This window comes from Jaculus jaculus, chromosome 4, assembly GCF_020740685.1.
Source record: "Jaculus jaculus isolate mJacJac1 chromosome 4, mJacJac1.mat.Y.cur, whole genome shotgun sequence".
In the NCBI taxonomy this organism is placed as follows: Eukaryota; Metazoa; Chordata; class Mammalia; order Rodentia; family Dipodidae; genus Jaculus; species Jaculus jaculus.
Window position 1 is genome coordinate 67165818 of NC_059105.1, and position 144179 is coordinate 67309996.

At 41.6% G+C, this 144179-nt stretch overlaps 2 protein-coding genes and 1 pseudogene across 3 annotated transcripts in view; 1 reads left to right on the forward strand and 2 right to left on the reverse strand.

Annotated features, from left to right (window-relative positions):
* The window catches only part of Metap1d (methionyl aminopeptidase type 1D, mitochondrial), a 102924-nt gene extending 62061 nt beyond the window's left edge, over window positions 1-40863 (reverse strand). Inside the window, exon 1 of the mRNA XM_045147494.1 lies at window positions 40800-40863. Coding sequence (XP_045003429.1) covers window positions 40800-40839 — 40 coding nt within the window. The 5' untranslated portion in view covers window positions 40840-40863. The remainder of the gene's footprint in view (window positions 1-40799) is intronic.
* Window positions 40864-58492: 17629 nt separating this feature from the next.
* Hat1 (histone acetyltransferase 1) lies at window positions 58493-121276 on the reverse strand. 2 transcript variants are annotated; one of them, XM_004660344.3, is made up of 11 exons: window positions 121206-121276; window positions 118393-118497; window positions 113020-113095; window positions 98032-98152; window positions 85198-85377; window positions 84821-84942; window positions 84216-84320; window positions 83801-83907; window positions 68343-68494; window positions 63085-63201; window positions 58493-58941 (listed from the first exon to the last, which is right to left on the reverse strand). In XM_004660344.3, the coding sequence occupies exons 1-11, from the start codon at window positions 121210-121212 to the stop codon at window positions 58774-58776; spliced, it is 1260 nt and encodes a 419-aa protein (XP_004660401.1). In that variant the 5' UTR covers window positions 121213-121276; the 3' UTR covers window positions 58493-58773. The 2 variants fall into 2 exon arrangements, with proteins under 2 accessions (XP_004660401.1, XP_045003537.1); XM_045147602.1 differs by lacking the exon at window positions 121206-121276 and adding an exon at window positions 119081-119209.
* Window positions 121277-125302: 4026 nt separating this feature from the next.
* Window positions 125303-126723, forward strand: LOC101614681 (annotated as a pseudogene).
* Window positions 126724-144179: the final 17456 nt, after the last annotated feature.

Here is a 144179-nt window from a genome sequence, read left to right on the forward strand (position 1 = left end):
GGCTAGAGGTCCTGGTGCACCCATTCTTGCTTGCTCTCTCTCTTTCCCTCTCCTGCTTCTTTCTCTCTCTCAAATAAATAAAATAAAATCTATTTTCAAAAAATGGGATAAGTAGAGCCAGATGTACATCTTTAGTCCTGGCATTTGAGAGGCTGAACTAGGAAGACTGCATTTGAGGCCAGTATGGGGTTACAGTGTTCCAAGTCTGGACTAGAGTGAGACCCTATCTCAGAAAAAAAAAAAAAAGAAAGAAAGAAAGGAAAATAAACAGAGATAGGGAGATGACTCAACAGTTAAAGGTGCTTGCTTGCAAAACCTGCCAGTCCAGGCTGGATTCCCCAGTAACCATTTAGCCAGATACATAAAGAGGCACAGGCCTCTGGAGTTTATTTGCAGTGGCCCTAGAGTGCTCATATGCACTATCTCCCTCTTGCAAATAAATACAATAAAAATAGTGTTCTCTTTTATTTTGTTTTTCAAGGTAGGGTCTCAGTCTAGGCCCAGACTAACCTGAAACTCTCTCTGTAGTCCCAGGCTGGCCTCAAACTCACAGTGATCCTCCTACCTCTGATCCCTGAGTGCTGGGATTAAAGACGTGCACCACCACTCCAGGCTTAAGAAATATTTTTTAAAAGACACATAAAAATCAGATCAATGATTTACACTAAAGTAAGATCCAAATAAGATTTTTTGCATTTGCTTGACTTGTCTCATGCTCATTTTAACAAATTCTTCTTTCTTCCTGGTAATTTAAGAAAATTTATTTATTTGTTCCTGGCATTTTCCACATTCTGGAATTCATCAGCTGTATCTTTAACTTTTATCATCAAGTAAAAACATTAACCACTCAGATTTAATAAATCACATATCTTTTCCATTCTTTCATTTTATGAGTGGGATGAGGTTGGGAGATCAGAGGTAACAAGACAAGATTGCAATTTAAAGGGGGAAAAATTCAATTCCAAATGGATTTTTCTTGAAGAATGAAACTCAAAACCAAAAGAAAACAGGTAAAATTAGCCATTGAAATTATGGCCATGTGAATCAACCCTTGCTCCCTACATCTGGCAGCACTTAGCCCCCCCCCCCCCCAGGGCGTGCTTGGTGCCCTAGGGCACTGTTACACATGTTTGACCAGCCGGGCAACAACAAAGCACACAGAGGCTATAAAAAGAGGCAGCAGGTAACCATCAGGCTGACCAAATGGTAGAGGCAGTTTGACAAAACATACGAAGTAACTGGTTATTCCCATGGCTGAAAAGTCGATGATGGAGGGCTTTGTTTTAGGATTCAAATTCCACAACATGCCTGGTTAAGTCACTGGGTAACTTCCTTGTTTTAATCAGGTCCACAAATCCTCCCTTTTCTTTCAGACACTTAGTGAAATGCATCCGAGATGAGCCGTATAAAGCCACTTTATGTTCTTGCCAAGAACCCATTCAAGAATCCAACTAGACTTTACTGGATGGTACTCCCAGCCTGTGGAAGAAGTAAAGGTGCCAGGTTCTTTTGCAAACAGCTCAGTAAATTAACTAGGCTTTCTGGACTTGGCCTTATGAACTCATTTGCTTTCCACGTTCAGGTTGTAGAGAAGCACCATCTCCAGTCTTTGTACCTGAAGAGAAACAGCCTTACAGCTAACTTAGAAACTCACATTTAACATGTGAAAAATTCTGTTTTGAGGTACATCCAATTAAAAAACCACATCATACCCACCAACAAAAGAATCAGAAAGCATGCATGAATGGCATTGTTGATTTACAATCCATTTTACCATTTAGATGAATATAGTATCAGAACTTTAAGTGTGACTCCCACCTAGGTGAATATTTCATATTTATAATTGTGCCTAAAGCCCTCTTTAGGAGACTCATGTGGGTAGTGGTTCCTTTCTTTCCAACAACAATTCTACCCTTCCCATTTCCTCTGGGGCCTTCACCAAGACTGCTAATGCAACCTTCACAAACATGAGCGAAATTGCAACTTTTAAACTAATATTTTATAAAGATACACCCTTAATCCAAGAAATAAATCACATAGTTGGAAAACAGTCTGCATGAAAGACAGTTTAGGGATAATGAGCCCTTCCAATTATTTCAAATTATGCCTGTTGTTAATAATCTGTTTCATGGATATGAAGCTCTGGGGAGAACTACAGATATTGTTAGTCTTCCTCTTTATTTTTTTAATTTTATTTGTGTGTGTGTGTGCATTCCAGGATCTCTTGTCACAGCAAATGGACTGCAGAGGCATGTGCCACTGCATCCAACTGACATGGGGAATTGTACCTAGGCCAGCAGACTTTGCAAGCAGGTACCTTTAACCACTGAGCGATCTCACCAGCACTCCTGGCTGTCTTCCCCTTTAGTAGACAATCTATGAATTTAAATTTTTGAAAATTATGAACACATAAGAGAAAATATTTCTAACTAGTCATTACTCTTCAACACAATTTCTTGCAATTTTATAACAGAAATACACGCACATACATACATTCATACATGCTTAATTATACAATTAAGACATCCTTTAACAAATGGATCACATAAAATTAAATATTTGGAGAAGCTAAATATATCTTCATTCTTAAGTTTAAAAGAAAAATTAATGACTTTCTTAAGAAACAGAATTATTTCTTGCTAATTAAAGTTGCTCTCAGGTCTCTAAATGAAGATAAAAGGCAGATAAAAATGCTTGTTACATTTCTATTGCTCATGACTTTATTACAAAACCAGAAGCATATCAAGGATGGTAATCATTGAAGGCTAAGGGCTCATGGGTTAAGGATGCAGATGAGGGTTTAGGGAGGGATATCCCTTCTATGACTTGACAGCAATTTTGTCACATGCCTTGACTTCTCTTGCTTTTTGTCTGCTTTAGTTCATTTCCACTTTTACATATTAAAAAATAAGCACAGGCTCATAAATGAGCTATATCAGCCAGACATAGTGGAGCATGCCTTTCTTCATAGCACTTCGGAGGCTGAGATAGGAGGGTCATCGTGGGTTCAAGGCCAGAGTGAGTTCAGGTTAGCCTGTCTCTAAATAAATAAATAGATAAATAAATAATCATCAGCTATATCAGAGTTCACAAGACTGGGGCGGTTATTTTTATGGGCTATAATCTTTTCATTCATACTATTTTGGAACACACATGTTTGCAATAGATGCTCATACCACGGGGAGCTATGAAACCAGAAAAATATACTGTCTAACTCTGCTTCACTATAACACAATTAATTTCTCCTAGCCTTTCCTTTGTCTATGTTTTATAAATAAGCAAGAAATAAAAGATTCTGGAGTTTCATAGTTAAAAATTTTTAGATATATTTTTACTCAAAATTTAAATATATTTAAAAAGAAAACAAAAACCCAATAAATAAATAAAAACAAATGAGTTCATTTATAATCATTGGCAATAGTAAGCTGTACTTTAAAACATGAAATTCAGTTTTCTGTGGAGTTTGATTTGAGCATCTCATGATTTTGTATGGCTTAACCATGCGCTGCCTATTGAATTCTTTTTTTTTTTTTTTCAAGGTAGGGTCTTACTCTAGCCCAGGCTGACCTGGAATTCACTAGGGAGTCTCAGGGTGGCCTCGAACTCACAAAGATCCTCCTACCTCTGCCTCCCGAGTGCTGGGATTAAAGGCGTGTGCCACCATGCGCAACTGAATTCTTATCTTTAAACTTTGTCCAGATACTGCATTTAGAAGATGGAAAATAGTCTATAAAGTTGCTTCAACAATGAATATACTATAGCTAGAGAGATAGCATAGCACTTATTGTGCATGCCTGTAATGCCAAAGGACCCAGGTTCAATTTCCCAGTACCAACATAAAACCAGATGCCCAAGATGACACATGCATCTGGAATTCGTTTGCAGTGGCTAGAGGCCCTGGCATGCCTATTCTCTCTATCTGCCTCTTTCTCCCTTTCTCAAATAAATAAAATGTAACAGATATATAACTGAAGTCACATATTTATGATAATTAATTTGTAAGAAATAAAGTGGGTTTTTTTTGGTAGTACTGGGGTTATAAACGAAGGCTATGTGCATGCTGGGTTAATGGTCTACCACCACTCTTCCAGCTCAGAAAATAATGTTCATGTTCCCAAGTTGTTTTTGAGATATGGTCTCACTCTGTAGCTCAGGCTAGTTTCAAACTCATGGCATACTTCCTGTTCTAGTTTTCCAAGTGCTGGGATTATAACCATGAACCACCACACTTGACACTATTAAGTTATCAAACTAAATTCAAATTTATAGTGGAGATTAAAAACAAACACCATGGGCTGGAGAGATGGCTTAGCAGTTAAGTGCTTGCCTGTGAAGCCTAAGGATCCAAGTTTGAGGCTCAATTCTCCAGATGCACAAAGTGGCGCATGCGTCTAGAGTTCATTTGCGGTGGGTGGAGGCCCTGGTGAGCCCATTCTCTCTCTCTGCCTCTTTTTCTCTCTGTTTGTCACTCTCAAATGAATAAATAAAAACAAACAAACAAAAAACCTTAAAAAGAAACCCATCCTTCCCTTTTCACTCTTAAGATGTTGTTTTCCCAACCAGCTCCTAATTTTTACTTATCTGTTATATAGTTTATAGCAAAACACTTATTTTTCTTTGTAAGGCTTCCTTTCAGAGATGCCCATCATCATAATAATATTATTTATTTGCATGTGTATTCGCATGTGTGTGAAAATGTGCATGCCTGTGTGTGCGCACATGGAGTCCAGAGGACAACCTAAGGTAAGATGTCATCCTCAGGTACACCAGCCCTTTGAGACAGTCTCTCACTAGCCTGGAGCTCACTACTTAGGCGAGACTGGCTGATTAACTGAGCTCCAGGTACCTGCTTATCTCCACCTCCCTAGCACTGGGATCCAAGTATGCACCAGCAGGCCTGACTCCATATTACTGATAAATGAAAGACCACGTTGTAGATCATGAGTAGGATGGCATCATTAGATACACACACATACATATGTACACATGTGAACACATACAGTTTACATATATGAAGAAATAAGTCTAGGTGAAGATAATTACTATAGTTTCTGCCTAAAGCTCTTCAATGGCTGTCAACTGCTTCTGGAACATAGCTCTTAACTCTCATGATAATCTACAAGGGCTGCAAGTCTAACCCTATCTACCTCTACTGCCTCCCAGGACTCTCCTCTTCTGTTCACTCTCCACCCTTCCGCTGCAGGGCCTCTTTCTTTTCCTCAGACACACTAGCCCTTTCTGTCTGTGCAGCTGCCCTTTCACCAGCTCCTCACATCCCTGGCTCACTCACATCTTTCAGGCCTCAGCTCAAATGTCTCTTCCTCAGAGGCCTTCTGAAACCACTCTCTGAAGTGGTCTTCCCAGTTATCCATGTAACTGATTTCTTTCAAAGTCCTTTTCCCAATTTGTATTTATCATGTTTATTTGTATAATTGTGTCTTATTGGTTCCTGATCAGAAAGCTGAAACTCCAGCATATAGCAAACTACCTAGTACTTGAACTAGGTGCTTTCTCGTGGTGGTGTTCTTGTTAGGATCTGTCCCTCCCTTTCTTTAGGACCCTTTAGCCTGGAAATGTGCTTATCACTTTGCACCTGGGTTTTCTTCCTTTAGAGTCTAACTTGTTTAAAAAATATATATTTATTTCCAGGCACAAAGAGATAAAAGAGAGACCAGACAGAGAGAATGGGCACGCCAGCTGCTGCAAATGGACTCCAGATGCATGCACCACCCTGTGCATCTGGCCCTATGTGGGTCTTGGGGAATCAAATTCAGGTCATTAAGCTTTTTAGGCAAGCACGTTAACTGCTGAGCCACCTCTCCAGTCCTAGAGTCTAACTTTATTTATTTATTTATTTTTTTGAGGTAGGGCCTCGCTGTATCCCAGGCTGACCTGGAATTCACTATGTACTCTCAAGGTGGCCGTGAACTCACGGTGATCCTTACTTCCTTGTCCAAAGAGCTATTCATATAAGTGGACACATTAGTAGGTATAAATTATAGTTAATTCAATTGTTATTTGAGCAGCTGGGGATAAGAAAACTTCATGCAAACTTCCATGCAAATAGCAATTGACAATACATAAAAAACCTTCCATAGAATTACAGTGTGAGTCAAAAGAAAAAGAATCACATAAATATATATGTGCAAAATCATATATATGGTCATATACATATAAACATATGCCCATTGTTCAATATGTTAACTGTGTTTTGTGATGCTAACTGTAGACAGAATATGGTCTATGTGTTAGCTTCAGAATTTTCTAGTATTTACCAGTACCTGGCATATAACTAGCAATTAGTACATTTGCAGAATGAAAGAAAAAGTTAATTTCTTCCTACTTTCTGTGATTTTTGGCACATATAACCTCATTCTGCTAGAACCCTTCACATGGCTCCAAAGAGGAAACTGAGGTGTGGAAACCAATGTGCTGATAGTTCTAGGTAATAATTCTCTGCCCTTTGCCCAGAAATTTTGTCTGCTGTCAGGATACAGTGTGTAAGTGTGTGTGTTCCTCAGGATAGGATGGGGGTATAGAATGGAAGGCTCAGGCTCACTTGTACTGATTCCCAGTCAACTTACCTGCAACTGTGATTTCACTACGGGGACCAAAACGACCTGTTCAATTGTGCAGCTATGCATTCATTTATGCATGTTTCATGTGCTGAAATGCTTGGTGGGAAGCAGGACACATTTTTATCATTAGTGTTACTACAAATGTACCTTTGTGGTTTTGGAGACAGGGATTTAGGATTGCAGCCCAAGCAGTCTTAGAATGAACTGTGTAGCCCAAGCTGTCCTGGAACTCAAGATCCTGCCGCCTTAGCTTACCAAGCCTTGAGATTACGGTCATAAGCAAGGACACCTGGCTTAAGGACAAATTTTAATGCCTGATATATTGTAAAAATGAAGCTATGAGGGCTGGAGAGATGGCTCAGCAGTTAAGGCACTTGACTACAGAGCTCAACAACCTGGGTTCAATACCTCAGTACACACATAAAGCCAGATGCACAGTGGTGCATTCATTTGGAGTTCATTTGTAGTAGCTGGATGCTCTGAAGCACCCATTCTCTCTCTCTCTCTCCCTCTCTGTCTCTCTCTCTCTGTCTCTCTCTCTCTGTCTCTGTCTCTCTCTCTCTCTCTCTCTCTCTATCTATCTATCTATCTCTCTCTCTCCTTGCAGATAAATAAATAATTTTTTTTAAACATGAAGCTACAATATGCAAGCCAGAAAGCCTTTCTACTGAAGGGCTCATCAGGCAGCTAAGAGTTCATCTGGTAAGAGGGAAAGGTTCATGAACTACCAAGTTAAAATACAGGATTTTTCCTAAGGAAAGAACAGATTCAAGCTCAGCGGTAGAGTGTTTGTCTAGTATATACAAGGCCATAGGTCTTATCCCCAGCATAGACAAACAAAAAATAAACACAATAAAATATCCTTCCTTAAAATTATTGCAGGCATGGTTATACATGCCTATAATCTCATCAGGGGAGTATAGTTGCAAGGTTGAGGCTAGCCAGGGCTACAAAGTAAGATACTATTTCAAAAAGAAGAAGGAGAAGAAAGAAAAGGAGGAGGAGGAAGAAGATGAGGAAAGGAAGGAAGGAAGAAGAAGGAAGAGGAGAAAAGGAAGAAAAGAGGAAGGGAAGGGGAAGAGGAAGAGGAAAAAAAAGAAGAAAAACAGATTTTCAGCAATGAGCATTCACTAACAAGACAAAAAGAATGATTATCAAACATGTTGTACTTCCCTGGTAGATATATGTGACCCCTCTTCTGATATATTCTGGACAAAATCCTGAACTTAAATCTGACCAAATTTCATGACAGGTGAGAGATTTGACTGGACTGCTGAGAACTCCTCTTGGCTTGGGAGATTTCCTGCTTTCTCTTTTCTCCTGTTGCTACTCTCTCTCTCTTAAAAGAAATTCTCCATAGCATATTAAAACACACCCCCCCACCCATACACACGCATACACATTTACACAATGGAGTTATACTCAGCAGTAAGGAAAAATGAAGTGATGAAATTTGCAGGAAAATGGATGGATCTGGACAGTATTATACTTAGCGAGGTAACCGAGGCCCAGAAAGCCAAACGTCACATGTTCTCTCTCATATGTAGATCCTAGCTACAAATGATTAGACTTCTAGGTGAGTAGGAATAAAACTCAGTAGCAGAGACCAGTAAGCTAGAAAGGAGATATAAAGGGAATAGAAAGGAAGGGAGGGGGGACTTAATAGGATGGTATTGTATATATGTAAGTAGAAGAACAGATTAATGGGGGTGAAAAGGCCTAAGTGAGGTCAGGGGAAGAGACTGAGTAAAGGAAAGGTGGAGGGAGGGCTAATCAAAATCTAAGAGAATATAAATAAGTCATATGGAAACCTACTTTTTTGGACAATGGAACACTCAGAAGCCATAGATTTTTGCTAGAAAATTTTCAGTGCCAGGGATGGGATACCTTCCAGGGAGATCCCCGATGCCCCCAAAACATTACAGGCCATTGCTGAGGCCCTTGGTTTCCCACCAGGAATAGATGGTAAGACTGTATTGCTGAGGACTCCACATACTTGGGCAATAAAATCTTAAAACTAAAAGAAAAAAAGAAAGATTAGTGGGTCCATAAGGTTTATTAAACTACACAGTCTAATGTGATTTTAACATTTCCCATAGCAAGAAGCTGAAAAAAGGCAATGAGATTTTGGGGCTGGAGAGATGGTTTAGAGGCTAAGGCACTTGCCTGTGAAGGCCAAAGACCCAGGTTCAAATCTCCTGTACCCATGGAAGCCAGATGCACAAGGTGACACATGCATCTGGAGTTCATTTGCAGTGGCTGGAGGCCCTGAGGCACCCATTCATTCTCCCTCTATTTCCCTCCCTCCCTCTCTCTCTCTCTCTCTCTGCCTCTTTCTCTCTTTCAAATAAATAAATATATAAGAATTAAAAATATAATGAAGCCGGGCATGGTGACACACACCTTTAGTCTCAGCACTTGGGAGACAGAGGTAGAAGGATCACTGTGAGTTCAAGACCACCCTGAGACTACATAATGAATTCCAAGTCAGCCTGGGCTACAGCAAAACCCTACCTTGAAAAAACACAAAAGATAAAAATAAAAATTTTTTAATGAATTATCATTGACTTTGAAAAATTTTATTCAAAGTCCATCAGAATCAACTTACCTTTTTAACCCTTCAAGATTAAAATACACACACAAGCAAACTTATGGATCTAGTATAAGGTATCCTTAAAAAGAGCTTTATCAGTATGTAAGAGATAGCTTGGCATTCTGATAAAAGTAGAGGTGTTTATGGCCAAATCCCTGAGATTTGGCTGAAAATCACAAGCCCATTTTCATTTGATAGGGCACTTGAGTCAGACACACGGCAGGGAGTCAACTTCTCGCTGTTGGCGAAGATCATATGTCTGGGGGCCATGTCTTTTTCCATGGTGTGGGTTCTGGAGGCCAAATTTTTTCTGCCCAGAGAGGTCGCTGTTTGAGCCTCATGGTTTGGGTTTCTCAGAGTGCTTCTTGTTTGTAAAGACATCTTTGGCTTCCATCCTTAGTAATGTATGTAACCAGAGACAGTATGAGGTAGATACTTTTTCTGTGTACCCTAATGGCTACATTCATACTTTCCCCTTTTCTGGTATGACTCCAACTAGCCTAATTCTGAACTAAGGAGGATTAAAGTAGAGATACACTGAGATACAACCTCAGCTCCAATATTTTTTAAAAATATTTTTTATTTATTTGAGAGAAAGAAGGAGGCAGAGGAAGAGAGAGAGAGAGAAAGAGGGTGGGGGGAAATGGCCATACTAGGGCCTCCAGCCACTGCAAATGAACTCCACCTTTTGCATCTGGCTTACATGGGTCCTGGGGAACCGATCTGATGTCCTTTGGCTTTGCAGGCAAGTACCTTAACCAAGAGCCACCTCTCCAGCCCACCTTCAATATTTTATTATGGAAAATTTCAAGCAGACAAAAGTTCAAAGTATTTTACAGTGAACATTCACATTTACTACCTACACTCTATAATTAACATTTTCTATAATTGCTCTTTAGAATATTTCTAAACATTCCACTACTCATCCATCTTTTTGCTGTTGTTTTGAGACAGGGTCTCCTGTACCACAGGCCAGCCTTTAACTCCTGATCATTGCTTCTGCCTCCCAGATGCTAGGATTACAGTTATGGGCCACCATATCTGGCTTTTCTTTGCTTATTTTTGAATGGATTTCAAAGTTTAATTTGTAGATCAAGCTCAGGTTTCCCCTACCATACTTTAGCATGCATAGCATTTAACTAGACTTCAATATATATTTATGGATTCATTATTTGGAGGTGGGAAGTAAAATTTAGATACCATATGTATACACAAATAGTAAGTGTATCATTTATTGAGTTCTGACAAACATACACACCTGTGTAACAAAATATGGATAAAGATACAAGATAGTGTGGACATTCAAGAGGCTCTTGCTCCTAGCTTCCCAGCAAGCCCTCACCATACCCAGCACATATGGAAATTGGATCTGATTTTCTATATTATCTAGGACATGGGGGGGGGCATGAAATCATCGTAACACCTCCTGAATGGGATAATTTAGGTCAGATAGAGTATTTTCCCAGATCACATTAACATGACATGAGAACAAAAATTGTAACCCCTGAGCAGTTACTTTAATGCTCTCACCAGACTATATATAACAAATTTTCACTTCAAAGCTTTTTTTTTTGTTGTTTTGTTCTGTTTTTCGAGATAGGGTTTCAGTCCGGCCCAGGCTAACCTGGAATTCACTATGCAGTCTCAGGGTGACCTCGAGCTCATGGCGATCCTCGTAGCTCTGCCTCATGAGTGCTGGGATTAAAGGCGTATGTCACCACGCCCAGCACTTCAAAACTTTTTTTTTTTTTTTTTTTTATTTGAGAGCAACAGACACAGAGAGAAAGACAGATAGAGGGGGAGAGAGAGAATGGGCGCGCCAGGGCTTCCAGCCACTGCAAACGAACTCCAGACGCGTGCGCCCCCTTGTGCATCTGGCCAACGTGGGACCAGGGGAACCGAGCCTCGAACCGGGGTCCTTAGGCTTCACAGGCAAGCGCTTAACCGCTAAGCCATCTCTCCAGCCCACTTCAAAACTTTTTTAAAACAATATTTTATTTATTTATTTGAGAGAGAGAGAGGCAGACAGAGAAAGAGAGAATGGGATCACAAGGGCCTCCTGCCACTGCAAACAAACTCCAAACACACGTTCTACCTTGTGCATGTGGCTTATGTGGGTACTAGGAAATTGAACCTGGGTCCTTAGGCTTTACAGGCAAATGCCTTAACTGCTAAACCATCTCTCCATCCCTCAAAACTTCTTGAACTGAAATGAAGTACATGATTTCAGAAGGATTCCAAACAAGTAGACATTTTCTCCATAACCTTGAATAGTTAGTATAGAGAAAAATAATCATGACTGCATTTTAAAAGAAACTAAAAGCCGGGCATGGTGGTGCACACCTTTAATCCAGCACTCGGGAGGCAGAGGTAGGAGGATCACCATGAGCTCGAGGTCACCCTGAGACTACATAGTGAATTCCAGGTCAGCCTGAGCTAGAGTGAGACCCTATCTCAAAAATAAAAAATAAAAAAAATAAAAAAGAGAGAGACTAGAAATAATTCACACAGGAAATGCAATTATGTTTAATTACATTAGCTGATAATATTCACCCTGCATTCTTAAAAGCAAGTGTTTTGAAGTATACTTTATGCAAGGACAAGCACTAGTATATTACACAACTAAAAATATACTTTGGGGCTGGAGAGACGGCTTAGTGGTTAAGGTACTTGCTTGCCTGAGAAGCCAAAGGACCCAGGTTTGATTCCCCAGATGCACAAGGTAGTACATGCATCTGGAGTTCATTTGCAGTGGCTGGAGGCCCTGGCACACCCATTCTCTCTGTATATCTGCCTCTCTGTTTCTCCCTTAAATAAGTAATAAAATAATATTTTTAAAGCATACTTTGTTTCATATCTTTATTTTTATGACTCCAAATCTAATACAATGCAGATTGCAAATATTAATTTCCTAGGCACACCAGCAAAGACAGTAAGAATATCAAGGATATTCTTAGGATATCTGAAAACTACCAATAAATGGCACCTTTTATTCTTATTTGTTTAATAACTGCAGTCATTCTTTTTGTAAGCAGCAATCAGAAGATGTCAAACAAATTCTGCCTTGGCTATGGGTACTGATGGATGCCTCTGCTTGTTTTTATTAAAAACAAAACAAAACAAATATGCTTCCTCTAGTAATTACCAACCCTGGAGAAGCGGGGGCACTGCTGGGATGTTCCACAGCCTCTGGGCGAGCAGAGCTGCCACGGCGGGAGAAAACCACAGAGTGAATGTGAATGCCGGAACACATTTTTCTTTGGTTCCCTTGGGGATCCTGTGACTCAGAGTCTTAGATTCCCTTAAAGGGAAAAGCAGGCGTATGTGTGGGGGCAGGGTAGGATCATGTTTATCAGTCACAACAGTTCATCTGGGCCTGGGTCCAGGTAGTCTGCATGTCTAAATTTGATGAAATATAGGCGCCACCAGGTAACAGTAGTGGTCATGGAGCTTGCCAGAAACCTGTAACTCAAAACTAAAAAATGAAATTAAAAGGCTACTTAGGCAGGCAATTTCTTTCTTCGGTCTGCAATAACTGCAGACTACAAAGTGAAAAGAACAGACAATGCTTTATGTGTTTTTAAAGGTTCTTCTTCCTAATGGGCCAGAAAAATATACACAAATATTTTCCAACTTGCATTTCCATATGGGACTCTTAACATGTGCAAAGAAGTGCCTTCTTCTCCCTCCTCTCCTCACCACGTTCTGTGGTCCATGACAGGGAGGCCGGCCCAGGAGGGCTCGGTGTATCCGGAGGGCAGGTACACGGGGCAATGGGGACAGAGTAGCTGCCTGACCCTGTCCTGTCAATAAACCTTAACCCCGACCCTCGGGCCCCTGAGCTGCCTCTTCTCTGTCTAGCCTCTTCTATAGCTGCTCTAAAAATGACTCTTCATTTAAAAGTACCTTTGCGTAAACACCCCACAGGAACTGACAGTCATCAGAATTACCACTTAGCTCTGGTTTTTAAGAAGTGTAAGAAAAGTCTTTTTCATTTTGGTAGGACTCAAAAAACAATTTCAACTGCTGTGCAAAACAATACTCATCACTCATGTAGCTTACTCTGCAGGTGACATTAATTTTGACTTTTAAGACTGTTTACAATGAAACATTAAATCTTCTGATTAAGTTATTTGAGAGTAAAGATGGAGAAATGATTTTTCCCCTCACAGAAACAGACTGCTTTCCTTCTAATCACTACAGAGAAGTGAAGTCCTGGGCTTCGTTCCATTCCAGGACACTTCCCTATAAATTCTAAAAGGGTCCATGTCCTTTCTATTTACATATGAAAATTGAAACAGAGAATTTAAACAATGAATTGAAGAAATAAGTTCTGAAGTAGAAATTTATGTTGCTGCTTTTAATTTTTACGTTTTGAGACACAGGCTCATGGAGCCTAGGCTGATCTTGAATTGGATGCATAGCCAAGGATGGCCTTGAACTTCTGATTCAACTGCCTCCACATGCAGAATACTGGGATAACAAGCATCTGTCAGTACTTCTGGTTTATGGGGTGCCAGGGATTTAACCCAAACTTCACACAAACTAGGCCAGCACTCTGCCACTGAACTGCTCCCCCAGCTCATGTCCCCACTTTATTTTTTTCTGATGTAAGATCTCACTCTAGCCCAGGATGACCAGGAATTCACTCTGTAATCCCAGGCTGGTCTTGAACTCACAGCAATCCTTATACCACTGCCTCTGCAACACTAAGCCTGACTTCATGCCCCCATTTTTTTTCCCTTCTTTTTTCCCTTCTTCTTCTTCTCCTCCTCTTTCTTCTTCTTCTTCTTCTTTTTTTTTTTTGGTTTTGTTTTTCAAGGTAGGGTCTTGCTCTAGCTCAGGCTCACCTGGAATTCACTCTGCAGTCTCAGAGTGGCCCTTAAGTGATCCTCCTAGCTGTGACGCCTGAGTGCTAGGATTAAAGGTGTGTACAACCACACCCAACTATGCCCCCATTCTTTTTTTCTTTTTAATTGGAGAGAGGGAAGGAGGCAGAGATTGAGAATGGGCACACCAGGGCTTCCAGCCACTGCAAATGAACTCCAGATGCATGTGCCCTCTTGTGCATCTGGCTTACATGGGTCCTGGGGAATGAAACCTGGGTCCTTTGGCTTTGCAGGTAAGCATCTTAACCGCTAAGCCATCTCTCCAGCCCTTTTTTATTTTAGTTTATTTTTACTAATTTATTTGAGAGAGGGAAAGAGGCAGAGAGAGAGAGAGAGAGAGAGAGAATGTATGACCCCATTCTTGATGAGTAAACATGAATTTATGGCACTGAGTTCCATCCACTGTCCTTTTCATTCCAAACATAATGTGCAGTGGCAGTTGTGCCTCCTCAACAAGACACATCCCCTTACTCCATGATCTAGGACCATTCTCAGGTTCTTGTTAATGTTGGGGGAGAAATTATTCATGGCTAGGATCTCAATTAGCTATAGTTTATACAAACAAGCTGAATTTCCCCTAGAGTTTTCCAGACTCTCTCATAATTACCACCTTGTCTTCTCTTAGGTTAATATTTTAAAAAAATCAAAATCATGGTACTATTCTTGACAGAAAAAAAAAACTGTCTCCACTTCTACCATCCTGGTTCAGGCTGTTACCACCTGTCACCCAAAACGATTGCAATAACTTCCCCAGAAGTCTGCTTCTCAAGTAGTTCTCCTCCAGGAAACCAGTGGGGTCTCTGGCATGCTAATTCAAACATGTCCCACATTTGCTTACGTTCCTTCTCACTTTGGCTGCATCACAAGTCACCCCAAAAGCTATGTCTCGAAATGACAAATGTTGCTTATGTCTTATGATTATATGGCTGGACAAGGTGTTTCTCTAGTCTGGGCTGGTTCAGCTGGAGGCTAAGGAGATCTAACACGGCCTCATTCACATGTCTGAAGGTTGAGTCAGTGTTAGCTGGGGTAAGGGTAAGATTTAGCCCTGTGTCTCATCATCCAGTGGGGCATTCAACACTCATTGATATATGGATAGTTACACCTTTCTCAGTACAACAAAAAGGAAGCACCAATATGCAACTGGTTTTCAAGCCTCTGCCTGTATGGTCCCATTGAGTAAATAATATACAGGTCAAGTTCAGATTCAAAGGTTGAAAAAAAAAAAAACAAATCTGATGGGAGAAGCTCCAGCCATATTTCAAAGAACCACACATATAAAAAGGGAAAGCAGGGCTGGAGAGATGGTTTAGCAGTTAAGCGCTTGCCTGTGAAGCCTAAGGACCCCAGTTCGAGGCTCAATTCCCCAGGATCCACGTTAGCCAGATGCACAAAGGGGCATACACCTCTGGAGTTCGTTTGCAGTGCTCGTTTGCATTCTCTCTCTCTCTCTCTCTCTCTCTCTCTCTCTCTCTCTCTCTCTCTCTCTGTGTGTGTGTGTATATATGTGTGTGTGTGTGTCTCTCTCTCTCTGTGTCACTCTCAAATAAATAAATAAAAATAAACAATAAAAACAGGGAAAGCACTTAAAGCCTTTTTTTGGTAATCTACCACATTAATGTACTTTACAGACTTCCAATCTGGTCCTTACCCTAGGGCACTCATGGTACATCTACTTCAAACAAAACATGGTCTTTGGGACTAGAGGGATGGCTTAGTGGTTAAGGCATTTGCCTGCAAAGTCAAAGGACCATGTTCGATTCCCCAGGACCCACATTAGCCACATGCACAAGGGGGCACTTGCATCTGGAGTTCATTTGCAGTGGCTGGAGGCCCTGGCACACCCATTCTCTCTCTCTTTCTCTGTCAAATAAAAATATTTTTTTTAAAAACATGGCCTTTGTACATATTGTTCCTCTACCTGGAACATATTTTATCTTCACTACTATTCAACCTTTGGGTCTTCTAAAATGTCACCTACTCTAATCCTCTAAAACTACAGTAGGAAGTGTCCTGTTGTGCTTCCCAAGCACTGTTGACCCCGTCACAGCCCTTACACGTGCACTGCCACTGTCACTGCCCTCCTATGCCTATACCTCCCATTAGGTTGTAGGCTCCCAGGGGCAAGGACTGTGCCTTGTCATTAAAGAGTCATGCTAGGTAAGTGATAAAATTATTAGAGCAAAAGAAAGTAAATTAGTGACATCCTGGCATGGTGGCACACGCCTTCAAGCCCAGCACTTGGGAGGCAGAGGTAGGTGGATGTCATGAGTTGGAGGTTAGCCTGAGACTACGGAGTAAGTTCCAACCCTGCCTCACAAAAACCAAAACAGAAAGAAAGAAAGAGAGAGAGAGAGGGAGAGAGGGAGGGAGGGAGGGAGGGAAGAAGGAAGAAAGGAAGGAAATAAATTAGTAAAAGAAAGAATTAGTAAAAATGAAAAAATGAGATTCATGGATAATCTTCAAAGATGAAAATGGAGGTAGATGAGTCAGTAAAGCTTGCCTTGCAAACATGAGGGCCTGAGCTCAATGTAAAAATTCTGGGTGTGATGGTGAAAGGAGAATGAGGAGCCCATGACCAAGACTGGAGCCTGAGGGGGGCGGGGCTGGCAGGCAGCAGGCAGGGTGACTAAAGCCTGACAGAGATGGCAGGCTGAACCAAAACTGTACTGCCACACCCAAGGGCTGCTTTGCTATCGTTGCTATGGTAACAAGGAAAATGGGGTCCACCATCTTTTGACAGGCTTGTCCTTTCCCTTCCAGGTTGGCGGACTCTCTTGATTGGTCTCCATGATTTTCACTTCATTTGTATGTACCCAGCCAATCAGGGCCAGCTTGGATCTGTATAAACCCCTCACATAACCTCTGACAGCAGGCTTACCTCAGCTCCTTCAAGACCTGAGGAGAAAGATTTGCTGCTCCAGAGACCAGCCTTAGGGGCAGGGGTTTCTGCTGGGGGAAGAGGATCTGCTTTGAGAAGAAAACCTGCCTTTGCCTCAGGGGTTTACTCACTCATCTGAACAGCTGCCCCCACCGAGGACACTGATCACTCTGGTTCCTGTGTCAGTGGGACCCTTCTTGTCTGGTACCCTCAAACCCAACAAGGTTGTAACACCTCAACAGGACCCCTCTTGGCTGGTATTTTGAGACCCTCCAAGAGTTGAAAGCTGCAATACTCCCCTGTAACACCTCCCAGTTAGCACCCCGCCACTACCAAGAGTTCAAGCTATCACTACCACTCTTTGTATTTCCACATAAATAAGCCCTCCTCATTTGTTATCCCTTTACTGCTGCTTGTCCACTTCATTCTTCAGGTTGGAAAGGTAAGGATCTGACAGCAGGATCCTCTGCATTAGTGGTGTTTGCCTGTAATCCCAGTGCTGGGGAGGCAGAGACAATGGTTAGCCAATCTAGCCTTATTGGTAAGCTCCAGGCCCATGAGAAACCCTTCCCAGAAAAGAAGTGGGGGCTGGAGAGATGGCTCAGCACTTAAGGCACTTGCCCACAATGCCTAAAACCTGGGTTCTATTCCCCAGTGCATGCATCTAGAGTTCGCTTGCAGTGGCTAGAGGCCCTGGTAAGCCCATTCTCAATCTCTCTCCCTCTCCCTTCTTGCAAATAAATAAATAAAATATTAAAATAAAATAAAAAAGAAGTGGGCCAGGTGTGGTGGTGTACACTTTTAATCCCACTACTCGGGAGGCACAGGTAGGAGGATCACTGTGAGTTTGAAGCTACCCTGAGACTACATAAGTGAATTCCAAGACAGCCTGAGCTAGAGTGAAACCCTATCTTAAAAAACAAAACAAAACAAAATAAAAGGTGGACAGTGTACCTGAGGAACAACACCCAAGGCTGCCTTTCAGCCTCCACATGCACAGACACCCCTACACACATACCCTCCCATTCACATGTGCATGCACACATACAGACGTGCATACACGCATGCAGAAACACTGCACACACAAATAATTAGCTGGAAAATGGAAGACAGCAGCTCAACAGCTTGAGAGATCCAAGGTAACAGAATTTCTATTCACACAACTGGCAGCTCCAGGACCTCCGAGATAAGGATATAGAATCAAAATGAAGAGTGGATGAAATACACCAAAGCCCCAGATCTCCGCTGGCCGTGGTGGCGCATGCTGTTAGTCCCAGCACTTGGGAGGCAGAGTTAGGAGGATCACTGTTGCGTCTGAGGCCACCTGAGACTACACAGTGAATTCCAGGTCAGCCTAGACTAGAGTCAAACTCTACCTCAAAAAAACAAGAACAAAAAAAAAAAATCAAAGTACCCAGATCTCATATTCTATAGAGTAGGACAATTATTCCTCTGCCATTTTGATCAAAGACTATAGATCTGTTCTCAGGAGAGAATTAAACAGGAGGTCTCTGAGTAAAGAATGCCAAGGTGAGGGTGGAGTGGGGCACTATGAGGAGCAGATGGGGACTTGAGTAAAGACTGCATATTAGATGGCTGAGACCCCTCCACTCGCCTGCCACCCCCAATCCTCGTCCCTCCCCACCCCCCAGCCTCGTTTACAGAATGCAGGGAGCCAGACTCTCCTTTTAGGTAAATTCCATCAGTTTTTCCACTAAACCATTTTTTGTTGCAGGATTCAATCCAGAATTCCACAATGTAATTAGTTGTAAAGTCTTCTTAATCTTAATGTTGAAGGGATGGAAAATAAACTCAAAGAACTCATCCCTAAAGGAGAGAAAATGGTCAAAATCTAGAGGGGAAATGTGAACAACCCATAAATGAGCATGATTTTAAAATGTGATACATGTTAAGAAGGAGAGACAAAACCACAATGAAAGACTCTACCTGGCTGGGTGAGGTAGCACATGCTTTCAACTGGAGCATTAGGCAGGCTGAGGTAGGAGGATCACTGTGAGTTCAAGGATAGCCTGGACTAGAGTTCCAGGTCAGCCTGGGCTTGTGAGACCCTGCATCAAAAATAAATAAATAAATAAATAACACACACACATACACACACGCGCGCGCACGCATCCTTTTGAGAAAGTGACAACAAAGCTAACACTTCAAGCACAAGCAGGGACTAACCAGATTAAAAAAACCACCAAAGACGGGCTGGAGAGATGGCTTAGCGGTTAAGTGCTTGCCTGTGACGCCTAAGGACCCCAGTTCGAGGCTCGGTTCCCCAGGTCCCACGTTAGCCAGATGCACAAGGGGGCGCACGTGTCTGGAGTTCGTTTGCAGAGGCTGAAGCCCTGGCGCGCCCATTCTCTCTCTCTCCCTCTATCTGTCTTTCTCTCTGTGTCTGTCGCTCTCAAATAAATAAATAAAAAAAATTAAAAAAAAAAAACACCAAAGACGATATGCAAAGATTCCAGGAGGAAAGAGCTCTAAGTACCTGGAAGGCAGGCCAAGAGACAAGAGGATAAGGACTGCCAATTTTTTTGTTTTTTGTTTTTGTTTTTGTTTTCTTTTGATTTGAGAGAGACAGACAGAGAGAGAGGGAGAGAATGGGCACACCAGGGCCTCCAGCCACTGCAAACGAACTCCAGATGCATGCACCCCCTTGTGCATCTGGCTTACGTGGGTCCTAGAGAATCGAGCTGGGATCCTTTGACTTTGCACACAAATGCCTTAATTGCTAAGCCATCTCTCCAACCCAAGACTGCCAAGTCTGAGGTAAAGAAATGAGGCCAGAGGGCCTTAAAAACCAAGGTTTTCCGGGTGTGGTGGTGTACATCCTTAATCCCAGCACTTGGGAGGCTGAGGTAGGAGGATCGCTGAGAGTTCGAGGCCACCCTGAGACTACATAGTGAATTCCAGGTCAGCCTCAGCTAGAGTGAACCCCTACCTCAAAAAAGCAAAAGAAAGGTGAGTTGCTGCACACCTTTAATCCCAACACTTGGGAGGCAGAGGTAGGAGGACTGCCATGAATTCAAGGCCACCCTGAGACCAATTCCAGGTCAGCTCTGGACTAGAGAGAAACCCTACCTGAAGATGAAAAAAAAAAGAGGTTTTCATGGTTAGTACAAAGGGAAGCCAATAAAAGATTTTAAGGGAGATAATCCTGGTGACTGAACTCAGGGCCTCATGTATGTTAGGAAAGTGTTGTACCACTGAGCTACCACCCAACTCCTAACATACTTAAGTGTGTGTGTGCACATATGCCACAGCATTCACATGGAGATCACAGTACCACATTAGGGTGTTGGTTCTCTCCTTCCACCTTGCTTGAGACAGGGTTTCTCTTGTTGTTTGCCACTAGGAAGGCCAGACTAGCTGGTCTGTGAGGCTCAAGAGTCTCCTGATTTCCCCTGCCATTGCCATGGGTGTACTGGAACTTCACATGCACGTGTCACTTTGCATCTGGCTTTATGTGGGTGGTAGAGATCCAAACTCTAAATAGGCAGGCTTGTAGAGCAAGGGTCTTTAACCCCTGAGTCATCTCCTCAGCCCCTACAATGTACTTTTAAAACTTTTTGCCAGGCATGGTGCCACATACTTTTAATCCCAGCACTTGAGCGGCAGAGGTATGAGGATCTTTGTGAGTTCAAGGACATCCTGAGACTACATAGTAAATTCCAGGTCAGCCTGGGCTAGTGGGAGACCCTACCTTGAAAAACCAAAGGGAAAAAAAAATTATTTACAAGAGAGAAAGAAAATGGACAAGCCAGGGCCTCCTAGCACTGCAAATCAACTTCAGACACATGTGCCACTTTGTGTGTCTGACTTTACATGTATACTGGGAAACTGAATCTGGGCTGTCAAGCTTTGCATGCAAACTCCTTCAACTACTGTGCCATCTCTCCAGCTCTACAATGTATATTTAAAAATATACACTTTGGGGGGGGGGCTGGAGAGATGGCTTAGTGGTTAAGTGCTAAGGACCCTGGTTTGAGGCTCGATTCCCCAGGACCCACTTAAGCCAGATGCACAAGGGGGCGCATGCATCTGGAGTTCCTTTACAGTGGCTGGAGGCCCTGGCGCGCCCATTCTCTCTCTCTATCTAATCTGCCTCTTTCTCTCTGTGTCTGTCTGTCGCTCTCAAATAAATAAACAAAAATAAACAAACAAAAACTTTAATATTTTTTTCTTTAATTATTTGCAAGCAGAGAGAGAAAGAAAATGGGCATACCAGAACTTCTTGCCTCTTCAGACAAACTCTAGAAACATGCACCATTTTGTGCATTTGGCTTCAAATGGGTACTGGGAGACTGAATCCAGGACCCCAGGGTTTGCAAGCAAGTACCTTTAACTGCTGGGCCATCTCTCCAGCTCTACAATGTACTGTTTATTTATTTATCTTTGGGTTTGTTGTTGTTTTGCTTTAAAGTTTTTTTTTTAATTTCTTTATTATTAACAAGTCCCATAACTACAGACAATAAACCATGATAATCACCCCCCAGCTTTCCCCTTCACAACTCCACACTCCATCATATCCCCTCCCCTTTGGTTTGTTTTAAGACAGGGTCTCACTGTAGCCCAGGCTGACCTGGAACTCACTCTGTAGTCCCAGGCTGGTCTTAAACTCACAGTGATCCTCCTGCCTTTGCCTCCCGAATACTGGGATTAAAATTGTATAACACCACTCACGGCTTACAATGTACATTTTAAAAGGCTAATGGGAGCTTGAGAAATGGCTTAGCAGTTAAGGCATTTGCCTGCAAAGACCAAGGACCCAGGTTCAATTCCCTAGTAAGCAAATGCACAAGGTGGCACATGCATCTGGAGTTCATTTGCAGTAGCTAGAGGCCCTGGTGCCCCTTCTTTTTCTCTCTCCCTCTTTCTTTCTTTCTTTCTTTCTTTCTTTCTTTCTTTCTTTCTTTCTTTCTTTCTTTCCTTCCTTCCTTCCTTCCTTCCTTCCTTCCTTCCTTCCTTCCTTCCTCCCTCCCTTCCTTCCTTCTTTCTTTCTTTCTTTCTCACTTTCTCTAGTAGATAAATAATTTTTTAAAAATAGGACTGAGGCTGGAGGGATGGCTTAGCGGTTAAGGTATTTGCCTGCAAAGCCAAAGGACCCAGGTTCAACTCCCCAGGACCCATGTTATCCAGATGCACAAGTCGGCACATTCGTCTGGAGTTTGTTTGCAGTGGCTAGAAGACCTGGAGCTCCCATTCTCTCTCTCTGTCTCTCTCTCTGTCCCTCTTTCTCTGTCAAATATATAAATAAAATATATACTAAAAAATCGGGCTGGAGAAATGGCTTAGCAGTTAAGGCACTTGCCTGTGAAGCCTAAGGACTCATGTTCAACTCTCCAGGTCCCAAGTAAGCCAGATGCACAGTGATGCAAGCACACAAGGTCACATGTGCACACAACGGGGCACATGCATCTGGAGTTTGACTGCAGTGGCTGGAGGCTCTGGTGCACCAATCCTCTCTCTCTGTCTCTCTCATTAAAAAGAAAAGGCCAGTCTGTTGGGCTTGACTCAAAAACTAAAAATTTAGAAAAATAAAAGTTAATTGACTACAACATGGAAAATGAGATGGATAAGATAGGTCAAGGGCAACATTTTATTTATTTATTTATTTATTCATCAATTTATTTGCATTTGTATGTATGTTGTATGTGTATACATGTTCATATGTTAGTTTATATACATACATACACATGTGTGCATGTATGTGCATGTATGTGGAGGCTAGAGGTTGACACTGGATGTCTTCCATTGCTCTCCACTTTATTTTTTGAGACAGGGTCTCTTTCTGGAGCTCAATTCAACAAGACTTGCAGCCACCAAGCCCCAGGAGTTCTTCCTGTCTCTGACTCTCCATGCTGCCATGCCCAGTTTTTATATGGGTGCTGGGGATGCACACTCAGGTCCTCATGTTTGGCTGACAAGTACTTCACTGTCTGAGCTATGATCCCATCCCAAAGGCAGTATGGTAATGGCTGTGTAACAGTTATGTCAGACATATCACAATTTACTTAGTCATTTCTGTATTTAACTGGACATTCAAGTTGTTTCTACTTCTCTGCTAACATAGGAAACATCCTTGAACCTAATTCTTGGTCAATATATCTGATTATTTCCTAAATATCAATTTCTAGAAGTGGAATTAAATAACTGAGATCTAATTCTAGGTGTGTACCACAGGTATAGAGTACATGTGCAGCATTTGTGAGACTAGTACCTCAAAGGAAGAAAGAGAGAGAGAGAAGAAGAAAAGGGGGAGGAGGAGGAAAAGGAAGGAAAGAAAGAAAGAAGGAATGGAGGGAGGAAGAGGGTGCTGGGCATGGTAGCTCATGCCTTTAATCCCAGCATTTAGGAGGCAGAGGTAGGAGGATCACCATGAGTTCGAAGCCACCCTGAGACTACATAGTGAGTTCCAGGTCACCTTGGGCTAGAGTGAAACCCTACCTTAAGAACAACAACAACAACAAAAATTACTCCCATTTAAATAGCAGGAGCTGGGGCTGAAGAGATGGCTTAGCAGTTAAGGTGTTTGCCTGCAAAGCCCAAGGACCCTGGTTCAATTCTCTAGGACCCATGTAAGCCAGATGCACGGGGGGGGGGTGCATGCATCTAGAGTTCGTTTGCAGTGGCTGGAGGCCCTGGCACTCCCATTCTCTCCCTCTTTCTCACACACACTCTCTACCTCTTTCTCTCTCAAATAAATAAATAAAATATATTTAAATAGCAGGAACTTATAGTCATCAAAAATAATACTAATTTCTTGGTTGGGGCAAGCCATATCTGAATTATCAGCATGGGACTGAGGATATAACCTGGTTGGTACAGTTTTGCCCAGCAAGTGTGAGACCTGGGGTTCAGTCCCCAGCACCACAAAAATATAGTCATAAATTAATTAATTAACATGCCAACAAATATGGTCTTTTGGGGCATCCTAAATTAATCCCAGTATAATATGCTAAGAGTTTATCTACTTGTGGTTTGTCTTTTATTTTAGTTTAGTGATGCTAGAGATTGTACCTAGGCCAGGCATGCTAGGCAAGTACTCTACATGCCCACCTTTGTAAATACATATTTTTTAATTTTTGTAGTCAGTGAACATATTTCTTTTTTTAAACTTATTGGTTGTTTTTTTTTTTCATTTTAAAAAGATTTCACACATAAAGCCAGGAATGGTGGTGCATACCTTTAATCCCAACACTTGGGAGGCAGAGGTAGGAGGATTGCCATGAGCTCAAGGTCATTCTGAGACTACATAGTGAGTTCCAGGTCAGCCTGGGCTAGAGTGAGACCCTACCTCAAAAAAAAAAAAAGGTTTCACACATAGACCCCTGCCACAATTCTGCTCTGGGTCTTCAGTGAGATTATTGGTATTCATTGTGGGGACCAAGAGGCCTCAGTCAATCTCTGCAGGGATAGGAGAAATATGGTGTCTTAGGCTATTCCCACACACCCTAAGGATCTTATAATCTTTCTGCCCTCCCTTCCACAAAATATATATTTCTTGTTAGTAGTATATTTACAATTTAGAAAAAGTGCTCCAGGGCTGGAGAGATGGCTTAGCAGTTAAGGTTTTTGTCTACAAAGATAAAGGACCCAGGTTTGATTCCCCAGGACCCATGTAAGCCAGATGCACAAGGTGGTGCATGCATCTGGAATTCATTTACAGCAGCTGAAGGCTCTGGTGCACCCATTCTCTCTCTCTCTCTCTCTCTCTCTCTCTCTCTCTCTCTCTCTCTCTCTCTGTTTCTTTCTCTCTAAAATAAATAAAATAAATTAAAAAGAAAAGAAAAAGTGCTCCATCAGCCCATGCCTCTCAGTGAAGTACGTGGTCAGCTTCTGCCAGGCAGAGTAGCTGTCTCGCTCTTTCCACAGTTCTCACTCCCACACATGTGGGCTCTTTCACACACAGATGTACTCTTTTGTTAATCATGTCAGTGACTGGCACCCTCACCCACAAGCTCCTTCGCCCCTTTGTTGACTTCTTTCCCTGTCTCTCTGTACATGCACGTCCATGTCCTCATGTTCTTACATATTTATTTTTCTCTTTAGCTGATTAGGATCCTTTCCACTACCTCCACTGTACTTTCATCTTATCAGAAAATCTTGAGACTTGTCACCTTGTCCTCTCACATTTTCTAACTCCTGTCCTGGGTACTAATTCAAAAAAAAAGGACTGCTGCTCAGGAAATCTGCCAAGGTAGCTGAGGGGATAATTGGGGCAGATGCATAAATACAGGACATGAGGAGACCAGGTGGCCGGCCCAGGATTCCCAGGCCTCTGTGGCAGGAGGGGGTGGGCCTGAACTAAAGGATGAGGCCAGGAAAGCAGCCGCCAGAGGCCCAGTCCTGCTGCTCAACAGCCGGAGTACATGCACAGGCCACCCGGAAATGCTCTGTGGCCTGGATGGGCTCTGAGAGTCGCCAGTTGGACATGCTGACCTAGACAACCAATTAGGGCATGTTCAAGGTCTGTTGCACAGAACACCAAAAATACAGTTTGTTTTTTTTTAAGAGGTTCAATCTTGTCCTGTTAGGAGTTACTGATTTTACTCCCCTAACGTTTTCATATTTATGGTCATGGTAAGAATTGAAATACAAATAAGACAAGGGTACTGAAAATTTGACACACACTGAACCCTTCGATTTAATGTTCTTTTACGGACATTTGGAAATGAAGCAGGTATTTGGTGAATAGTGAGGGATCTAGTAGGTATGCTTGATGAGAATCTGTACTGGGAAGGAATTTAAGATCAAGGTCAGGAATGATTAATATGCATGCAGGAAGTCATCAACATTGAGGCAATATGAATCTCATTAAATCTTCAATAGCTTCCTATTGCCTGAAGGAATCAGTGGTATTCTAATGATTAAAGCAGTAACATTAAAGTAGAAAACAGCATTAGAAAATTAATCTGGCCCTCATAAAAGACACTGCCACCAAGTACTAACCACCCAAACTGATTTTGTAAGACTCTTCTTGGCAGCTGTGAGTTTTTTCTTTAACATGCACTATCTCCTTGTCCCCTGAGTTAGAAGATGTTGAAAAGTGACTGGTAGAGCAGTGCATGACAGCGCACGCTTTTCATCCCAGCACTGAGACTCCATAGTGATCCCAGGTCAGCCTGAGCTAGACTGAGACCCTACCTCAAAAAAGCAAAAAAACAAAACAACAAGAAAAGAAGAAAGGAAGGAAGGCAGGCAGGAAGGAAGGGAGGGAGGAAGGGAGGGAGGGAGGGAAAGAGAGAGAGGAAGAAAGAAAGAAAGAAAGAGAGAGAGACAGAAAAGTGACTGGTGGGCTAGAGAGATTGCTTAGTGGTTAAGGCACTTGGCTGCAAAGCCAAAGGACTCAGATTCGATTCTCCAGGACCCACATAAGCCAGGTGCACAAGGTGGCACATGCGTCTGGAGTTCATTTGCAGTGGCCAGAGTCCCTGGCGTGCCCATTCTCTCTCTATCTGCCTCTCTCTCTCTTTCTCAAATAAATAAAAATATTTTGAAAGTGACTAGTGGTGAAAATATTCAAGGGCTTAAAAAAAAAAAAAAAAAAAAAAACAGCCGGGCATGGTGGTGCACGCCTTTAATCCCAGCTCTCGGGAGGCAGAGGTAGGAGGATTGCCGTGAGAGAGGTCAAGGCCACCCTGAGACTACATAGTGAATTCCAGGTCAGCTGAGCCAGAGTGAGACCCTACCTCAAAAAAAAATAAAATAAAATAAAAATAAAACAAACACACAAACAAAGACCCTAGTTAACTGATAATCCACACTTTCTTCATGGTGAAGCCATCTTAGTGCTATCTGGCTGGCTGGCTGGCCTCCCACTCACTGGCCCACAGGGCTGTCTCCCGCTGTGGCTCCCACTCACTTTTTTGATTGACGCGCCTAGCACTCCCCTTTGTGATTCCCTGAACAGCTGCTAGACACAGAGAGTAAGGCAGAGGGGAAGTGACAGCCAATGACAGGAGTTGTCTCTTGAAACATCAGTTCTTGGAAGGGCTGGTATTGTGATCAGCCGATTTGTTCCGATATGGCTAGAGTGCCTTTCACTGCTGACCTGTTTCTATCTGATCTTATAGGAAAATCATAATCTTACCAGTGGCTCAGACAGGGTAAGGTCCCAAATGCAGTTGCAGTGAAAACAGAAGCATGGTATTCAGACTCTTCATGTGAGAAAGTTAATTATCCTTAGGTAATATTTCAATAATTAAGAAACTTTCTTTTATGGACATAGTAGAGACTGTTTAAAATCATGATCTCTACTAGTAGCCTCCTTAAAGAAAAACTAATAATAACTTTAGAAAGGCCTACTGTTGTATAGCTATGTCTTCCAAATTGAAAATTCCGTCCTGAGGAGAAGAACCAGGAGACAGCAGCGCAGAGGAGGATGCATAGACTCAGGAAGCTCAGAAAGTTAGAAGACTCAGGCCCTTCCAAGGTTATATGAGCAGTAAACAATTGGTGGGGAGAAGAAACTTTTCAATAGAGCTGCCTATAAGTTGGGTAGGAAGTTTCAAGGTTTCAGTTTTCATGATCTGTTTGTCACTCATGCTAAGGTGGGACTTTTGGTGACACAGCTGCCTGTGAGTCACCCATGAGCCTGTAAGTAAGCCGTCAAGTCACTGGCTCGCCAACCTGGACTTGGGTGGAATCAGTCCTCTAGGCTGTCACCAGTGCCCTCTCTGGGATGAGTAGATGTTTGCTCACATCTCCCCAAGAAAAGTCCCACAACTTAATGGCAGGGGAACACTTTAGAAATATTTGGGGGCTGGAGAGATGGGTCAGCAGTTAAGGCACTTGCCTGTGAAGCCTAAGGACCTGGGTTTGATTCCCCAGTTCCCATGTAAGCTAGATGCACAAGGTGGCACATGTGTCTGTAGTTCATTTGCAGTGGCTAGAGGCCCTGGTGTGCCCATTTCTCTCCCTCTTTCTGTATCTGCCTCTTTCTCTCTCTATCTCAAATAAATAAATAAAATATTTTTAAATGCTTATTTTTTTTCTATCTAAACAATGGGATATTTTTATTTATTTAGAAACAGGGTCTCATGTAGCCCAAGGCTGTCCTGGGACTCAGCCAAGGATATCCTTCAATTCCTGATCCTTTTGCTTCCACCTTCCTAGTGTTCAAATTACAGGCTTGTGACACCATATATGGCTTTATCTTTTTCCTTCATGTGTGTGTGGGGGGGGTGACTATGTGTGTAGACGCACATGGGTGCGGGAAAGGCCAGAGGACAACCTTATGTGTCATTCTCAGGAATGCTGACCACCTCCTTTCACAGAGGGTCACTCATAGACCTGGAGCTCACCAATTTAGCTAGACCAGCTGGCCAGTGGGCCCCAGGGCTTGTCTTTGCCTCTCCAGAGCTGGGATTATAGGCACGTGCCACCACATCCTACAGTTTGCATGGGTACTGGGGATTGACCTCAGACTGAGCTATCTCCCCAGATGTGTTCACATGCCTATTTTTGTATATGGTTCTGGGGATCCAACCCAGGGCTTCCTGCATGCTAGGCAAGCAGTCTACCAACTGAGCTACACCTCCCACCCCTAAATGGTGGGATCTTTATATATTTCTATATGACTTTTGGGGTGGGTGGGACAAGATCTCACTATGGGATCCAGCTGACTTGCAGTGAGGCAGGGTCTTACGCTAGCTCAGGCTGACCTAGAACTTACTCCGTAATCCAGAATTGTCTTGAACTCATGGCAATCCTCCTACCTCAGACTCCCAAGTGTGAGAATTAAAGGCATGAGCCATCATACCCCTCTCAGCCCTCCATTTCTGCCAGTTCCATCTCTGCTGCTCTGGGTGGCTCCTCTCATGTGAAGTCTTTTCAGAAAGCCATCAGGTCCTGATGATCTCTCCTCTCTACCACTTGTCCTGCATCCATCTCCCCCTTTCTGTCCCACTGATTACACTCTGAGTCTACCATTGTCAAACTGACTGTGAAGGCTTTTTTCGCAGTATAGCTAGAGCAGCCCAGCAGGCTAAAGTGGAGACACTATCACTTCCCTGTCCAAAGTCTCAGTGGTCTAGTAGACAACCTCTAAACTGGCATTCAGAGTTCCCTGTGACTGGGTCCTCATCTGTTTTATCTTCCTGAGCTCTTTTATTAACCTCATCTCCTGTGTCTTCCCTTTGGCAATTCTCAGATTCAGCCAAACCCTTTATCCCAGGATATTCTAAACCCATCCAGGTTTTCTGTTTCCACATGGTTTGTCTATTACCACCCTGCCTTGCCCCCTTGGGTATGCCCTCCTTCACCCTCTGTTGACCACTTTACTCATCCTTCAAGTCCCAGCTTTCTCTGTGGAGTGACAATTCTACTTTTCCTTATTCCCAGAGCACTATTACACTGTGTTGTCACAAGTATGAATCACCTTTCTCCAATTAAGATCACAACCGTTTGGCCTTGCTCAGAAGGTAGCTCCATTGTGCAACTCCAGACCCCCACCCCCGCCTCCCAGTTGTATTACTCCTCCTTCCTACTACTCTTGTTCTTTGGCCTCTTCTCTTCTGACTTCTCTTCTTGGATGGTTCAACATACGCAAATCTATAAATGTAATACATTACATAAACGGGTTGAAGGACAAAAATCACATGATCATCTCATTAGACGCAGAGAAAGCATTTGACAAAATCCAACATCCCTTCATGATAAAAGTTCTACAGAGACTGGGAATAGAAGGAACATATCTCAATATAATAAAGGCTATTTATGACAAGCCTACAGCCAACATATTTCTAAATGGGGAAAAACTAGAAGCTTTTCCACTAAAATCAGGAACAAGACAAGGGTGTCCACTGTCCCCACTTTTATTTAATATAGTTTTGGAAGTCTTAGCCATAACAATAAGGCAAGAGACACACATAAAAGGGATACAAATTGGAAAGGAAGAAATCAAGTTATCATTATTTGCAGATGACATGATTCTATACATAAAGGACCCTTCTCTTCTACCAGGTTATTCATTCTAACAATCATGGGTGTGGATATAAACAAAAGAGAACCCCTGTTGTTATGAAGCTGCTAGCCCAGCTAGATGCTGTAATACATTACTTTGACCCTCCTCTTGCCAAACCCATGCCTCTCTCAGTCCTGCTATTTCTAGAGGACCTGTAAAGAAAATCCTAGTCAAGGGCTGGAGAGATGGCTTAGTGGTTAAGTGCTTGCCTGTGAAGCCTAGGGACCCCAGTTCGAGGCTCCAGGCTCCATTCTCCAGGACCCACGTAAGCCAGATACACAAGGGGGCACAAGCATCTGGAGTTCGTTTGCAGTGGCTGGAGGCCCTGGTGCGCCCATTCTCTCTCTCTCTCTCTCTCCCTCTCTTTCTCTCTCTGTCGCTCTCAAATAAATAAATAAAAATAAACAAAAATAAAAAGAAAGAAAAGAAAATCCTAGTCAAGCCTGTGCTCCACCTCCGCTCCTCCACACTGTGTGATATACTTTTGGACAAAATCGCAGTGTGAATGAACGGGGCCATGACAAGCACACTGCCATTCCAGCTAGGTCTCAATTTCACTGGGCAATCCTTACACTTATTCCTTGTCAGTTTCTCCTGTTTCCCAACTCCTTATCTTATTTCATCTATAATCTCTGAAACAATGACAGAAAGGAATGAAATAGAAGACAGTGAAGACAAGGAGTTTCTTTAATTTCTGTCCCTTCTCCCATCGGAAAAGCTATCCATAGGGACATCTACCATTTCCTCCAACTTCAGAGAACGAGAGTCTGCCTGTCTTCAGCTGTCCTCTCATATTCCACTTTCCAAAGTAGCTTCCTCAAACTCCTTTCTGGCTACTTCCTACCTCTTGCCCAACCTGTGCGTCATGCTAAGCCAGCAGAGATCACAGACGGCCAGACAGGCTCTCCGAGCTCTCTCTGCTTTGGACAAGAGGCTCTTTGTCTCACCACTACCTCACCTGACCAAATCCTTCTTGTACTAGAGGACTTAGACCCCGGCCAGAGGTCATTTCCTGTGCGTTGCAGACTCCTCAGTCTCCACTGGGTAATCTCGTGTCTACCCATGTATCAGTGTTACTCTGTTGCAATAATGAATTTGTATGTCTGATTCTTTCAAGGACTGCAAACATGTAGGGGACAAGAACCACGTATGTACGTAAGTCTGGGACAATGTTACTGGCATCTGCCACTATCGAGTTCCTTTTGTGTTTCCATAACTTTTTCTCTCTTCCATTAGCTTATGCTTTGTTGCTTTGCAGTTAAAGAATGTAGTTTACAATTGTTTTTTTTTTTTTTCTTTCTAGCACTATTAAGACTTCTAGGGCTGGGGAAATGGCTTATCGGATAAGGCTTTTGTCTGCAAAGCCTAAGGACTCCGGTTGGATTCCCCAGGACCCACTTAAGCCAGATGCACAAGCGGGTGTCTGCGTCTGGAGTTCAGTTTGCAGTGGCTGGAGGCCCTGGAGTGCCCATTCTTTCTCTCTCTCTGCCTCTTTCTCTCTTTATCTCTCTGTCTCTCAAATAAATAAATAAATAAGGATTTTTAAAAAAGTCTTCATGGAGCCTAATTTATCAGGTTTTATGCTCTTTTATATATATTTGTTTTAAAAAGTAATCTTTAGAGCCAGGCGTGGTGGTGCACGCCTTTAACCCCAGCACTCAGGAGGCAGAGGTAGGAGGATTGCCGTGGGTTCAAGGCCACCCTGAGACTCCATAGTGAATTCCAGGTCAGCCTGGGCTAGAGTGAGACCCTACCTCAAAAAAAAAAAAAAAAAAAGTAATCTTTAATCCAAAGTATCAAATTTAATATTAACTCAAACTTGCTAATTATAACATCTAAACTTCCATAACCTTATTATGTCTACTTGTCAAATTCTTAGAGGCATACTAAAGTTTCCCAGTATGACTGTGGTTTTATCCATTTTTCCTTCTATTTCTAACAGCTCTTGCTTTATATATCTCAACACATTATTTGATTCATTACTAATAACTTTATTGTATCACCATTAACTAGTCACTTTTCATTCACTCATTCAAAAAAATCTTTATCAAATCTGATGTGTCAGGCATTGTTCTATGTACTTGACACACATCAGAGAACAAAAGAAATGAAAATCCTTGTAGCTCTTACCTTCTAGTGGAGGACACTGGCAACAGACAATCAACATGACAAAAACCTAAATCATAAGGAAGGAAGAAGTGCTAAGTGCTGAGTGGGGCCTTCTAGCATATTATAAAGATTTGCTTTTACTCTGAGGGTTGTAAGCAAAGGAATGACATGATCTGATTTACATTTGCATTAAGAGATCTGTCAGGGGGCTGGAGAGATGGCTCAGAGGTTAAGAAGGTGCTTGCCTATAAGGCCTAATGGCCATGGGTATGATTTCCCAGTGCCCATGTAAAGCCAGATGCACAAAGTGGTATATGCAGAGTTCGTTTGTAGTGGCTAGAGGCCCTGACATGTCCATTTTCTTTCTGTGTCTCTCGTCTCTCTGTCTCTCTCTGCTTGCAAATAAATAAATTAAATTACCAAAAGAAGATCAGTCAGGCTGTTCTGTTCATCATCGAGTATAGAGAGCAAAGCAGGAGCAGACAGACCAGTCACAAGCTATTACACTAAGCCAGGTAAGACATGGTAGTGGCTCAAACTGGGTAATAATAGTGGAGGACAGAAAAAAGTGTTTGTTTTCTGTGTATAGCTCTTTTTAAAAATATTTTATTTTAGGGCTGGAGAGATGGCTTAGCAGTTAAGCGCTTGCCTGTGAAGCCTAAGGACCCCGGTTCGAGGCTCGGTTCCCCAGGTCCCACGTTAGCCAGATACACAAGGCGGTGCACGCGTCTGGAGTTCGTTTGCAGAGGCTGGAAGCCCTGGTGCGCCCATTCTCTCTCTCTCCCTCTATCTGTCTTTCTCTCTGTGTCTGTCGCTCTCAAATAAATAAATAATTTAACAAAAAAAAAAGAAACAAGAAAGCACAGAATCCTTAATGCTTGGAGAAAATAAAGTAAATAAATAAATAAAATAAAAATATTTTATTTTAGAGAGAAAGAGGCAAAAGCAAAAAGAAAGAGAAAATATAGGTGTACCATGGCCTCTAGCCACTGCAAAAGAACTCCAGATGCATACACCACCTTGTGCATATATGGCTTTACATAGGTACTGGGAAACTGAACCTGGGTCCTTTGGTTTTACCATCAAGTGCCTTAACCACTAAGCCATCTCTCCAGCCCTTGTTTTCTAGGCATATCTTAAAGGTAGATCTAACAGGATTTCCCAATAGTCAACACTAAAGGAAAGAAAAAGGAACTGAGGGTGATTGGATGGCTGGTGCTCTAAGAAGCTGACAGTGCAAAATAACCACCTTAAAAAATAGCCAGGCATGGTCGTGTATGCCTTTAATCCCAGCACTTGGGAGGCAGAGGTAGGAGGATCACCATGAGACTACATAGTGAATTCCAGGTCAGCCTGGGCAGAGTGAGACCTTACCTTGAAAAAAAGATATCACATTGGGGCTGGAGTGATTTCTCAGTGGTTAAAGATACTTGCTTGCAAAGCCTAATGGATTGCTTTTGATTCCCAGTATCCATATAAAGCCAGATGCACAAAGTGGTTCATATGTCTGGAGTTCATTTGCAGTGGATAAAGACCCTGGCATGCCCATACTCTCTCTCTTTCTCTCAAATAAATAAAAACATTTAAAAATATTTAAAAAATAAATAAATAGGGCTGGAGAGATGGCTTAGCAGTTAAGGCACTTGCCTTTGAAGCCTAAGGGCACAGGTTCAACTCCCCAGAACCCACGTAAACCAGATGTGCAAGGTCACACATGTGCACAAGGTGATATATGTGTTTGGAGTTCAACTGCAGTAGCTAGAGGCCCTGACGAGCTAGTTCTCTCTCTCTCTCTCTCATAAAAAAATTAAAAAAGAAAGAGGCATGGTGGCACATGCCTTTAAAAAATATTTTAAAAGAAAACAAAAATATTTTTAAATATCACATTGTACACTTTAAACTGGTGAACTGTATGGTGTGTGGACTCTAGATCAATAAAGCTGCTTTTAAGACACTGACATCTATCAAGCCAGGCATGGTGGTGCATGCCAACATCCCAGCACATACAAGGCTGAGGGAGAAGCATCATGAGTTTGGCTATTTACTGACACCCTGCCTAAAACAAAACAATTACTCTCCCTCTCACTCTCTCTAAAATAAAAAAATAAACATAAATGTGTGCATAGCATTCATCATTGAGGATCTTCACGCCTCTTACTGAAATCTCCTAACATCAGTGGGATCACATCCAGGACCCTGCACATACTAAGCAAGTGCTTCACCACTGAGTTACACCACCATCTCCTTCCCATATCTCTTTATGCACACCCACACAAAACACTGATATATAATTTGTATAAGTGGGGTATACTTTTGTATACTCTGTGATTGTTAGTCTTCACTATCAATTTGGCTGGGTTTAGAAGCACCTAGGAGATACATCCCTTGGTGTGTCTGTGAGAATATTTCTAGAGAGGTTTAACTGAGCAGGGAAGACCCACCCTGAACCTCTGAATGTAAACAGCACCATGCCTTGGACTGGAGGTCAGAACTGAATAAAAAGGACAACAGAAGACAGCAAGCTAAGTCTCATCATTCATCTCTTCCCGCTTCCAGCCTGCAGATGAAATGTAACCTCACACTTCTGCCAACATGCCTTTCCACCATGATGGCTTATAGCCTCAAACTGGGAGGCAAAGTAAACCCTTCCTTTCTTAAGTTGCTGTTATGAAGTATTTTGTCACAGCAATGAGAAAAGTAGCTAATAGAATCTCCCCTTTTTTCTCAATATAGGTCAACAACTATAAATGCGCAGTATATCTACATAATCTTTTCTACAGGTTGTTTAACATTCCATTGCACAAATAAACCATATTCATGAAGCCATTCTCTTACCAATGGACACTTCAGATTCTGTCCAGCACTTTCTTGTTATTATAATTATGAACTTACACTTTTGTTCATACCACCGTATATATTCACCCTGTGACTCTCTTAGGATAAACTCCTACAAGCAGGATTGTTAGGGAAAAGGTACACATACTTTACACAATGACGCATACTGTCATACATTCCTTTCTCTGTAAAAACCCAACAATACACATCTGCCAACTAGTTGGGTCTTTCTACTTCGATCTTCTGCTAGTATTGTAGTTTCTCCTCCCCTTCCTGACTTCGGCTCCCTCCACTGGCAGAACAAAGGGACAGTGATTAGATCCAAAGTGCTTGTTCTTCTTGGCTTCTTTCCTTTCCTGCACCTCACCTCTCCCATGGTTATACTACTTAAACATCAAGCATTTCTTCGGATTTGTTTTACTTTCCCACTCTAGGCTCTTTTTTTCCCCCCTGATAATAAAATCCAGAAAGTCTAACTCAAAGTTCAAATCACCTGGAATGAAATCTTTTTTTTTTTTTAATTTTTTTTTGTTGTTGTTCATTTTTTATTTATTTATTTGAGAGTGACAGGCACAGGGAGAAAGACAGATAGAGGGAGAGAGAGAGAATGGGCGCGCCAGGGCTTCCAGCCACTGCAAACGAACTCCAGACGCGTGCGCCCCCTTGTGCATCTGGCTAACGTGGGACCTGGGGAACTGAGCCTCGAACCGGGGTCCTTAGGCTTCACAGGCAAGCGCTTAACCGCTAAGCCATCTCTCCAGCCCAGAAGTCTTTTTATTTTATTTATTTATTTATTTATTTATTTATTTGAGGTAGAGCCTCACTCTAGCTCAGGTTGACCTGGAATTCACTATGTAGTCTCAGGGTGGCCTCTGGCTCATGGCGATCCTCCTACCTCTGCCTCCTGAGTGCTGGGATTAAAGGAATGTGCTACCACACCCACCCTGGAATGAAATATTTATAGTTGTTCCCCCCAAATATGCTAAAGTAAAATTGCCTTCAGCTATTCCTAGAAGAAAATGGGAAGGAGGAGAAAAAACAGAAATAGTCACTATCTTAGCCTTTCATATAAAGAACACTGAATGTAAGGGATAAGTTACCCTTTGGGTCTACTATGTAATTTCTTTTAACTTCTAAATATTATTTATTTATTTATTTATTTGAGAGAGAGAGAATGGGCATGCCAGGCCTTCAGGCACCATAAATGAACTCCAGACACATGTGCCACCTTGTGCATCTGACTTACGTGGGTCCTGGGAAGTCAAACCTGGGTCCTTGGCTTTGCAGGCAAGTACCTTAACAGCTAAGTTATCTCTCCAGCCCATACCATGTAATTTTTATGCACAAGTATTTTCTTATGAAGTTATATTCTGAAGACTTTTATTTCAGTTATGACACTAAGTATATGTGAACTATGTATAGACAATGTGCTGCAGGCTGTGAGGAAACAAAGATGAAGAGGGGAAGATCTTTGCCTATATGAGGTTCTCACTTAAGGAGGGAGAATATCAGGAGAGATCTGACAGGAGAGTCTAGTGAAAGTCTGAGAAAATGAAAGAGGCAATCCAACAGAGACTGACTTATGCAAGGAACAGAAGGGTGAAGAAGACTGGGAGACGGCTCAGTGGTTGAAGGTGCTTGCTTGCAAAACCTGCCAGCCCAGGATTCAATTCCCCAGTATCCACATAAAGCCAGGCACACGAAGTGGTTTATATGTCTAATGTTCATCTGCAGTAGCAAAAGGCTGTAAGCCAGGCATGGTGGCACACACCTTTCGTCTGAGCACTTGGGAGACAGAGGGAGGAAGATCACTGTGAGTTCGAGGCCACCCCGAGACTATATGGTGAATTCCAGGTCAGTCTGGACTAGAGCAAGAGCCTACCTCAAAAAAAAAAAAAAAAAAAAAAAAAAAAAAAAAAAAAAAAAAGCTATAGCATGCCCATTCTTTCTCTGTCTCAAACAAATAAATAAAATTTTAGAAAAGAAAAAAATGGGCTGGAGAGATGGCTTAGCACTCAAGGTGCTTGTCTGCAAAGCTTAAGGACCCATGTTTGACTCTCCAGATCCCATATAAGCACAAAGAAAGGTAAAGCAAGCACAAGGTCAGACATGCTCCAAGGTGGTGTGAGAGTCTGGAGCTCAACTGCAGGGGCTGAGGCCTTGGCATGCCAATCCCCCCACCTCTCTAAAAAATAAAAAAATAAAAAGAAATGAAAAGAGAAAAAGAAAAGATATTCCCCCTTATTTTCCACACTCATAGCGGCTTCATTAGTAGAGCAGAATTCTAATAAAGGGAAGGGGTAGGCTCAGATATGAAAGAGAACTCCTAGTTCTTGGGGTAGGAATTCTGTGCTGAGTCTAGGATTTCCTGCCAGTGCTAATACCTGTGAACACTTCTGTCCTAGCCTAAAGGGTTCTAGCTACCTTTCCCTCTTGGATCCAAGAGCTTGATCTGGGTACATAAGGACTTGATGGATTTGTATCTCTGTAGATGGGGAAGAAAATGGAAAGAAGACTATGAATTTACCCTTGTGCTCTTTCCTGGTGGGTATACTTGGTGGCAGGAAAGCCTGTCTAATTTAAAACTAGCAATGACCAGAAAGAGGCCCTTTTCCCATCACAGAAATCTCTTCCTAGTGACGCATTACCCCTACCTTTTATAATCAGAAGACCCCCCTTTGTGGTTGTTGTAGCATTGTGGAATATGGTGGGATAAGATAGGAACCAGTGACACTGGCCTAGCTGCCCTACAATTGCTTTTCCAAAGAATGTCCAAGCCATTGTTTGTCAAAATCATAAGTGACAAGAAAGGAAAAGATTAATCTGTTATTTCTGTAATCTGCAAAGAAATGATGTGTATATCATATATACAAACATATACATGCATACACATGTGTATAAACAATCATATGTATGATTTTGGGATTTAGTTTTTTTGGCTCTTCCATCTTGACACTCTCTCTCTCTCTTTGATCTTATTACCATTACCTACAGTGCACAAAAACAAACTCAAATTATTTGTCTAACAAAGAAAATAGAACTGAAGGATGGCTTAACGGTTAAGGCACTTGCCTTTGAAGCCTAAGGACCTAGGTTCAATTCTCCAGGTCCCACGTAAGCGAGATACACAAAGTGGCACGTGTCTGGAGTTCATTTGCGGTGGCTAGAGGCCCTGGTATCACACCCCCTCTGTCTCATATAAAAATAAATAAAGTTTTTGGGCTGGAGGGAGGGCTTATCGGTTAAAGCGTTTGCCTGCAAAGCCAAAGGACCCAGGTTCAATTCTCCAGGACACACGTTAGCCAGACACACAAGATGGCACATGTGTCTGGAGTTCATTTGCAGTGGCTGGAAACCCTGGCATGCCCATTCTCTCTCTCTTTCTCTTTCTCTCTCTCTCTGACTCTAAAAAGTAAATTAAAATAAAAAAAAATAAATATTTTTTTAAAAAAAAAGAAAGTAGAAAAGTATCTTAGCTTGTAAATCATCTGGGCTGGACCCTATACTTTATGGGAGGTATACTGACTCTCTTTTCCCAGGCTGCATTTCATGTAACCAGTCCAAAACACTTCCCACATCACTTTCCCCTTACCTCAATCACCAAATCTTTCAGTGGCTCCTTCACATCACCACAAGCACTGAAATACTGAGATCTATTTGCTCACTAAAACTACCCTTCTCTAAAAGCACCTTACTTTTTACTTCTTACACACATTAATTCCTGTCTCACCTAACACTGCACACTAACCTCTACAGAAGGACCATGCCATGTAGCACAAAAGCATGAGCCTTTGCAGCAGTTACAGGTGCTTGCTTACAAAGCCTGTCCACCAGGGTTCAATTCCCCAGCCACCTACACCTAGCCCTCCTTTGCAGTGGCAAGAGACTGTGGCACATCCCTACACACATGTGCAATAAATGATTTAAAAAAAAAAAAGAATGAAAGTTAAAAAAAAAAATACTGTGGGCTGGAGAGATGGCTTAGCAGTTAAGGTGTTTGCCTGCAAGGCCAAAGGACCCTGGTTCAATTCCCCAGTACCCAGTAAAGCCAAGGTGGCACATATGTCTGGAGTTTGTTTGCAGTAGCTAGAGGTCCTGGAATGTCCATTCTCTTCCTCCCTTCCTCTTTCCCTCCCTCCCTCCCTCCCTCCCTCCCTCCCTCCCTCCTTCCCTCCCCACCCCCGTCTCTCCCACTTTTTCAAATAACTAAACAAAAATTAAAAATATTTAAAAAATTAGTTGTGCTCAAATGCACATTTTTGCCTCTAGCCATCTAGGCGACTTTAGTCATGTTAGTTTATCTTTGTAGTTTCACTTTTCCCCTCTGAGGGAATAAAGTTTAAACCACTGGGTTTTAAAATGTAGCCATCGGAGAGATGGTTTAGCCATTAAGGCACTTGCCTGCAAAGCTTAACAACCAGGGTTCAATTCCCCAGTACCTGTGTGCTTGCAAATAAATATTTTAAAAGGCAGCCATTATACGTAAGGTGCTTCACACAGTATCAGTGTAACTGAAAGACATTTAATAGATGGTAGGTATTACTATAACATGTGCCACCTCGAATACCGTTCCCACCTGGCTGGCATGTAAGTAACCATTTAGGTTGTTACTTCTCTTCTCTTATCCTTGAGTTCTCAGTTCTTCCCCACAAAGAATCAGAACCTCGCACAAATCCAAGCTTCTCCTAACTCTGCTGCAAAAGTACTTTTTACAAATTTAACTGAAATCTGAACATTCAAGGTTAGCCCTATTTAGGACCACCCAGGCATCAGTTGTTATCTCATATCCTCGAGTGAACATAATCACATTTTGCTGATGTCTCAAATGACATGCCAAAAGAACTCAGGCAAGGACAAATGACGACCCAGGTGCTTTTCACAGTTACCACAAATTTCATTGCTCGGGCGCTAGTGTAAAATGTTTGTAACACTGACAACACAAGTGAAGAAGGAAAACTTCCAGTAAAAATCTCCAGGAGAAACCACGCTGTGACATGGTCTAGGTTCCAGAGGGGACACGTGTGTGTGTGTGTATTCCTGTGGTGTGTAAATGTGTGTCACCATGTGTCCATGAGACTGAAAGTATACTGGTGCACACATTTGAACATGTGTGCGTTGTCTGTGTGTGGTGTGTCTTTGTGTATGCCTATGTTTGTGTGGTGTTTGTGTATGGTGTGTATGTGTGTGGTATGGTGTGTGTGTGTGTTATATGTGTAGTGTGGGTGTGTGTGTAGTGTGTATGCATGGCGTGTATGTGTGGTGTGTGTGTGGTGTGTGTGTGGTGTGTGTGGGGGGCTGTGGTGTGTGTATGTGTGGGGTGTGTGTGGGGTGTTTGTGTGGGGTGTATGTGTGTGGTGTGTGTGTTTGTGTGTGGTGTGTCATGTGTGGTGTGTGTGTGGTGCATGTGTGTGGTGTAGGGGGGTGTAGTGTGTGTGTGTGTGGGGGTGTGGTGTGTGTATGTGGGGGGTGGGGGGGTGTTTGTGTGGGGTGTATGTGTGTGGTGTGTGTGTTTGTGTGTGGTGTGTCATGTGTGTGGTGTGTGTGTGGTGCATGTGTGTGGTGTGGGGTGTGTAGTGTGGGGGGGGTGTGGTGTGTGTATGTGTGGGGTGTGGGGGGGTGTTTGTGTGGGGTGTATGTGTGTGGTGTGTTTGTGTGTGGTGTGTCATGTGTGTGGTGTAGGGGGGTGTAGTGTGGGGGGGGTGTGGTGTGTGTATGTGTGGGGTGTGGGGGGGTGTTTGTGTGTGGTGTATGTGTGTGGTGTGTTTGTGTGTGGTGTGTTTGTGTGTGGTGTGTGTGGTGTATGTGTGTGGCGTGGGGGTGTGTGGGGTGTGTTTGTGTGGTGTGTGTGTGGTGCGCGTCTGTGTGCGTGCGTGCGTGCGTGTGTGTGCGTGTGTAAGGAGCCCGGCGCGCTCTCACCCACGGACCTCGGGCCGCTTACCTCGCCTGACGAGCAGGTGGGCGCCGCAGGGCGCCGCCATGTTGGTCACGTGGCCGCGCGCTCGGAGCCCCGCCCGCCGAGCCGCGGGGTCCCGCGCGCCCGAGGCCCGGGCGGAGCGGCGGCCGGCGCGGAGCGCGCGTGCGCGGGCACCTGCCGCGGAGCCCGGGCGGCCGAGCCGGCTCCTGCCGCGGCGCGCACGCTCGCCTCCGGGCCCGGCGCCCAGGCGGCGCGGGGAAAGCTGTCAGGTAAGCGTGGCGTGCGGCGTTGGCGGCGTCCACACCGCGGTGCATGGAAACGTGAGGTTAGGTGGGGGCGGGGGGAGCCCAGTTTGGTATCCCACATAGTCCTTTGCATCGTCTGCACTCTTGCAAATTATTTCTGTGGATTGAGTGGAAAGGTAAAATTTGGTTCAAAGTCATCAGCTGCTCTTCCCGTCCTAGAACTACATTACTCAACAGACTTCAGAAGAGGCAGACTCAGTGTGCCACGGAAAAGGCTATTCTGAATACCTCGGTGGGTATCTTTTTTTTTTTTTTATTTTTCCCCGGTGACGCCTCCTGCTTGACACTATGAGCTAGCCTTCTTCCCAAATTTGACGTTTAAAAGAATGACCCCTGCCAATTGCATTGCCAAGAGATGAGCCCCACAGAAGACCAACTATGAGTCAGGTGAGGGGGCCGGTATATATCCCTGTTGCTGCTGCCCGGTTGTTTTTACCAAATTCAGGTCCTCTTGCCCCCGTTCAGGGCGGATTCCAGCCTGTTCTAGACCAGGTGTACTCACCTGGGTGTACGTATTCTGTGCTTAGCCAGACTGTGACAGCCAGAAGGATGTGGGGAAGGATTGAACTCCACGGAGCCAGTCAAAACGTGACCATAGCAGTTTCTGGACTTTAAATGTAATCAAGATAGATACGAATTCATTGTGAATGGGTGTCATGTCTTCCGATTGATTTTTAAGGATTTACACACTCAGTGAACATCTAGACAACTTAGAAATAGAGGAAAAAGTATAAGCCCTTCTTCACCTCAACATCCCACAATCTCCCCACCCCCATCATTCCAGATCTACCTTTACCTTACTTAAAGTGGAATCATGCTCTTAAGACCTACTCTTTCCACGCATTATAAACATCAAATCTTAGAGCACTTAACTCAAGCTTGTGCTTACTAATGACTACATAAGCCTGATTATTTTTACTTTTAAAAAGAATGAGTTTGAGGGTGTTGGAGAGATGGCTTAGCTGTTAAGGCATTTGCCTGCCAAGCCAAAGGATCCCGGTTGGATTCTCCAGGACCCACGTAAGCCAGATGCATAGGGACGCATGCATCGGGAGTTCGTTTGCAGTGGCTGGAGGCCGTGGTGTGTCCTTTATTTCTCTCTCTGACTCTTTTTCTCTCTCAAATAAATAAATAAAATATTTGAAAATATATTTTAAAAAAGAATGAGTTTAGGCATTTCATTAGAGAATACATGGTTTAGTTTTTGCAAACCTGGTTGGGGGTGCTTTGAGATCACTCTGAAAGCTACAAAGTCAGAGGTGGCACACTCCTGTAATCTTAGCACTTGGGAGGCAGGAGGATCAATAGTTTAAGACCGCCCTTAACTACATCTCAAGTTCGAGTTTGAAGCCAGCCTGGGCTACATGAACATGTAAACCTGTGTCAAGAAAGAGAGAGATGGGATGGTGGGAGAGGAAGCAGAAGGAGAGAGACAACCTTTTGCACTGTGGTGAAGAAGTTATTCCTACAGGGAAAGGATTTCTGAAAGTAGCATATATGTCCTCAGTATGACTGAAGGCAACAGCGTGATGGTGGCAAAGGAACCTGCATTAGCTGGACACTGAGCTAGGAAGTGTGCAAAGACAAATAAATAAAACACAGAGAGCCAGGCGTGGTGGCACATGCCTTTAATCCCAGCACTTGGGAGGCATAGGTAGGAGGATCACCATGAGTTTGAGGCCACCCTGAGAATGCATAGTGAATTCCAGGTCAGCTTGGGTTAGGAGTGAGACCATACCTCAAAAACAAAAACAAAACAAACAACAACAAAAACCAGAAAGAAAGAAAATCAGCATCCCTAGTAAAATGTCAGAAGGTGGTGTATGTGAAGCCCAATTTCAAAACACCTCTGAAATAGTACATGTTTGTGCATTTAGCTCATCCAGTTCTTGGAAAAGAAAGGAATGGGGCTGTAGAGATGGCTTGGTAGTTAAGGTGCTCCCCTGGGAAGCCTAAGGACTCAGGTTCGATTCTCCAGGTCCCATGTGAGCCAGATGCACAAGGTGGCATATGTGTCAGGAGTTCATTTGCAGTGGCTAGAGGCCCTGGTGTGCCAATTCTCTCTCCCCCCCCCTTCTGCCTCTAATAAATAAATAAAAATTTTTGAAGGAATGGTTTATTACCTTGAAACTAAAGGGAAAAGAAACACTATGAGGACCCCCATAATACCAGTATGGTGGAATCCCTTGGAGAAAATTTCTAATAAGTTCAGTATAGAGGGCCAGAGAAATGGCTTAGCAGTTAAGGCACTTGCCTGCCATGCCAAAGGACCCAGATGCAATTGCCCAGTACCCACATAAAGCCAGATGCACAAGGGAGCACATGTAACTGGAGTTTGTTTGCAATGGCTGGAGGCCCTGATGTGCCCATTATCTCTATCTGCCTCTTTCATTCTCTCTCTCTCTCAAATAAATAAATGAAATATATCTTTTAAGTTGGGTATGAGCCAGGCATGGTGGTGCAGGCCTTTAATCCCAGCATTTGGGAAGCAGGAGGATCACTGTGAGTTGTAGACCACCCTGAGACTACATAGTGAACTCCAGGTCAGCGTGAGTTAGAGCATGACTACTTTGAAAAAACCAAAAATAGAATCGAAAACAACAACAACAACAACAATAGTTCAGCCTAGAATATGATTATCTAGAAACGAAGCAAATGGGAACTTGCCATTTAATGATTGCTGGCTTGGCTTGTCTCATACCATATGCTCCCAACATTAGAAGGATGAAAAACCAGCATGTGACCTGATAATTCATCAGTTTATATGATGTATACATACAGACCAAAAAGATAAAAGGGCTAGACCTCTGACATCTAAGATCTCTTGAGATTTGAACATTTAGTAGAGCTGGGTACTGACATTTGTCCGAGCACTGGACACCACCAAAGCCTTAGCACTCCATTTATCAGAGTGTTGGACCACTACCAAGCCACATCTTAGCATTCCACTTCTGCCTATGCTCCCAGAATTTATGAGTCAAAGGGTAATTAAAATTATAGCACTGTGGGACTGGAGAGATGGCTTAGCGGTTAAGCGCTTGCCTGTGAAGCCTAAGGACCCCAGTTCAAGGCTCCATTCCCCAGGACCCACATAAGCCAGATGCACAAGAGGGCGCATGCATCTGAAGTTCATTTGCAGTGGCTGGAGGTTCTGAAGCGCCCATTCTCTCTCTCTGTCTCTATCTGCCTTTTTCTCTGTCTGTCACTCTCAAGTAAAAAAAAAAAAAGTAGCACTGAGCCAGAGAGATTACTCAGCAGTTAAGTCGCTTGTCTGCAAAGTCTAAGGACCCAGGTTCAATTCCTCAGGACCCACGTAAGTCAAGTGCACAAGGTGGCATATGCATCTGGAGTTTGTTTACAGTTGCTGGAGGCCATGGCATGTCCATTCTTTCTCTCTCTCAAATAAATAAATTTTTAAAAATTATCGTACTTCAAGCTGGGCATGATGATGCACACTTTTCTTCCTAGCTCTCTGCCCAGCACCCAGGAGGCAGAGGTAGGAGGATCGCTGCAAGTTCAAGGCAGCCTGAGACTACAGAGTGAATTCCAGATCAGCCTGGGCTAGAGTGAGACCCTACCTCAAAAAAACAAAAGAAAAAAAATTTATAACACTTCACTGTTTTTAAATTTTTTCATTTTTTAAAATTTACTTGCAAGGAGAGAGAGAGAGAAAGAGAGAATGGGTAGGTACTCCAGGGCCTCTTGCCAATACAAACAAATTTCAAATACATATGCCACTTTGTGCATCTGGCTTTACATGAGTACTGGGGAATCAAACCTGGGGTGGCAGGCTTTGCAAGCAAGTGCCTTTAACTACTGAGCCGTTTCCCCAACCCTGATTTTTTTAAATTTATTTACTTATTTATTTGAGAGCGACAGACACAGAGAGAAAGACAGATAGAGGGAGAGAGAGAGAATGGGCGCGCCAGGGCTTCCAGCCTCTGCAAACGAACTCCAGACGCATGCGCCCCCTTGTGCATCTGGCTAACGTGGGACCTGGGGAACCAAGCCTCGAACCGGGGTCCTTAGGCTTCACAGGCAAGCGCTTAACCGCCAAGCCATCTCTCCAGCCCCCAACCCTGATTTTTATTTGTATCATTATTTAGATTTTAAAAACTTTTTAGCAGTGCAAAGATTCAACCTAAGGCCTTGCACATTCTAGGCACTCTCCCATTGAACTATATCCCCAGCCTTTGACTTAAAAAAAAATTGAAAATCCAGGGTGGCAGGCTTTGCTAACAATCAACTTTAACTGCTGAGGCATCTCCCCAGCTCCCTCTGTGAGTTTTTGGTAATGATATTACAACATAGTCCAGGCTGGCTTCAAACATGAGATACTCTTGTCTCAGCTTTTTATGTGCTGGTATTAGAAGCTTGTGCCACCATACTTGGCTAATATTCAGATTTGTACATGAGATTCTTAAATAGAAAGTTGAACAGTTTCTCAAATCCACGTTTCAAGAGATAAAGAATAATTTCTTAATACATGTAATTTCTGTATCCAAGTTCATTCTTGAATGTTGAAATATTTTCAGTTGTGATTAACTTGTTTTATAGGTATTTTACTTTGATCTTAAAAGAGTCATCTCACTAGCAATTTTTAAAAATCTTTTTTATTTGTGTTTATAGAAATAAATCAGAAACAAAATCTGATATGCATATTTATGAAAAATTAAAATATTTCATTCTATTTTTTGGTATCAGTTTTTTATTCTTATTCATTTACTTATTGATTTATTTTCATTTTTCATGGTATGGTCTCACTCTAGCTCAGGCTGACCTGGAATTCACTATGTAGTCTTAGGGTGGCCTCGAACTCGTGGCGATCCTACTACCTCTGCCTCCCAAATGCTGGAGTTAAAAGCATGTGCCACCACGCTCAGCTAATTTTTTTTAATTTTGCTTTTGAGGCAGGGTCTCACTCTATAGACCAGACTGGACTTGAACTTGTGGTGATCCTCCTAAATCAGTGCTGTGATTAAAGGAATGAGCCATCAATCCTAGCTTGACATTCTCTTTCTTCTACTTAATGATATTTTAGACTTATGCCACACAAGTTTTACTAAAGTTGTATGCAGTTTGTGATAAATTTTAATTATACTGATTTTAGTAATATTGAATTTTTTTTAATTTTAAATTTTTTATTAGCATTTTCCATGATTATAAAAAAATATCCCATGGTAATTCTCCCCCCCACACACACTTTCCCCTTTAAATTCCATTCTCCATCATATTACCTCCCCATCACAATCACATGTATACAATACTGCAGTGCTAGGATTAAAGATGTACACCATCATGCCTGGCCCAATTCAATATGAATTTTAAAATGCTCTAAGGGATTATAAGACATGAAGTAAATTCTCTTTAAAGAAAATTTTGAGCCAGGCGTGGTGGCGCATGCCTTTAATCCCAGCACTCGGGAGGCAGAGATAGGAGGATCGCCATGAGTTTGAGGCCACCCTGAGACTACATAGTGAATTCCAGGTCAGCCTGGGCTACAGTGAGACCCTACCTTGAAAAACCAAAAACATAAAGAAAATTTTGCTTTGTAATATGTTATCTTGTGATTTTTTTCAAAAGTTTATAGAGTTTGGGGGCTGGAGAGATTGTTCAGTGGTTATGGTGCTTACCTGCAAAGCCTAATGACCCAAGTTCGATTCCCGAGTACCCTCATAAAGCCAGATGCACAAAGTGGGGTATGCATCTGGAGCTTGTTTGCTACAGCTAGAGGCCCTAGTGTACCCATTCTCTCTCTCTGTCTCCTCCTCTCTCTCTCTGTCTCTCCCTCCATTCTCTCTCACATAAATAAAATATTTTTTTTAAGTTTAGAGTTTTACACATCTTTTCTATGATTACCTTCAATGCAAGTTATTATTTGTAGAAAAAACTTGTTACATATGAAAGCACTAGAAAGCTAACTGAAGCACTTCAGCATTTCCTACAAGGCACAAAGCAGGTTCCATGGTCTGCAGAGGGAAACTGGTGTTCATGAACCTGCACAGCTCCCCTGGGCTCATCTACACCCGGTTCCTTCACCCTTCTTGACCCTTCTTCTCAGTTTGGTCAGCTGAATCAGAAAAGAAAATTAAACTTTGGATTTGATTTCAGGTTAATTTCTTAGCATTTTACTCTGTGGCTTGAGGAGACTATTTCCAATCCTGCCCTCTAATTTGTCCAATTTTAGGATGAGGAAATGCTTTATTTGTTTATGTATTTGGAGCTGAACGAGCATTCTTTCCATGAACTAGGGTGCTGCACAAACATAAGCTGTGTATATAACATAAGCCTGGTTCAGGAGCTGGTTGGACCACCCCCCAAAAAAGCTAGGGGCCAACTTTGAATAATTATATGTTCAAACAGGCAGTTTCTAGAGTACTCTTTTAGCCAACTTGCTAACTAAATGTCATGTTTCCTATACCAGTCATTTGAGATAATCATGGATTTGTTATTGAGCAACATAGAGGTACTCAGAGAAGTCTGTGTAAATACACCGTGTTTTATAGGGAAAAGTAATGCCACATGTGAGGCAAACGTGAGTTCAAGGAGGGTTCTCTTTGCCGTTTGTGCCCTGTCTCCTTGGTCTTTAGCAGTACCTAAAGGGCTGGAGGAGGAAAACTGTAGCTGTATGAGCGACACTCCTACCCTTCCCCTTTTCATAATATGCTTCACAGTGCTGTCTCTCAGTCCCACAATTCCTGTGCAAATCCACATCCTTCTGATGAGACTCTTACTTAACTAAGCCCTTCCTACAATGAAATTCTTAAAGTTTTAGAATCTAGACATGTATAGGCACGAGTGAGATCAGCAAATGGCATGCTACCCCTAAAGCAGTCTGTCGGGGAGATGAGCAGACTAAGACCAGAATATGATCTCAAGGTAGTTGGTGTAAGGTCCAGTTGGGACAGCATTCCTTTTGAGATGGCTCAAAACTTTAGCTTGGAAACACTGTGGGACATTCAAGCACTAATAATGCTTTCAGGTAGTAGCATACTCTGGTCTGCTTAGAATTGTGGCAGTGGCTGAGGGATGGGAAAGAAAAAAGGCCCTAGAGAGGATCCTGGGGGAGGACCCATATCCCCCTGCCTGTGTATGGAACTTACTAGACTTCACACTTTGGTAAAAGTTGCCTCTGGAAATGTGCATGAACACATAGGGAACAAGGCCTTCCCAGCCTCATCTTTTGGGGCTGCTTGGTTTAAGCACCACTATGCATTTGTCCCATGAAATCTAAATTAAAGTACCATCTACGCTTAACCATTAAGGCACTTGCCTGTAAAGCCTAGGGACCCAGGTTCATTTCCCTAGTACCCTCATAAGCCAGATGCATAAGGTGGCACATGCATCTGGAGTTCATTTGCAGTGGCTAAGAGACCCTGGCATGCCCATTCTCTCTCTCTCTCTCTGATGTGCCTCCTTCCCTCTCTCTCTCTCTCTCTCAAATAAATAAAATATACTTTTAAAAAGTGTTATCGAATCCACAACTGGCCATCCCTTCTTATTTATACACTTCTGGAGTAAAGTTTCCAAGAAATTTAATGATCAACTAGCCTGTTAATAAATAAATATGTGTCTGCTATAGCTCCAAGGAGGTGTAATATTGCTATTTTTTTTTCTGTAGCCTAAGTGGAAAGTTGAAACTAATATGGTAACTAGATAAACAAAGACTATATCATATCCTTAAAACCATAAACTGCATAGAGCAGTGTCAAGTGTAAGAGCGTTACAGATTATAGCCATCCCTGGCTGCTAAGAACTGAGAAGAATGAGGAACTTAAAGGGCACAGGTTTTTACCCATTGGCTCTCCTCACAACTTGCAAAGGTGAAGGTGAGAGAAAAAAAGCCTTCCTTTAGCATCGCTAATCCATACTTGCAAAAGACGAGAAAGGAAAATGATCTCAATGAATGTGGTGGCATACACCTTTAATCCCAGCACTCAGGATGCAGTGGTTCCTTGGATCACTGCATGTTCAAGACCGCCCTGAGACGACATAGTGAATTCTAGGTCAGTCTGGGCTAGAGCAAGACTTTACCTCAAAAAGCCAAGAAAATACAATACAATAAAATAAACGATCTCTGTGTTGGAGTTTTTAAAAAATCTATTTTGGTTTTTCTTCTCTGTTCGTATATATGAAAATGTGCTCTTTTAAAAACATGCCCCAGAGCCAGGCATGGTGGTGCACGCCTTTATTCCCAGCACTTGGGAGGCAGGGGTAGGTGGATCGCTGTGGGTTCAGGGCCACCCTGAGGCTACATAGTGAATTCCGGTCAGCCTGGGCTAGAGTGAGACCCTATCTCAAAAAACAAACAAAAAAACACGCCCCAAATATAGGAATATAATAATAATAATAAATAAAAAGAAGACCATCCAGGTGCACTCCAAGTTGCTATTTGTTCACCCAGCCTTTTTTATTCCTCTTGCTGGACTTTCTAGAAGAAGGTACCCATTTTTACCATGACTAGCCACAGGTCTGTAGAATAAGAAACAGCAGACAAGGCGAAGCACATGCAAAAGAATAGGAATGTGCCTACTCTCCCTCCCTCTGTCCCTTCCTTCTTTTCTTCATTCTTCCCACTCTTCTATAGATGATTTTTTCTTCCCCCTGTGGATTTTTTAACCCCTTGTTTTCTTATCATGATGATACATTCCTGATTATCTTTCTTGTATTTTTCCATGTTGGCTTATTCTTTTGTTAGATTTATGGTACTGTTTGCTGTTAATGCCTAGTGTGTCTAATTTAAAATGTGTGGTACTGTAGGACAGTGTGAGGCTAGTTTCTGCGGAAAGTAGCCTGACCATTAATATAAAAGGTTGAACGTGTGTGTGTGTAGAGAGACAGAGAGATATTTGATACTTTCTACTTAAACGTATGAAGTACCATAGTCAAGTCCCTTGCACAAAAGACTAGTAAATATTACTCGGGATGCTAAGGCAGGAGAATAAGGAGTCGGAGACCAGTCTATGCTACAAAGCAGACCCTTAGGGAAAAGTGGAGGGCAGTGTGCTACAGTAAAAATTCCCCAAAGTGGGGCTGGAGAGATGGCTTAGCAGTTAAGCGCTTGCCTGTGAAGCCTAAGGACCCCGGTTCGAGGCTCAGTTCCCCAGGTCCCACGTTAGCCAGATGCACAAGGGGGCGCACGCGTCTGGAGTTCGTTTGCAGAGGCTGGAAGCCCTGGCGTGCCCATTCTCCCTCCCTCTTTCTGTCTGTGTCTGTCGCTCTCAAATAAATAAAGAAAGAGCCGGGCGTGGTGGTGCACGCCTTTAATCCCAGCACTCGGGAGGCAGAGGTAGGAGGATCGCCATGAGTTTGAGGCCACCCTGAGACTACAGAGTTAATTCCAGGTCAGCCTGGACCAGAGTGAGACCCTACCTTGAAAAACCAAAAGAAAGAAAGAAAGAAAGAGAGAGAGAGAGAGAGAGAGAGAGAGAGAGAGAGAGAGAGAGGGAGAGAGAGAAAGAAAGAAAGAAAGAAAGAAAGAAAGAAAGAAAGAAAGAAAGAAAGAAAGAAAGGAAAGAAAGAAAAGAGAAAAAAATTATTAAAAAAATTTCCCAAAGTGAAGATTATGAGATAAAAAGGGATTTAATCATAGAAAACTAGCTATGTCCCTTTCTCCTTGCCCACTCTCCACCTCCACTTGCACACTGACTGAGAAACTAGTAGTTTTTCTTAACTTTTGCTCACCTCTCAGCCAAGCTGTGGGTGCAGACAGAAGGGCAGATGCTGCGGTGACCAATTCCTGTCGAGCTGAGCGAGTTCAGTCCGCTTGGGCTGAGAATGACCTGTCTCTGCATCTTCGGAAGATCAGAGTATTGTGGCTGTCCTCACTCAGGTGCAGGGAGAAGGAAGAGAAGCCACAGCTGCTCCAGGACAGCCTTAGAGTGTGGCCTGCAGCCTTCACAAAGGGGAGCTCAGAGGAAACTGCACACATAAGACTTCACAGTTAGAGAATGGCCTGGGTGACCTAAGAGGCCCGGCAAAGCACGTTTCCAGCCGGCGTTTAGCAGGCAGGAGGAGAGTGCCCATGGGGAACTGGAGGTGGCTTCAGAGATCATGGACCCCAACTCTCACCCGACCCTTGTATTTAAGGCAGAGGCATCAGGAAAGTGGTAGGCCGACATAGCTTTTTTCGTGTACATTATGGTAAACTATCGGGGTTTTCTTCATTTTAAATATTAACTATTTTTACTTAGCAGACAAAATAGTTTCATTATAACCTTTTCATAAGTATGTATCATTGTTCCTTGCTCGTGTCTGTCCCCCCTGTGACTCTCCCTTTCCTATCCCATCAGTCCCCCTTCTACATTCTTTCTTTTCTAAGTATTCTTATGTATTCATTTGCAAGCAGAAGGAGTGGGAGTATGGGTGTACCAAGACCTCGAAGCCATTGTAAATGAACTCCAGATGAACATGCAGGTTGGTGCATCTGGGTTTATGTGGATATTGCGGCCATCAGGTTTTGCAAGCAAGCACCTTCAAGTGCCGAGCCATCTCCTTAGCCCAACTTCAGCTTTTTTGTACACGCTTCCTCTGGAGTCCATCATTTTCTGTTCCAGTTTGGATCACTTGCATTCCTAGACATGCTGTTCAGTTGCCGACCTCGGGTTTCTTTTTTTTTTTTTTTTAATTTTATTTATTTATTTATTTATTTGAGAGCGACAGACACAGAGAGAAAGACAGATAGAGGGAGAGAGAGAGAATGGGCGCGCCAGGGCTTCCAGCCTCTGCAAACGAACTCCAGACGCGTGCGCCCCCTTGTGCATCTGGCTAACGTGGGACCTGGGGAACCAAGCCTAGAACCGGGGTCCTTAGGCTTCACAGGCAAGCGCTTAACCGCTAAGCCATCTCTCCAGCCCCTCGGGTTTCTTTTTATTGGAATCAGATTTATCTTTTTTTTTACTTTAAAAAAAAAAGTGTTTTGCAATGCTGGGGACTGAAGCCCAGGCACTGTGCCTGCTAGCCAAGTATTCTGTCTCTGAGAACTCCTTGCCCAGTTTATCATACCTTGAACTCCCCACCCATCTTACATGCACTTGGATTCCACCTTTGTGCTGTTACAGTAAATGTACAAGTAACATCAGAAAGAGTGTGAGGTAAGTTTTGTGGTTTCTTAAATTTCTAAAATCACCTTTATTTTGCTCTTATACTTCATTGGTAGCTTAGATACAGATTTCTAGGTTCACAATAATTTTGCATCAGAACTTTGAAGATAGTGCCCTGCTGCATTTTAACATGCTGCATGATTGATGAGTCAAATTCTAAGCCCATTTGCCTCAAGTTAGTTGTACTTTTTCTGTAAAGTATTTAGGACTTTAAAAAAAAAAAAAAAAAGATCTTATTGCCGGGTGTGGTGCCACACGCCTTTAATCCCAGCACTCGGGAGGAAGAGGTAGGAGGATCACTGTGAGTTCAAAGCCACCCTGTGACTACATAGTGAGTTCTCGGTCAGCCTGAGCTAGAGAGAGACCCTACCTCAGAAAACCAGGAGAAAAAAACGATCTTATTTATTTATTTGCAAGCAGAGAGAGAGAGAGAGAAGTGTGTGTGTGTGGTGTGTGGGTGCACGAGGGCCTTTTGCCACTGCAAACAAACTCCAGGATCATGCACCACTCTGTGCAGCTGGCTTTACATGGGTGCTGGGGAATCGAACCTGGGCTGTCAGACCACTACAAGCAAACGCCTTTAACTGCTGAGCCATCTCTCCAGCCCCCAGGATAGCTTTCTTTTTATGCTCCGTGATCTAAAATTTAATTTTTTAGAGTATGAGTGTAATTTCGGGAGGTTAGTGGTAAAATGATTAAGAATACAATTGAAAGTTGAGTATGGTGGTACACACCTGTTTTCCCAGCACTCAGGAGGCTAAGGCAGGAAGATTGTGACATGGGAAGACCCTGTCTAAAAAAAGAAAAGAGGAGGAAGAAGGAAGAAAAGGCAAGAGAAAGGGAGGAGGAAGGGGAAAAGAAAACCAGCCAGTTAGGCAGGAGGTTGAGTTAGGAGGATCACTGTGAGTTCTAGGCCCTGGGCTAGTAAGACCCTGCCCCTATCCCCAAAAAAGGAAGAGGAAGGAGGAGCCACTGCTGAGTCCTACTGCCTGGGTCAGAATCCCAGTTTGCCAATTGCTAGCTCTAGGACTTAGGCCCAGATAACCATCCTAGGCCACACTTAAGGATGCCTCATGGGGCTGTTCTAAGACCTGAGATAAGTGCTTAGCAGACAGCTAGTGCTCAGTAAATGTTAGTGATGGTCATTTCATCTTGCTCACCTTTCAGTTTGAAGATTCATCTCTTCAAAGCTGAGGAATTATCCTTCTGTTGATAAAGGCCTTGTTTGCCTTCTCTGCAACTAAAATTATTGCCTGACCCCCCTCAAAAAATTGCCTAGTGGATTTCCCACATTGACCATATCATCTTTTCTTTTCTATTTTCTTTCTCTGATGTATATTCTACCAACTGTATAGCTCAGTCTTTCTGCTGTTTGAATTAGAGCATTTTAAATTTAAGAACTCGAATAATTGTTTCTTTTATGTATGTAGGAAGATGGTATGTATGTATATGGCTTGTGTATGTGTGGCGTATGCATGTTCGTGTGCCCTTTTGATCCTCCTGTCTCCACCTCCCATGTGCTGGGATTACAGGTATGTGCCATCATGCCAGGTTTATGCAGTACTGAGAAATACAGGGCTTTTTTTATGGTAGGCAAGTACTCTTATCAACTGAGCTACATCACCAATCCATAACTTGTACATTTGAAAACTTAAATATAGATGTATGGAAATTACGATATTGTACCTATATATAACATCTACCTATATTCAATATTTCAACAATATATTTATTATTTATGAGAGAGAGAATAAATGGGTACACCAGGGCTTCCTGACACTGCAGACAAATTTCAGATGTTTGTGTCACTTGTGGCCATCAGGCTTTACAAGTGCCTTGAGACACTGAGCCATCTCTCCAGCCCAATACTGAAATTTCTGACTTTTGCTTTATTACTGTTTATATACATACACATGTATGTGTACATATGGAGCTATGTACATCTATACAAGAATGCTTTTTTCTAGACAATGTGACTGTAAAATACAAGTGCTGTGCCTCTTGTTCTAAGTACTAAACATATGATTACTAGGAATAAAGACATTCTACACAGCCACAATGGCATTGTTACAACTATGGCTAGGGTGAAACCCTATGTCTAAAAACAAAATAAATAAATCTTAAAAAGAAAAGAAAACGTGAGGGCTGGAGGGCTTAGTGGTTAAGATGCGTGCCTGCAAAGCCAAAGGACCTAGGTTCAATTCCCCAGGACCCATGAAAGCCAGATGTACAATGTGATACATGCATCTGGAGTTCATTTACAGTAACTGGAGGTCTTGGCACTCCCATTCTCTCTGTGTGTCATAAATAAGTTAAATATTTTTTTAAAAAGGAAAAAAAAAGTGTGATGCATGTATAAAAAGGAGTATTATCCAGCTACAAGAAGAATGAAAAGTCTCATTTTCAGGAAGATGGATGGAGATGGTCATGTTAATTGAAATCAACTTGTTAGAAAGGTAACTATTGAATGTTGTCTCTCTACATCAAAGATTAAGTAGGCATTAGGGAAGCAGGAAGGGACCAGTGGAAGAGTGGAGAGACAAAAGAAGTGAAAGTAATAGGAGGGTGCATAATAGCAAAGCATACAACATGCATGTATCAAAGATTCATAATGGGGCTGGAGAGATGGCTTAGTGATTAAGGCGTTTGCCTGCAAAGCCAAAGGATCCCGGTTTGAAATTCCAGGACCCACGTAAGGCAGATGCACAAGGGGGCACGTGCATCTGGAGTTCATTTGCAGTAGCTGAAGACCCTGGCATGCCCATTCTTTCTCTCTGCCTCTTTCTCTGTATCAAACAAATAAAATATATTTTTTAAAAAAATCATAATGAAGGACTGGGGAGATGGCTCAGCAGGTACAGTTCTTGCTGTGCAAGTATGAGGACCCAAGTTCAGATCCCCAGCAAACAGAAAATGCCCAGTGTGGTGATGCCTGCAATCCCATTCCTTAGGAGGCAGACAGGAGGCTTCTCAGTACTGGCTGGCTAGCTTGTCTACCCCAGCCAGTAAGCTCTAGGTTCAGTAAGAGAAATCTATCACACATGAAGTGGAGAGTGACAGAGGAAGACACCAGGTATCTGTCTCTGCACTTACCAGTACACACACATACAAAAAATGTGTGCACACACAAATGCAAAAACTTTCCCATTATGTCAAAGCCCATTGTTTTATATAATGAAAAAAATAAAATAGGGACTGGAGAGATGGCTTAGCAGTTAAGACACTTGCCTGAAAAATTCAAGAACCCAGATTGAAGTCTCTAGTACCCACATAAAGCCAGATGCATCTGTAGTGTAGAGTGGCTACAGGCCTTGGCATGCCCATTCTCTCCCTCCCCCACCTTTCTCTGTAATAAGTCAAAACAATCCATAAAATATTTTTAAAAAGTTAAGCCAAAGCCAGGCATGGTGGCGCATGCCTTTAATCCCAGCACTTGGGAGGCAGAGGTAGGAGGATCACCATGAGTTCAAGGCCAGCCTGAGACTACATAGTGAATTTCAGATCAGCCTGAGCTAAAGCAAAACCCTACCTTGAAAAACCAAAATAAATAAATGAAGCCAGGTGTGGGGGCACATGCTTTTAATCCCACCACTCAGGAGGCAGAGGTAGGATCACTGTAAATTCAAGGCCAGCTTGAGACTACATAGTGAATTCCAGGTCAGTCTGGACTAGAGTGAGACCCTACCTCGAAAAACCAGATAAAAGAAAATTAGCACAGTATGGTGGTACATCCCTATAATCCCAGCACTTGGGAGGCTTGAAGCAGGATTGTCTCAGACAAATGAACAAAAAGTTAAAACTGATCAAGACTTAAAACACATAGACCCTACATGGCACTGTTTATAGGAGATATGTAAACAAAAGATGCAATATTAAATCCTTGCACATTGGCGCATGCATCTAGAGTTCATTTGCAGTGGCTGGAGGCCCTGGCATGCCCATTCTCTCCTCTGTCTGCTTACAAATAAATATTTTAAGAAAATATTTATGTACAAAGATAGGGATTCACTTGAATGTTGTCTAGTGAAAAAAACTACACAGAAGGCTTAATTTAGGTATAGCAACATGAAATAAATACATCTGAGAACCATTTTGAGTAGCATAAATGTTAAGATGGCATTAGTTGAATATAGTGGCCCACCTATTAATGTAGCACTGGAGGCTGAGGTAGGAGGCTTGAGGTGTTTGAAGCCAGTCTGGCCTACAGAGTGAGGTCCAGGTCAGCCTGGGCTAGAAGGAGACCTTGCCTCAAAACAAACAAAAACAAGATGTAAATACAGAAAAGATGTTGAAATGTAAAAATAATTCAGAATTATGGGCACTTATTAATGCCAATATTTAATATTGTTAAACTAGCTTTTAAATTATAAGAAAAAAAATGATTTTCTAGGGTTCAGTCAGCTGACATCTGCGATTCTAACCTGTCAGAATGGCTTTGGAGGTTTGGCTGCCAGCTCCTCACCCATGTAAGCAAGAGCTATGGCGGAGCAGAAGACATCAATTTTCAGAACAGACAAGGCTCTGCTAAAACAGACTGGGGCCCCTGCAATTTGGAGGCAAGTGGGGATATAATGTTTTGTTTTGTTTTTCTCATACACAAAACCTTACGGAAAGCCAAGCTTTATCTACATACTTCTGAGATGAGAAGGTGTAAGGCTTTTATGACTCTCATTTTAAGGAGACAGCAGAGTGCTGTTGGTATGCTGCTAGCCACAACTATTTTGTGTCCACAGGCTACTAGTTTCTTTGCCTCTCCTATCTGACAGGTTTTTAACTAATGGAAAGGTGATCTTAAGGGCAAGACAGTGCTTGTCCAAGTTGGGATTTTGCCCCAAGCATCAAACAAATTAAGTTTTAAAAGGAAAGTTCAACTTACACCTACTTTTAATGTTATATATTACCTGGCTTACTTACATACATTATAAATACCTCAAGTTTTTATTTGTAATGGTTATATATCAATTAATTTCACTCTCTTGTATTAGAAATAAGACTATTAGCTGGTTGCAGTGGTACATGCCGGTAGATTGCTGACGAGGTGAAGGCATGAAAATCAGGAGCTTGAGATCGACCTAGGCTACACATTTACCACACCCACACTGCCCCAACATTACAACATGCAAAAAAAATAGTAATGATAAACTGTTTAAACAGAGTCACTCTATCCCAAGCTGATCTCAAGCTTCATAGCAATACTTTTTTACTTCAACTTCCACAGTGCTGGGACTAAAGGCATGTATCATACCTGGGTTCACTTTATGTACTTCACCCTTGTAACCTTATTAAAAAAAAAAAAAAACTTTAGGGTTAGAGAGATGGCTTAGCAGTTATGGCACTTGCCTGTGAAGCTAAGAACCTAGGTCCAACTCCCCAGAACCCATGTAAGCCAGATGTACATGGTGGCTCATGCAACTGGAGTTTGTTTGCAGTGGCTAGAGGCCCTGGCATGCCCACTTTCTCCTCTCTCATAATAAAAAAAACAAGTGTTTTTTAAAAAAACTTTAACTCTTATTTTAGATATGGTGTGTAAATTTCTTACTTTGTGACAAGGTCTTCTAAGAGTCTAGACTGGCCTCAAACTCAGGATCTTTCTGCCTCACCCTCCCAAGGACTAGAATTAGACATGTACCATCATATCGGGCTTAGCATTTATGTTTACTTCTATCTTATGTTACATCATTGTTTTATGTTAATTTCTAAATGACCTCTAATGAATATTTGATGCCAAACACTTTGGCTTTATGCTGCACCTAGTTTCTTGTCTCTTTCCAACTTGCCCCTAAACAAGCAATTAAGATAAGCAGGAGTTTCTTTAAAATAACCTACAACAGGAATATTTCATTTTTGAAAAGCTCTTTTTAAAATATTTATTTATTTAAGGCAGAGGCAGAGAGAGAGAGAGAATGAGAATGTATGGGCAAACTAGGGCCTCTTGCCACTGTAAATAATCTCCAGACACATGCACCACTTTGTGCTTCTGGCTTTACAAGGGTACCAGGGAATCCAACCTGGCAGCATCAGAGTTTGCAAGCAACTGCCTTTAACTGCTGAACCATCTCCCCAGCTCCTAAACATAAATCTTTGAAACAAAGTGAAGGAGGAAATAACTAAAGCTTAAACTTAAGGTGTTTTTATTGTTTTGAGATAGCATCTCACACTGTAGCCCAGGCTGGCCTTGAACTCAAGAAAATCCTTTTGCCTCAGCCATGAGTGCTGGATTACAAGCGTATACCACTACACCCAGCTAAAATGTAAGGTTTTAACAAAACAGAATGTACTTAAGTGCTTAAAAACCACATAACAAATAGCATATCATAACTAAACATTTATTACACTGTTCAAGAATAAAAGCAATTACAGTGGAACTTCAGAAGTCATCTTTGTTTTTAATGCAATAGATGCTCACTCATAAACTCTAGACAGTATTTTAAAATATACAATCTCTCCAAAAGAAAATATTCAGCTAAAGATAATAGATAAGTTTTAATGTAAGTAAAATGTTACAAGATTTTAAGGTTAAAGTCATCATCAAGGTTTTCACAGTACAATGTACAGGAGTTGGCAAGCTTTCTGTACAGAGCAGGGCAATCTTTACTCTTGGGCTAGTCGCTCAATAACACGCCGGTAGTCTTCCACTAGTTCCTGGAAGCTTTCCTCCAGCTGTTCATGCTGCATGCTTATTTCTATCTGGTTCATCTGGTTTGTCAGTTCTTCTGGCCTCAGACATTTTCTCATCTTAGCAAGATCTCTCTGCTTTTTCTAAAGAACAAACACCATTATTTGTCAGAGTAAGTAAACAGGTTTATTTATAATCCTACAATCTTAAGTCTTCAATGAGAATATGCCCAAATTTGTCCCAGAGTTTCTTAAAATTTAAACACAAAGTATGAATTACAAACCCTCTAAAAAATTAGTAAGACTTGGCATTTGTGTCAAATCATAGCAGTATGAATAGGTGACTAGTAGCCTCCTATAAACTATATAAAGAACTTTGAGTTGGGCATGATTATGCACACCTATAACCCCAGCCCAGCACTCCAATAGGGGCAGTAGGATAGAATCAGGAGTTCAAGGTTAGCCCGGACCTACATGAAACCCTCTTACACCTGGCCCCCCAGGACTGATGGTATAGTTCAGCAGTGGAGTGCTTGCCCAGCCACTGGAAACATTCAAGTATGTGTTAAGTAAATAAAATGTATTAACTGAAGAAAGACTGACAAAGTTTAACTTATGTAAATATAAGATAATTTTAAAGGCCATTTTATTTATTTATATGCAAGCAGAGAGGAGAAAAGAAGAGTACTTGTATGTGCCAGGGCCTCCTGCCACTACAAACCAACTTCAAATGCAAACACCACTTTGGGTATCTGGCTTTATGTGGGTACTAGGGAACTGAACCCAGGCCATCAGGCTTTTCAAAGAAAGCGCCTTAAGCCACAGAGATATCTCTCCAGCCCCATTTATATATATACATGTATGTGTGTGTGTGTGTATGTATGTATGTATATTTGGGGGGGGTACATCAGAGCCTCCTACAGGAATTGGGGAACTAAACCCAGAATGTCTGGCTTTGCAAGCAAGCGTCTTTTACCTCTGAGCCATCTCTCCAGCCTCTATGTTTTAATTTGTGAACATTTAATAATAAAGCAACTTAAACTATGATGATCAAGTAGTATTTATTCTAGTAACATAAGGATTATTAAATGAAAATCAGCCGGGCATGGTGGTACACCTTTAATCCCAGCACTTGGGGGGCAGAGGTAGGAGGATCATCATGAGTTTGAGGCCACCATGAGACTACATAATGAATTCCAGGTCAGCCTGGGCTAGAGCGAAAAACAAAAAAGAAAAAAAAAAAAGGATTATGATATGAAAATCTTTTACTGTAATGAAATACAATCCATTGCATTAAAGGATAGGTCTTACTATGTAGCCCAAACTGGTCTTGAACTTGGAATCCTCCTGCCTCAGCCTCCCAGGTGCTAGGAGCATATTTCCCTGCATGGTTCTTACTCTTATTAGTCTTCTTTATTCCTCTAGTATGACTTCTGATTTCATGTCTTCTATAAATATATGTCAAATCATTGATTTGTGGGTTGGGGAAATGGCCCAGTGGTCAGAGGCACTTGATATAAAAGCTTGCTGGCCCAGGTTCAATTCCCTAGCCACCCACATAAAACCATGTATCTGGCATTTGTTTCTAGCAGAAAGAGACTCTGGCATATGCATGTGCACACTTTCACAAACAATTTTAAAATATAAAACCATTTATGTTTAGGAGCTTTTAGGGTTGTTTTTTACAGAGCTGAGGACCCACATCCAGGGTCGTGCATCTGCTAGGCAATTGCTCTAGTACTAAGCTTCACCTCCCACTCCAATTCTATTAATCTTAAGTTCCAAGATTGGCATTTCCTGCCACTATGCTCACCTCTAGGCTTCCTTACCAAGCAGACTTATAGGCATACCAATATTCATTTGTTCTGATGCAGGGTCTCACTCTAGCCCAGGCTGGCCTCAAACTCACAAAAATTCTCCTACCTCAGCCTCCCCAGTGCTAGGCATAAACCACCACGCCTGGCATTTAAGACATACTAATTTTAATATACACTGTTGAAATGTATTAGAAAGGTGAATTTAAAAAAACAATAATACTGTCAAGCTAGGCATAATGGCACATGCCTTTAATCCCAGCACTTGGGAGGCAGAGTTAGGAGGATCACCGTGCGTTCTAGGCCACCCTGAGATTACAGAGTGAATTAAAGGTCGCCCTGGACTAGAGTGAGACCCTACCTCATAAAAACAAACAAACAAACAAAAAAAACCTAGCACTTACTACTGAGTCTTTACTATTTAAAATAGTAATTTTGCCATGTGTGGTGATGCACACCTTTAATTCTAGCACTTGGGAGGCTGAGGCAGAAGGATGGCTGTGAGTTTGGGGCTAGCCTGAGACTACATAGTGAATTCTGGGCTAGAGCAAGACCTGACTTCAAAAAAAACAAAAAAAAAATAATTTTAGTCCTCCCCATTTTACTAAGAATGACACCTCTATACTACGACTTTGCAGTAGGGCACAGGGAACAATTTTTATCCAAGACACTTGTATCAGAGTACTGAGTTGGTGATGCTCAGGACTGGTGGGACTAGAGGATCACATTGCTACTGTAGTAGTTTCATGCAAAAGATGGTAGAAGGCTAAATCACATCTGCAGAGATCTTTACATGAGGAGACAGGACAAAGGTGTAGAAGAAAGCAGTGGGTCATATGAGGAAGAAAAAGTGAGTTTCAAACATTCCTAGGTGAGTGGCAGCATTGCAATACATAAGCCTTTCAGATGTTTTGGAGGATCAGAAATTCAAGGGTATCCTCAGTGACATAATAAGCTCTAGGCCAGAACAGAGTACACGGGGAATTTAGATCAGACATTGCATATATTAACTAATAATCACAACTCTTAAGATAGTGTGATTGTTATTCTCTGGTTGTCAACCTGACAAGATTTAGAATCACCATGGCAACAAATCTCTGGCTATGTCTGTAAGGTATTTTCTTTTTTTTTTTCTTTTTTTTATTTTATTTTATTTTTTTTTATTTATTTATTTGAGAGCGACAGACACAGAGAGAAAGACAGGTAGAGGGAGAGAGAGAGAATGGGCGCACCAGGGCTTCCAGCCTCTGCAAACGAACTCCAGACACGTGCGCCCCCTTGTGCATCTGGCTAACGTGGGACCTGGGGAACCGAGCCTCGAACCGGGGTCCTTAGGCTTCACAGGCAAGCGCTTAACCGCTAAGCCATCTCTCCAGCCCTGTAAGGTATTTTCTAGATTAGGTTAGTTGAGGTGGGAGGATCCACTCTATCTGTAGGGATCCCATAGGCTGGGATAAATGGACCCCACAAAAAAGGAAAAAGCAACATTCATCTTTCTCTGCTTCCTCCCTCTCGATGTGGTGGTGTGATTCCAAGTCCCTGCTCCTGCCATATTTTTCCTGCCAGGATGGACTTCCCCTCAAAACTTTTTTTTTTTTTTTTTTTTAAAGATAGGATCTCACTCTAGCCCAGGCTCACTCTGTAGTCACAGGCTCCTACCTTTGCTTTCCAAGTGCTGGGATTAAAGGTGTGTGGCACCATGCCTCCCCCTCAAAAGTCTTTAGCCCAAAATAAACCTTTTCCTTTTTTAAGCTGCTTCTGGTTGAGTATTTTTGTCTCAGTAATGAGTGACCAAATGATAGGCATTAGGTAGAGGAAGAAAACATGACAAAGGAGTAAAATAACTTGAGAAGGCCCATATAGGTAGTGAGCTGAGAAGCAAGGATTCAAACTAATAGTCCAACTGGAAGTGTGAATTCTTTGTTTAATCTTTCAAAAGACAACAACTCTGAAAACAATACCATAAAAAACCCATCCTAGTACCGGAGAGATGGCTTAGCAGTTAAGGCACTTGCCTGAAAAGCCTAAGAACCTAGGTTCAATTCCCCAGGACCCACATAAGCCAGATGCACACAAGGTGGCACATGTGTCTGGAGTTCATTTGCAATGGCTGGAGGCCCTAGTGACCCATTCTCCCTATTTGCCCCTCTCCCTCTTTCAAATATATAAAAAATAAAAGCCATCCTATAATTAATAAAAGTTTAAAAACAGCCCTTTAATAATTTTGGAAAAACTAGGCAAATGTGGCCAGTGTGACTCAGCAGTTAAGGTGCTTGCTTGCCATGCCTGTTGGCCTGGATTAGTTCCACCTGCATCAAGCCAGACAGAAAAAAGGCAGTACAAGTGTCTGGCATTCTGTTTGCATACACCTGTCTCATACACCTGTACACAGATGTGTACATGCAAATAAACAATAACAAAACATTAATAAACAATTTTAAAATAAGGTAATACTTAAACTCAAAAATCCTACCTTGTACGGGCTAATTAGTCTTCTTTTAATATCCAGTCTATAGCTTCTGTATTGTTCAGCATCACTCATGTTAGTTACCAGCAGTCGAAGAATTTCATAAACCCGTCTAGCATGTTTCTAAAAAATGAAACAAGAAAAATGTGAATATCCTCAAAATTTAAAAATAGTAAGGTTTTCCAATACAAGACAGGATATAGTTAATATCTTCAATGGGCAAGGAAAAGCAATGAAAGACAGTCACTGCTGTTAAGGAGTTAGCAGTCTTGTGGATAATACAAATAACCCAAGTAGTATTAATTTAATGATAGAAATATATATATAGGATATTATAGTAGTATAGTCCAAGAATATGGGAAATGGTAGAATAGGATTCCTAAAAGAATGAAAAATAAAACCTGAGCTGAGTTGTGTTGTTTTTGTGGTACCTGAGATCTAAACTAGTGCCTCGCATATGCTATGCAAGCACTCTTATCAATATGCTACATCCCCAGCCTTTAAGGTGAATCTTTGAAGGGAAGAGAGTAACATCCTAGACATGGGAGGGCAGTGTGTACGTGTACACACATAATGTGCACATAAAACAAAGCAGATATTCACTGCTAGAGCAGAAAATAATAAGGAGTAAGGAAAGAGTGGGAATGAGGACTATGCACAGCGTTAACAAGCTGAACTATAAACTCGTAAGTATCAGCTAGGTAAGCACATAAATGAATTCTAAGTAAATCATTCTTTTAGCTGCATGCAAATAGTAGCAGAAATGTGAAAGAGACCCATTAAAAAGATAAACTAGTAGACTTCCAGTTAAGATGGTGGCGTAGGAACCACGCCAAAGCAGCCTAGGGGAGAAAAAGCCAAAAAAAAAGAAAAAAAAACCCAGCAAAATACATACTTTTATTAAAAAGTGAGGTGTGTAAGAAATTAAAATGGCAGCAGAGAAGTAGGAGAGATCCAGAGCATCCAGAGCCCACAGAGGCCGGCAGAAGCAGCCCCAGCAGCGGCGGCACCAGGTCCGCGGGGCAACAGCTGCCAGGCTTGGCTTAAGCCTCAGGAAAAGCCAGGTGAGGGCATTCTCCACACACCAGAGCTCTTTGCAAACTCAAGAAACATGGAGAATCAAAGTGAACAATGGAGGAGCAGATCACGAGTTAAGAGGATCACATGGACCAGCGAGAGAACTACAGCCACCATCGACAGCCTCCCCTCCCCAACACCAGTGAAAGGGCCAGCAAGCAGCAGAAGAGATCACAGCACCCAGCACCTGCGAACAGAGCAGTGATCCACTGACCCAGCCAGCCTACTTGAACCCACAGTGCACCAAAGATGGACCAAAGCAGGAACACAGCATAACTGAGACCAAAATCATCCCAAAAGGTAACTGGGATTACACCAGGCCAGTACCCACCTAATAAACCTGTTATATAGGCCTGAAACAGAAGTGCTAATTGCACCTTCAATATCAGGATAAATTGTATGTTAAATCTGATGCATGGTCAGATTTGCCATTCTTAAATAAGCTATATTTTGGGATTGTTATTTGTTGCTTCTTGATTTATAGTGGCTTTGTTTCCTATTCTGTTATACATCAGGGAAGGGTCTCACCTGGTCACAAGCTGACTTGGAACACTCAACAGATCAGAAATCTTAACCTCCTTGTTGTCAGGATTAAGGGTGTGGATGGGGCACCACACACCCTAAGGGACAGCTAGAAGATCTGGTTGCCATAATACCTACTCTTGCATAAATACTCTGTGCTGTTTTTCATTGAAAGTATACATTGTTTAGTTAAATTTCAGAATCTGCCTGTATTTTGTTCCACTGAGCCTACTTGAATACTCTCATAGCAGGCAAACCCAACACGTAGGGTCAATTTTGTAGATACTCTGAGAGTCTTGAGAGCCACACCTAGCGCCTTAAGCTCCTACCCTGAAGATATGTGTAACATCAGATTGATTGATACATCTAGTAATACTGCAACTAACTAGAAAATCCAAGTATTAAATTAATCCAAGATGCAAAAATATATACATTATAAAAAGATAAACTATAGTTGGAGAGATGGCTTAGCAGTTAAGGTACTTGCAAAGCCTATGGACCCAGGTTCAATTTCCCAGTACCCTCAAAATCCAGATACACATAATGGCACATGCATCTGATTCGTGTGCAGTGGCTAGAGTCCCTGGCATGCTCATTCTTTCATTCATTCATTCTCTCTCAAGTAAATTTTTTTAAAAAAGAAGATAAACTAGCCAAGCATAGTGTAACATACCTTTAATCTCAGCACTTGAGAAACAAAAGTAGGAGGAGTACTGTGAGTTCAAGGCCAGCCTGGGACTACAGAGTGAATTCCAGGTCAGCTTGGGCTAGAATGAGACCCTACCCCTCCCCCCACACACACACATACACACTACAGAGGAAGAAGAAGAAGGTAGGACTGCAGAAATGGCTTAGCAGTTAAGGCACTTACTTGCCTGTGAAGCATAAGGACCCAGGTTTGATTCCCCAGTGCCCATGTAAACCAGATATACAAGATGGTACATATATCTGGAGTCTATTTGCAGTGGCTAGAGGCCATGTTGGATCCATATTCTCCTTCCCCACCTCCCTCCCTCCCTCCCTCCCTCTATCTATCTCTCTAAAAAGAAAAGGTAGAGGTCAGACCTTACACAATGATAGTCACAAGGCAGACAGAAAGGCCAGGGATACAGCTGAGTGGTAGAGCACCACCTGCCTATATACAAGGCCCTGGTTTCAATACCCAGTATGGCAATGAAGGGATAGACACATGACAAAGGAACATCAGAAGAAATCAACCAAGTTTTGTATCAAAAGGAGTAACAATGTCTTCCTGTTTGGGTTGCTTTATTCCTACATTTATGTTGGTGGGAAAGTAGCAGTAGGAAGCCTGTGGTGCTGATATTTTAACTTTCCAGAAAAAACAGGTGAGCTGAATCTGAAAAGCTGAGTACTGTCTGGCCAGGCAAACAACAAAAGGAATACTTCCTACAGAGGAACATAGAAATGTATGACATATAGGTAGGAACTTTAAGTTCAGTAAAGCCTGAGCATGTTCGAAACTGAAAGCAAGAACCCCAGGAACATCTTCAAGCCCAGTGCATCTACTGTGTGTATAGGACTGAGTCAGACTCCCGGGAAGCTCATGAGCCAACAGTACATAAAAGAAAGTAAATAAAAGAAAGCCTTTCTTTGGCTCTATGGCCACCTTTCCCTAGCTTTCTTGCTACACCCAACCCCCTCCTCTCTCTCTTTTTTTGAGGTAAGGTTTCACTCTAGTCCAGGCTGACCTGGAATTCACTATGTAGACTCAGAGTGGGCTTGAACTCACAGCAATCCTCCTACCTCTGCCTACCAAGTGCTGGGATTAAAGGTGTGTGCCACCACACCTGGCTGTGAATATTCTCTTTACCTAGCAGTCTGATGCCTCCCACTCCCTATAGCTTCAGGTCCTGCCAATCTTCCCTAATTTTACAAAAATCTTGGACTCAAGAAAGAAAGAGAGCTGGGGAGATGGCTTAGTAGTTGAGGCATTTGCCTGTGAAGCCAAAGGACCCAGATTCAATTCCCCAGTACACACATAAACCAGATGCACAAGGTAGCGCATGCATCTACAGTTGTTTGCAGTGGCTGAAGGCCCTAGCACACCCAATCTCCCCCTCCCTCTCAAATAAATAAATGAATGAATTTTTAAAAAGAGAGAAAGAAAACAAAGTAAAAGACAGCCTCAAACAAGGTAGAAGGCAAGGACTGACATGCAGGATTGTTCTCTGCCCTCTACACAGCACTGTGGCACACATGTGCTCATATTTACTCACAGGTTAAACAAATTCATAAAGACAAGTCAAATATAGTGTACAGCTGTAAATTACTATTAAATATATGTATTTTATTTTAGAGACAGAAGTCATTAAAATATGAGATGAAATCTTCAGCTTAAACTGTGTTGTGGAAGGTAACCACAAGGCTTGGTGATAGTTTTGAAGCTCAATGAGAAAATCTAGATTAGGAGATTTAGGTTAACATCTCTCAGGTACAATTTTAGGTAGAATGAAAAGAAATGAAGGTGAAGAACCCAGAGGAGAAGTGTCACTTAAGAAGGACATTAAGGGCTGCAGAGATTGCTGAGCAGTTAAGGAGCTTGCCTGCAAAGCCAAAGGACCTCAGTTCAATTCCCCAGGACCCACGTAAGCCGGATGCACATGGTGGCACATGTATCTGGAGTTCATTTGCAGTGGATGGAGGCCCTGGCGCGCCCATTCTCTCTCTCTTTCTCTATTCCTCTCTCAAATAAATAAATAAGTAAATAAATAAGAAGGACATTAAGAATAGAGGGGCTAGAGAGATGGCTTAGTGGTTAAGTGCTTGCCTATGAAGCCTAAGGACCCTGGTTAAAGGCTTGATTTGCCAGGACCCACGTAAGCCAGATGCACAAGGTGGCACGTGTATTTGGAGTTTATTTGCAGTGGCTGGAGGCCCTGGCGCACCCATTCCTTCTCTATCTGCCTCTTTCTCTGTCGCTCTCAAATAAAAAAAATAAAAATAAACCAAAAAAAAATTTTAAAAGAAGAATAAAGAATAGAAAGTATTTCAAGAAAGATGATTAAAGCCAAGGTAGTCAACAGTGTCAAATGATTTGGCCTTACTGGAACATTCTTTACCCTACATATTTCAAAATTCAAATCCTACCCATTCTTCAAGATTAGATTAAATGCTACACTTCCATGCAAAGCAAGTTAGATTTTAAAAAATGCAAAGGCTAACAGTATCAAGAGAAAAAATATGATGTAAATTTTTCCTTTATACCTTTGAATGTGAGGGGGGCACTATTCTTATAAAATACTAATTCCTTTGTTTATATGCATGCAGTAAGACTCTCTTTCTCTACTCCTTCTTCCTACCCAAAACTACTTCCAGGGGTGTAACTGATTCAGTTTAAATGCTTTTTAAAGCATAAATAAGACAATATTACCCACCTTTGTTTTGCTTACTATATTTAACATAGCTATGAAATTTATTACCTTCTCATTTTATTAATAAGAAAACTGAGGTACAAAGTAGACAACTAAGTTGCTGTAGGTATAGAGGAAAAAGTGGCAGGTTTAGGTTTGAACCTGACAGTCTGGCCTCAGAGCCTATACTCTAAGCCCAGTTACTTATTAAACATCTTCTCTATATGTCCTTGTAATAGTTTGGTTAGGGTATGTACTTAAAAAAAAAAAATTCCTACAAAAAAAAATAAATACCTTATTTATTTTGAACTTCTGTTGTGCTTGTACTGCCATATCTTCATTAAATCCTTGCATTAATTTTTCCTGGGAAAAACAGGGCAAATCTTGACAAAACTTCACAAGCACATAGTCTCTTAATTTCACATAGCTTTTGGATGGGTCTTCCGCTAAAGAAATGAAGGAGAATAACATTTTCCTTACCCAACATAATTCCATCATTATTTGCAATCTGAATTTGTAATCTTAGCAACATGCTAAACTAGAAAGGCAAATATTCTGAAAAAATTATATATACAAAAGTTACAATGTAAAAGGATTATTTCTTAAAACTCAAACAACATCTTTGCCAAAAAAAATTATAGGTGTGCTTTTGCAAAGACATTTGTATTACTTTTGAAATGAGAACTACTTACTTCAATTGTCAACTTTTTTTTTTCTTTTTGATTTTTCAAGGTAGGGTCTCACTCTAGCCCAGGCTGACCTGGAATTCACTATGTACTCTCAGGGTGGCCTCAAACTCATGGTGATCCTCCTACCTCTGCCTCCCAAGTGCCGGGATTAAAGATGAGCGCCACTACGACCAGCTCCAATTATCAACTTTTTGACTGGTATGTTACCACATGAATCTTACTTTTAATTGCAATTAAATTAGCTGTATAAATGAGATACTCAAGTTTGGATAATCAATTCCAAATGCATGTTCTTTTTGATAGCTAAGGGTTCAAAGTTCAATTTTAACATCTTTAATCCAGTAATTTTTTTTTCTTCTTTTTTTCTTTTGTTCAAGGTAGGGTCCTTGCTGTAGCCTAGGCTGATCTGGAATTCACTATGGAGTCTCAGGGTGACCTCGAACTCACAGCTATCGTCCTACTTCTGCCTCCCAAGTGCTGGGATTAAAGGTGCATGCCATCACACCCAGCTCCAGTAACCTTCTGAGGTAGGGTCTCGCACTAGCCTAGGCTGACCTGAAATACATTATGCAATCTCAGGCTGGCCCAGAATTTACAGCAATCCTCCTACCTTTGCCTCCCAAGTGCTGGGATTAAAAGTGTATACCACCACACTGGCCATATTTATGTTTATTTATTTATTTATTTATTTGCAAGGAAGAGAGAGAATGGGCCCACTAGGGCCTCTTACCACTGCAAACAAAGTCCAGACCCATGTGCCATTTGTATATCTGGCTTCACGTGAGCACTGGGGAATCGAACCTAGGCAGTCCAGTTTTACAAGTGTCTTAACTGCTGAGCCATCTAGACCCCAGCCTCCATATTTATATTTTTCACTAATTAGGAAAAAAAAACAAAAAAAACTTCCCAAGTCTTCTCAAGTCTAGAGGTTTGTAAAGACATTAAGATATAATTTTGACCCTTCTTTCATGTTTGTCTCTGGTATAAATACATTAGATTAAGTGGTAGATTAGGAAAACATTGGAGCATGATGGATAGAAATAATACTAAACAGAGTTCTGTTATTCAGTAGATGTAGGACCTGGGAAAGTTACCTTACTTCAATGTGTCCCCATTTCCAGATCAGTAGAAATGTTAAGGAATGTTAACGAATCTGGGAAGATGGGTACTATAGTGGGTAAGAGCAGTTGCTAAGTTACATATCAAGCATCTACATAAAAAATCCAGGTGTGACTGTGCACAGTTGTAACCCCAGCACTGAGAGGACAGAGATAGGAGGATATCTCTGGTGTTTCATTGTCAGTGAGTCTAACCAAAAAGCCAGTGAGTTCTAAGTTCAATAAGAGGCCTTGGCTCACAGGTAACCAGTGGAAGAGCAATAGAGGAGAACATCCACATCCAATGTCTTCCTTTGGCCTCCACATATACGTATACTAATGGGGCGTGCATGTATACACACATACCCAAAAACAACAAAAAAGAATGTAAACATAGTTCACAGATGCTAAGGTTCTAATTTCAATATTCTCTTAAAAGCCACATGATTAATGAATGAAAAGTGATATGGGGCTGGAGAGATAGATGGGTTAGTGGTTAAATGCTTGCCTGTGAAGCCTTAAGGACCCCGGTTCGCAGCTCGATTCCCCAGGACCCACGTTAGCCAGATGCACAAGGGGGCGCACGCTTCTGGTGTTTGCAGTGGCTGGAGGCACTGGCATGCCCATTCTCTCTCTCTCTGCCTCTTTCTCTGTCACTTTCAAATAAATAAATAAGTAAAAATTTTTAAAAAGTGATATGGAGTGGAGAGATCGTTCAGAGGGTAATGCACTTGCCAGCGAAGCCTAAAGACCTGAGTTGGATTACCCAGTACCCAAATAAAGCCAGATGCATGAAAAGGCACATGCATCTGGAGTTCATTTACAGTGGCTAGAGGCTGTAGCACACCCAATTTCTCTTTGTGCTGAGAGTGATGGTGAATCCCAGCACTACTGAGGCTGAGGTAGGAGTATCACTATGAGTGCAAGGCCAGCCTGACACCACCCACCCACCCCAGTTAGTGTAAGACCCTAGCTCAAAAGGGTGGGAGGGGGCTGGGGAAATGGCTTAGCAGTTAAGGCGTTTTTTCTGCAAAGGCGAAGGTCCCCAATTCGATTCCCCAGGACCCACGTAAGCCAGATGCAGAAGGGGAAGCATGCATCTGGAATTTGTTTGCAGTGGCTGGAGGCCCTAGCATGCCCATTCTCTCTTTCTCTCTGCCACTTTCTCTATATCTCAAATAAATATTTTTTTAAAAATTTAAAAGTTAAAAACAAAGTAATATAGCCATACAATGGAGTATTACTTAGCAATGAAAAGAAATGATGTATGATAGTCAGACTGTAGATATCAAAAAATTAACAGTACTTTAAAATTTTTTTTTCTTTTCTTTTTATTTATTTATTTGAGAGAGAGGGAGGGAGGGAGCGACAGGGAGAGAGAGAGAGAAAGGGCGACTAGGGCCTCCAGTCACTGCAAATGAACTCCAGACACATGCGTTCCCTTGCACAACTGGCTAACATGGGTCCTGGGGAATCAAAGTTGGGCCCTTTGGCTTTGCAGGCAAACACTTTAATTGCTAAGCCACCCCTTTAGCCCCTGTTTTTTTGTTCTGTTTGTTGAGGTTGGGTCTTGGACTAGCTGAGGATGAACTGGAATTCAGTATGTAATCTCAGGTTGGCCTCAAGTTCACAGAGATCCTCATACCTCTGCCTTCCAAGTGCCAGGATTAAAGGTGTGTGCCACCATGCTCAGCCTAATAGTAATTTTTAATAAACAAGTGAATTATATGGCACGTTAATCTATTAATAAAGTTTTTAAATATTTTTAATATTTTATTTTTATTTATTTGACAAAGAAAGAGGGAAGAGAGAGAGAATGGGTGTGCCAGGGCTTTCAACCACTGCAAACGAACTCCAGACGCATGTGCCCCTTGTGCATCTGGCTAATGTGGATCCTGGGGAATCGAGCCTAAGTCCTTTGGCTTTGCAGGCAAACACCTTAATCACTAAGCCATCCCTCCAGCCCTTTTAAATATTTTTATTTATGTGTTTTTTGAGGTAGGATAGAGAAAGTGTGGGCATGCCAGGGTTTCCTGCCACTACAAACTAACCCCAGACACATGCCAGACAAAAAAAAAAAAAAATTAAAAACTAATCTCCCTCATGAACATAGATGCAAAACTTCTCAACAAGGTATCAGCAAACAGGCCAGGCGCAGTGGTGCAAGGCTTTAGTCCCAGCATTCAGGAGGCTAAGATAGGAGGATCACCATGAGTTCGAGGCCACCCTGAGAATACATAGTGAATTCCCAGTCAGCCTGGGCTAGAATGAGACCCTACCTGGGGGAAAAAAAAAAAAAAAAAAAAAAGAATATATCAAACAGATCATTCAGCATGACCAGTAGGCTTTATCCCAGAGATGCAGGGATGGTTCAACATATGCAAATCAATAAATGTAATACACTATATAAATGGACCAAAGGACAAAATCACATGATCTTAACAGATGCAGAAAAGGCATTTGATAAAATCCAATATACCTTCATGAAAAAAAAAAATCCAACAAAAACTTGGAATAGAAGGAACTAATTTCAATATAATAAAGGCTATTTATGACAAACCTACAGCCAACATAATACTAAATGAGGAAAAACCTGAAACATTTCCACTAAAATCAGGAACAAGACAAGGGTGTCCAGTGTCCCCACCTTTTAATTTATTTATTTGAGAGACAGAAGGAGAGAAAAGGAGGCAGAGAGAGAGGAAGTATGGGCATGGCAGAGTCTTTGAGCTACTATGAATAAACTCCAGCCACATGTGCCCACTGGTGCACATGTGCAACATTGCACACTTTTGTCACTGTGCATCTGGTTATGTGGAACCTGGAGACTCGAATATGCATTCTTAGGCTTTATAGGCATGCACCTTAACCACTAAGCAATCTATCTCTCCAATACACCACTTTTATTTACTATAGTACTGGAAGTCTTAGCTATAGCAATAAGGCAAGAGGCACACATAAAAGGGATACAAATTGAAAAGGAAGAGATCAAACTATCATTATTTGCAGATGACATGATTCTATATGCAAAGGACCATACAGGCTCTATCAGCAAACTGTTAGAGCTGCTAAACTTTTAGCAATGTAGCAGGATACAAAATAAACACACAGAAATCAACAGCCTTCCTATATACTAACAACAAACATGCTGAGGATGTAATCAAGGAATCACTCCTATTCACAATTGCCTCAAAAAACAAATAAATAGGGCTGGAGGGATGGCTTAGTAGTTAAGGCCTAGTTTGCCTGCAAAGTCAAAGGACCCTGGTTCGATTCCCCAGGATCCACGTTAGCCAGATGCACAAGGTGGGGGGGAGCGCACACATCTGGAGTTCATTTGCAGGGGCTGGAGGTCCTGGCATGCCCATTCTCTCACTCTCTCTCCCTCTTTCTCTGTCAAATTAATTAATAAAAATAAATAAATAAAATATCTTGGAACAAACCTAACCAAGGAAGTAAAGGATCTCTACAATGAAAATTTTAAAACACTCAAGACAGAAATTGCGGAAGACACCAGGAAATGGAAAGATATCATCCCATATTCTTGGACTGGAACAATCAATATAGTGAAAATGTCAATCTTACCAAAAGCAATCTACACATTTGATGCAATCCCCATAAAAATTCCAATGGCATTCTTCATGGAAATAGAAAAAAAAATTCACTTGGAAGCACAATAAAACCTCAAATATCCAAAACAATTTTGAGCAACAAAAATAAGGCTGGGGGTGGGAACACCATTCCAGATTTTAACCTATATTACAGAGCCATAGTAACAAAAACAGCATAGTACTGGCACAAAAAGACGTGTAGATCAATGGAACAGAATAGAGGACCCAAATGTAAGTCTGAGCAGCTATAGCCACCTGATCTTCAACAAAAATGCCAAAAATACTAATTGGAGAAAAGACAGCCTCTTCAACAAATGGTGCTAGAAAAACTAGGTATCTATATTTAGAAGGATGAGAAAGATCCTTCTCTCTCTCCATGCACAAGAATTAAGTCCAAATAGATCAAAGACCTCAATATCAGACCCAAAACTCTGAAACTGCTAGAGGAAAAAGTAGGGGAAACCCTTCATTATATTGGCATAGGCAACTACTTTCTGAATATAATCCCAATTACTCAGGAAATAAAACCACAAATCAACCACTGGGACCTCATGAAATTGCAAAATATTTGTACAGCAAAGGATACTGTGAATAAACCAAAGAGACAACCTACAGAATGGGAGAAAATCTTTGCCAGCTATACATCTGGCAGAGGATTAATATCCAGGATATACAAAGAACTCAAAAACCTAAATAATAAGAAATCAAACATCTCAATTAAAAAGTAGGCTATGGTTAGCTGGATGTGGTAATGCACACTTTTTATCCCAGCACTTGGGAGGCAGAGGTAGGAGGATCACCATGAATTCAAGGCCACACTGAGACTACATAGTGAATTTCAGACCAGCCTGAGCTAGAGAGAAACCCTCAAAAAGAAAAAAAAAAAAAAAAAAAAAAAGGGCTATAGAGCTGCAATTAAGGAGCTTGCCTGTGAAACCTAAGGACCCATGTTTGACTCTCCAGATCCCTTAGCCAGAAGGAAAAAGGTGAGGCAAGCGCAAGGTTGCACATGCCCACTAGGTGGCACAAGTGTCTGGAGTTTGATTGAAGTAGCTGAGTCCCTGGCAATTTTATCTTCCTTGTGCTCTCTAAAATTAAAATAAAAAACAGGCTATGGAACTAAATAGAGAATTCTCAAAAGAAATACAGATGGCATACAAACATCTAAAAAAATGTCCTACATCCCTAGCCATCACGGAAATGCAAATTAAAACTACTTTTAGGGCTAGAGAGATGGCTTAGCAGTTAAGGAGCTTGCCTGCAAATCCAAAGGACCCAGGTTTGATTCCCCAGGACCCACATGAACCAGACACACAAGGGGGTGCATGCATCTGGAGTCCGTATGCAGTGGCTGAAGGCCCTGGTGCACCCATTCTTTCCTCTTTCTCTCTCCCTGCCTATTTCTCTTCCTCTCTCAAATAAATAAAATAAATTTTTTTAATTTTTTTAATTTTTTAAATATTTTTATTTATTTATTTATTTGAGAGTGACAGACAGAGAGAAAGAGGCAGATAGAGAGAGAGAGAATGGGCACGCCAGGGCCTCCAGCCGCTGCAAACGAACTCCAGACGCATGCGCCCCCTTGTGCATCTGGCTAACGTGGGTCCTGGAGAATCGAGCCTTGAACCGGGGTCCTTAGGCTTTACAGGCAAGCGCTTAACCGCTAAGCCATCTCTCCAGCCCAAAATAAATTTATTTTTTAAAGACACTACTTTGAGATCCCATCTCACTCCTGTCAGAGTGGCTATCATCAAGAAAACAAATAACAATAAATGCTGGCAAGGATGCAGAAACAGAGGAACTCTTCTACACTGTTGGTGGGAATGTAACCTGGTATAGCAAGTGTAGCAATCAGTGTGAAGATTCCAGGGACAGCTAAAAATAGTTTTACCACATTGACCCAGCTATACCACTTCTAGACATATATCTTAAGGACTCGTCATAATATCTTAAGAGATACTTGCACATCCATGTTTATTGCTGGTCTATTCTCAACAGCAAGGAAATGGAACCAGCCTAGATTCCCCTCTACTAATGAAGATGTGGTACATTTATACAATGGGATGCTATTCAGTGGTAAAGAAAAATGAAATTATGAAGTTTGCAGGGAAATGGATGGACCTAGAAAGGATTATACTTAGTGAGGTAACCCAGGCTCAGAAAGCCAAGTGCCGTATGTTTTCTCTCATATGTGGATCCTAGCTATAAATGTTTGGACCTCTATGTGAGTTGGAACAAAATTCAATAGCAGAGGCCAGTAAGTTACAAAGTGGATATAAGGGAGGGAGTGGAGAACTTGAGGGGATGGCACTGTATATATGTAAGTAGAACAGATTACTGGGGGAGGAAAGGCCCAAGTGAGGACAGGGGAAGAGAATGGTAAAGGAAAGGTAGGGGGAGGGCTAATCAAATCTAAGAGGGTATGAATAAATCATATGGAAACCTACTTTTTGGACCATGGAACACTCAGAAGCCAGAGATTATTACTAGAAAATTTTCAGTGCCAGGGATAGGATACCTTCTAGTGAGTTGTTGGCCAGGAAGGTCCCTAATACCTCCAAGAATATTAAGGCCATTACCAAAGCTCTTGCTTTCCCACCAGGAATAGATGGTAAGACCCTATTGCTGAAGACTCCACATGCGTGGACTGCAAGGTCATTGAGAAATCCTGCTGGAGCTGAGATGAAAACTCCTCTGTGTAGGCCATCTGACAGAAAGGTGGAAAAAACTATGCTGCATGCAGCTCCATAGGAGAAAGATCACCAGTGGACATTGTAAGCCTTAAATTTAGCCACCCTGGCCAAATGAGCCAATGGGTGCAATAGTGGCATGTCTATTATGGGGAAAACCAACTGCTCTCTAATTGGACTAGAGGCCTGCTCAAGGGAGGGAATACATGCCTGATACTGAAAACCTATGACTGGGGAAGTATGAGCCCTTAGGGTGTAACATCTGCTGGTGTATGGCTAAATGTATAAATTATGCTCAGTAGGCAAGTCTCTTAATGTTCATACCCATGTATTAATATTACTTTCACTTTTGGTTAGAGAAGCTTCTCTTTTTTTACCAAGGTGGTAACCTTGGGATGACTCAGAAGGCAACATAGTGCTAAGTGACTAAGAAGTGCTCAGCACTGAAACATCACATCTTCCAAGGCTCAGGGTCCATTGCAGAAGAGGTGGCGAGAAGAATGTAAGAACCAAAAGGATAGGACTCCTTACAGTGCACTCTTCCCAGACACCTGGACATCCATGACCTCGCAGTACCTGATACGACCTATACAGGACTATCGTAATAGGAGGAAAAGATGATGATACCAAAATAAAAGACTAAGAGGGAGGGAGGGTATGATGGAGAGTGGAGTTGGGAAGGGGAAAGTGGGGAGAGGGGATTACTATAGTTTGTCTATAATTATGGAAGCTGTCAGTAAAAGAAAATCTTTTTAAGTGTAGAGTAGTTAGACATAGTGGCACAAGCCTTTAATCCCAGCACTGGGGAGGCAGAGGTAGGAGGATCACTGTGAATTTGAGGCCACCCTGAGACTGCATAGTGAATTCCAGGTCAGCTTGAACTAAAGTGAAACCCTACCTCAATAAATAAATAAATAAATGTGTAGCATGCTATCTAGCATGTATGATAGAGTACTAGCTTTAGCATGTGTGAGTCACTGGCTATGGGTTTTATCCCCAGCACCATAAAAAAGTAAAATAAGTAACTTGCCTTTCTAGTCACTCAAAATATGTTTAGGATTTGGACTATGGTCTTAATAAGTGATTTAAACTTTTATATGTTAAATGGGCAAAATGATGACTGCCAAAAAAAGAAAACCTCAGACAAGAGTAAGAATGAGCCTGGCATGGTGGTACATGCTTTTAATCCCAGCACTTGGGAGGCAGAGGTAGGAGGATCACTGTGAGTTTTAGGCCTACCTGAGATTACAGAGTGAATTCTAGGACAGCCTGGGCTAAAGTGAAACCTCAAACAAACAAAAAAAAAACAGAATGGAGACAACTAGCAAGTAAAAGTATAAAGGTATGAAAGGGTTCACCAACACTGCATCCCCAGCTAGACAGCACAAATAGAAACTCAACCAGATCAGGACAGGACAAAGGAGCCTTTCATCAAGATGTTGTGGTACTAAGGCTAGAAGATGTCTATGTTACTGTGCAAGTGTTGAATACTCTTGTTTAGATTCCCCAGCACCCACGTAAATGTCATTTGGGTGTGTCCACCTGTTTGTAATCCAAGTGCTTAGGAGGATCCTAGTGTCAGGGGATCAATGGTACAGTGACTAGCTAGACTAGTCAAAGCAGTGAGTTCTGGGTTCAAGTGAGACCATACTTCAGTCAATAAAGTAAAGAGTAATCAGGAAGACACTTGATCTCAACCTCTGTCCTTCACATGCAAATGCATCTACACACATACATGAACTGTAAGCATGCACACAGAAACACACACATAAAGACTGTGTGGCATAAGGTTAAATGTAAGCTGTTAAGAGAATGCAGAAGTAAAGCTGGGTGTGGTGGCACATGCCTTTAATCCTAGCACATGGGAGGCAGAGGTAGGAGGATCTCCATGAGTTCAAGGCCACCCTGAGACTAATTCCAGGTCAGCCTGGGCTAGAAAAAGACCCTACCTTAAAAAAAAAAGAATTCCAAGCCAGGCATGGTGGTACAGGCCTTTAATCCCAGCAGGAGGCAGAGGTAGGAGGATCACCATGAATTCGAGGCCACCCTGAGACCAAGTCAGCCTGAGCTAGAGTGAGACCTTACCTCAGAAAACCAAAAAATAAAAAAAAAAAAAAGAATGAGTTCCAGGTCAACCTAAACTGGAGCATGACCCTGCATTAAATTTAAAAGGAAAAAAAAGAAGCTGGGGGTGGTGGTGCACACCTTTAATCCCAGCACTCGGGAGGCAGAGGTAGAAGGATTGCCGTGAGTTTGAGGCCACCCTGAGACTACATGGTGAAATCCAGGTCAGCCTGAACCAAAGTGAGACCCTACCTTGGGGGGTGGGAGACTTTTTCCCAAATTAAATAGAAAATCTAACAACATAAGTACTTCTCCTTTGTTTTGTTTTGTTTTTTTAGGTAGGGTCTCATTCTAGCCAAGATGACCTTTAACTCGCTGTATAGTCCAGGCTGGCCTTAAACTCATAGTGATTGATCCTCCTTTGAATTCACAGTGATCCTCCTGCCTTTGCCTCCCAAGTGCTGGGATTAAAGGCATGCACCAACATGCCTGGCTCCCTTTAATATATTTCTTTAATTATTTATTTATTTCAGAGCAACAGAGAGAGAGAGGCAGATAGAGAGAGAGAATGGGCACACACACCAAGGCCTCTAACCACTGCAAACGAACTCCAGATGCGTGCATCCCCTTGTGCATCTGGCTAATGTGGGTTTGGGGAAGTGAGCCTCAAACAGGGGTCCTTAGGCTTCACAGGCAACTTAACCACTAAGCCATCTCTCCAGCCCTCTCTCTAGTATTTTTTTAAAAGCCATTCTATAGTAACCTACATTAAAAATCATATTCTAAAGAAGGAAATAAAATGACAGCACCAATCACTTCAGTATAAAAAAAAGGAACATTCTAAAACAAAGGACATTGAAAGGAAAAATATAATTAGCTATTAATTGTACTACTAGTAGATTAATTATTAATACTGATATATATTGTAACCTATGATCAATTTCTACTGTCCAATGCAATTCTCTTACAACTCTGAAAATTGTTGATTCTCTTTTAAACTGAGATGTATTCAAATTATATACAACTTGAGACTGACATCTTTAAAACAAACAAACAAACAAAAAAACCAATGCATTGAATAAAGAATTGTCTACAATATTTTATCTCAAAATTGAGTACTCAAATGGAAGACAATTACACTGTAAACATCTACTGGAAAACAGAACCTACTACGCTACCAATGGTTAAACTTGAACAATTAGTATGTCTGCTTATATGTCAAGGAAGCAAAAAACCATCTGAATATGGAGATCTAGGTCCTGCTAAATGGCCATAAAGTTAGAAATATACAAAAACAATAAAGGAATAGACAATTAAAATAACTAAGGAATATGAAATTCAGTACTTTGTTTTTGCTTTTGAAGGACTTAGAACAGAAAAATTTAGGAGTAATTTATGAATGAAGAACAGTTCATAAGAAATTAGTAGTATTTTATAATGCTAAGAAATGTTAATGCTGAAAACAAAGGTTGATGCCCAGTTGCCAAATTCAGAAGTCCTTTTAGCATGTTTAGCTTTTCCTTTACAGACTTCAGTTGCTAATGAACAATAGCAATGAATAAAGGCTACCATTATTATTGACTCTTCACTGAGATTTAAGAAATAAAATTCTTTATCTGCTAATTGGTGCTAAGTATCAAGGACTTTACTGGCTAGAGTAGACAGAAAAAAGTGGTTAAGAGGCTACAGAGAAACAACCCCTGCTGGCACATTACCCACTAGAGTAGACAAAGAATACTTATGTGAACTCCAGATTAAAATCACCAAAAATGTCCCTTCATGTAGCACCAAGTCCAAGCTCTAAGTGAACAGAAGCTCAACAACTTCATTCAGCTAAAAGAAATGATATTGTTTGTAAAGTTTTTACAATTTCACAAGTCAAGGTCTCAATAAACTGTTTATAAATTACTCCTTTATCTCCAACATTTCTCCCCTAGGTATCAGTAGCAGGACAGAAGACAAGATAATTCAATTCAGTAAGTGTGGAACTCCCTTTTAAAAACAACATGCTGAGCTGAGTGTGTAGCTCAGTGGTATGGTGCTTGCCTACCATGTGGAAAGGGCCCTGGGTTTGACTTGAAACATAGCAAAACAACAAACAAAATCCCAATATCATCAGCTTTATTATTTTTTTTCTTGGGCATATGGTTTTATGATGATACTGGGAAATCAAACCTGTACTTAAAGGTTTTGTAAGCAAGTGCCTTTAACGGCTAAGCCATTTCTTCAGCCCTTAATTTTTTTCTTGGACAAGCAAAACCAGTACATGATATGAAAAAGGAAGAAACTAATAATCTGCCCACTAGTTTATTTTGGGAGGTGTCCTTAAACAGATTGATAAAATTCTAAAAGAGAATTTTTAAATAATTTAATATTTAATACATGTTAAAAAAAAATTTTTTTTTTCCGAGGTAGGGTTTCACTCTAGGCTGACCTAGAATTCACTCTGTATTTTCAGTGTGGCCTCAAACTCTCAGCAATCCTCCTACCTCTGCCTCCCAAGTGCTGGGATTAAAGGCATACATCACCACGATTTATTTGAGAGTGACAGAGAGAGAAGAGAGAATGGACGCACCAGGGCTTTGAGCCACCGCAAACGAACTCCAGAGGCGTGTGCCCCCTTGTTCATCTGGCTAACATGGGTCCTGGGGAATCAAGCCTCGAACTGGAGTCCTTAGGCTTCACAGGCAAGCGTTTTAACCACTAAGCCATCTCTCCCGCCCAAATATTAATTTTTTAAAAATTACATTTAAGCCAGGTTTGGTGGCAGGCAGTTAATAAGTTTAAGGCTAGATGTGGGTTACATAAATTGTAGGTCAGTCTGGATTACACAGAAAAACCCTGTTCAAAACAAAGTTAAAAATTTTTAATTAAAAAAATATTAAAACATGGGCTTAAGAGATAGCCTAGTGGTTAAGGTGCTTGCCTGCGAAGCCTAAGGACTCAGGTTCAACTCCCTAGAACCCATGTAAGCCAGATGCACATGGTGGCACATGCATCTGTAGTTTGTAGTGGCTAGAGGCCCTGATGCACCCATTCTCTCTCTCATAAATAAATAAATACAGTTGCAAGTATTAAAACACACATTCTCTCTTTTTTTAGGTACTAAGGACAGGCTCTTGCCCCTTCCAGGGACTTATGCATCCTAGATAAGCACTTTGCCCCTTGAGCTACATCCTAATTCTATATTCAAACTTGAGGTTTTGGGAGGGAGGAGGTAGGAGTGGTGTTTAGAAACAGGGACTGACCTGGAGCTCATTCTGTAACCAAGGCCAGCAACCCTACCTAGGTCTCCCAAGTTCTGGGATTAAAAATATGTTCAAGCTCTTATAGCATAAATCTTAATGCCTAATTTTGATTTGAGTATCAGGTACAAGTTAAGTAACCATATCTAAATGGGTGGGACTAGAAGTGTTCCACATTTTGAGTTGTTACCAATTGACATCCCCAATCTGAAAAATCTAAAATGCTAGAACTCTGAGACTTGGGAGTGTCATGTTGGTTTCAAAGTCTTGAAGTTTATAGTATTTTGCACTTCAGATTTTTGTTGTTGTTGTTTTGTTTTTGAGGTAGGGTCTCACTCTAGCTCAGGCTGACCTGAATTCACTACATAGTCTCAGGGTAGCCTTGAGCTCACTTCAATCCTCCTACCTCTGCCTCCCAAGTGACGGGATTAAAAGTGTGTGCCACCATGCCCAGCAACTTCAGACTTTTGATTTAGGGATACTAAGCCTATGTAGTATTCATACAGAAGATTTTAGTAACTTGGTTTTTGTTTTTGTTTTGTTTTGACTCAGTCTCACCATGTAACCCAGGTTGTCTGCAAACTCTCAATCCTCCTGAGGACTGCTGGGATAACAGGCATGTACCACCATATCTAGCAGTGACTTGCTATCTGATCAGCAATTTTATGAGCAACAAATGTGAAAGTTACTCAGGGTAAGAAAATAATGACAACATAAATGTTCACTGGGCCACTTTGCTTTTTTGTGGTTCACACATATGTTAAGGTATTATTTATTGCCCAAGTCACCGAATGAGGCTTTCTCTCTTTTTTACTTTACTTTTTTTTTTTTTTTTTTTTTTTTTTTTTTGCCTTTTCTGTGTTTTTGAGACCCAAACTGGCTTGGAGCTCACTATGTACTACCAAGCTTCACTTTAGCTCACAGTAAGCATCCTGCCTTGAGTCACCACATTCTACGCTGCTTTCTCTTTTTATCCCTTCTTCTAAACATGCACTTCATACTACTACTTCTATGGCTTAATCATACTGAAATATGTTTCCAAAATACACAGCACTATAGTTCAGCTTTACTACTGTCAAGAAGGCATGCATCTTAGGAATACAAAACATACACTAGGAAATATAAATTCTATTCAGGAACTATGTACCTTTCTTCCCCATTATGATTAAAATTTTTTCCCTCTATATGATAATTAATGCATGAGCACCCTCTAAATGATATAACTGTTTGCCAATTAAATTGAACACATGAATTTTATATTATTTGCAATGTCTTTTTGCTTGACCAAGGTTTCTCCAAATATATTTAGTTCACTATCCTTAATTTTCTCAATTAAGTATTTTACAGTTAGTACAGCCCAATCTCCACAAAGACTTAGGATGTAAACTATAGCCTTAAACAACCTTCAGACATTCCTCCAAAGACCCTAGAAGAATGTGCTACTTAAAACAGAGTAAGGAAGCCGGGCATGGTGGCGCACGCCTTTAATCCCAGCAGCAGTTGGGAGGCAGAGGTAGGAGGATCACCATGAGTTCGAGGCCACCCTGAGACTACATAGTGAATTCCAGGTCAGCCTGGGCCAGAGTGAGATCCTACCTCAAAAAACCAAAAAAAAAAATTAAAAAACAAAAAAAACCAGAGTAAGGGCTGGAGAGATGGTTTAGCAGTTAAGGCACTTGCCTACAAAGCCTAAGGACCCAGGTTCGACTCCCCAGAACCCACATAAGCCTGACACACAAGGTGGCGCATGTGTCTGGAGTTCAATTGCATTGGCCAGAGGCCCTGGCACACCCATTCTCTCCTCATCCTACCTCTGTCTCTCTCTAAAGAATACATAAATTAAAAAGTAAAGCAGCCAGGTGTGGTGGCACATGCCTTTAATCCCAGCACTCAGGAGGTAAAGGCAGGAGGATCGCCACGAGTTTGAGGCCACCCTGAGATTACATAGTGAATTCTAGGTCAGCCTGAGCTACAGTGAGACCCTACCTCAGAAAACCAAATAAATAAATAAACAAAAGTAAGCATGCACCTGGTCCTCTTACTGCCTTAAATGAACTCCATACACATGTGCCACTTTGTGTGTCCAGCCTTACATGGATACTGGGGAATTGAGCCTGGGCCAGTAGGCTTTGCAAACATGTGTCTTTAACTTTACTAAACCATCTTCCCACTCCAGGAGACATTTTTAGAAAAGCTCTTGCTGAGTTTGGTAGTACATGCCTTTAATCCTACAACTAGGGAGAAGGGTAAGGTAGGAGGCCTGCTATAAGTTGAAGCCAGCCTGGGCCAGTGAGACCCAGATTCAAAAAAACAGAAAGGAAAAAAGGATCATTTGGCAACATAAAATTTTACATACCTGTAATATCAAGAACTGAAGGAGATGCAATATAATATCTATGAACTGTTTCAAGAAGTTGAGCACCATGGCCTTGACCTTGAAATGGAGTCAAAATCAGCATCTGGCTACAGTAAAGAAATTATTTTAAAATTGAAACATCACATCATGGACAGTTTAAAAATTAAAAATTACTGCAGTATTATGAACATTCACAATTTTTCAAAAATTAAACTAAGGAAATGCAAAAATTATCAAAGATACTCAAAATTGGTTTACTCTGCCAGCTTCAAAGGGAACAATAATAAAATCAGTACATATCCAATAAAAAGTGATTTAAAAAAAACAAATCAACACTATTATAACAAGTATTGGAAACTTCAGCAGTTCCTTCTTCTGTAATAAAAGACAAGGCACGTGTTATGCTGCCAATTACCTTACACGTGGCCGGGTTTTGTCTGGGTACACATAGTAATTATAGACTGTCATGTAGCCTACGGTCGCAAAGAGCGTAGCTCCATCCTTATTATACTTCTCAAATCTGCAGATAAAACAGAAAGCCAAGCAGGTCAATTACAGTCGCGCTCCCATGCAGTGTCCATTTTCTTTTCCATTCTCTGACTGAATTTTCAGTGTCAGCAAGCTACACTGTGAGGACCCAATGGGTACACCTGCTATGTTCTGAATGTACAATTCACTTAATTGGTGTGCAGCAACTTGGATAAATCAGACCTCTTTACATCACTTCAGTGCACTTGCCTATTATAAAGATGAATAGGTGGCAAGTAAAAGAAAACACAGTCAAAGCTCATTTTACTGTTTAAGCCTACATTCAGGGTCCTAACGGACAACAGCATTTAATTCAGCTCTATTCTCAAGGTCTCCCAAAGCATAATGAAGGCAAACTCAAGCCTCATAAACAATAGTTTTTCTTTCCTGGGAAAAATATCATTATACTGTCCCAATAATTGGGCTGCCACAATTAAAATGCTGGCTTTGTGGAGGTAATAAGGTCTACTGTTGCTTTAGAACTGTACTTACACTAGAAAGTAGTGCCATCTTTCATCATCCACGTCAATAAAGCTAGCAGTTTCAATAAACCACATCAAAAAGGTCTGAAGCCTTTCATGATATTCTCGAAAGCCTCTACATGTCATGTCAGCCTAGGGAAAAAGCCAGGAAAAGTCAGGTGAAACTCATCACAGAGGTAAGTGAAAGTCTGCAGAGCACAAAACTATCCTGTGGGAAAAATGCTTAGAAATCTCAGATTAAATGTGTACACAGACATATAGACAAAACTGGTCTGTTTTAATGCCAACAAAAACTTGTTTCTTGAACCTAGAATAATTCGCTAAAAATAACAAAATCATATGTAAGTGGAAAAATTTTACTCAAGTAATATTTAGATTTATCTTTACCTTATATATCTGAAAAGTAAAGTTTTCTCCTCCTGTTGGACTGAGAACTGAGTATGTGTGGAGCAAGGTTCCAAAAGGTTTGAAATCAACTTCTTTTTCCAGCAAAGAAAGGAAATCATTTGTGTTTGTGCAAAACCCAGATGGAATAATTTGTCTGATTTTGCCTTCAACATCATCTGCCTAAGGGATGAACAGTAAAGGACACAGAAGTTAATAAAATTAAATTTTTTTAATATCTGATTTGTTTAAAATATACAAAACCAACAAACATCACTAAAGCCACAATTAAACTACAGAAGAAAACATGCAGTAAATTGGAAAAGGATAAGTTTGTATACAAACTACCAACACACAAATTTGAGATGAGCATAACAAAAATAAATTAGAAAAGGTAGGTAGACTAGTATCAAGTCTAAGAGCAATGGCAATGCCATTGAAATTTCTAACATCACACAGAAAATGCTAACTAACTCCCCTCAGGACAATCCAAACAAGTCAAAACAAAAGGCTGCTTAGGATTTTACATGTGCCAAAGACATCATATTATCCAAGATATGAAAAGATGACCAGTAGTAAAGTAAGGCTAAAGTCTGACCAAATGAACTACAACTTCACAATGAACAAGACAATAACATGTCAAATTAAGATAATTTCTAAAATATCCCACCTTGGAAATATGCAGATTATATGAATAGTTATATTATCCAATAATCTACATAATGTGACAGAATTTATATAGACCTGGTTTTGTGATAGTATAAAAGAGACTGGACTGGACAACAAAATTAAACTCAAAGATTAAAATTACCCTTGTTAAACAACTTGATGAACGTTAAAACTATCAGCTGAGCAGACTTCATAATCCTTTTCAAACTCCAAAAGACCACTTGATTGAATACATTTGCTACTTCTCTTTAACCATGAATATTTGATGAAGTCTTACAATAAAGTATTACTGCTTCTCACCAGGCAATAAAACTTAATGAATTGGTCTCAACTTAACAAAACCTTATCCCTCAATACAGTCCCTAAAAGCCTGACATTACATTCAACAAAATGAGCTTGCATTCTATTCAAACTTTTTCCCTAACAATGAAGCCAGGTTTTTACTTAATGGAGTTTGCCGTGAGTTCAGCTGTAATGTTTGTATTGTATCTATTTCCACAAGGACTGACACAAGAACACTTTGTGTTAACTTACTAAGCAGCTCTTTCATACCGTTTACATGCATGATGGGTATTAGTTCTAAACCAAGACCCTTGCTACTTAGCATTCAAAACAGGGAAATTAAGATGCTTAGGACAAAATACACTACAAAAGGCTAATACAACATGCTACTAATTCCTGTCCTTTCAACCATCTTTTAACTAAGTAGAAGCAATGCACCTGCAGATGAATAGCACTTTATTATCATTCAGTTACATTTTGGATAGAGATGCAAGGATGGAGCTTATCACAAACAAGTTTAATTTCCAATGCTCTGGGTACCACTGACATTTATGTATGATTTGTTTATAGTCATAAAAATAAGAGCTATTATTTAAAATATAGTTCTTCAATATCCTGCCCAGCAGTTTGCTTCTAATATGTGCAACAGTATTTGCAGTTCTTACCCACAAGATCAAATGAACTGTGTTTGACAGATCTACTTTGCTTATTTTTAAAGCACATACCATTTGGTAAGTATTTTTCCTTGGAACTGTTATCTAATGTGAAGAGACACGTTAACCACATTCTCAAAAGTTACATGAAGGAGAAGTTACACATAGTAAGGAATAATTACAATAGATTTATTTGTATGGCAATAAAAAAGTACTAATAAATCTAGTATAAATGTGGCTCAGCCTGTAAAATGCCAGAAAAAGCTTCAGTTTTTCAAGAAAGAATTATTTAAGGACATTCCTGAGATACTTAATTCTAACTTCTAACTATTTTCCTTATTCCCAGTGTTCTAAACAAGGCATTACAAAGCATAGTCCAGTCACTCTTCCTAAAAGATCTCTCAGAACTGCCAGGCTGCAAGTAGAAAAAGTTGAAGAGAGTTAATATTAACTTACAGTCTTCAAAGATTATTATTGTAAGTATCTTCAAAAAGACTTGCTCTGGGCAACTCCATGTTATTTCAAGAACTCTTATGGGGGAAAAACTAAGTTTCAAAGTAAGAAATCTATTTGTACATCTGAAAATAGACATATGTATTTTACATAAAACACACCTTAAAAGTGAAAAAGAAAAAGCCTTTTAAACCTAAAATTGCAACTTTATTCACTAAAAGGAAAATGTTAGCATTTCGCTATTAAAAAGCTGCTTCGGGGCTGGAGAGATGGCTTAGCGGTTAAGGCACTTGCCTACAAAGCCAAAGGACCTCGGTTCAATTCCCCAGGACCCATATAAACCAGATGCTCAAAGTGGGGCATGCATCTGGAGTTCGTTTGCAGTGGCTGGAAGCCCTGATGTAATCATTCTCTCTGCGTGTCTCTTTCTCTCTCTGCCTCTTTCCCTTTCTCAAACTAAAAAAAAAAAAAAAAAAATTTTTTTAACCTGCTTCAAAGCAGGGTGTAGTGGCACATGCCTTTAATCCCAGTACTGGGGAGGCAGAGGTAGGATCACCATGAGTTCCAGACCAACCTGAGAATATAGAGTGAATTCCAGGTCAGCCTAGAGTGAAACCCTACCTCGAAAAACAAAACAAAACAAAAAAAGCTTCTGCCAGGCATGGTGGTGAGCACTTAGAAGGCAAAGGCGGGAGAATCACCTTGAGTTCAAGGCCACCCTGAAGCTACATAGTGAATTCCAGATCAGCCTGGGCTACAATGAGACCCTACCTTAAAAAACCAAAAAAAAAAAAATTTTTTTTAAGCTGCTTCTGGGCTGGAGAGATGGCTTAGTGGTTAAGCGCTTGCCTGTGAAGCCTAAGAACCCCGGTTCAAGGCTTGATTCCCCAAGACCTATGTTAGCCAGATGCACAAGGGGGAGCACGCATCTGGAGTTCATTTGCAGTGGCTGGAGGCCCTGGCGCGTCCATTCTCTCTCTCCCTCTCTTTGCCTCTTTGTTGCTCTCAAATAAATAAATAAATAAATAAAGCTGCTTCTATGCTGGGTATGGTGGTGCAGGCCTTTAATATCAGCACCTGGGAGGCAGAGGTAAAAGGATCCATGTAAGTTAGTGAATTCTAAGAGGGAGACCCTATCTCAGAAAACCTAAATAAATAAATAAAAACTGATACCCATTATCTATGCGCTTTTCTGAAATGTATAGTTCCTATATGTATTTCATGTTGAATTAGTTACTGGTTAGATGAAATTATCACTAGAGAAAAACCCCATCTAATAAATTTTAATTGACTATAGAATGAAATATGAACTGAACTAAAAGTTTTTGAGTTCAGACCTTGTGACAGAGAATTTAGATTCTATTTCTGAAGATCACTGAAAACTTCCCTACCTTTAAAACATGATTCTAAACTAAAAAAGAAATATTAATACAGAAATAGCAAGAAAGTAAGCAGATCAGACCAAGAATCCAAATATAACCTTATATATTTAAAAATATACATTTTAAGCTGGGCGTGGTGGCGCACGCCTTTAATCCCAGCACTCGGGAGGCAGAGGTAAGAGGATTGCCATGAGTTCAAGGCCACCCTGAGATGACAGAGTTAATTCCAGGTCAGCCTGGACCAGAGTGAGACCCTACCTCGAAAAACCAAAAAAAAAAAAAAAAAAAAAAAAAATACATTTTAGTATGGTAACATTCAATAATCTTTTTTCTTTTTTTCCTTATTTATTTGAGAGAGAGAGAGAATGGGCACACCAGGGCCTGTAACCACTGCAAATGTAACTCCAGACACATGGGCAGCTTTGTACATCTGGCTTACACGGGTTCTGGGAAACTGAACTGAACCTTAACCACTAACCCATCTCTCCAGCCGCCCCTCCCCCCCTTTTGAGGTAGGGTCTTACTCTGGCCCAGGCTAACCTGGAATTCACTCTGTAGTCTCAGGGTGGCCTCAAATTCACAGAGATTCTCCTCTGCCTCTGTGCTAAAATTAAAGACACCACCACACCCAGCAATTAATTTTTTATTTATTTATTTGATGGGGGGAGGAAGAGGCAGATAGAGAATAGGTATGCCAGGGCCTTCAGCAGCTGCAATTGAACTCCAGATGCATGCACTACCATGTCTACCTGGCTTACGTGGGTCTTGAGGAATCAAACCTAGGACCTTTGGCTTTGCAGGCAAGTGCTTTAACCACTAAACCATCTATCTCTCCAGCCCAATTTCTTTCTGTTTAATCTGTGTGTGCGCGCGCAAATGTGTGGCGGTCCGAGGACAACTTCAGATACCAGTCCACAACTTCCAACTTGTTTAAGGCAAGGTTTCTTGTTCACACTATGTAGTTAGCTATTCCACAAGTTTGGAAGGATTGTCCTCTCTGTGCCTGACTCACCAAGAGGGTTGGGATTATATATACTCACCACTGCATCCTACTTTATGCTGTTTCTGAACTCAGGTACTCAAGCTTGAACAGCAAGCACTGTTACCCACTAAGTTATCCCCTATCCCCAATTTCTTAAGCAAAATATGAAAATAGTCTACATCTAGTGAATCATGAGGTTTTTGTTTTGTTTTGTTCTCTATTGTTCTTTCTTTCAGACAGGGTCTCATGTAGTGTAGGCTGACATCAAATTTGTGTAGTCAAGGCTGGCCTTGAACTTCTTATGCTCTAGCCTCCACCTCCAAAGGGCAAGGATTAAGAGCATGTAACCACCATACCCAGCTTCAAATGTTCTTAAACAGCCAGCTTCTCACAATGGACAGTTGACATCTGTTACCTATGAAAATGTTCCTATTAAGCAAAAACTTCTCCTCATCATTGCATAAAGCAACATGACTAAGAATAGCTAGTAATCTACTATAAATATTTACACTTGTTTTTAATTTATACACATTTCCAAATGCAATAACCTTTCTGGTATCTTATCCTAAGCAGTACTGCTTGTCTAAATTTATTCCTGTTCAGTTATTTTTGAGGCTGCAATTAAAGGCATCTAAGTGGGTGGAACATGCTGTTCTTTACTTGGCTTAAGTGGCACAAGATTTAACACTACTATAATTCTAAGACTACCTAAGATAGGCTACAAAAAGAAAAAAATAAAATTCTGTATCTACTTAATCTGTTCACTCTCATATTTTCCCCCTTTTAAGTACTAACCAACCCTGCTTTTTAGCTTCCAGGATCAGATGAGACGATGAGATAAAGTGCATTCAGGGTGTAAGGCTGTATATCATTCTCACATTTTCTTTCCTTATCCTGTCTTTTCTCCCCCCGCCCCCCTGCCAAGGCAAGGTCTCACTCTAGCCCAGGCTAACCTGAAACTCACTCTGTAGTCCCAGGCTGACCTTGAATTTGTGGTGTTCCTCCTACATCTATCTGCATCACTAGTGTGGGCATCAAAGGTATGTGCCACCATGTACAGCTACATTCTGATATTTAACTTTTGAATATGGAAATATTGAGTACTAGTAAAGAAATTTAAAAAGTAATACTTTTATTTATTTCTAAGATACCAACTAGTCATACCTCTTAAAAAAATACCTTAACATGATACAGAAGACCCCAAGGCCCCCTATACAACCTAGCTATACCACCTTCTTTAACCATTACAGCAAAGGATTTCTCTATAACACTATTTGAGTGTGTAATTTATTTACAATTTTATGACAGCGATAGTTTGTTTTGCTTACTACTATAATTCTGACATCAAGAACACAGAAGGCATTGTAGAATAACCATTAACACTACAGACTGAAGTTTTTTTTAAAAAAGGTAGCCCATTATCCAATATCAACTATTCATCCTGAATCCTGATTCGTTTTTTAAACAAAGTGAAAAAATCTTCATTGGGACACTAAACAAATGACATCTGACTATTGAAGCCAATAAGTAATCCTATAAAAACAACATACAGAGCTGGAGAGATGGCTTAGCAGTCAAGGCGTTTGCCTGCAAAGTTAAAGGATACAAGTTCGACTCCCCAGAACACACATAAGCCAGATGCACAAGGAGGCACATGCATCTGGAGTTCATTTGCAAAGGATGTAGGCCCTGGTATGCCCATTCTCTCTCTCCCTCTCAAATAAATAAATAAATAAAAATAAAGTTTAAAAAAATATACAAAATTGATTCCTTATTCCTAACACGGTAGTTTCTAAATAGAAAAAACTGGTTTTCAGGAATAAACAATTACAAGTCAATGCAAATACATAGCTATTTTCACTGCTCATGGTGTCTGGAAGACTTATCAATAACTAAGTCAATAGTTCCTCTGGAAGATGCTGCAATAGAAAGAAAAAACCCTCAAATGACTGCAAGCTTTGTACCACAGGTAAACATTACCTGTACTTTTAATCAAAATACTTAACACATATACGTAAACTCTGGAGAATTTAACCATGTAGTTAAGAAGTTTGACTATAGAAATCTTCCATTTCAATAAATCTATTCAATGCTGTATCTGGAATTATGTAGTAAAAACATTCAGTTACCACAACTAGAGTATTATTCAGAATTATTTTTATAGCTCTAAAATTAAACAAGTTCCAAGGAATACAAACTACTAGATAAAACTAGATATATAGTTATCTAACAAGCTTAGTCATTTCAAACATTGTTGAGGAGAAAACCAAATAGCACTGAAAATAGTTCTAATACTAACTGCAAAGATAGAAAAAGCTAAAAGGAAAAAAAAAAAAAAGCTAGCCTACTACCCTAGTATAAACTATACATCTTTTTTCCCCCTCAAAACCCACACAAAAAGCTGGACCCAAGTGACACACACTATCTGTAATCCCAAGAACACACCCACGGCAATGAAAAGTGGAGTCTAGAGGATTCTGAAGCTTGTGGGCTGTTCACGGTGGCCAAATGAGACACCCTGTATCAAATAAAGTGCAGGCAAGTCAGACATCATATGGTTGTCTTCTGACCTCCACACATGTGTTGTGGTGCATACCCATCAAACATATACACATAAAGAATGTACCTTCCAACTGTATAAATGAGTCAGTGACAGAATGGGACTTTTTTAAAATTCAACCCCGTGAAGTAACTGATGAAGTTACAATACCTTTAAATAAGGAATGCCTGAAAACAGAACAAATCTAAAATATATAATTTTCTTAAGACTCTCAAAGATTCATAGCCATCCCACACATAAAATATTCACTCCAGCCCAACAGCTCCCAAAGTATCAACCATTACAACATCAACTTAGTCTAAAATGTCATCGAAAATATTACCAACTCAAAAGCCCAAGTCTGAGGCTGATGAGATTGTTCAAAGTTACGAATGCTTGTCAGTTAAACATAATGGCCTCTCAGGCTGAAGACTACTGTGTACTACTCCCCAAAACTCACAGAAAAAGCTGACTGAGCATGGCCATACCCATCTGTAACCACAGCCTGAATGTGGGGATGGGAGAAATAGGAGTCTGCTGGATTGATGACAGACAGCAGCTCTGAGTTGAGGGGGAGATCCCATCTCCAGAAAAGAAATATGCAGATGAATGTTAAAAAGATACCCAAGGGCTGGAAGGATGGCTTAGAGGTTAAGACATTTGCCTGTGAAGCCTAAGAACTCATGTTCGAATCTTCAGGTCCCACATAAGCTAGATGCATAGTGACACAAGTGTGCAATGTCACACATGTGCACAAGGGAGCACACACATGTGGTGTTTGTTTGCAATGACTAAAGGCCTTAGAGAGCCCATTATCTCTCCCTCCCTTCCTCCCTCCCTCCCTCCCCTCTCTCTCTGTCTCTCCCCCTCTGCCTCTCTTTCTCTCTCAAATAATAACAATAGTAAAAGACATCTGATGTTCTCTGGCTTCTGAACACACAACACAGGGTGTGTGACTACACACATGTGCAAACATCACATTTAACAGAAAAAACATATCCATGTGCAAAAAAAGGTCACAGTCTCACTATTTTTTTAAAGGGTTTTTTGTTGTTGTTTATTTTATTTATTTATTTGAGAGCAAAAGAGAGAGAAAGAGACAGAGAGAGAGAGATTAAGAATGGGCACGCCAGGGTATCTAGCCACTGCAAACGAACTCCAGACGCATGCGCTCCCTTTTGCATCTGGCTAACGTGGGTCCTGAGGAATCGAGCCTCGAACTGGGGTCCTTGGGCTTCTCAGGCAAGCGCTTAACTGCTAAGCCATCTCTCCAGCCCCACAGTCTCACTATTTAAATTACCTAATTCATGGTGCTAGGTCGATGGCTCAGCAGTTAAAGACACTTGCTTGCAAAGCCTGTTGCTGGTGGTCTAATTCCCCACAGCCACCCATGTAAATCTTGAATAGGCATTCATTTGCAGTAGCAAGTGGCCCTGGCACTCCCCATACAATACATATATACACACTTGCATCCACACACAAATACATAAATTAAATTTTAAAGAATTATTTAAATCAGAAACTGCAGTAGATGTGGCATATCCTAGACAAAGTTCCTCTCCATCTATGAACTTATGAAACTAGAAAACAAGTTATTAGTTCCAAAATACAATGGTAAGACAAGTATAAAATAAACAATTATAGATTTTCTCATTCTTTTTAAAAAAAAAAAAATCAGGAAAGAAACAAGGAGTGACCCAGGCCAAGTTACTTCAAAATCCAACACAGCAAATGTCAGTAGGTTTCAAGAACTGGAAATGACAAGCCTGCCAACTCCATTCTATCATTTTTCTTGAAGGGTGGTACATATCTACAGCTGAACAGTTTTAACAGCCTATTTCTTGCTCATGGACTTTGGGGAGTTTAATCAGCCTTTCTTCATTTTGTTCTAATCCAAGATGGACTTTATGCCTTCAGCCTCAAAACCTGTATAGTTAACGTGTGTATATCATAATGTTTCACCATTATACAAGAGGATCCTCTACAAATCTTCCCTGGGTCTCCATTCTTGACTTTACTTGTTTTTTTTGTTTTTTTTGTTTTTGAGGTAGGGTCTTGCTCTAGCTCAGGCTGACCTGGAATTCACTATGTAGTCTCAAGGAGGCCTTGAACTCATTGCAGTTTTCCATATTTCTGCCTCCCAAGTGCTGGGATTAAAGTTAGGCATCATCCATTCTATCCATCCATCCATCCACCCACCCACCTACCTACCTACCTACCTTTTGGATTCCACAATCGTGTGTGTGTGTGTGTGTGTGTGTGTGTGTGTGTGTATTATCTTTTTAACACCAACAAAACACTGTCAAACTCTTGGCTTTCTCTCCAGAATACTTTATTGATAGTAAATCTAATTTTAGTGTCTTCCATTTAGACAGGTTGAAAACTTGACAATCAGTGCCTCTATTTTTACTTAACAATTCTTCCCTCAATTTACTTTTTCATTAAATGTGAATTTAACTATAGATACAAACCAAGTCTTTGACCTAGAAATCTCCTTAGCTAAACACACAAATTCAGCACTTGTAGGTTCTTTGCATGTAATTACAGGACACAATTAAGCCAGACTTTCTGCCACTATTAATAAGAATCTTCTTTGGAGCCATCACAGAGGAGCCTTTTATTAAAGTTCACATTTCTACCAAAATTATATTTATGATATATACATATGGACTGTAAGATAATGTAGGCTTTCTTTCACACAGCCCTAACTTCATTCTGAGCCCCAACCAACAGTGCCATTAACATTTTTATTTCTTCCAACAATTTAGGACATCTGTTTTTGTATCATACACTCCAAAATTATGTTAGCCTCTACCGATTTCCAGAGTTATTTCTAGATTTTTTTAGTTATGTTACAATAGCACTTCCTGGTATGAAAATCTAAATTAGTGTCCAATGGCTGCTATAACATTATCACAAACAGAGTAACTTACAACAGACATTTATTCTCAGCCAACAGGGACAATAATATTAGGGGCACTCTCCTGGAGGCTCCAGAAGAGAGCACTGTATTTCTTTTCAGCTTCTAATATCTATCATTCATTAGCTTGTGGCCACATCAGCGTGCCTCTGTGCTAATATTGCATTCCCCTTCAAATCTGCTTCCCTTATTCAAGATACATGTGATTACATTTAGGGCCTACCCAGATATTCCAGAATAGTCCCAAAATTATTAATCATACCTGCAAAGTGCTCTAAAAGTAACATTAATGGGTTCCAGATATTAGGACTTAGATATTGATATATACGTTTTTTTTTTTAATATTTTTTTGTTCATTATTTATTTATTTATTTGAGAGTGACAGAGAGAGGGAGAGAGAGAGACAGATAGAGAATGGGCACGCCAGGGCTTCCAGCCACTGCAAACGAACTCCAGACGCGTGCGCCCCCTAGTGCATCTGGCTAACGTGGGTCCTGGGGAATCGAGCCTCGAACCGGGGTCCTTAGGCTTCACAGGCAAGTGCTTAACCGCTAAGCCATCTCTCCAGCCCTTGATACGTACGTTTTAATCCCTGTGCCTTCATATAGTTTTAAATTTATTTCAATATGTAATCACCTCAGGTAAAGTTTAAATTATTTTTATTTGAGAGAGAGAGAGAGAGGAGAAAGAGGCAGATAGAGAATGACACACAGGGCCTCTACCCACTGCAAACGAATTCTAGATGCATGTGCCCCTAGTGCATCTGGCTTACATGGGTCCTGTGGCTTTGCAGGCAAATGCCTTAATGGCTAAGCCATCTTTCCAGCCCTATAAATGTACATTTTAGCCAAATCTTGTGATACTAGAAATGCACAAAGAGAAATTTAAAACTTTTTTTTTTTTTTTTTTTGGCTTTTTCAAGGTAGGGTCTTGCTCTAGACTAGGCTGACCTTGAATTCACTATGTAATCTCAGGGTGGCTTCCAATTCACAGCAATCCTCCTACCTCTACCTCCCAGCTGCTGGAATTAAAGGCGTATGCCACCATACCCGGCCTAAAACATTTTGAAAATCAATTTATTTAAGAAGCTAATTAATGAATAACTTAACATTAAAAAAAAATTTAAAGAGGCTGGCGAGATGGCTTAGCGGTTAAGTGCTTGCCTGTGAAGCCTTAGGATCCCAGTTCGAGGCTCTATCCCCAGGACCCATGTAAGCCAGATGCACAAGGGGGCACATACATCTGGAGTTTGTTTGCAGTGGCTGGAAGCCCTGGGGCGCCCATTCTCTCTCTCTATCTGCCTCTTTCTCTGTTACTCTTAAATAAATAAATAAATAAATAAACAAACAAACAAACAAACAAACAAAATTAAACAGACTTTATGCCTAGCCTAGCATTGTGGCTCATGCCTATAATCCCAGCATGCAGAAGGCTGAGGTTGGAATTTTGCTGTGAATCCAATGTCAGCCTGGGTTAGAATGAGACCTTGCCTCAAGCAAACAAAAAATAATCAAACAGATTTTACATGAAGTAAAAGTAGAAAATTTAAGCAAGTTTTGGTGCCATAATCTACTCACCAGGCAAAGGCAAGAGGATCAAGAGTTTGAGAGCAACCCCAGGGTAAACACAGATAACCCCATTGAGGAAGACCCTCAGTGGAAAGAGTGGAGGAGAAGGAGTATAACCCAATGAGAAAATGACCAATATGCAAGATGTTCATAAAGTTCTCATTTTAAAATAAAAGGTCATGCTAAAAATAAGAATCCATTATAAAAGAGAGGGAGCCGGAGATGGTGGCTTACACCTTTAATCCCAGCACTCAGGAGGCAGAGGTAGGAGAATCACCATGAGTTGAAGACCTCTCTGAGACTACATAGTGAATTCCAGGTCAACCTGGGCTAGAGCAAGACCCTCCCTCAAAAACCAAAAAAAAAGGAGGGGACTAGAGAGATAGCTCAGCAGTTAAGGGGCTTGCCTGCAAAGCCTAACAACCCAGGCTCAAGCTCCCAGCATCCAGGCAAAGCCAGATGAACAGAGTGGAGCATGCATCTAAAATTCATTTGCAGTGGCAAAAGGCCCTGGAGCTTGCTTGCTCTCACCCTCTTTCTTTGCAAATTAAATAAATAAATAAATTTAAAATCAAAAGTTGGTAAATGAGAAGAGTTTTGGGTTGAACACAGGTGTGGTTGTACACGTCTTTAATCCCAGTACTCAGGAGGCAAGGACTGCCATGAGTTTGAGACCAGCCTGAGACCACATAATGAATTCCGGGTCAGCCTGGGCCAGAGTGAGACACCAGCTCGGGAAAGAAAAAAAAAAAAAAAAAAAAGATTTTGGGGGGCTGGAGAGATGGCTTAGCAGTTAAGCACTTGCCTGTGAAGCCTAAGGACCCAGGTTTGAGGCTCCATTCCCCAGGACCCACATCAGCCAGATGCACAAGGGGGCACATGCATCTGGAGTTCATTTGCAGCAGCTGGAGGGCATGGCAGGCCCTCTCCCCTCCACCTACCTGCCTCTTTCTCTCTCTCTGTCACTCCCAAATAAATAAATTAAAATTAAAAAAAAAAAAAGATTTTCAGGTTTGGGAATTGGCTCAGTGGTTAAAGATGCCTGCTTGTAAAGCCTGTTGGCCTTGGTTCAATTTCACAGCACCCATGTAAAGTCAGATACACAAAGTAGATCATGTCTCTGAAGTGCCTTTGCAGCCAGCAAGGGGCCCTGGTCCACCCATACTCTCTCTGCTTACGAATAAATAGAATTATTAAAATAAAAGGTATTTATACAGAATGTTCACTCAGGAAATGAACAGTAAATACCACCTATAACTAAAAATTAGGCCTGCGTTTCTACATACATTGTATTATAGCAGTTCTACTTACAAAAATTGTTTAAATTTGAAAACCTCTTTCATAGTCAATTGGAAAACAATTTAAAAATGAATGTATTTCTGTTCTTACCTCCACACAATCAAAGTTCTCATCAACTTTAGATGCATATTCAACACGGAACAGTGTTGATAGGCTACCAGCAATATAGTACAAAAGTATCTTCAGACCTTTGTAACCAAAAGCAGTTTCACTAAAATGAAAAAAAAAAAGCCAAAAATGAATTTTTGTAAAATCACCAAAAAGTATTAACTATATGTAGAAACAAATAGCTTCATAGTTAAGTTTCAAGAAAGAAGGGATTCAGCGGAGGGGGGATTTGGAAGTAGGGAAGAAGAGGGGTAGGAAGAAGATTATTTTATTTTTTGTAAAAGTCATAAAAAATTATTTTATAAAAGATCATTCCATTCATTCTCTCTCCTCTCTTCTTTACCCTTCTCTTCCTCCCTCCCTGCCTTTCTTTAAAGGTTAAGGTCTTCCCTAGACCAAGCCGATGTAGAACTCTGTAGCCCTGATGGGCCTTGAACTCACAGCAATCCTTCTACCTCAGTTTCCTGAGTGTTAGGATTATAGGCAGGAGCCTTCATTCCCAACTCTTTTATTTTATTTTATTTTATTTTAGTTTTAGTTTTTAGACAGAGAAAGGGAGAGAAAGAAACTGAGAGAGAGAAAAACGGTTGCACCAGGGCCTCTTAACCACTGCAAACAAATTCCAGACACATGTGCCACCACCTTGTACATATGACCTACATGGTATCTGGAGAATTGAACCTGGGTCCTTAAGACATTACAGTTAAGAACCTTAGCTGTTAAGCCATCTCTCCACCCCCGCAACTTGTTTTAAGATTTAATATTTTGTTTTCTTTCAAGGTAGGGTCTCACTTTAGCCCAGGGTGACCTGGAACTCACTTTGTAGTCCCAGGCGGGCCTCAAACTCACAGTGATCCTACCATAGCCTCCCCAGTGTTGGGATTAAAGGCACATACCAGCTTAGTATTTTTAAATTATGTTTACTTACTTACTTACTTAAAAAATATGGGGGTAGAGAAATGGCTCAGCAGCTAAGGCACTTGCTTCCAAAGTGTAATGCACAGAGTTCGATTCCCCAGTACCCACATAGAGCCAGAAGCACAAAATGGCACATACATCTGAAGTTCATCTACAGGAGCTAGTGGCCCTGGCACGCCCATTCTTTCTCCCTGCCAGGCATGGTGGCACATACCTTTTAAATCCTAGCACTCAGCAGGCCAAGGTAGGAGAATCACTGTGAGTTCAAGGCTAGCTTGAGACTACACAGTGAAATCCAAATCAGCCTGGACTACCGTGAGACCCTACCTCAAAAACCAAAATAAATAAATACACAGATAGAAGGATGAAACAAACATCTGCAATAAAACTGCCTCACTGGTGGTATCACCATACCTGATTTTAACCTATACTACAGAGCCATAGTAACAAAAACAGCATGGTACTGGCACAAAAACAGACATGTAGATCAGTGGAACAGAATAGAGGACCCAGATGTAAGCCCAAGTAGCTATAGCCACCTGATATTCAATAAAAATGCCAAAAATACTCATTGGAGAAGAGACAGCCTCTTCAGCAAATGGTGTTTTGAAAACTGGATAAATATCTGCAGAAGGATGAAAATAGATTCTTCTCTCTCGCCATGCACAAGAATTAAGTCCAAATGGATTAAAGACCTTAACATCAGACCGGAAACTTTGAAACTGCTAGAGGAAAAAGTAGGGGAAACCCTTCAACATATTGGTCTTGGCAAAGACTTTCTGAATACAACCCCAGTTGCTCAGGCAATAAAACCACAGATTAACCACTGGGACCTAATGAAATTACAAAGATTTTGCACCGCAAAGGACACAAAGCAAAAAAAAAAAAAAGCAAAGAGGCAACCTACAGAATGGGAAAAAATCTTCGCCAGCTATATATCTGATAGAGGATTAATATCTAGGATATACAAAGAACTCAAAAAGTTAAATAATAAGGAATCAAACAAGCCAATCAAAAAATGGGCTATGGAGCTAAATAGAGAGTTCTCAAAGGAAGAAATACGAATGGCATATAAGCATCTAAAAAAATGTTCTACGTCACTAGTCATCAGGGAAATGCAGATTAAAACTACATTGAGATTCCATCTCACTCCTGTCAGATTGGCCACCATCATGAAAACAAATGATCATAAATGTTGGCGGGGATGTAGAAAAAAAGGAACCCTTCTGCACTGCTGGTGGGAATGCAATCTGGTCCAGCCATTGTGGAAAACAGTGTGGAGGTTCCTAAAACAGCTAGAGATTGATCTATCATATGACCCAGCTATAGCGCTCCTAGGCATCTATCCAAAGGACTCATCTCATTTCCTTAGAAGTACATGCTCAACCATGTTTATTGCTGCTCAATTTATAATAGCTGGGAAATGGAACCAGCCTAGATGTCCCTCAACAGATGAGTGGATAATGAAGATGTGGTACATTTATACAATGGAGTTCTACTCAGCGGTAAAGAAAAATGAAGTTATGAAATTTGCAGAAAAATGGATGGACCTGGAAAGTATTATACTAAGTGAGGTAACCCAGGCCCAGAAAGCCAAGCGCCACATGTTCTCTCTCATATGTGGATCCTAGCTACAGATGACTGGGCTTCTGCGTGAGAATGAAAATACTTAGTAGCAGAGGCCAGTAAGTTGAAAAGGAGACATAAAGGGTGGAGAAAGGAAGGGAGGAGGATACTTAATAGGTTGATATTGTATATATGTAATTACAATGATTGTAATGGGGAGGTAATATGATGGAGAATGGAATTTCAAACGGGAAAGTGTGGGGGTGGGGAGGGAGGGAATTACCATGGGATATATTTTATAATCATGGAAAATGTTAATAAAAATTAAAAAAAAAAAAACTGCCTCAGATTCATGTGTAGAATAGAATACTGATACATTACTCAGAAATGCTACTTGAATTAAATGAGCCAATGACTACATGTAAGCCACTTAAAACACTACCTGGAACATTATATAAATAATAAGTTTTAGAAATTTGTGATAGTTAATCTCTGGTTGTAAGTTTGACAAGCTTAAAAATCACCATGAAAACAAATATACTCAAGTGTGAGGGATTTTGTAGATTAGATTGGCTGAAGTGGGAGAACCCACCCTAACTGTGGATAGCACCATCACCATGGACTGTGCTCTTGGACTGTATAAAAAGGGAAAGCAAGCTGAGTACCAGTGTTTTATCACTCTGCTTTCTCACAGCAGATTTGGATATGACCAGCTAACTCAAGCTCCTGTCACCATGCCTTCTCCACAATGATGGAACTGTAAGCTGAAGTAAACCTTTCTTCCATAAACTGATTTTTGTCAAGTACTTTGAAAGAAAAATGAGAAGATAACTAACATTACTATAACTACTACTATTATTGCTAAAAATCATTTCAAATGAGGTAAGTAGTACTAAACTAGACCTAGCAAGAGAAATTAGTTAGGACATAGCCTTGGGCAGGTCTTTTCAACTTATCATTCACTTGTGTCACAAACATTCACAGCTACTGTAGCGATAGCATCTACCTACATCTAAAGCCTCTGTACAAATGACGTACATCTAGAGCTGCTACTATTTCTAACCCTGCTCCCTACTAACACATAGCACTATATTTTCTTTTCCAGCTTACAATCTTAGAAAGGTGGAAGGGCTAAATTTAAAAATACAGAGAACAGGGCTAGAGAGATGGCTTAGCAGTTAAGGTGCCTGCCTGCGAAGCCTAAGGACCCATGTTCGACTCTCCAGGTCCCACATGAGTCAGACACAAGTGCTCAAGGTCACAAATACACACTAGGTGACACACACATCTGGAGTTCGATTACAGTGGTTGGAGGCACACCAATTCTAATTCCCCTCACTCTCACATTTTAAAACAGGAGGGGCTGGGGAGATGGCTTAGTAGTTAAGGCATTTGCCTGCAAAGCCAAAGGACCCAGGTTCTTTCCCCAGGATACATATAAACCAGAAGCACAAGGTGGCGCATGCAGCTCGAGTTTGTTTACAGTGGCTAGAGGCCCTGGTATGCCATCATTCTCTTCTCTTTCTCTATCAAATAAATAAAATATTTTTTTAAAAAATGCCAGTCAGGTGTGATGGCACATGCCTTTAATTCCAGTACTAGGGGGCAGAGGTAGGAGGATTGCCATGAGTTCAAGGCCACCCTGAGACTCCATAGTGAATTACAGGGCAGCCTGGGCCAGAGTGAGACCCTACCTCGGAAAAAAAAAAAAAAAAAAAAAACATAAAAAGGCCAGTCTGTTGGACTTGCCTCAAAAAAAAAACAAAAATCCACAGAACAGATAAAATGTACAGGTATGATGGTGCACACCTTTAATCCCAGCACTCGGGGGCAGAGGTAGGAGGATTGCTGTGAGTTTGAGGCCAACCTGAGACTATGCAGTGAAATCCAGATCAGCCTGGGCTAGAGTGAAACCCTACCTCAAAAAAAAACCAAAAAACAAACTGGCATGGTAGCATATGCCTTTAATCCCAGCACTTGGGAGGCAGAGGTAGCAGGATCTCCACGAGTTCAAGGCTACCCTAAGACTACATAGTGAATTCCAGGCCATTGTGGGCTAGAGTGAAACCCTACCTTGTAAAAACCAAGGGGGAAAAAAAGGTTACCAGATAAAAAGTAGATTGCTAGGCCTGGAGAGATGGCTTGGTGATTAAGGCACTTGCCAGCAAAGCCAAAGGACTCAGGTTCAGTTCCCCAGGACCAACATAAAGCCAGATGCACAAGGGGGTGCATGTGTCTGGAGGTCGTTTGCAGTGGCTGGAGGCCCTGGTGCACCCTATTCTCTCTCTCTCTCCTCTCTCACATAAATAAAATAAAATTTAAAAAGGAGATTACTAATTACCTACGACTACAGAGAGTCAGAGTAAGCAAAGGGTTTATAAGCTTTTGAGAAGAGTAATAAAAACCTCCTAAAATTAATAGTGATGGTACTTGCAAAACTTATTTTTTAATTTTTATTTATTTATTTTCAGGGTGCAGATAGAGAATGGGTATTTACGTCAGAGCCTCCAGCTGCTACAAATGAACTCCAGACACATGTACCACCTTGTGCATCTGGCTTACTTGGGTCTTTTAGAGTTGAACCTGGGTCTTTTGGCTTTGCCAGAACATGCCTTAACCACTAAGCCATCTCTCTAGCCCACAAAACGTTTGTTTGTTTTTATTTTTTTGAGATAGGGTCTCACTCTAGCCAGGCTAACCTGGAATTCACTACGTAGTCTCAGGATGGCCTTGAACTCATGGCAATCCTCCTATCTTTGCCTTCCAAGTGCTGGGATCAAAGGTATGTGTCATCACACCCAGCCCAAAACTTTTAATATACTAAAATCTAATGAATTATAAGTTTTAAATTAATGAATTGTATGGATGCAATTATTCTCTCAATAAAGTTTTGTTCTGTTGTCTCTTAATTTTTTTAAAAAAAGTGAATTCTGGGCTGGAGAGATGGCTTAGCGGTTAAAGCGCTTGCTTGTGAAGCCTAAGGACCCCGGTTCAAGGCTCGGTTCCCCAGGTCCCACGTTAGCCAGATGTACAAGGGGGCGCACGCGTATGAAGTTCGTTTGCAGTGGCTGGAGGCCCTGGCGCGCCCATTCTCTCTCTCTCCCTCTATCTGTCTTTCTCTCTATGTCTGTCGCTCTCAAATAAAAAAATAAAAATAAAAAATGAACAACAAAAAAAATTTTTTTTAAAAGTGAATTCTGAGCCAGGTGTGGTGGGATATGCCTTTAATCCCAGCACTTCGGAGGCAAATGTAGGAAGACCACCATGAGTCTGAGGCCACTCAGACTACAGAATGAGTTCTGGGTCAGCCTGGGTTAAAGTGAGACCCTACCTCAAAAAGAAAAAACAAAAAAAAGCCGGGCATGGTGGTGCACGCCTTTAATCCCAGCACTCAGGAAGCAGAGGTAGGAGGATTGCCTTGAGTTCAAGGCCACCCTGAGACTTCATAGTGAATTCCAAGTCAGCCTGGGCTAGAGTGAAACCCCACCTCGAAAAACCAAAAAATTTTTTTGAATTCTGAGAGTGGTTGCACACCTTCAATCCCAGCACTTGGGAGGCAGAGGTAGGATGATCACTGTAGTGAATTCTAGGTCAGCCTGGGCTAGAGCAAGATCCTACCTTGAAAAAAAAAAACAATTGAAAATTCTAAGAGTATCCATAAGAAGCATTTTCCAGGTTTCTCTCTAGGCTACCAAAAATAAAATGTTTATTTTAGAGTAAACTCAATCTCCAGGAAATATGTAGAAGAGAAGAGTAGCAATAACACTAGAATCATGACCAATGCCATGCCTGGGTCATAAGGAAGAGAGTTTTCACAACTATATGACTGACACTTTTCACCCTTTGAAGAATAGTATTTCCACACACAACATGCAATAACACAAGTCAAATGTGCAAAATGTTATTTAGGGGCTGAAAGGATGGCTTAGTGGTTAAGGCATTTGCCTGCAAAGCCAAAGGACCCAGGTTTGATTCCCCAGGAACCATGTTAGCCAGATGCACAAGGGGGGGGCACACATGTCTAGAGTTCATCTGCAGTGGCTGGAGGTCCTGGAGCATCTATTCTCTCTCTGTCTCCCTCCCTCCTTCCCTCTTTCTCTGTCAACTAGATAAATAAAAATAAAGGGGCTGGAGAGAGGGCTTCACAGTTAAGCACTTGCCTGTGAAACCTAAGAACCCTGGTTCGAGGCTTGATTCCCCAGTCCCCACGTAAGCTAGATGCACAAGGTGGCACATGCATCTGGAGTGCATTTGCAGTGGCTGGAGGCCCTGATGCACCCATTCTCTCTCTCTTTCTGCCTCTTTCTCTGATTGTCACTCTAAAATTAATAAATAAAAATAAAAATATTTTTTAAAAAGGTTATTTAGGAAGCAGTACCTTAGCTGGTGGAGATGTAAGCTTTTAATCTCAGCACTAGGAAGGCTGAGCCAGAAGGCTTATAAGTTTCAGGCTAGTCTATGGTTAGTAAGCTCCTATCCTAAGTGCCCTCTCCCCACCACCCTCCTCACAAAAGTAAACCACCTAGATTTAAATATCTTATTCAGCTATGTGTGTATAGGGGTACACATGCCATGGACAGAGACAACTTCAAGGTGTCTGTGTGCCACTTTGCATTAAGTTTTACATGGGTGCTGGGAAATAAACCTGCACCAGCTGTCCTCAGCCAAGATTTTCTTTTCCAGTAGTAAAAAGGATAAAATGAATAATCTGTTTAAAATGTGAAAGATTATCAATATTTAAAAGTACACAAAATACTTTTTAATTTATTATTATTAACAACATATTTTGTATGGATACATCATGTGGTAGTACCCCACAAAATACATAATCTGATACACTAGCAGTAAGAAAAACCCAGAAAATATGTTCCATGAAGAGATACTTCTTATACCTTTAATCCCAGCACTTGGGAGGCACTAAGGTAGGAGACTCTCTGTAAGTTCAAGAGCAGTTTAGGCTAAAAGTAAGTTCCAGGTCAGCCTTGGGCTAGAGTAAGACCCTGCCTCAAAAAAAAAAAAAAAAAAAAAATTAAATGAATAAGTTGATAAATTAAAAATAATATAAGGAAGAAAATGCCACAAACAAAAAACATTTTAAATGTTACCTGTGTTCACATACCCTTCCCTACTATAACAAGTTAGAGTTCCTTGGAAAACTAGAGTTTAGATACAGAAGGGAAAGTACAAGGTGAATGTGGAACTTCTGTATACTAGAATGTATATCCAAGATGATAACATACCAAAAGGAGTCAACAGTATTTGAAAGGATGGACAGCTGCCAAAGCCGGAATAATTGGTCGTAAAATTTGTATTAGTAACAGATTATAACTCACTAGATTAAAAAAAAAAAATCTTTGAGGGCTGGGAAGATGGCTCAGAGGTTAAGGCATTTATTTGCTTAAAAGGCATGATGGGACTGGAGTGATGGCTTAGTGGTTAAGGTGTTTGCCTGTGAAGCCTAAGAACTCATGTTTGAATCTCCAGGAACCATGTAGCCAGACACAGTGACATAAGCAAGCAATGTCAGGCATGTGCCATAAAGGGGGCACATGCATGTGAAGTTCATTCACACCAGTTGATAGCCCTGGCATGCCCATTCTTGGTCCCTCTCTGCCTCTTTCTCTCTTAAAAAAAAAAAAAAAATTAGCATGATGGGGCTGGAGGAATGGTTTAGCAGTTAAGGTGCTTGCCTGGGAAGCCAAAGGATCCAGGTTCAATTCACCAGAACCCACATAACCACATAACCCAGATGCACAAGGTTGCATGTGTTTCTGGAGTTCATTTGCAGTGGGTGGAGGCCCTGGTACACCTATTCTCTCTGACTCTCTCTCTCTCTCTCTCTCAAATAAATAAGTAAACATAAAATTAAAGCTGGGCTTGGTGGCACACACCTTTAATCCCAGCACTTGGGAGACAGAGGTAGAAGGATCACCTTGAGTTCGAGGCCACCCTGAGACTACATAGTGAATTCCAGGTCAGCCTGGGCTAGAGGGAAACCCTACCTTGAAAAGCCAAAAAGAATTAAAAGTTAAAATATATTAAAAAAAAAAAAAAAAGGCTGGAGAGATGGTTTAGTGGTCAAGCGCTTGCCTGTGAAGCCTAAGGACCACGGTTCAAGGCTCCATTCCCCAGAATCCACATTAGCCATATGCACAAGCGGGCACATGCATCTGGAGTTCATTTGCAGTGGCTGGAAGCCCTGGCGCGCCCATTCTCTTTCTCTCTGTGTCACTCTAAAATAAATAAATAAATAAATAATAACAAAAAAAAACCTTCAAAAAGAAAAAGAAGAAAAATTCTACCTTTTGGTAAAATGCCAACTAATAAACATAACACTATAGAGAGAAAATCTCTACTTAACAATCATAATAAAATACTAATTCAGCTGGATGTGGTGGCATATGCCTTTAATCCCAGCACTTGGGAGGCAGAAGTAGGAAGATCATAGCAAGCTGGAGGCCACCCTGAGACTCCATAGTGAATTCCAGGTCAGCCTGGGCTACAGGGAGACCCTACCTTGAAAAACCAAAAAAGAATAATAATAATAATTATTATTATTATTCATGCAAGAAACACAAATGATGGATGCTAGAACAGTTGCAAAAGGTTAATGGGAAACAGAATATTTTCATTCTTAGAGTATCTCCCCAGAGAGTACTTAAAAAAAAATTATTTATTTGAGAGAGAGAGAGAGGCAAATAGAGAATAGGCACACCAGGGCCTTCAGCCATGGCAAAAGAACTCCAGGTTCCACCTTGTTCATCTGGCTTGTGTGGATTCTATGAATTCAAACCTGTGTCCTTTGGCTTTGAAGGCAAGCACCTTAACCACTAAGCCATCTCTCTAGCCCTAGATTACTTTTAAATTAACTGACAGATTCCTCACTCTCAGTGAACCAAGTTAACTCAATCAACAATGGAACAAACTGACATTGTCTAAGGACACAATACCACTATACTTGTGGAATTGAAAAAATAAGCACTATCTGAATTCATAAGGAACTAATCCAAACTGAGGGTTCTATGAAACTGCCTAACCTTTAAAATATCCACTGCTGAAAAACAGATAATGGAGAAAGTATTTGCTAGCTATACATCTGACAGAATTAATATACAGGTGTGGTAGTTTGAATAGTAGATGGCCCCTCATATATTTAGTGTTTCATTAGTTTGTAGTTTGGATCTGCAGGTGTCACTGGGTGGTCCAGCCCTAAGGTGTGGTGATGGGTTTTAGCCTGGAATTCATGGTGATGCTCCATGCCCAGCCCTGACATTCCAATAAAAAGATATGCATGTATGGCTAGCTGGAGTTCCTGATGTGTGCTGTGTGGCTTTTTTCTCTCTCTGCTTGGCCCTTCCTCTGACATTTTGGAACTTCCCCTGGTCCTGTAAGCTTCAATAAATATCCCTTCCTCCATAACTGTGCCTGGTTGGAAGTTCATCTCAGCAAACCTGAAGCTATCTGCTGTAACAAGATATACAAAGTACTCAAAAAACTAAGTAGTAAGGGCTGGAGAGATGGCTTAGCAGTTAAGTCACTTGACTGCAAAGCCAAAGGACCCAGGTTTTACTCCCCAGGACCCACGTATGCCAGATGCACAAGGAGAGGCACACATCAGGAGTTTGTTTGCAGGCCCTGGCATGCCCGCTCGTGCGCGCGCGCTCTCTCTCTCTCCCTGCCTATTTCTGTATCTCTCTCAAATAAATACATAAATAATAAAATATTTTTTCTAAAAACTAAATAATAAGAAATCAAACAATCCAACTAAAAACTGGGCTATGAAACTAAATAGAGTTATCAAAAGAAGAAATACAAATAGACTGTAAACATCTAACAAAAAGTCCTATATCTTTAGCCATTATGGAAATGCAAATTAAAACTACTTTAAGGGCTTGAGAGGTGGCTTAGAAGTTAAGGTGTTTGCCTGTGAAGCCTAGGGACCCAAATTCAATTCCCTAGAACTCAAGTAAACCAGATGCACATGGTGGCACATGCATCTGGAGTTTGTTTGCATGGGCTAGCAGCCCTGGCATGCCCATTCCTTGTCTCAAATAAATAAATAAAAATAAAATAAAATTACTTTAAGATTCTACCTAACTCCTGTCAGAATGGCTATCATCAAGAAAACAATTGAAGGTGGCTCTGTGGTACAATGGATAATGGCCTGGACTTCTAAAAAGAAAATTACAAGCTGGGCATGGTGGCGCACGCCTTTAATCCCAGCACTCGGGAGGCAGAGGTAGGAGGATTGCCGTGAGTTCGAGGCCACCCTGAGAATACAGAGTTAATACCAGGTCAGCCAGAGCTAGGGTGAAACCCTATCTTGAAAAACCAAAAAAAAAAAAGAAAATTACAGACCAACCTCCATCATGAACTAAATGCAAAAATTCTCAACAAAATATTGGCAAACAGAATACAAGAATATATCAGAAAGATCATTCACCCCATCCAAGTAGGCTTTATCGCAGAGAAGCAAGGATGGTTCAACATAACACAAAGCAATAAATGTAATACATTATATAAATGGACTGAAGGACAAAAATCACATGATCATCTCATTAAATGCAGAGAATGCACTTGACAAAATCCAACATCCCTTCATGATAAAAGTCCTACAGAGACTGGGAATAGAAGGAACATGTCTCAATATAATAAAGGCTATTTATGACAAGCCTACAGCCAACATAATACTAAGTGGGGAAAAGCTGAAAGCTTTTCAACTAAAATCAGGAACAAGGATGTCACTGTCCCCACTTTTATTTAATATAGTACTAGAAGTCTTAGCCATAGCAATAAGGCAAGAGACATGCATAAAAGAGATACAAATTGGAAAGGAAGAGATCAAGTTATCATTACTTACAGATGACATGATTCTATACATAAAGGATCCTAAAGACTCTACCAGCAACTCTGTTAGAGCTAATAAACACCTATAATCATGTAGCAGGATAAAAAATAAATACACAGAAATCAATAGCCTTCCTATATGCTAACAACAAACACACAGGATCAAATCAGAGAAGAACTCCCATTCACAATTGCATCAAAAAAAAATAAAAAGTACCTCGGAATAAACCTAACCAAGAAGTGAAGGATCTCTACAATGAAAATTTTAAAACACTCAAGGGTAAAATTGCAGAAGACACTAGGAAATGGAACAACATCCCTTGTTCTTGGATCAGAAGAATCAATATTGTGAAAATGGCAATCTTACCAAGAGCTAGGCACACTTTGCATATCTTTAGATTGAAATCTGAAACCCACCACCACACCTTTAGATCCACCCAGTGACATTGCCTCCAGCCAGGTGGCTGCAGAATTCAAACTACAAACAAATGAACTGAATATATTGGGGGCCATTCTATTCTATTCAAACCACCACAGCCAGTAAGCTAGAAAAGTGATATAAAGGGAAGAGAAAAGAAGGAAGGGGGGTATTTAATAGGATGGTATTGTGTATATAAGTAGAGTAAAAGATTAATGGGAATGAAAGGCCAAGTGAGATCAGGGGAAGAGATGGAGTAAAGGAAAGGTGGAGGGAGGGCTAATCAAAATCTAAGAGGATATAAATAAATCATTTGGTTCCACCTACTTTTCTGGACAATAGAACACTCAGGAGCCATAGATTGTTGCTAGAAAATGTTCAGTGCCAGGGATGGGATACCTTCCAGTGAGCTGTTGGCCAGGAAGGTCCCTGATAGCCCCCAAACATTACAGGCCATTGCCGTGGCCCTTGGTTTCCCACCAGGAGTAGATGGTAAGATCCTATTGCTGAAGACTCCACATACTTGGGCTGCAAAGCCACTGAGAAATCCTGCTGGAACTGAGCTGATAACCTCCTCCATGTAGACCAGCTGCAGAAAGCTGGAAGAAGCCAATCTGCATGCAGCTCAATGGGAGAGAAAGAAAACATCAGTGAAGATACTCAACAGTGGTCACTGCAAGACTTTTGCCAGCCAGGCCAAATGAGCCAATGGGTGCAATAGTGGCACATCTGTAATGGTGGAAACCAACTGCCCTCTAATTGGACTGGAGGCTCACTCAATGGGAGGGAATACATCCCTGATACTGAAAACTTAAAACAGGGGTAGTCATGAGTCTTAGGGGTGTAAAATATGCTGCTATCTGACTAAATGTATATATTATGCTCATCAAAAGGACCAGTAGGCACTTTTCTTAATGTTCATACCCATATATTAATGCTACTCTCACTTCTGGTAGAGAACCTTCTCTTTTCAGAGAGCAGTGACCTTGGGATGACTCAGAAGACATCATGGTGCTGGAAAGAAGTGACAGGAGTGCTCAGCACTGCAATATCTTTATCACACCTTCCAAGGCTCAGTGTCTATTGCAGAAGAGGTTGCAGAAAGAATGTAAGAGCTAAAGTAAAGGTAGGACTCCTTATAACGTGCTTCCCCCAAACACAAAATGGCCTGGATATCCATGACCTCACAGACACTACCTACACACGACCATCATAAAAGGAGGAAAAGATCATGACATCAAAATAAAAGAGAGACTGATTGAGAGGGGGTAGGGATATGATGAAGAATGGAGTTTCAAAGGGGAAAGTGGGGGTAGGGAAGACATGACCATGAGATATTGTTTACAATCACGGAAGTTGTTAATTAAAAAAAAAAGATAGCTGGACATGATGATACACGCCTTTTATCCCAGTACTCAGGAGGTAGAGGTAAGAAGATCACTATGAGACTACATAGTAAATTCCAGGTCAGCCTGGACTAGAGAGTGAGACCCTACATTTTGGGGGGGGGGGGGAGACAATAAATGCTGGTAAGGATGCCGAAAAAGAGCAACCCTTCTACACTGTTGGTGTGAATGTAAACTTGTACAGCCATTGTGTGTGGATGTTCCTGAGACAGCTAAAACTAGATTTACCGTATGACCCAGCTATAACCACTCCAGGGCATATATCCTAAGGACTCTTCTCACTACCTTACAGATAATTGCCCATTCATGTTTACTGCTGCTCTATTCATAATAGATAGGAAATGGGACCAGCCTAGATGACCCTCAACTGATGAATGGATAATGAAGATGTGGTACATATATACAATGGAGTCCTATTCAGCAGTAAAGAAAAACAAAATTACGAAATTTGCAGGGAAATGGACGGATCTGAAAAGGATTATACTAAGTAAAGTAACCTAGGTCCAGAAAGCCAAATGTTGGATGTTCTCTCTCATACGTGGATGCTAGTTACAAATGTTCAGACTTGTGTGTGAGTTGGAGTAAAAATTAGTAGCAGAGGCCAGTAAACTAGAAAGGGACTCTAAGGGAAGGAGGAAAGGGGAGGACTTAAGCGGATGGTACTGTATATATGTAAATAGATAAACAGATAACTGGGGGTGGAATGGCCTAAGTGAGAAAAATAGTAGAGGGAATTCCAGGTCAACCTGGGCTAGAATGAGGCCATGCTGTAAAAAAACAGTGGGGTGGGGGGAGCTGGGGCTCATGAGAGGGCGCTTGCCTGCAAAACTTAAGGACACAGGTTTGACTACCCAGGACCCACATAAGCCAGATGCACAAGGGGGCACATGCATCTGGAGTTCATTTGCAGTGGGTAGAAGCCCTGGCGTGCCCATTCTCTCTTCCTCTCCCTTCTTCCCCCTCCTTCCCTGCCTATTTCTCCGCCCCCACTCAAATAAATAAAATAAAATTTTAAAAAGGGGGTGGGGGACTGAGATGACCTCACAGTAAAAACGCACTTCTTGCAAAGCCTACCAGCCTGGGTTCAATTCCTCATACTAACATAAAGCCAGATGCACAAAGTGGTAGCATGTATCTGGAGTTGGTTTACAATAAATAGCAAGAGCCCTGGCAAGCCTATGCTTGCTCTGGCTACCTCTTTCTCAAATAAATAAAAAAATATTTTTTTAAATCTCCAATTGCTTAATCACATAACAACTACTGTGCTTTCTAGCTTAAGGGGTATATATGCCCTACTAGAAGTAAAACAAAGAAGTAGGCAAAATTTAATAGTAGCAGTTAGAAATATGGAATCTAGAGCCAGACTGTCTGAATCCGAACTCCAGCAATATATATGTATGTAAGCAATTGACAAATTCCACTAATGTACAAAATAGCAATAATCCCATGGTTAATGCTACAGTGAGAATTAACAGATTAGTGCATTTATAGTAGTCAAGTATAGGTATTATATACACAGTGGTGGCATAAGGTAGAAAGTACTATTCAAATATCTATCTTAAGCCAGGCATGGTGATGCACACCTTTAAACCCAGCACTTGGGAGGAAGAGGTAGGAGGATCACGGAGAGTTCAAGGCCACCCTGAGACGACATAGTGAATTCCAGGTCAGCCTGAGCCAAAGTGAGACACTACCTTGAAAACCAAAAATAAAAGAAAATAAATTGGGTATATACATATGTGTGTGTATAAAGATTAGCTACAAAAAATGTTTTTTGCCCATACAAATTTGGCAAATATTTATTAAGTTACTTACTCATCCCCAAAGAGCTGATGGGTATATTCAGGGAAGAAAGTTCTAATGTCATTCTCAAGATCTTCAGGAAAACGAACTGTTTAAAAGAATAAAAATATTAAGACTCAGTACAGGGCTGGGGAGATGACTCTATGGTTAAAGACTTGGTATGACAAACACTTGATTCAGGTTTTGGGTTTTTTAAAATTTATTCAGTGTGTGGGCAGGCACATACATGCGTGCATACACACACACACACACACAGACACGTGGGCGCACACACCACAGAGCACATGAGGTCATAGGAAAACTTTTGGGTCAGTCTTTGCTTTCCATCTCGTTTTGAGGCAAGGTCTCTTGTTACTGTTCTCTACTGTTTTCAAGCATCCTAGAAATTCACTCTTAACTCCCTTCTTGCTATAGACACATCTGTATTACACAAGCCTGCCATAGCTTCTCTGACCTAGGAATCTGAATTCATGCTTTATACTTGCTCAGCAAGAGCTTTATCCACCCTATCAACCCCTTAGTTTTTATTTTCTATATTTTGTATATAATACAAAGCATGAGAGGAAAACAAAGAATATTTAGGAGACAAGAAACATTCTACCACAATGCACTAAGAAACGTTCTAAAAAAAAAAAAAGCCTGGTTTGGAGAAATGCCTTAGTGGTTAAGACATTTGCTTGCAAAGCCAAAGGACCTCAGTTTAATTCCCCAGGACCTATATAAGCCAGATGCACAAGGTGGCACATGCATCTGGAGTTCATCTGCAGTGGTTGGAGGCCCTGGCACACCCATTCTCTCTCTCTGCCTGCCTGTCTGCCTCTCTCTTTCTCTCTCTGAAATAAATAAATAAAATTCTATTTAAAAAAAAAAGCCTGGGGGCTGGAGAGATGGCTTAGTGGTTAAGTGCTTGCCTATGAAGCCTAAGGACCTTGGTTCTAGGCTCAATTCCCCAGACCCACGTACGCCAGATGCATAAGGTGGCGCATGCATATAGAGTTCATATGCAGTGGCTGAAGGCCCTGGTGCACACATATTCTCTATATCTATCTGTCTGTCGCTCTCAAATAAATAAATAAATAAATTAGCCTGGTAGCAGGGCATAGTGGTGCACATCTTTAATTCCAGCAGAGGCAGATGTTAAAAAGAAAAAAAAGGGGGCACGATCCACTTGTGGTGCACACCAGTAGGAAATTGTTGAGAAGGTAGAGACAGGAGGATCAGGAGCAAGAGGTCAGCCTGGGCTACTCATTTTAGCCAAGCATGGTGGTACACACCTTTAATCCCAACACTCAGAAGGCAGAGGTAGTAGAAGGAAAACTTAGTTCAAGGCCAGCCTAGGACTAGAGTGAGGCCCTACCTCAAAAAAAAAAAAAAAAAAAAAAATGTAGCACAAGCATCTGGCATTTTGCAGTGGCAAGAGACCCTTGCGCACTCATACACACATTTGTAAATAAACACAAAAATGCATTTTAACAAAAAAAAAATCAAAATAATGTTGGTGAGGATATGGTAAAATTAGAACTGTTTGCTGGGTGTGGTGGCGCATGCCTTTAACCCCAGCACTCGGGTGGCAGAGGTAAGAGGAATGCCGTGAGTTCGAGGTCACCCTGAGATTACATAGTAAATTCCAGGTCAGCCTACGCTACAGTGAAACCCTACCTCATAACCCCCCCCCAAAAAATAGAACTGTTAAGCAATTTGTAGGAATGGAAAATGGTGTAACAGCTACCTATAAAAAGCACCATAGCAGTTCCTTTAAAAATTAGAAATAGGGGTGGGAGAGTTGGCTTAGCAGTTAAGCACTTGCCTGTGAAGCCTAAGGCCCCCTGGTTCGAGGACTGATTCCTTCCCCAGTACCCACGTAAACCAGATGCATGCAGAGTGCGTTTGCAGTGGCTGGAGGCCCTGATGCACCCATTCTTTCTCCCTCCCTCCCTCCCTCCCTCCCTCCCTCCCTCCCTCCCTCCCTCCCTCTCTCTCTCTCTCTCTGCCTCTTTTTCTTTCTGTTGCTCTCAAGTAAATAAAAATAAACAAAAATAAATAAAAATAAAAAATAAAAAGAAATTAGAAATAGGGCTGGAGAGATGGCTTAGTGGTTAAGGTGCTTGCCTCCAAAGCCTAAGGACACATGTTCAACTCTCCAGGTCCTACGTAAGTACAGGGACGCAAGTGCACAAAGTCGCACATGTGCACAAGGTGGCGCACCCATCTGGAGTTTGATTACAATAGCTAGAGGCCCTGGCACACCAATTCTCTCTCTTTCTCTCATTAAAAAAAAAAAAAAAATAGAAAATAGGGGCTAGGCGTGGTAGCACACTCCTTTAGGAGGATTGCTTTGAGTTTGAGGCCAGCAGAAACTACATAGTAAATTCCAGGTCAGCCTGGGTAGAGCAAGACCACACCTCAGAAAAAAAAATTTTAATTAGAAATAGGATCATCTGGGCTGGAGGGGTGGTTTAGCAGTTAAGGCATTTGCCTGCAAACCCAAAGAACCCAGGTTCGATTCCCCATGACCCACGTTAGCCAGATGCACTGGGAAGCACATGCATCTGGGGTTCTTTTGCAGTGGCTGGAGGCCCTGGTGTGCCCATATTCTCTCTTCTCCCCCATCTCTGTCACATAAATAAAAACAAATAAGTTTAAATGTTTATTTATTTTTATTTGTGTGACAGAGAAAGAGGGAGAGAGAGAAAATGGGTACACCAGGACTTCCAGCCACTGCAAACAAACTCCAGACACATGCAACCTCATATGTACCTGGCTAACGTGGGTCCTGGGGAATCAAATCTGGGTCCTTTGGCTTTGCAGGTAAACGCCTTAACTGCTAACCCATCCCTCCAGACCAAATAAATATAAAAAAAATTTTTTTTAATTAAAAAAAAAAAGAAATAGGGGCTGGAAGGATGGCTTAGTGGTTAAGCGCTTGCCTGTGAAGCCTAAGGACCCTGGTTCGAGGCTCGGTTCCCCAGGTCCCACGTTAGCCAGATGCACGAGGGGGCGCACGCATCTGGAGTTCATTTGCAGAGGCTGGAAGCCCTGGCGCGCCCATTCCCTCTCTCTCCCTCTATCTGTCTTTCTCTCTGTGTCTGTCGCTCTCAAATAAATAAATTAAAGAAAAAAAAAAAAGAATAAAAAACATTTTAAAAAAATACACTTGATGGACCAGAGTGAGACCCTACCTTGAAAAACCAAAATTAAAAAAAAAAATACACTTGATCAATTTTTTTCTATGTAATTGGAATTCAGGAAACAATTACCTTTCTTGTCACCTTCTTCCTATTTATGTTTATATTGTTTTCAATAACAAAAGCAACTAGCATTTACTGTTCTCTATGTCCAGTTGTTTAAGCTGTTTATTTGCATTTAACTACATATCTAACCCTTAAAACCACTATGAAGTACTTGGATTAACTACATTTTATTGATGAAGAAACGAAGACATGGAAATTACTAGAACCAAAACTAATGAGCACATATTAATTTTCAAAGTTTTCACAATTTTAGAAAACTGAGTTGTGCCACAAACTTTAAGATACTTTTCAGCCGGGCATGGTGGCACATACCTCTATTCCCAGCCCTTGGGAAGCAGAGGTAGGAGGATTGCTGTGAGTTCAAGGCCACCCTGAGACTACATAGTGAATTCCAGGTCAGCCTGGGCTAGAGCGAGACCCTACCTCAAAAAAAAAAAAAAAAAATGTGTATCTATATACTTTTCAAAGGTTATTTACAAGGGGACAGAGAGAGAAAGGGAATATGGGTGTGCCAGAGCCTCAAGCTGCTACAAATGAACTCCAGATGAATGTGCCACTTGTGCATCTATCTGGCTTTATGTGGGTACGGGGGAACTAAACTCGGGTCTTTAGGTTTTTCAGACAAGTGTCTTAACCACTGAGCCATCTCTCCAGCCCCTTAAAATACTTTTAAAAAATATTTTTGCAAGTAGAGAAAAACAGACACAAGAGGGAGAGAGAGGGAGAAAGAGAAAGAATATTAATGGCTCACCAGGGCCTCGAGCCACTGCAAAGCAACTCCAGATGCATGCGCCACTTTGTGCATCTGACTTTACGCACTGGGGAATCAAACACAGGTCACTAGTTCTTGTTGGCAAGTATCTCAACCACTAAGCCATCTCTCTACCCCCATAAAATACTTTTTTTGGTATGTTTTGGTATTTTCAACAGGTTCTCACACTAGCCCAGGCTGGCCTGGAACTCATTCTATAGACCCAGGCCAATACTGAACCTACCTCAGTACTGGGATTGAAGGCATGAACCACCACAAACAATTAATTCTAAAATATTTCTGGACTGGAGAGATGGCTTAGCGGTTAAGCGCTTGCCTGTGAAGCCTAAGGACCCCAGTTCGAGGCTCGGTTCCCCAGGTCCCACATTAGCCAGATGCACAAGGGGGCGCACGCGTCTGGAGTTCGTTTGCAGAGGCTGGAAGCCCTGGCATGCCCATTCTCTCTCTCTCCCTCCATCTTTCTTTCTCTCTGTATCTGTCATTCTCAAATAAATAAATAAATAAAAAATTTTAAAAATTTAAAATATTTCTATCATGCACACTCCTACTTCCAGCCTTGGGCAACCACTAATGTACTGGGTCACTATGGATGTCTTTTCTGAACATCTCATATAAGTGAAATCATACCATAGGTGTTTTCATATGGCTTCTTTCACTTACATGTTTTTGAGGCTAATCTGTGCTATGAAAGGGATCATAATTCTATTCCCTTTTGTTGTCAAATAATATTTCATTGTATATCTAAACCATATTCTTGTCCATTTAATACTAACTGATACTGTTTCCTTTCTTGGGTTATTGTGAATAATGCTCCTATGACTATTCATGTATGCTTTTACAAGGACATACCTTTTTCAAGCAAACATCTTTTTAACTGCTGAGCCATCTTTTCAGCCCTACTTTTTTCATTTCTCTTGGACAGGTAAATAACTAGGAGAACTGCTGGCTCATGTCACTAAACTATGTTTATTCTTTTTAAGAAGCTACCAAACTGTTTTCTAAAGTAATTACACCATTTTATAGTCATACCAGCAATATGAGTTTTCCCCCCTATATCTTCACCAATACCTGTTGTTATTGCCTATCACTTTCACAGGCAAAAAAAAGCTAGTATTTTAAAGCTGAGACCATACATACCTGTGACTTTTCTGCCATAGCTTTCCCATATGTGAAATTTCTCCATCTCTCATCTCTCCACTATATGACATAAATCAAGACTGCATAAAATCTGAATGTGTTTAACATGAAAGCTATACACTTACATAAACAGCCACTCATACATAAAATTCTACTTCAAATTTTTAAATTATATACATGCACACAAGAGATAATATATGTATTACTTACAAATGACATACATACCTAATTTCAGTTCAATGGCTGTGTTAGTGTTACATTTGTACTCTGCCAGTTTCTTCTCCACTGCACTCTTATATTCTACCAAAAATTTCTCCATAGCACCAAATCCTAAGAGAAGTTTTAAAGATTTTGGTTGAAAATGATTTAAATTCCTACAAGCAGAGTTTATTAGAAGAGGGGCAAGGGTAGAATTTATAATATACCACAACATTACAGGTTATTTTCTATAAATGTACTGAGGATGAATGCCTCATTACAAACAAAAAGACAAACTAAAAACACTTTTGATCCAGGACACTTGTAGTGCTGGCCTATTATTCATTGGGAGGCCGAGGCAGGAGCATAAAGATGGAGCTTGGGCTTCAGAGTTGAGAAGCCTTGTCTCAAACAACAAAATGAGATTACATAAACTACTTCAAGAAATGTATGTATAATCTAAACACTATAATTTAACAGGTGAAATTACATATTAGTTTAAATCTCAAAATTCTGTAAGTAAGCACTATTGACCCCTTTTCCCATTCAATGACCAAGCTGAAGGGCACCAAAGTAGTTAGCAGAGGAGATGATACTTGAATTTTGATGAAATTCTTAGAAATATGTACACATTACTTCTTTGTGGTTACCAGTGTACCCCAATATACTACAACTTCAATCTGGTAAGGCAACCCTTCCTTAAACACATACAGACCTCAGGCTACAGAGTTTGTTTATCCAACCTTCCTATAAAAATGGATGTTTAGGTGGGAATGGTGGCCTTTAGTCACAGCAGGCAAAGGTAGGAGGATGGCCTTCAGCCAGGGCTAGAGCAAGACCCTACCTAAAAAAAAAAAAAAAAAAAAAAAAAAAAAAAAAAAGACATATTTAGCTCAGGCACTGATGTCAAGCAGGCCTTTAATCCCAGCACTCAGGAGGCAGAGGTAGAAGGAACACTGAGCTCCAAATCAGCCTGGGCTAGAGTAAGACCTCCACCTTGAAAAAAACAAACAGGTCTGGGGAAATGGCTTAGAGGTTAAGGCGTTTGCCTGTGAAGCTTAAGGACCCCAGTTCGATTCCCCGGACCCATGTAAGCCAGATGTACAAGGGGGCACATGGCATCTGGAGTTTGCAGTGGCTGGAGGCCCAATCTTGCTTGCTCTCTGCCTCTTCCCCCCACCAATAAGTAAATAATTTTTTAAAAGAAAAAACAAAACAAAAAGGAACATTTAACACTAATGTTAAATACCATAGGATGCAAAGGCCCTGGAAAACAATTAATAAACTGCTTATCACTCAAAAAAGAAAACTGGACCAAGTAACATCTCGATCACACCTTCTAAGACTCAGGGTCTAATGCAGAAGAGGTGGCAGAAAGAATGTAAGAGCCAAAGGAAGGGAAGGACTCCTTACAACATGCTCCCTCCAGACACAAAATGGCCTCGATATCCATGACCTCATAGTGCCTGACCCTACCTACACAAGACCATCATAAGAGGAGGGAAAGATCATGACATCAAAATAAAAGAGAGACTGAGTGAGATGGGGAGGGGATATGATGGAGAATGGAATTTCATGGGGGAAAAGGGGGGGGGAAGGGAAGGTATTACCATGGGATAGTTTTTATAATCATGGAAAATGTTTTTTAAAAATTGAGAAAAAATAAAATAAGATTAAAAAAAAGACAACTGGAGGCTGAAGAGAAGGCTCAGAGATTAAAGGCACTTTTTTGCTTGCCAAGCCTGAAAGCCCAACAACCAGGATTTGATTCCCCAGTACCCACATATAGCCAGATGCACTAACGTGGTGCAGGTGTCTGGCGTTCGTTTGCAGTGGCAAGGAGGCCCTGGTGCTCCCATACTCTCTGTCTCTTTTCCTCCTCTAATAAATAAAATTAATTTAAGATTTATTTTTATTTGTTAGAGACAGAGAGAGAGGGAAAGAGAGGGAGAATGGGCGCACCAGGGTCTCTAGCCACTGCAAAGGAACTCCAGACGCATGTGCCACCATGTGCATCTGGCTTACGTGGGACCTGGAGAACTGAACATGGCTCCTTAGGATTCGCAGGCATACACCTTAACTGTTAAGCCAACTCTCCAGCCCTAAATAATTAAAATCTTAAAAAAGATTACTGGGAAAAAAAACTGTAACCCCAAACAGCTTCAATACAAGTACAAAATAATAGCAATTTCATGTTACTAAATGTTGAAAGCAAAATGATCAGAGAGAACGAAGTAAATAAAACAAACACAACACTACAGTAGACCTGTTCTATAAGAGAAGTTTAGATGAGCAGAGCAAAAACAAAGCGTTGCCCAAAGGGCATCTTAATACGATCTCAGGAAACACTGAAGCCTAAGAGTTCAAACATTATGAAGTCAGTTAAATAAAACCCAGTGAGTGGCCTGTTGCAGGGCGAGAAGGCGATGAGCTTTAAAATCAGCTGGCGGGAACAGGGAGCGGTCCCTCCGGAGGGACCAGCGCCGAGGCAGCAGTGGACACGACGAGACCGAGGAGAAACAGGCCTCAAGGCGTGTGACACTTTACAAGCCCAAATCGTGACGCCCTTCCTCGGCCTCCCGGACAGTCGAGGGGGGCGGGGCCGCTGGCCCAAGTCGCAGCAGCGCGAGCAGTTGGGGGCGGAGGGGGGAGGGGAGGGAGGCCGGACCGCGGCCGACCACGAAGCGAGGCTCGAAGTCCTGCGCTTCCAGGCCGAGGCAGGCCTTCTAGAACCCAAACTGGGCCCCGAAAGTTCCAGGCTCCCACTGTCACCGCCGCCTCGGCGTTCTTTCTCACATCTGCCGCCTCCTCCCCTTGGTAAACTTTTCCCGGGAACTTACCCGCCATTCCCGAGCTGCGAGCACCCGCGGCTGAGGAAGGACGAATCAACCCGCGCGCTCCCGGGCCGGAAGTGACGCAACCGTCTGACGCATTTCCCCCCGCCCATCCTCAGCGAGACGCTAGCCAATCAGAGGAAGAGTTTTGAGGCGCGCGGTGGCGGAAGTGCCTGAAGAGGCGGGCTTAACGCCGCGGAGGGTGGGTGGGCCGGCGGTTGCCGAGCTACGGGCTGTGGTCACTGCTGCTGTGATCGACCGAGGCCCGGGCTAGCGCACCTGCCTCTCGGTGTGGAGACCCTTGCCAGCCCGAACATTCTCTTTGGGGTTAACGTGACTAATCAGGCACCTTCAGGCTGTTTTCTCTCTTTTTGCTTTTTGGTTTTTCGAAGTAGGGTTCGCTCCAGCCAAGGCTGACCTGGAATTCACTAGGCAGTCGCAGGGTGGCCTCGAACTCTCCGTGATCCTCAAACGTCTGCCTCCCATCCACGCCCGGCTCTTAAAGCTGTTTTCCATAGCAACCCCGGACATGTTACGGAGAACGATTGAAAACCTTTTCTTTTGGCCTGAGCCCAAGTTTTTGCAAGGGTTTAAATTCAGGAAAAATTTTAAACTTGCTGTTTTCCTTACATTTCTACTTTTGTCATGGATATTTTTAGCGTCGCTTTTGCCGTGGAATTGTTTTTCTTTGGTTTGGCACTGAGCTATAGCCCTCTTTTTGATGCTTTTAACATCATATAGTGTTATATTGAAGTACTCTGCTTTTGCTTTTAAGGTTACCAGGCAACCATGTAACTCACCAAAATGGTCACCAAACAACACCTTTTAGGTGCCTTGATTTAGATTTGCGTGTGTGAAGTCCTAGTAAATTGAACATCATAGGATGTTGCATAATTTTGGTTGCAGGTCTTAGATGCTGTTGGAACTATTTCTCCCAGAGGATAATTCACTATTTACGAAATCACAAATGTTACCACGACGTTGTTATCAGAGTATTTATCTGGATTGGGGAGATGGCTTATAGGTAAGACACTTTCCTGCAAACCTAACAACCCAGGTTCGATTCGACCAGTACCCACGTAAAGACAGATACACAAAGTGGCACATGCATCTGGAGTCCGTCTGCAGTGGCTAGAGGCCCTGGCTTGCTGGCTCTCACTCTTCTCTCTCCTGGCAAATAAATAAATAAAATATATTGGAAAAGCATTTTGTCCATAAAGTTTAAAATGATGCATGCTAGATTCAAAATGGAACTTTGGAGCTGGAGAGATGGCTTATCAGGTAAGGTGCTTGTCTGCAGAGCCTAAGGTCCCAGATTTGATTCCCCACTACATACATAAACCAGCTGCACAAAGTGGTGCATATATCTGGAGTTCATTTACAGTGATTGGAGGCCCTGTTGTGCCCATTCTATTTCCTTTCTCTCTCTAATGAATAAATGAAAACTTAAAGTAGAACTTTGGTGTGAAAGAGTACACATACGCTCTCATTTTAGAGATAAGAACGCTGCTGCTGGAGAAAAGACTTAGTGGTTTAGATGCTTGTCTGTGAAGCCTAAGCACCTAGGTTCCATTCCCCAGTACCCACATAAGCAAGATGCACAATATGGCGCATGTGTCTGGAGTTCCTTTGCAGTGGCTAGAGGTCCTAGTACACCCATTTTCTCTCTTTGTCTGCCTCTTTGTCTCAGATAAATTAAAAAAGAAAGAAAGAATAGCTAGGTGATGTGGCGCACCCCTTTAATCCCAGCACTCAGGAGGCAGAGGTAGAAGGATCACCATGAGTTTGAGACCACCCTGAGACTACATAGTTAATTCCAGGTCAGCCTGGACCAAAATGAGACCCTACCTCGAAAACTAAAAAAAAAAAAGAAGGGCTGGCAGATTGCTCAGTGGTTGAGGTGCTTGCCTGCAAAGCCTAAGGACCCAGGTTCGATTCCCCAGTACTCTTATAAAGCCAGATACTCAAGGTGGCCCAAGCGTCTAGAATTCTTTGCAGTGGCTGGAGGCCCTGGAAAGCCCATTCTCTCTCTTTCTCCCTCCTTCTCACATTCTCAGAAAAATAAACATATTATACACACACACACATTTTTTTTTTTTTTTTTGGTTTTTCGAGGTAGGGTCTCACTCTGGTCCAGGCTGACCTGGAATTAACTCTGTAGTCTCAGGGGGCCTTGAACTCACGGTGATCCTCCTACCTCTGCCTCCTGAGTGCTGGGATTAAAGGTGTGTGCCACCACACCTGGCTTAAAATATTTTTTAAAGAAAGAAAATCAAGTTCAGAAAAGATTAATTGCTAAAATTCAGCCTCAAGTCTACAGCCTCTTAAAGAGCCCAATTCTCCAAATACTCAAGGACAGTATTATTTGTTCAATCACATAGAGATGGCCTTCTTGCAAATAAAGATCAGAAAAGGTAGTGAAAATGCCCAGATCCTTTTCCTTAAAGCTTTAATTATATGTAAGAAATTACTGCCTGGTGTAGTGGCGCACACCTTTAATCCCAGCACTCAAGAGGCTGAGGTAGGAGGATCATTGTGAGTTCAGGGCCAGCCTGAGACTACATAGTAAGTTCCAGGACAGCCTAGGCTAGAGGGAGACCCAAACTCAGAAAACCAGAAAGAAAGGAGAGAAGGAGGGAGGAAGGGAAAAAAGAAAAAAAAAAGAAGAAAAAGAAGCTGAAATGAGGGCTGGGAAGATAGCTTAGCTTGCAAAGCCTATCAGCCCAGGTTTGATTCCTCAGTATCCATGTAAAGTAAGATATACGTTAGTTTGCAATGGTAAGAGACCCTGGAGTGACCATTCTCTCTATATATAGTAATACATTATATATATGTATATATTAGAGCCGGGTGTGGTGGCGCACGCCCTTAATCCCAGCACTCAGGAGGCAGAGATAGGAGGATTGCTGTGATTTGAGGCCACCCTGAGACTACATAGTGAATTTCAGGACATCCTGAGCTAGAGTGAGACCTTACCTTGAAAAAAAAATTTTTTTTAACTAAAATGAATGCTACGAGTGACAATGTGGATCAAAAAGGAAAAATAATCTTTAAAAAATTGTTTCTTTGAGGCAGGGTCTCACTCTAGCCTAGGCTGACCTAGAACTCACTCTACAGCCCAAACTCACAACAAGCCTCCTACCTCACCCTTCCTAGCACTGGGATTACAGGTGTGAGAATGCACCAGAATTGAGACTATAGAATTTTTTAAAGATTTTTATTTTTATTTATTTCTTTATTAGAGGGAGAGAGACAGGAAGAATGGGTGTGCCAGGGTCTCTAGCCACTGCAAATGAACTCCAGACGCACGTGCCACCATGTGCATTTGGCTTACGTGGGACCTGGAGAATTGAACCTGGGTTTTTAGGCTTTGCAGGCATGTGCCTTAACCACTAAGCCATCTCTCTTGCCCTAGATTTTTTTTGAGTCTATAGTATTAACTCATCCTTACCTTAGAGCTAGCTACTCACACATACTTTTTAAAATTTTTAATTAATTAATATTATATTTATTTATTTGACAGAGTGACAGAGAGAGAGAATGGGTGTACCAGGGCCTCCAGCCACTACAAACAAATTCCAGACACAGGTGCCACCTTGTGTATCTGGCTTACATGGGTCCTGGGGAATCAAACCTAAGTTCTTAAGCTTCACAGGCAAGCACCATAACTGCCAAGCCCTAATTTTTTGGGCCCTAATTTTTAAAACATTTTTATTAAAGATTTTATTTTGAGAGAGAGGAAGAGGCAAAGAGAGAGAGAATGGGCATGCCAGGGCCTCTAGCCACTGCAAACAAACTCCAGATATATCCACCACCTTGCGCATCTGGCTTATGTGGGTACTGGGGAATCAAACCTGGGTTCTTAGGCTTTCCAGGCAAGTACATTAACTGCTAAGCCATCTCTCTAGCCCAGTTTTATTATATTATTTTATTTTACACTTTTTGTCTTTTTTTTTCCAAGGTAGGATCTTACTCTAACCCAGGCTTACCTGGCCTCCTGCCACTGCAACCCCAGACCCACTGTGCCCAGCATCCAGCAGGCGGGTGTGAACACTCCAGGTGAAGGAAGGGAGGATGCTGTTGGTGCATCTTCCTAAGCAGAAATGAGGAGGAGGAGGTGGCGGTTCATTGCTGATGGTCAGCCTAGTGCTAGTGGAAAGCTGCATATGTGTAACACACCGAGTTACTGTGACCTAGGAAAGGCTGCCAAGGATGTGTTCAACAAGGGACATGGGTTTGGCATGGTCAAAATAGATCTGAGAACCAAGTCTTGTAGTGGAGTGGAATTTTCTACTTCAGGTCGTGCTTACACTGATACAGGAAAATCATTAGGCAACCTAGAAACCAAATACAAGGTCTGTAATCACGGACTTACCTTCACTCAAAAATGGAACACGGGCTGGAGAGATGGCTTAGCGGCTAAGCGCTTGCCTGTGAAGCCTAAGGACCCCGGTTCGAGGCTTGGTTCCCCAGGACCCACGTTAGCCAGATGCACAAGGGGGCGCACGCGTCTGGAGTTCATTTGCAGAGGCTGGAAGCCCTGGCGCACCTATTCTCTCTCTCTATCTGCCTCTTTCTCTCTGTCACTCTCAAATAAATAAATAAATAAAAATGAACCAAAAAATATTTTTTAAAAAAATGGAACACAGACAATACTCTTGGAACAGAAATCTCTTTGGAGAACAAGTTGGCTGAAGGGTTGGAACTGACTCTTTTTTTTTTTTTTAATTTTTTTTTTAATTCATTTATTTGAGAGTGACAGACACAGAGAGAAAGACAGATAGAGGGGGAGAGAGAGAATGGGCGCACCAGGGCTTCCAGCCTCTGCAAACGAACTCCAGACGCGTGCGCCCCCTTGTGCATCTGGCTAACGTGGGTCCTGGGGAACCAAGCCTCAAACCGGGATCCGTAGGCTTCACAGGCAAGCGCTTAACCGCTAAGCCATCTCTCCAGCCCTGAAACTGACTCTTGATACCATATTTGTACCAAACACAAAAAAGAAGAGTGGGAAATTAAAGGCTTCCTATAAACAGAATTGTGTCAATTTTGGCAGTAATGTTGATATAGATTTTTCTGGACCAACCATCTATGGCTGGGCTGTGTTGGCTCTTGAAGGTTGCCTTGCTGGCTATCAGATGAGTTTTGACACAGCCAAATCTAAATTGTCTCAGAATACTTTTGCCCTGGGTTGTAAGGCTGCATATTTCCAACTACATACTCATGTGAATGATGGTACTGAATTTGGAGGCTCTATCTACCAAAAAGTTAATGAGAAGATTGAAACCTCAATAAACCTTGCATGGATGGCTGGCAGCAACAATACTCGTTTTGGCATCGCTGCTAAATATAAGATGGATTGCAAAACTTCTCTGTCTGCCAAAGTAAATAATGCCAGCCTAATTGGACTGGGCTATACTCAGACCCTTTGACAAGGAGTCAAATTAACCCTGTCAGCTTTAATTGATGGAAAGAACTTCAGCACAGGGGTCACAAGGTTGGGTTGGGGTTTGAACTGGAAGCTTAGTGTGGTTTTGAGTAGAGCATCGAATCTGTCCCTGGAAGTGAGGAGAAATGAATCCACTATGTTTTAGCCTTAAGTATCTTCTGTGAAATTTCAAAAGGGTGAACTTTTTACTCTTCCAAAGAATTGTAATCCTCCCTCTACTGAAGCCTAATGATTATAAGTCCATCCTAAGGGACGTCCTTGAAGGCATGCCTGGAAGTTGTTACATTTGTGCCACATTTCATTTGAGTTCTGCAGGGTTAATTTAAATGTGTTCCTCAGCAACAGCGACAGTAACAGTGTAGTGTCAACTTGAAGAAAAAGACCCAACCCTCCAGTTTGTACATCAGGTCCTGCATGTCCCACCCCCACTTTTTCCATGACCTTTTATTATATTGGTCTGTGTGCTGTAGTGGAAAGTTTGGTTTTGCATCAGAGTAAAATAAAATAAACCCATCACATTTGGAAACAAACAAACAAACAAAAAATCTGGGCAAGTGTTGGAATCAAAGAGGATCTACCATTGCCAAGTCTTGGTTTCCCACCAGAACTAGATGGTAAGGTCCTATTGCTGAACATGCCACGTGTTTGAGCTGCAGGTCACTGAAAAATCAAGCTGGAGCTGAGCTGAAAACCTCCCTGTGGACCAGCTGATAGAAAGTTGGAAAAGCTACATTGCATGCAACCCTATGGGAGAGAGAAGTCATCAACAGTAAGAAACAGAGGTGGACTGCCCACCAGACCAAATATGCCAGCTAGTGCAATAGTGGCATGTCTGTTATAAGGGAAACTAACTGCTCTCTAATTGGACTGGAGGCCCGCTCCATGGGAAGGAATAACATGCCTGGTACTGAAAACTTAGACAAAAGCCTATGGCAGAATAGGTCATGAGCTCTAGGAGAGCAGTGCCTGCTGATATCTGGCTAAATGCATATATTATGCTCACCAAACTGGCTAGTAAGTACTTTTCTTAAAGTTCATTCCCATATATTAATGCTATTCTCACTTTTGGTTAGAGAAGTTTCTCTTTTCAGATGGCAGTGACCTCTGGGATGACTCAGAAGGCACCATGGTGCTGAGAAGTGACAGGAGTGCTCAGCACCAAAACATCTCAATCACACCTTCCAAGGCTCAGGGTTCATTGCAGAAGAGGTGGCGGAAAGAATGTAAGAGCCAAAGGAAGGGTAGGACTGCTTACAATGCAACCTTTCATACACAAAATGGCCTGGATATCCATGACCTTGCAGTGTCTGGCATGACCTACACAAGATCATAATAGGAGAAAAAGAGGATGATATCAAAATAAAAGAGGCACTAATTGAGAGGGGGAGGAGACAAAATGGAGGATGGATTTGTGAGGGGGAAGTAGGGTGGGAAGGAAAATATGGTTCATTGTCTAGTTATGGAAGCTGTCAATAACAATTTTTTTTTTTTGAGGTAGGGTCTCACTCTAGCCCAGACTGACCTGAAATTCACTATGTAGTCTCAGGGTGGCCTTGAACTCATGGCAGTCTTCTACTTCTGCCTCCTGAGTGCTGGGATTAAAGGTGTGTGCCACCATGCCCAGCACAAAATTATTTTTAAAAAGGAGGCCCTACATATCCAGAAGCCAGAGACTGTTACTAGAAAAATTTCAGTGCCAGAGATGGGATACCTTCCAATGAGTTGTTGGCCAGGGATGTCCCTGATACCCCCAAAACATTACAGGCTATTGCCAGCCTCTTGGTTTCCCACCAGGAATAGATGATAAGACACTATTGCTGAAGATTCCACATGCCTGGGCTGCAAGGTCACTGAGAAACCAAACTGTGGCTGAGCTGAAAACCTTCTCCTGGTAGACCACCTGACAGAAAGCTGGAAAAAGCTGCACTGCATGCAGCCTTATGGGAGATAGAAGTCATCAGTGGTGAAAACTGGATACTGCAAGCCTCAACTTTGGCCAGCCAGGCCAAATGAGCTAATGGGTGCAATAATGGCATGTCTTTTATGGGGGAAATCAACTGCTCTCTAATTGGACTAGAGGCCCACTCTATGGGAGGGAATACATGGCTGGTACTGAAAACCTAACCAAAAGCCTATGGGAGGTCATGAGCATTAGGAGTACAATGCCTGCTCTTATCTGGCTAAATGCATATATTATGCCCACCAAACTGCCCTGTAAGCACTTTACTTAATGTTCATACTCATATGTTAATGCTGCTCTCACTTTTGGTTAGAGAAGCTTCTCTTTTCAGATGGCAGTGACGACTGGGGTGACCCAAAAGGCACCATAGTGCTGAGAAGACATGATGGAGGAGTGTTCAGCACTGAAACATCTCTATCACATCTTCCAAGGTTCATGGTCCATTGCAGAAGAGGTGGCGGGAAGAATGCAAGAGCCGAAGGAAGGGTAGGACTCCTTACAATGCAATTCCCAGAGAGAAATTAGCCTCGATATCCATGACCTCACAGTGCCTAGCACCATCTTCATAAGACCCTCATAACAGGAGGCAAGATGATGACATCAAAATAAAAGAGACACTAATGGAGAGAGGGAGGGGCTATGATGGAGTGTAGATTTGGAAAGAGGAAAGTGTGGGTGGGAAATTATGGTTGATTATGGAAGCTGTCAATAAAAAGGAAAGGGAAAAAAAGAGGCCCTAAACCAACTCATCCGCATGTATCACGTTACCACCCACATATGTAACACAGGTCTTTCCTCTCATTAACTGCTTCCTGATGATCATTAGAGAATAGTGTTGGCATAGGATGAGTAAGCAGTACGACTTCTGGGAGTTTGTCTTTTGTCAGAATAACTTGTACAATATGAAATAGATGGGCCATAGCAGTATTCTGTTTATTTGTTTTTGTTTGTTGATACAGGGCCTCATGTAGCCTAGACTGGCCTCAAATTTACTATGTAGATGAGGATGACTTTGAACTCCTTCATCCTCCTGCCTCTTCCTCCCAAGTGCTGAGATTATACATAGGGTTCCACTACCATGTCCAGCTTAGGATAGCTCTTTTTCATTTTTCTTCCCTCCAAGTCCCTAACCTCCCTTTTACTTTCTCTGTCCTTCCTCTTTGCTTTTCTTTGTTTTTTGTTTGTTTGTTTGTTTTTTGGTTTTGTTTTTCTTGCTTTCTTCTGATGCTGAGGGTGGAGCACAGGAAAGTACCACTGAGCTAGCTATAATCCAGCCCTCACAAGAGTATTCTTGCAAACAAACTCAGATTGCCAGTAGACCCCCTGTGTTTCCTCCAGACAATTGTAACTCAGATTAAATTCTACTTTTTGTGGGGTGGTTTCAAGGAAGGGTCTCACTCTAGCCCAGGCTGACCTGGAATTCACTCTGTATTCTCAGGGTGGCCTTGAACTCACAGTGATCCTCCTACCTCTGCCTCCCGAGTGCTGGGATTAAAGGCGTGCGCCACCACGCCCGGCTAAATTTTACTTCCTAAGAAGCTATAAGAAAACTTAGCTAGTCCCCATCTGGCTCTTACCCTCTAACACTCTACTCCTTTTCTATTGCTCAACAAATTAAATACCCAAACATTCAGACGCTAAATGTAAGTTCCTATTTCTCCAGATTTGGAATTCCACTGGTGCTATACTTACAGAGGTTATAGGTAAATGGGTAATTAGTACAGTGAATATAATAGTATTTTTTCTCTTCTCCGAGTTTCCCATAAGCAAGAATAAACAGTGCCACATATTACCTCCAATAGGGCTTTATAGTCTTTGAATCTAATTGTATCTAGGGGCTGCTGCTTTCCCTCAATGAAAAGTCTGCTTATCACAGACGAATTGCTTCTCTTTCTGACTTGTCCTTAGATTAGTTATGAATCATCACTTTCTCTACTCTCGAGGTTTTTTCATTGTTTGTTTTTGAGGCAAGATCTCACTCTAGACCAGCCTGACCTGGAGCTTACTCTGTAGCCTTAAGGCCGACCTCAAATTTAGGGTGATTCTTCTACATCAGCCTCTCAAGTGCTGGGAGTAAAGGTGTGAGCTATCACACCTGGTTCTACTTTCAAGTTTATTTATCCTTTAGTAATACTCTGCCCCAGCTAAAACTATGTTGTCTTCATCCCTCAGTTCTTAAAATGAGGACACATTCCTTTAACATGTAGTATGGATTTAAATACATATATATTTATTTGAGAAAGAAAGAATGGGCATGACAGGACCTCCTGCCACTGCAAACAAATGCCAGCCACTTTGTGCATCCAGATTTACATTGATAGTGGGAAATTAAACCCAGGCCATCACACTTTACAAGCAAGCACCTTTAACCACTGAGCCATTTCTCCAACCCATTACTATAGATTTTTGTTTGTTTGTTCTTTGATCCAGGGTGACCTGGAATTTACTTTGTCATTTCAGGCTTGCCTGGAACTCGCAGCAATCCTCCTACCTCTGTGCCTCCCAAATACTGGAAATAAAGGCTTGAGCCACCATTACTCATTACCATAGATTTAAAATGTATATATACATACATATACATATACATGTACATATACATATACATGTATGTGTGTGTATATATATATATATACATATGTATATGTATATGTATATATATATATGTATATATATATTGGTTTTTCGAAGTAGGGTCTCACTCTGGCCCAGACTGACCTGGAATTCACTATGGAGTCTCAGGGTAGCCTTGAACTCATAGCAATCCTCCTACCTCTGCCTCCCAAGTGCTGGGATTGAAGGCGTGCGACACCACGCCCGGCTTTAAAAATATTTTTATATATTTTTTTGAGGGAGAGAAAGAGGCAGAGAAACAGAGAGAGAGAGAGAGAGAGAGAGAGAGAATGGGCACACCAGGGCCTCCAGCCGCTGCAAACGAACTCCAGACACATGCCCCCTTGTGCATCTAGCTTACGTGGGTCCTAGAGAATCAAACTGGGGTCCTTTGGCTTTGCAGACAAACACCTTAACTGCTAAGCCATCTCTCCAGCCCTTAATATTTTATTTATTTATTTATTTATTTTTGGCTTTTCAAGGTGGGGTTCCAATTGAGCTCAGGCTGACCTGGAATTCACTATGTAGTCTCTAGGTGGCCTAGAACTCACAGTGATCCTCCTACCTCTGCCTCCTAACTGCTGGGATTAAAGGCGTGTGCCACCATGCCCTGCAATATTTTTTTATTTTTATTTATTTATTTATGTGACAGTATGAGAGAGAGAAAGAATGGGCACACCAGGGCCTCCAGCCATTGCAAACAAACTCCATATGCATGTGCCACCTTATGCATCTGGCTAACGTGGGTCCTGGGGAATCGAACGTGGGTCCTTTGGCTTTACAGGCAAACACCTTAACTGCTTAGCCATCCCTTCAGCTCTACTATAGATGTTTTTTAAAAATATTTTTTATTTATTTATTTGAGAAAGAGAAAAGAGGCAGAGGGAAGGAGAGAATGGGTGTACCAGGGCCTCCAACCACAGCAAATGAACTTCAGATGCATGCGCCCCTTGTGCATCTGGCATACATGGGTTCTGGAGAGTCTAGGATCCTTTGGCTTTGCAGGCAAATACCTTAACCACCAAGCCATCTCTGTAGCCCCCTAACATAGATTTTTAATCAGATTAACTTCCTTATGGAATTTATTAACATATTTAAGATTTTCTGTACCCTTTCTTCTTAGGCCATCTCTCTCGGGTTCTTCACCCCCCTACCCTTTCTGCCTGATCCTTAAGGACAGTCTCTATATAAATGGAAACATAAGTGTAATATGATACTGAGTTGTATTTTCATTTGTCAAATTTTATCTACAAATACTAATACCAACTTTAAAAATATGTATTTATGCCGGGTGTGGTGGCACATACCTTTTTTTTTTTAATTTTTATTTATTTATTTATTTGAGAGTGACAGACACAGAGAGAAGGACAGATAGAGGGAGAGAGAGAGAATGGGTGCGCCAGGGCTTCCAGCCTCTGCAAACGAACTCCAGACGCGTGCACCCCCTTGTGCATCTGGCTAACGTGGGACCTGGGGAACTGAGCCTCGAACCGGGGTCCTTAGGCTTCACAGACAAGCGTTTAACCACTAAGCCATCTCTCCAGCCCGGCACATGCCTTTTATCCCAGCACTCAGGAGGCAAAGGTAGGAAGATCTCCGTGAGTTCGAGGCCACACTGAGACTATGTAGTGAATTCCAGGTCAACCTAGCCTAGAAGGAGACCCTACCTCAAAAAAAATGTATTTATTTGCAAGAAGAGAAAGAGAAAAAATGGGAAAGAGCATGCCACTATAAGCAGACTCCAGATGCATGCACCACTTTGTGCATTTGGCTTTATGTGGGTAATGGGCAATTGAGTCCAAGATGTAGGCTTTGCAAGCAAGTTCCTTTAACTGCTGAGCCATATCTCTAGCCCTGAAAACAAGAAATTGTTCCTATTTTTGTTTATATTTTATTTATTTATTTACTTAACAGAGAAAGAGGGAGGGAGAGAGAGAGAAAAAATGGGCATGCCAGGGCCTCTAGCCACCGCAAACAAACTCCAGATGCATGTGCCCTCTTGTGCATCTGGATAACATAGTCCTGGAGAATCGAACCTGGGTCCTTCGGCTTTGCAGGCAAACGCCTTAACCACTAAGCTATTCCTCCAGCCCTGCTTCTATATTTTTATGAATAAGAATGAGATGAATCACCTGATGTGATGGCACATGTCTTTAACCCCAGCATTTGGGAGGCAGAGGTAGGAGGATCACCATGAGTTTGAGGCTACCCTGAGACTACATAGTACATTCCAGGCCAGCCTGGGCTAGAGTGAGACACTACCTTAAAAAATAAACAAATAGACAAGCAAAAAATAATAATAAATGGGCTGGAGAAATGGCTCAGTGGTTAAGGTGCTTGCCTTACAAAGTCCAATAACCCTAGTTCAATTCTCCAATATCCATGTAAAGCCAGATGCACAAAGTGGTACATACATCTGGAGTTTGTTTCCAGTGGCTGGAAGCCCTGGTGTGCCCTTGCTCTCTATCTGTCTCTCTTTTATTTCTCTCAGCTTGCAAATAAATAAATACTTTTTAAAAAATTTAAAAAGAATGAAATAAAAAATATTGACTTAAAAAGTAATAATCTCGGGCTAGCAAGATGGCTTAGCAGGTAAAGTGCTTGCTTGCAAAGCCAAAGTACCCAGGTTTGATTCCCCAGGATCCATGTAAGCCAGATGTACAAGGTGGCACATGCATCTGGAATTCATTTGCAGTGCTGGAGCCCCGAGCACAGCCATTCTCATTCTCTCTCTCTCACTCTCTCTGTCTGTTTCTCAAATAAATAAAAATAAAATATATATTTTTTTAATTTTTTGTTTATTTTTATTTATTTGAGAGTGACAGACAGAGAAAGAGGGAGAGGGAGAGAGAGAATGAGCATACCAGGGCCTCCAGCCACTGCAAACGAACTCCAGATGCATGCGCCCCCTTGTGCATCTGGCTTACATGGGTCCTGGGGAATGGAGCCTCAAACCAGGGTCCTTGGGCTTCGCAGGCAAGCGCTTAACTGCTGAGCCATCTCTCCGGCCCCAAAATATATATATTTTTAAAAAGTAATAATCTGCTGAGCCATCTCTCCGGCCCCAAGATTATTACTTTTTAAAACTATATATATTTTAGGGCCGGAGAGATGGCTCAGCAGTTATGGCACTTGCCTACAAAGTCTGACAACTTGGGTTTGATTCTCTAGTACCCACATAAATCCCAATGTACAAAGTGACACAGGCATCTAGAGTTCATTTGCAGCACATAGAGGTCCTGGCACACCTGTTCTCTCTCTCTCTCTGTCTGTCTCTCTCTCTGTGTCTCTTTCTCTCTCCCTGTCTCTGCTTACAAATAAATAAATATTTTTCAAAAATAAAAACAAAAACTAAGGCCGGTCATGGTGGCGCACATCTTTAATCCCAGCACCTGGGAGGCACAGGTAGGAGGATTGCCATGAGTTCGAGGATTCCCTGAGACTACATAGTGAATTCTAGGTCAGCCTGTGCTACAGCAAGACCCTACCTCGAAAAACCAAAACATAAACAAATAAAATAAAAACCAAATGGATGGATCTGGAAAGGATTATACTAAGTGAGGTAACCCAGGCCCAGAAAGCCAAGCGCCACATGTTCTCTCTCATATGTGGATCCTAGCTACAGATGATTGGGCTTCTGCGTGAGAAGGAAAATACTTAGTAGCAGAAGCCAGTAAGTTAAAAAGGAGATATAAAGGGAAGAGAAAGGAAGGGAGGAGGATACTTAATAGGTTGATATTGTATATATGTAATTACAATGATTGTAATGGGGAGGTAATATGATGGAGAATGGAATTTCAAATGGGAAAGTGTGGGGGTGGGGAGGGAGGGAATTACCATGGGATATATTTTATAATCATGGAAAATGTTAATAAAAATTAAAAAATTTAAAAAAAACAATAATTGCAAAAGATTCCCAAAGCTTTTAGAAATATTCACAAATAGGAGGCTGGAAAGATGGCTTAGCGGTTAAGGCATTTGCCTGCAAAGCCAAATGACCTCGGTTCAATTACCCAGGACCCACATAAACCAGATGCACAAATTGGTGCATACCTCTGGAGTTCGTTTACAGTGGCTGGAGGCCCTGGTGCACCCATTCTCTTTCTCTCTGTGTGTCTACCTCTTTCTCTCTCGTGTTCTCTCAAATAAATAAATAAATAAAAAATTAAAAATTTGAAATATATAACTTTTTTCTGTTCTTTCTTGTGAGCTGTTTAAATAAAAGATTAATAAAACAAAATGTAAGCTGTTTGTCAATATTTCTTTTTTTAAATTTTATTTTTGGTAAAATGTACAGGACTATGGCAGAGAGATGACAAATGTTCATTTCACTCATTATCAGTATAATTCAGTTTAATCTCAGTTTTTGCTTTGCTTTCTGTTAAATAAGTCAGATTATTTGTTTAAATATAAAATAATAATTTTGTTGAGAGTTTTTTAAGATTCAGTTTTTAAACAATTTTTTGAAATTTTAATTTATTTTAATTTTATTTATTTGCAAACAAAGAGAGATAGAAAGATGAGAAAGAGAGAGAATGGGCCTTTAGGCACTGCAAATGAACTCCAGACACATGTGCCCCCTTGTGCATCTGGTTTACATGGGTACTAGGGAATTGAACCTGAACCTGGGTCCTTTGGCTTTGCAGGCAAGCGCCTTAGCTGCTAAGCCATCTCTCCAGCCCAAAATTTATTTTTATTTATTTATGTATTATAGACAGAGAGAGGGAAAGAGAGAGAGAGAGAGCTAGAGGTAGAATGGGCACACCAGGGCCTCTAGCTACTGCAAACAAACTCCAGACACATGTGCCACTATGGGAATCTGGCTTACATGGGACCTAGAGAATTGAACCTGGTCCTTAGGTTTCACAGGCATGTGCCTTAACCACTAAGCCATCTAGTCAGCCCCAGTTTTTTTTTTTTTTTTTTTTTTTTTTAGGTAGGGTCACACTCTAGCTCAGGCTGACCTAGAATTCACTATGTAGTCTCAGGGTATCCTTGAAATCATGGTGATATCCTATCTCTGCCTCCTAAGTGCTGGGATTAAAGGCATGTGCCACCATGCCCAGCCAAAGTTTTTTTTTAATTAATTTATTTTTTATTAACAACTTCCATGATTATAAGCAATATCCCATGGTAATTCCCTCCCTCTCCCCGCCTTCCCCTTTATACTCCACTCTCCATCATGTCCCCCCTCCACCCGTCTCAATCAGTCTCTCTTTTATTTTGATGTCATGATCTTTTTCCTCCTTTTATGATAGTCTTGTGTAGTGTCAGGCACTGTGAGGTCATGGATATCCAGGCCATTTTGTGTCTGGAGGAGCACGTTGTAAGGAGTCCTACCCTTCCTTTGGCTCTTACATTCTTTCTGTCACCTCTTCTGCAATGGACCCTGACCCTCGGAAGGTGTGATAGAGATATTGTAGTGCTGAGCACTCCTCTGTCACTTCTTCCCAGCACCATGATGCCTTCTGAGTAATCCCAAGGTCACTGCCATCTGAAAAGAGAAGATTCTGTACCAAAAATGAGAGTAGCATTAATATATGGGTATGAACATTAAGAGAAGTGCTTACTGGGCAGTTTGGCGAGCATAGTATATACATTTAGCCAGACAGCAGCAAACATTACACCCCTAGGGCTCTTGGCTACCCTGTTGTAGGTTTTTAGAATCAGGAATATATTCCCTCCCATGGAGCGGGCCTCCAGTCCAGTTAGAGGGCAGTTAGTTCCCACCATGACAGACGTGCCACTATTACACCCATTGGCTCATGGGTGTTCTTTTTAAATAATATTTTTGGGGTATAAAGAGATGGCTTAGAGTTTAAGGTGCTTTCTTGCAAAACCTGATGGCCTGGATTCGACTCACTAGTACCCTTGTAAAGCCAGATATAGAAGATGGCGCATGCATCTGGAGTTTATTTGCCGTGGCGGGAGGCCCTGATGTATCCATTCACACTCTCTCTCCCTCTCTTTCTGTGCTTGAAAACAAAATATCAAATAAAATAATTATATTTAAGTTTGCAGGTGCACTAGGGCCTTTTTAAATTTTATTTTATTTTTATTTATGAGAAAGAGAGGCAAATAGAGAATGGACACAACAGGGCCTCTAGCCACTGCATCTGAACCCCAGATACATGTGCCACCTTGGGCATCTGGCTTACATGGGTACTAGGAACTGAACCTGGGTTCTTGGGCTCTTCAAGCAGGTGCCTTCACCATTAAGCCATCTCTCCAGCCACCCCCCCTTTATTTTTATGTAGAGTGTCATTCTAGCCTAGGCTGATCTGGAGTTTACTCTGTAGTCCCAGACTGGCCTTGAAATCACAATGACACTCCTACCTCTGCCTTTCAGGTGCTGGGATTAAAGATGTGCATCACCACACTGGCCACCCCAATAGGCAAAGAGGAATTTTTGTCATCCACACACACAGCTGCTTGTCTGAGGTACATTCATTCCCTCATCACCATTCTGTCTTGCTTTAGATCACATTCAGCTGCTGCTTCTTGTGCAGAGCCCAGGGCCTACTATCTGGTGACATGATACTGCTGCTACAGACATATGGATGTCAGAGAAAGAGGCACCACTTCACTGAGGAAGGCCACACATCCCATTGCTGTGATTTAATTTCTTTTTTTTTTTTTTTCCACCCCACAAACACAAAACTTTCTACATTGAAGATTTGGGGATGATTAGAGATATTATTACACCGTGAGCAGTAAGTCATGAGTAATACATCTGCATAACAGATCTATAGATCTGCCTACCTTGAGAGCTGCTTCCCTGAAGCAGGCAGGGCCAGCCTTTCCAGGGAGGGGGACAGCCCAGAGTAAGGGGAGAGAACAAGCCGTGCCTGTTTCTGGGCTTCTTTTCAAGCAGCGCGAGACAGCGATAACATAAGCAATGCCGTGTAACTGCTTCATGACTCACCGCTCCCGCGGGCTTGACCCAGGTCAGAGAAGCAGCAGTAGGTTAGGATTACTCAGAACTTTCGCAAAAGCGCAGGTCATCCTTAACTCTTTTTATGCATTGTTTGAAAAAAATTGAGACCTCTTTGCAGCACAAAGGCCTTTTGCCATGGGAACTTGAATGGACCTCTTACCCCCAGCTCTTTAATTCCTCTTTACTTCCATTTCATGTGCTTTTCCTTTTAGGTCGTCATTACATTCCGATGGGACACTATTGTCAGGGCACCTGGAAATGGAGTATGGAGAGAACAACTTTAACTGAGACCTTTAGCTGTTCTTGGTCAAGTTGCCCCTGTATTATCAGCTACCCATCTTTCTGGCTAAAATAAATCCACAGTCTTACCCATTTTGCAAGCGAGTACTTTTTAACTGCTGAGTTATCTTCCCAACCATTCCTTATTATTATTATATTTTTCCAGCCCTTTAAAAAAATGTATTTATTTGCAAGGAGAGAGAGAGAGAGACAGAATGAGTGCTCCAGGGCCTCTGACCACAAATGAACTCCAGATGCATGTACCACTTTGTGCATCTGGCTTTTTGAGGATACTGGGTCATTAGGATCTGCAGGCAAGCACCTTATCCATTAAGTCATCTATCCAGCCCAAACACAGAGGTTTTAAGTGAACGGAGTCCAGGAATGAAATCCAAAAGTCCCTGAACCATCAAAAGGTCAAAAGCCCTGACTCATGCTGCCTTGTCACCACCAGCCCAAGTCACAATGCAGTAGCCTGCTCAGGACCACTCCCCTGCTTGGGAACTTTCCTGCTTTACTTTCATTTTCTTTTCAAATAAACCTTATTTAACTTACTCTTCTGCATTGTTTGCATTCATCGTCCATTGTGGGTAGCAAGACAATAAACTCAAGAGCCACTGGCTTGGGGAATTTTGGGGCTTTTTAGGGTCCCTAACCTCTAAGCTAAACCCCTCCAGAGTTGAGAAAGGCGTGGTTGCTCTCAAAACACATATTATTATTATTTGGTGTTTGGAGGTAGGGTCTCACTCTAGCTCAGGCTGACCTGGAATTCACTATGTAGTCTCAGGCTGGCCTCAAACTCATATCCATCCTTCTACCTCTGCCTCCTCAGTGCTGGGATTAAAAGTGTACACCACCATGCCCAACTGAAGTATTATTTTTCCTTATTATTATTTTTAAAACTATTTTTATTTATTTGAGAGAGACAGAGAGAAAAAAAGAGTGTGTGGGCGCACCAGGGCCTCCTGCATGTACCACTTTGTGCATTGGCTTTACGTAGGTACTGGGGAATTAAACCCTGGCCATCAGGCTTTGCTAGCAAGCACTTTTAACCACTGAGCCATCTCTCCAGCCCTCACCAATTATTCTTGTCCATTTTTCTTCCTTAATCTGTCTCTCTCCATAAGGCCTAGCTCTCTCTACTCAAACTTTACCTGCTTCGTTTGTTTCTCCAGAACTTCTTAATTTAAATGTACTGATATTCTCCTTTTTTCTATTTTTGGTTGTTTGTTTTTGAGGTAGGGTCTCGTTCTAGCCTAGGCTGACCTGGAATTCACTATGTAATCTCAGGCTGGCCTCAAACTCACAGCAGTCCTCCTACCTCTGCCTCTCAAATGCTGGGATTAAAGGCGTGCACCACCACACCTGGCTGATCATTCATTTGATTAGTACAATTTAATTTATTTGTTTAATTTTTTTCCTTTCTTTCTTTTCTCTTTTTTTTTTTTTCAAGGTAGGGTCTCACTGTAGCTCAGGCTGACCTGGAATTCACTATATAGTTTCAGGTGGCCTCAAACTCATGGCAATCCTCTTATATCTTCCTCCAAAGTGCTGGGGTTAAAAGTGTATGCCACCACACCTGACTCTTGTTTAATTTTTTGAGATAAGGTCTCAGAACCCCAGTCTGGCCTTAAACTCACATGCCTTAGCATCCAGAATGCTAGGATTACAGGCATATGCTGCTAAACCCTTTTTATTAATGTTTTATTGCCAGTTTTCATAAGTATAGGCAATAAACCATGATAATTGTCTCTTACGCTTCCACTCCCCCATATCAAATCTACTCTCCATTGATTTAATCCCTTCTTTTCAATTAGTCTCTCTTCTATTTTGGTATCATCATCTTTTCCTGCTATTATGAGGGTCTTGTGTAGGTAGTGTCAGGCACTGTGAGGTCATGAATATCAAGGCCATTTTGTATATGGAAGATTGAATTGTAAGGAGTCCTACCCTTCCTTTGGCTCTTACATTCTTTCCATCACCTCTTCCACAATGGGCCCTGAGCCTTGGAAGGTGTGATTGAGATGTTTCAGTGCTGAACATTCCACTGTCACGTCTCAGCATTATGGGAACTTTTGAGTCACCCCAGTGGTTACCACCATCTAAAAAGAGAAGTGTGGTGGTTTGATTCAGGTGTCCCCCATAAACTTAGGTTTCTGAATGCTAGGTTCCCAGCTGATGGAGATTTGGGAATTAATGTCTCCTGGAGGGGGTGTACTGTTGGGGGCTGGCTTAGTGGTGTTTTAGCCAGTTTCCCCATACCAGTGTTTGACATACTCTGCTGTTGCTATGATCCACCTTATGTTGGCCAGGGGGTGATGTCCACCCTCTGCTCATGCCATCATTTTCCCCTGCCATTGTGGAGCTTCACCTCAAGCCTGTAAGCCAAAATAAATCTCTTTTTTCCCAGAAGCTGCTCTTGGTTGGGTGATTTCTACCAGCAATGTGAACCAGACTGCAACAAGAAGCAGTCCAAAGGTTAGAGCAGCACTAATATATGGACAGAAACATCAAAAAAAGATGCTTAAGGCCGGGCGTGGTGGCGCACGCCTTTAATCCCAGCAGTCGGGAGGCAGAGGTAGGAGGATCGCCGAGAGTTCGAGGCCACCCTGAGACTACATAGTTAATTCCAGGTCAGCCTGTACCAGAGTGAGACCCTACCTCGAAAAAAACAAAACAAAACAAAAAAAGATGCTTAGAGGGCAGTATTGTGGGCATAATATATGCATTTATCCAGACAAGAACAGGTGTTACTCCCTAGGGCTCATGACCTCCCCTGCCATAAGTTTTTTTTTTTCAGTTTTTCAAGGTAGAGTCTCAGGGTGGCCTCAAACTCATGGCAATAATCCTACCTCTGCCTCCTGAGTACTGGGATTAAAGGTGTGTGCCACCATGCTGGGCCCGCCATAGGTTTTTGACTAGGTTTTCAGTACCAGGCATGTATTTTCTCCTGTGGTGTGGGTCTTCAGTCCAAATAGCAAGCAGTTGGTTTCTTCCATAACAGACATGCCACTATTGCACCAGTTGGCACATTTGGCCTGGCTGGCCAATCTTTTTTTGTTTGTTTGTTTGTTTGTTTGTTTGTTTGTTTTCCAAGGTAGGGTCTCACTCTAGCCCAGGCTGACCTGGAATTCACTATGTCATCTCAGGGTGACCTTGAACTCACAGCAATCCTCCTACCTCTGCCTCCTGAGTGTTGGGATTAAAGGCGTATGCCACCACCCTGGCTTAGGCTGGCTAGTCTTAAGGCTTGCATGGTCCACTGTGGTTTAACAACATTGATGTCTTCTCTCTCCCAAAAGGCTGCATACAGCATAGCTTTTTCCAGCTTTGGCAGCTGGTCCACAGAGAGCAGGTTTTAAGCTCAGCTCCAGCTTGATTTTTCAGTGACCTGCAGCCCAAGCATGTGGAGTCTTCAGCAGTAGGATCTTACCATCTAGTTCTGGTGGGCAACCAAGAGCCTTGGCAATGTGCTGTAATGTTTGGGGGCATCAAGGACCTCCATGGCTAACAACTCACTGGAAGGTACCCCAACCCCTGGCACTAAATTATTCTAATAACAATGTATGGCTTCTGGGTGCTGCACCCTTCTGTACTACTCCATCCAGATTATATTATTCTTCCAGTGTATATTTTAAGAATTGCTTGCAATAGTGGCACATCTGTCATAGTGGAAACCAACTCTCCTCTAATTGGACTGGAGGCCCACTCCATGGGAGGGAATACATTCCTGATACTGAAGACCTACAACAGGGGTAGTCATGAGCCCTAGGGGTGTAACGTCTGCTGCTGTCTGGCTAAATGTATATACTATGCTTATTAAACTACCCAGTAAGCACTTCTCTTAGTGTTCATACCCTTATATTAATGCTGCTCTCACTTTTGGTAGAGAACCTTCTCTTTTCAGATGGCAGTGAGCTTGGGATGACTCAGAAGGCATCATGGTGCTGGAAAGAAGTCACCAGAGTGCTTAGTACTGTAATAGCTCGATTACACCTTCCAAGGCTCAGGGTCTAATGCGGAAGAGGTAGTGAAAAGAATGTAAGAACCCAAGGAAGGGTAGGGCTCCTTACAATGTGCTCCTCCCAGACAAAAAATGGCCTGGATATCCATGACCTCACAGTGGCAGACACTACCTACACAAGACCATCATAAGAGGAAGAAAAAAATCATGACATCAAAATAAAAGAATGACTGATTGAGATGGCGAGGGGATATGATAGAGAATGGAGTTTCATAGGGGAAAGTGGGGGGAGGGAGGGTATTAATATGGGATATTTTTTATAATCATGGAAGTTGTTAATAAAAATTTGAAAGGAAAAAAAAAGAATTTCTTCCTGAGCATACCTCAGTTCTTAGCCGAGCAGACTTTCTCTCTCTCTCCTCTCAGTCACTCTTATTAAACTTCTCTTTCTTAGTGAGTTCTTTCTTTCTTTCTTTCTTTCTCTCTCCTTCCTTCCTTTTTTTCTTTAATTTTTGTTTTTTCAAGGAAGGGTCTCACTCTATCCCAGGCTGATGTGGAATTCACTTTGTATGTAGCCTCAGGGTGGCCAAATTCACTATGATCCTCATACCTCTGCCCCCCAAGTGTTGGAATTAAAGGCGTGCACCACCACACACACCCCATGAGTCCTTTCTTAATTCCAGGTCCCCCAGTACAAACCTATTCTCCTCTTTCAGAAACCTCTTATTCAAATGGCTTGGCTTCCTCCTACTGGTAGAATATAGACAGTCACTTTAAGAGGCCCTTGCTGCCTAGGGACCATGGCCAGGCAGGAAAACAAGATCAGCCTACCCAGAGCCACCTAAGTAATGACTTTGGCCTCTTTCTTTCTCTTTCTCTCTCTCTCTCTTTCTTTCTTTCTTCCTTTCTCTCTTTCCTAAGATTTTTTATTTTATTTATTTGTAAGCAGAGAGTACAGACAGATATAGGGACAGAGAGACAGAGAATGGGCACACCAGGGCCTCTAACCACTGCCAACAGAACTCAAGATGCACACATCATTTTGTGCATCTGCCTTATGTGGGTACTGGGTAATTGAACCCAGGTGGTTAGACTTTGAAGGCAAGCACCTTGACCACTGAGTCATCTCTACAGCCCTAGAGTCTAACTTTTTTATATTGAAGTAGGGTCTTGCTCTAGCCCAGGCTGACCTGGAATTAACTATGTAGTCTCAGGGTGGCCTCGAACTCACAGTGATCCTCCTACCTCTGTCTCCCGAGTGTTGGGATTAAAGCGTGCACCACCACGCCCTGCCAGACTGTCCCAGATGCACATGCCACCTTGTGCATCTGGTTTACGTGGGTCCTGGGGAAACAAACCAAAGTTCTTTGGCTTTGCAGGCAAGCCCCTTAACCGCTGAGTCATCTCTCTAGCCCTGGCCTTTTTTTTTTTTTTTTTTTTTTAATGTGAAAGAACAAGAGAAAGCAAGAGAGAGAGAGAATTGGCACCTCAGGGTCTCCAGGCACTGCAGTAGAACTGGACGCATGCACCCCCTTGTGCCCTTGTGCGACCTTGTGCACTTGCATCATTTTGTGTGTCTGGCTTATGTGGGACCTGAAGAGTCAAAGATGAGTCCTTAGGCTTTGCAAGCAAGTGCCATAACTGTTAAGCTATCTCTTCAGCCCTATTTGTGTGTGTGTGTGTGTGTGTGTGTGTGCGTGTGCGTGTGCGTGTGCGTGTGTGTGTGTTTGAGGTAGGATCTCGTGCTAGCCCAGGCTGACCTGGAATTCACTATGACTATGTAG

Bases quoted from the DNA above. Each gene is read 5' to 3' on its own strand.
- Hat1 (XM_004660344.3), bottom strand. The intron at 84,943-85,197 runs GTAAAGATAAAT...CTTTTTCCCTAG, and splicing joins TTACTTTTCAGATATATAAG to GCTGACATGACATGTAGAGG. The intron at 58,942-63,084 runs GTAGGATTTTTG...TTTGTTCTTTAG, and splicing joins GACTAATTAGCCCGTACAAG to AAAAAGCAGAGAGATCTTGC.